The sequence below is a fragment of the Pseudophryne corroboree genome, chromosome 1, assembly GCF_028390025.1.
Source record: "Pseudophryne corroboree isolate aPseCor3 chromosome 1, aPseCor3.hap2, whole genome shotgun sequence".
In the NCBI taxonomy this organism is placed as follows: Eukaryota; Metazoa; Chordata; class Amphibia; order Anura; family Myobatrachidae; genus Pseudophryne; species Pseudophryne corroboree.
In genome coordinates this window covers 1239255754-1239399932 of record NC_086444.1, presented here as the reverse complement: position 1 = coordinate 1239399932, position 144179 = coordinate 1239255754, and the positions used below count along the sequence as shown (strand labels likewise).

The 144179-nt window shown below is 42.5% G+C and overlaps 1 protein-coding gene across 1 annotated transcript; it reads left to right on the top strand.

The window, feature by feature from the left end:
- The first annotated feature begins 43352 nt into the window (after nt 1-43352).
- On the top strand, nt 43353-127783 carry LOC135052955 (vomeronasal type-2 receptor 116-like). The gene is made up of 6 exons (XM_063957455.1): nt 43353-43411; nt 50375-50474; nt 52012-52314; nt 98347-98571; nt 126289-126412; nt 126876-127783. Exons 1-6 carry the CDS (start codon nt 43353-43355, stop codon nt 127781-127783), a joined length of 1719 nt encoding a protein of 572 aa, XP_063813525.1.
- The last annotated feature ends 16396 nt before the right edge of the window (nt 127784-144179 follow it).

Below are 144179 nucleotides of genomic sequence, written 5' to 3'. Positions count from 1 at the left end.
TCCTTTCAGCTGGGGGCTCGTCCGGGATTCAGTGATCGTCCCTGAATGGTAAAAATAGAGAATTTATTGTCTGTCTTTGCCATACAGGATTGCGGTCATACACTGAAGCTGAATCCGTGTCAGTGTTCCGGGAACACGTGACAAGGTAATATTTAAGTCCGGGACTTAATATTACGAAGTTTTATGTAAAAGCATAAAACAGGTATCAGGGATACCATAGAATCTTTAATGTCTGGGACTTAAAGATACGTCTGAGAAAGGACCAGGCGTCCAAGCGCAATTCTCCAAAGACGTTAGTATCTGGGATACTTAAAAAAAAATAGACCTGGGGTCTATACGTAACGTAGATCATACCTCGATTTGATCGTCTATATTCTTGTATGTTTGTAGTGAGATAAGTTCTTATATTTGGTCCAGACGGCTGGTAAGTTTTCGTCTGCCAGATATCTTTACTCAAACACTTTTCTTGCTTCCTGTCTAAAACGCTGTATTTTTCTGACATCTTGTACGAATGGTAAGTATCGTACCGTCAAAAGATTTCATGTTCTCACTATACAGATAATATTGTGATATTGTCAATGACTAATTAACTGGTTAAGCTGATGCATGTATAAGTAAGTAGAGTGTTGTATATTTTAGATAATTTTCTTTTAAAAGTTGTACTGTTGATTTATATTACTGTCTGACAATGGGCTCTAGTCAGAGTAAAAAACTGCATATCCCCCGCCCCTCCCTGGTGAGACATGCAAGATGTATGTCGCCCGCAACTCTACCTCAGAGTATTACTTAGTTAACCCATGGGTGGATAATTTAGCGGGATGGACAGAGAAAGCAGGACAGGACCCATTCCTACGGGAAGGCAGTAATTACCCTTTCTATATGGAGATTTAAGAAAAAATGTCAGTTCCCAATAGCACAGAAGCGAAGCTGCAGAGAACTGTAAATCTTTGAAAATCCCTCTCGCCTCCCCCCTTTGCATTCCAATGTATCCTGCGCTCAGAGACACAAATCTCTTGGCAGCAGTAACCCTTTCACACTAAATGGGATCGCCTCCAACTCCACTGCTGGAGGGTGCGTCCACTAGCTCTATCCCTAGCATCAATAACCCAGAGTTTAGATAATAGTAAAACACTGTCCCAAGCCCACTATTACCCTCGATGGCTGTATATCTTATTTGCGCAAAGCTTGCAAAGGACGCAGCTATACACATATGAAGGAAGTCTTTAAAGCCTGTGCTTTTTGCCTGTCGCTGTAGCTTGTAAACAGAAACCTTCATAGTCTGTTACTGCGTTTTGGAAAAGGTTTAAGGACTGCTGGACAGATGACGCTGGCTTACCTTTGCTTAACTCAGAAAGCTTACTCACTTCCCCACTCACTCATAACTATCGGAACTCCAGACGCTTTGACAGACAGAACCAACCCCGCAGTCAGGGAAGATTCCAAAGACCCCGCGCACTGACGGGGCCCGGAGGAGGGTATCCCAGCCTTTATTCAACTCTCCCGTCATAGTAAAGATTCACCTCTGCTGCCACTTATTATAAATGGAAGTAAAATTCCCTTTTTAGTGGACAGCGGTGCAACAACCAGTGTTTTGTGTTCTGACCTATGCAGTGTCCCCTCTCACCAGAAAAGATAGAAGGTCTCCACCCCATGATACAGCAATTCTTACAACAGGGTATTCTCAGACATATTGTATCACCATACTGTACTCCTGTGAACCCTGTTGCAAAAGCTGATGGCAGTATAAGATTTGTACAGAATCTCAGAGCGATCAATCAGCCAATTGTCCCAATTGCACCAATTGTTCCAGATGTAAACTCACTCATTTCTGCAATCCCTGCAGATGCTGTGTTCTTCTCTGTAATTGATTTGAAGAATGCCTTTTTTTCAGCATACCTGTAGATTCACAGACACAATTACTTTTTGCCTTTTCTTTTGAGGGTAAACAACTTACCTGGTGCAGATTATTGACGCACCTGTTGTCTCCAGGCCACATTGAGGCCCTGGCAACCTCACCATGGTTCAGTCCTGCTACAGTATGCAGATGATCTGCTGCTCTGTAGTAAAACTGAGGAGGCCTGCCGAGAGGATGGTGTTTCATTACTAAACTGGCTTTGTGAATGTGGACACAAGGTGTCCAAAATAAAAATGCAATGGTGTAAAAAAAAGCATGTTGATTACTTAGGTTTTGTGCTCACTCAGGGAGAGAGGAAAGTCAGTCCACAACGCATACAGTCTGTATTGGGCCTGGTCACCCCAACTATCCAGAGGGAACTACTGTCCTTCCTGGGTATGGTAAATTACTGCAGACAGTGGATATCTGATTGCTCTTATTATGATAACATTTTGAGACAAGCCACACTGAAGGACAAACCTAAAACTGTACAATGGTCACAAGAAATGTTAACTGCATATGAAAGTTTAAAATGTATGTTGATAAAAAGTCCGGCACTTGGCCTCCCCAATTATGTACTACCTTTCCATCTATATGCAAGGGACAATTGTAAAACCATGGCGGGGGTGCTCACACAGTTTCATGGAGGGAAGTTGCGCCCCGTGGCATTTTTTCCCCAAAGTCATGCCAGTGTCTGTGCAAGGTATGCCTGCCTGCCTCAGGGCTTTGGCAGCCTGTGCAATGGTTGCAGAAATGGCCACTACCCTCACTTTAGGCCACATCACAGTACTCCACACCACACATGATGTCCTGGCAATACTTAAAGGCTTGCACACACAGCACATGTCAGCACAACGCCTTAGTGGATATGAAATACTCCTTTTGAGTAACCCTACCCTTACCATTGAGTACACTGCTAGTTCTTCTGGCCCTGCACCCATTCTCAATGCCCTTTTAGGCTTGAAAGGTCCTGAGGATGAACCACCCGACCTACATGACTGTGCTGCTTCCATTGAAGCTGAAACTTCTCCCAGACTTGACATGTCTCCCGTTCCCATACCAGGCGCAGACGTAGTTTTTGTTGACGGCTCATGTAGTAGGCCCAATGACAATACATACCAGGCTGGCTATGCCATTGTCACCCTCCCTGATACTGTGTTGATCTCTCCGACTGAACTTACCCAATTCTGCAGAAAAAATCCTAAATCAGGATTAATCTGCAAAGAGGGGAAACCCTGTATGCCCCAGTCCAGTGCCCCTTTGCTCGTTGCCCAGTGCCGTGGTGTTGGTCACCGTGGTGAAGCCACAACACTCCTCCTACTAACCAATGATTTTTATGTTACTAATGCCAAATCACTTGTGGACCAGTATGTTAGCAGATGCATCACTTGCCTCAGGAACAACCCTAATAAAGCTAAACACCAGCATCTTGAATACCCCACAGAAAACTCTAGGATACTCACCCTTTGAAATACTAATGGGTAGACCCTTTTCCTACACCCTGGGCTAAGAAACCACTAGTAATACAGGAAGGAGATCTAGAACTCATCAGAGAAGAGTATGTCAGGTCCCTGATAACAAAACTGAATGAAATTGAACATGAGGTTGTTTGTAAAAACCCTTTTGAATCCACAGGAACCTACACACCCCTTTAAAGTCAGAGACAGAGTCGTGGTGAAGGTGCTCCCCAGGAACAAGAGCCCAGGAGACTTCACCTATGGTCCAGAGACAGAGGTCGTAGCAGTTACCCGAACAGCAGTCCTGACAGAGGAAAGTCCTACCTGGATCCATGCATCCCGAGTAAAAAAAGGTTCCTAGACCAGACCTAGAGAGGGAAGCAAGTGATTCCAGTGAGGTACGAACCGGGGCAGACAGCCCTGACCTCCCACCTAGCGAAGAAAGAAGAACAGAAGAAGATGAGGAACCTGTCCCCTATCTTTATCCTGGGGACTACCTTGATAGCCCTACTGGCCCTCACTCACCACACAATATGTGAGGTTGATATTACACACACTAATGGGATCCCCACCTTGTGGTATAATTCCTCTAACACACACGTAGCCACATATATCCTTGACTATTTTATGTTATATACAACAAAGGAGGAAATCAGGAATGTCTGAGACAGTATATATTTGTGTTACTGACGAATGGTACTATGACATTAGATATTATGGATCTAATTGCAATTCCTGGGAAGCTGTGGGGTGGCAAGCAGGATACTATAGTGCAAGGCAAATGTTTTATTTGTGGGACATGTATAAAAACCCAAAATACCAGCCTAAAATTGCTCCCCAAAACAAACCTTTAAAGCCCCATATTGCCACTTCTAAAGATATGGTGGCTATTACTAACCCTACCTTTGAAGACACCCTAGCTATTGAAACTGGTTTCTCTGACATTAATTTTTGGTTGGAATGGATGAAGTATAGTGCTAACAAACACAATAAAAGCAACTGTTATGTCTGTGGCAAATCTAGGCCCCACCTAGGTACAGTGCCCCTTAATATACCCCTAGAACAGGAAAATTGTTTTTTCAGCCTTTCCAATGACACCAAAACAAATGACAGTCAGTGCGAAATGTGGAAAAGGGAATATCCCATATTGTCAAAAAATCCCAACCCAGGAAGCACCATAACCATATATCCTGGAAACTATACCTGTTATACATCTAACACCACCACAGGGAGAAATTTAAAAGGAGCCTCACTCAAGAATCATGTCATATAATAATCATGATTCTAAGAGGGGATTGAAGGGTTAGCTCTTCTGTCTTTGTAAATATTACTTTTTATATGATCAATTTCCTTATAATAAGTATAGTGTAAAAGTGAATATTTCTACCTCCCTAATGAAGGGTTAAAACATGCTATATGAACTGTTATGTGTTTGCATAGATGCGTGCTACCTTGTGCTAGATGCCTTTGTCTCTCATACAGATACCAGGCTTGTGTGGGTCTGGCATCCAAGGTCAGCTCTATACTAGATGAAACCTGCTTTTTCTACTTCTGTGTGTTACTAAAAGATCCTTTGTTAAGTTCCGTCTGATGCAACGTATATAACATCTGCCTAGCAACTGCTATATCCAATTATGTTATGTCAAGTATTAACCACCCCTACGTACCCCACCCAGGCACCTACCCCTAAGCCAATGAGCCCTTTTACACTTATCAGTTACACCCTTATGTGTTCTCTTTTTATACCAATGTTAAACATTCAATAAAACAGTGTGAATTTTTACTGCTTGTGTTGTGCATGTACCTTGTGGTTAAAGTTTACACTCCAGACGTCTAAGAGGCCATCACATCGAGGGTTAAGGTATAAGGGCAAATCCTTTCAGCGCACTCGGTATATTAAGAGTAGGAAGTATGGTCCATACACAGAGGATTTTTGTAATGATTGAGTACATATGAATGGTGGAATATAATTTCCAGTGATTGGTGGTTTTGATCCTGAGGTATTGCAGGAAGTATGTTTAACCAAAGTCATATAAGACAAGAACGAAAACATAACTATTTGAACTCGTAGCAACAATGAATAAGAAAAAAAGAGAAAGCAAGTACACTGCCATATGTGGATGTGGAAGCAGTTGCAGCCAGCATATAAACTATAGAAAATAATAATAATAAAAATATGAATGTCACCTAGAGTATATATGTCCTAATGAACGTCAACGTTTTTTTTAGGAGGAGAAGGTGACCTGACTAGTTTCAGCCATTTCTCATGCACTCAGAGGAGTATCCAACCGGTAAAAGAGGAGCTGTAGCCTGAAGGGAAAGTGACTGAGACCAGTGGAACTGGTAAGTATGGAGTCATTCAAGTACATATATAGTAAAATCCCCCAAAAATAAAATAAAATAAAAATCAAGAAAGTAATGTCATAAATGGAGATTATCCTGTCCGCACATTAGTATTTCCCAGCAGGAAAGCGGACAAAGATAGGGTAACCCCCGGGTATTTCTTTTTAATTGCCACATAAGAAGTATTAATTTCTAGGAATGCCCTTGTCTAGATAAGCTCGGAAATGTTTGTTGGACCATGTACAGATCCTTAATATGGGTTGAGAAGGATTGAATGAATACTTCGCATGATCTAGAAGCTTGTTGTTTTTTTTGTTTTTTTTGCAGTACTAGAAAATTCTCCATCAGGATAAGATCACTGGTAAACACTAATTATGCAAACCCTTTTCTTTTTTTCCTAGCAGCAGTGGCCCCTGACTAACTTAATCGACAGAGATTTTGTTTTGTTAATTGAAATGTGAAATACATATATTGTACTCCCACTCAGAAAGTACAAGGTATGTTAGAAACTCCTCAAAGACTAATGTTGCATTCTACTGTTCTAGAGTCATGTTCATCACAGCTAGAGGAAATCATCTCACAGATACCGGGTTCCCTATGAAATTAGGATGGACAGGACACTGGATTGATGGCTGAGGTAGTCCCAGTAGTGACACTGCAAGCACAAGATTTAAGGGGGGTAGACCAAGTAGTTAATCAATTCCCCGTAGTGCCCAATCCAGCTGTAATTTTAATAAAATCCTCTCCACCTCTACAAACTTATCTGTCACCAACCTTTATTCTGTTTCTTCACAGTTTATTCTTCATCTTTGCGTTCACAAAGGGGGTACAATACATGGACCCAATTCTCCCAAGGTTACAAGTGACAGCCTGAGTATTTTCCCCCGAGCCCTATATGACTGTTTACAGTCCTTTCAGCCTGAGAGTGGGTTGGTGCTGATACAATATGTTGATGACTTGTTGTTGGGCGCTGATTGATTTGAATCATCCCTGGCAGATACGAAACAGTTTCTGTTTCGTCTCTTCCAGCAGGACACAAGGTTTCAAGGGATAACCTACAGTTGCTTAGGACAAAGGTCAAATACCTGGGACGCAGTACTGGTACATGATTTGACAGTTCATAGACCACATGCCGTATTGGTCCTACAAAGTTCTGCCTGAACCCGGTATGTCTCATCAGCACGATGGCACCAGTATTACTGCAATGTGCCTTGCCATGCACAAAGGGTGGACGATAAGAATACTGGTGAAGGGACATTTTGTATAGACACTGATATGCATGATGGTATGGAATATCTGAATCAGACCTTTACTACAAGACCAGATATAAATGACAGCCCGTTAGTGAATGCAGACCTAATATTTTTTTTCTCTTTTTTCCCTCTAGAGATGTTTTTTTTTTCTTTTTTTTTGAGTTATGCTCATGGTATTCTACATTTGCAAACACACAACAATTAAGTTAAGATGCAAATTTGTGTTCCCTACAGGAAAAGTAGGTCTGGAAGGCGAAGGGTTATGGTCAGGAGTCCTCAGGACTCTGGAGAGATGGACAAGGTAAGCCAGTGGCCCTCAGGACGTATCTCCCAAGCGTATCTTAGGCAGCACATAGTCTGACTCACCTAGGGTAAGGAAGGTATGTGCAAATTGGTAAGAGCTTACTGGTGTGCACCAGGTTTCTCTTCTCAGGCAAGCAGGAAAGCAATGACCTGTCTTACTTGCATGAGGAAGAACATTTAGTAAGGTAGCACCAACAGAGCCATCCCATACTCCTTCTGCAGACGGACCTTTTCCGGTAATACAAATTGACTTCATACTGTTAACACCCTGTAGGAATCGGAATTATGTATTTGTGTACACTGATGTTTTCTCAAACTGGGTAGAGGCATTTCCAAATACTGCTGTGTTTACCGCAAAGAAAATTGTACAGAATTTTGTGTGCAGATATGGTATCCTTAGGAGTAGGAGCAAAGTGATAGCTTGAAACTGGACTATTGTGGTCATAGACACTGCCACTACTGATATGTAGCATTGGAACAACTCCCATATCCCCAATTAATGAATCACCATCTTTAAAATTTCTGTTTTGTTTCTTTAGTGCTTTTTTTTGGAAGACAACCTCATGTCATGATCGATCCGCACCATGATCAGAAATACACCAATGAGGTGACAGTACAGTACCTTATCGAGATGAGACAGTATTTTAGAACTTAACAAATGAACTTGAAACTGTTGATTCCTGATATGCCAACTACTAACTGTCTTGATTGTGAACCAAGGGACTGTGTGATTGATATTACGCTCATGTTGTCTATTAGACAGGTGGGAAGGACCGTACCAAGTTTTGTTGACAGCACGATCCCAGTGAAAGTACCCGAGAGACAGACTTGGGTCCATGAATTCTCATCGCAGGAAAGTCGGTAGTCCGGAAGGAACTCATAAAGGGAGTGAGATCGCAGAAATATCACCCGAGAGTTTGTTCCGTGAAGACTGAGAGGCGACACTGTTGAACACTACCTGAGCGTACTAAAGGATTACAGAAAGACCAGTTGTAATGGATTTGCTATGGGCAAGATTTGTTTTGTTCTATCTTTCTTTTTTCCCTTTGACAAACTTTTTTTTCAGGACATTATATTTTTGTGTGGTTTTCATGAGGAGTCAAGTATGGGACTGGAACTGGTTCTGGAGAAAGGATTGATGTCTTTATAGGATCCCAGGATCAGTCTATCACTTTGATAAAGCCAGAGAAAATCAAAGGACTAGTAGTTACGGAGTTCGGAGGTAATGTGATAGGCTATTGTCTGAAGAATACTCTATTTTGTAGTTATTATGACCCTATAATTGAAGATGAGTGCATCCAGAGATGTCAGTCTAGCAATAAGGCAACATTTGACAGACATCCCTTGAGTGATTACCACTCACTAGTGGGTAAGTTCTTAAACCAAACAGAATGTTGGATGTGCTCACAGGTACCTCTAAGACCGAATAATGCAGTATTATTGCCATATTCTTTAGCGTTAGCTGAGGTACTTGAATTACATGGAGGGGGGGACCGGTGGAGAAGGAATATAATATAACTAGACCCCCTAGTCTTAAATTCCACCAGTACCATAGATAAATCCCTGGTATGTTTAAATCTCACCAATTTCAGGAAATCAGGAAATTGGGAGGTAATCAGGAACAATCAGACAATGGCTTTTTCACACATAACAGATAAAGAGCTCATTAATATATGTGGAAGAAAAGTGTATGAGTGGCTCTCCCCGAACTCCAAACATTTATGTTATCTAGGAAGGACACTACCTGAAATAATAACCCTTGTTCAATGATGAAACAGACCTAGCATACATTCCAGAAATGAAAACAATGTTCAGGGAATGATAGGAATATATACCAGGAAAATTTTGTATGTCTCTTTCACGATTTGTTTGTGTTTTCTCCCTCTACCCAGCAAAACCTCTATCGATTCCGAACATCAGTGTACAAAGATGTAGGTGCATGTATTTGTGCAACATTCGTTCAAATCAGACATCATAGGCCATATCACTGTCCCAGCAAATTCTATAGGTTGAATGTCATCCCACACCTAACAAGTGGTCCCGTGACCGCCGAGTACATATAGAGGATGTCTCTTCCTCCTCCCTGTCTTCCCCAAATATAGTCAATGTCTGATTAGCTAAATGAATACATATGTGTGTCTAGGTCACAGATTACGTGTTTGAAATATATATTTTTTGTAATTATGTTTAGTGTGTTAGTTATGATAGTTATTGTCTACTGACAAAGGGTGGACTGTCAAAGTCAAAAATATTACATACACAGCAAATAAAACTCCAAAGAGATAGGTCCCTCTGCATGCGCATACACGTAGTGTGCGCAGCGATATATGGTAGCATACACATTCACACAGACAAACCAGAAAGATATATTCAACACATATTTCATACAACACATAAATTAAACATGTCAAGCACCAGACATTATAATGTATTTATATAGGAGAGTTATAACATCATATATATGTGTATTATTGGAACGGAACATGTTAAACATGTCATGCTTGCTGTCAAAATTATCAGGGGAATGAGTATGTTAATTTGATAGCAATGGGTAGATTATAGCACATTGCAACGATTAGTTATGATTAAACTCAGGAATATGAAGCCACAATTTTAAACTGAACAAAGAACTTCCTGAAAAACAGAATGGCTAATCCCTATGATGTGATCTTCAAGGCAGGACATTGCTTGCATAAGAACTGACAAATAACACATCATGAATGAGAGATCACCCTCCCTTGGTCCCATAACAAAAGACTCAGTCCCAGACATGTACTTCCCCCAATACACAGTATATAGGTATTTTCCCTCATACTAAAAGAAAATTGGATCTCCTATCCACTGCGCTCTCCCACTATGCAAATTCGTGAAAAAGGGGAAAAACCTCTACTTATCTGAAGGAGTTGGTGTATTTTTCTTCCTCTCTTTCTATCCCACCTTCTTCACTTTAGGATTTAGTGTAACTAATGATAAGTGATATTATTCCAGAGGTCCCATATGAACAACCATGCAAGAGAAAATAAAACACAATCTAGTGTAATACCATCACATAAATCTCTTCATTAGATAAAAATGCAATATGGATCCTTATATTCAAATCTGAAAAAGATATGATCCACACATGTGTATAAAAAATGCAAATTTTTAATGCTAAAATGGTTTTCAATTAAACAGTGTGCTTCAGTCACATAGATGACACTTGTCCACTTTTACATCCAATAATATGTGAGGGTGGCTTCCTACCAGATTTGGGAATTTTGAAGTGCTTATAAAAAAGCTGTGCAGATGTTACAGCAGTCCCAGGAACAATCAGCCTCAGTGGTCAGCACCTCGTCCTTTCCTCTTCCGGTATGTTCGCCACAGATCCTCACCCTCATCCAACGCGTTTCGAAAGGTTTTTTCAGGTGTGGGATTTGCTGTATGTGCAAAGAAATTAAAGGTACAGCGAAATGTACAGAAATTGAAATAAATGGGCAAACTAATAAAATTAATGAATTCATAACTTGCACCTCAAAGAATGTGATATACTATTTGGGGTGTAGCTGTGATTTATTTTACATCGGCAGAACTAGTAGATATTTAAAAACAAGATTTTCAGAGCACTTACGCAATATAAAAAATGGGGTTGAAACACATGCGCTTTCATCCCATTTCAGGAACATCCATGGCCGGGATATCAAACAGCTAAAAGTATTTGGAGCATTAAAGCAAATAAAGGGGAGTTGGAGATGTAACAATGCAGCTGCAATTCTAGCAAAAACCGAAATGCAATATATATACTCATTGAAAACCCTAATTCCGGGTGGCCTGAATAAAGATTTCGAGGTCAAATGGTTCCTCAACTAAGTTTAGCTTCAAGTGAATTGTATTGTACCAGAATTATCCAGTTATATTCTCCAGCCCATTGTCCCTATATTAAGTGGGGGGATGTGAACTGTAGGTATGGTAATTTCCTATTAAGAATATCTGATTATTGTATATAACTATTGCTATGAAATAAAAGGCAAATTCCCGTTTTTTCCAGGAAGCAATATGGCGCTGTAGATATTTCCGCCCCTGTATAATGATAGGATGACAGTCCATTAAAGTTTCTCTTGGACTTTTAAAAATGGCGATTGCGGGACTTCCGGGCATGCAGCATCATGTGATCGGACACTCCGTTTGACGGGACTGAAACCACACTAATGCGGAAAGCCGCGATCACGTGACTAATCGATCACGTGTCAGGAAGTGACGCGATTGCGGACGGACCAGATTCCATCGCCTGGCGGTGTGGAACCTTTGTATGAGCATAGGCGGAAGTTGTTCCTGTTCACACAGGGCACTTCCGGTCATCGATATTTTATGTTTTATGTTTATAAATCGTTTTATATGACTCGTTTTTTAGTTAATTATGAATTAAAGAGATGCTGTTTAGAATAGTGTTTGGATGTTAGATTAGGAGATGACAATTGAATGAATGTAAAAAATCGTGTTTACTGTAAGTGAGAGTGGCTCCTCCCAGTAATTAGGAACATATAGTTCTGAGGGTATAAATAGCTGGGAAAGGAGACCACCAGGATATGCCTTGACAAAGATCAGCGGAACTGATCGAAACGCATTGGATGAGGGTGAGGATCTGTGGCGAACATACCGGAAGAGGAAAGGACGAGGTGCTGACCACTGAGGCTGATTGTTCCTGGGACTGCTGTAACATCTGCACAGCTTTTTTATAAGCACTTCAAAATTCCCAAATCTGGTAGGAAGCCACCCTCACATATTATTGGATGTAAAAGTGGACAAGTGTCATCTATGTGACTGAAGCACACTGTTTAATTGAAAACCATTTTAGCATTAAAAATTTGCATTTTTTATACACATGTGTGGATCATATCTTTTTCAGATTTGAATATAAGGATCCATATTGCATTTTTATCTAATGAAGAGATTTATGTGATGGTATTACACTAGATTGTGTTTTATTTTCTCTTGCATGGTTGTTCATATGGGACCTCTGGAATAATATCACTTATCATTAGTTACACTAAATCCTAAAGTGAAGAAGGTGGGATAGAAAGAGAGGAAGAAAAATACACCAACTCCTTCAGATAAGTAGAGGTTTTTCCCCTTTTTCACGAATTTGCATAGTGGGAGAGCGCAGTGGATAGGAGATCCAATTTTCTTTTAGTATTTGGGTAACGTTTCTGGGGTGAGGGTAGCACCCCTTTTTTGGATCACCATCCGCTTGCTGCTAATTAAGCGCTTGTCTGTACAGGTGTTCTTTTTTGACTGTTTTGAGGTATTTTCCCTCACCCAAGAAGTTCTGTGTTATTTTGTTAGTTGCTGTTGGGGCAGATTAAAAGATGGAGTGGACTGTGCATTGAGCATGGGACAGGGTGAAGTTTGCTGGCTGTAATTGATCCTTATGTAACTACAACTGCTTCTTGTGTAATTGCAACTGTAACCATATATATATATATTGTACATGTGTTATATTGTATGCATACCCTTTAAAAATATCAAATACATCTCTGAGTGTTGGACCTCAGTAATACAATGTGTGCGAATGCTTGTTTTCTCTTAAGGGATGTAGTGTTTGCGATGTACAGCGCATTTTTATCGTATATGGTAATAAAATGTGCCTTGCGTCCACAGCATATATTAATGCTTGCATTTTAAATATTTATTAGAAATAATCTCAACTTCTAAATGTACACAATACACGTAATACACAATGACACATGTAGTTCAACATCAGTTCCTTCATCTGATGCTCTGAAAACCATGTTTTTCTATTTTTAAATTGTCTTAAACTCATCCGGGATGAAACACAGATCTTAAAATTAAGGTAATAAAGATATCTTATTATAAAAATTAAAACACAATCAAATATAGATGTTATTCTTGAATTTAAAGACGCAATTATTACAATTGTTTATAATTCTGCAGCTGCAGCTCTGAGCCTATATCAGTCCCAGATAATGTATATAAACTGCAGCACTGAGGAGCTGCAGAGCTGTCAGGGATTATAGTGACTGTGCAGAGCCTGTGTGTGTCATGTCCTGGTCTCCTGTACACTATGCCTGTTACCTGTGGTCAGTTATCCTGCTGATAATATGTTATGGGAGTATAACACAGGACTCAGCCAGTCAGTGTCACCTTGCTGCAGAAAAGTCTGCATTTGAGTTTAAATATTACCAAGATGGAAACATCATTGTTGGAGGACTATTATCTGCGCATTACAAAACCATAGAGTATGAATCTGCATACGGCATGTCTACATTCCGCACTATATGTGTAGCGTAAGTCTTTTTTAGTGTATTTTCTGTATTTTAACTATATACTGTAATTGCTTGTTTTACAGGGGTCGTTCTGTTTGTTTTGTTATCCAGGAAAAAAATATTACAATAGTGAAATAGGGACACACATTTCCATGATGACATGCCTCCTATTACATACATGTACCGAGATACACCACAACATGTGTGCAGCTACCACCAGGTGTATCTCCAGGTGTGAGTGTGACTGATGATGTGACAGTTCTGCAGAGGTGACAGTGTCACAGTGTCTCATTTCTGTATATGTCACACACACTGTGTAACAGTCACACACTGTATAATGATCAATGACAGGTATATATGATGAGACTCTCTCAAGGAACATCGCTGCAGCCCTGATAGATCTGGAGTGAGTATTACACTGTATAATGATCAGTGACAGGTATATATGATGAGACTCTAGCAGGGAACATCTCTGCAGCCTGATAGATCTGGAGTGAGTATTACACTATAATGATCAGTGACAGGTATATATGATGAGACTCTAGCAGGGAACATCGCTGCAGCCCTGATAGATCTGGAGTGAGTATTACACTATAGTGATCAGTGACAGGTATATATGATGAGACTCTAGCAGGGAACATCGCTGCAGCCCTGATAGATCTGGAGTGAGTATTACACTATAGTGATCAGTGACAGGTATATATGATGAGACTCTAGCAGGGAACATCGCTGCAGCCTGATAGATCTGGAGTGAGTATTACACTATAGTGATCAGTGACAGGTATATATGATGAGACTCTAGCAGGGAACATCACTGCAGCCCTGATAGATCTGGAGTGAGTATTACACTATACTGATCAGTGACAGGTATATATGATGAGACTCTAGCAGGGAACATCGCTGCAGCCCTGATAGATCTGGGCCTATATTTAATTATTTACTAATATCCGTGTTTGAGTCGGTTTGTGTAGTGTTTTAAGTCGTTTTGTATCGGGTGCATTTTCATGCAACTTTTTGAAACTATATACGCAAAGTTACGAAGCAGTCGACTTTATGGTTATCGTTTTTTCCGATGTCGATGCCAGTCGTTTTTTTTTTGGCACATTTACGGCCGTCATTGTCATTTGCGTACGTGTTTTTGTTGTTTTTTCTGGTTTATTTTCTAAGTTAAACGCGGCATGTTTTTTTTTAAACCCCGGCCGCATTTTCATTTTTAGTTTTGTTTTTCATCCCCATTCATGATTGGTTGTGTTTCATATGTAGGAGTGTCTGTTTGCAACCATATAAATACGCCCCAAACCGTCCGCACCACGTGGGTTTAGTTAGTGGTGAGTAGGGAGGTTGTGCTGTGGAGGTAGGTGAGTTTTTGGTTTGGTGAGGAGTGTTGTTTGCGATTTCTGAGTGTAGTATTGTGTTAGAAAGTAGTCTTGTCATTCTTGTAGTCTTGTCTTTTGTGGTTTTGTCTAATTTTTTTGTCCAAGTTTTTTTTCTTTATAGTCCCTTGTCAGTGTTTGTGTGTGTGTGTGTGTGTGTGTGTGTGTGTGTGTGTGTGTGTGTGTGTGTGTGTGTGAAAGTTGTGCAGTGGTAGTGGAGGAGTGTGTTGTTTGTCTTTTTTTTCTGTGTTAAGTGTTTAGACACACAATTATGTGTGACTCAGAGGTGGGTGAGGTAGAGGGTGTGAGTGAGGAGGAAGAGGTCGGTCAGGTGGAGGAGGTGAGTGTGAGTGAGGTTAGATAGGTGGAGGAGGTGGGTGAGGTTGCTGCAGCAGCCTCAAGTGACAGTGATAGTGACATTCAGACAGCTCCGCAGCCACGCACCACTACTAAGACTGGGTGGAATGTCAAGTTTAGTTATGCAGAAAATGTGGCATTGGTGCTGGAGCTGATGAAGTATCAGCGGCAGCTATTTGGGCCTGAGCCCGCCAAGGTGCCAACATGGAAGAAGACAGTGTTGTGGGCGAAAGTTGTTGCTGCTGTCAATAGTGAGGGGGTGGTCAAGCGGACGGAGCACACGTGCCGCAAACGGTACTTTGACATAAAGCAACGAATCAAGTCCAAAATGGCCAAGGAGGCGAAGTCGGCTCGAAAAACCGGTGGTGGCCAGCCCTATATTTCAAGATATCTGGACTATGAGGAGCCCATGCAGAGTGTAAAACCTCCTGAAGTTGTCTCTGCAACCCATGTCCGGGATTCAGATAGGCCCAGGAAGAATGGTGAGCATTTGTATTTGCATTAACATTCTATGACCTTACTTCTGTTTTTTTTGTTTTTTTTTTTCAAATGTGTGTCATGTGACGTTGCATATTACTCCCATCTTCAAGTGTGTGTCAGCAAATACATTGTTTTTGGTAATGTTTTCTACAAAAGCCAATGTCACACCTTACTTTATTGTATGTCATGTGTTTTTTTTCTGTATATTTTCCGTGTGTAGTTTGGACTTGGTGTGTCATTGAATTGTCCTGCAATAATGTTTTCCTTTTGCACATTTTTAAGTTTTCAATTTGGACTAGATTTTATATTTAGGTTATCTATGTGCAATGTTGCAAAAACAGTGGTTGTCATGTTAGAGGCTGGAGTAGTGGAAAGTGGTTTGGAAACCACTTACATGTGTAATGTCATTAGTACTGAATGTTTTTTTTTTTTTTTTTAAATCCCACTATTTGTTTGTTCAGTTTGAGTCTGTATTTGTACCCTGACACTACACTGCAGTCTAATTTTTTTATTTTTCTATGTTTTATTTGGGTTTTGTTTTTGTTTGGCTCATATAGTGGTAATGTGTGTTTGGAGTGCCACATCACAGAGCAATTTCCTTATTGCATCTGTAAATTGTTTCCTTTCATTACAAAATGAAGATGTGTGTTTTTGGTTGTTAGTGTATGTATTTTTACTTGTGTCCTATGTCTGTGTCCTGTACATGTTTTCCTGTGTTGCACTTTCCATAGTGAATGTGGCTATTGGACAATGTTTATTGTTTTATGTAGTGGTTTTTTGGTTTACGGTTCTTATGTTTTATTTAATTAAAAAAAACAAGCATTTTTAACAGATTTAAGGTTTATAAGCATAATGGGTGGATGTATCAACAATAGCATGAATACATTTTTTTTTTTTTTTTGGTTTTACAGTGTTGGAAAAAAGCAGTACTGGTCGTCCTATATCTGATGATGATGACGACGCTACGGAAGCAGGTAAAGTGTCTATTGTAGTATAGGGTATGTTTGTAAAGGAATGGCCATAACAAAATTTAACTTTCAATACTAGATCCATCAAAAGAAGTCTGGAGCAGCAGAAGGCGGACTTATGTAACACACCACCAAAAAAAAACATGTGGCAGCAAAGAAAGCAAGGTGTGATGTCCAGGACCAACCACAGCAGGCTTCCCCGCCACGAAGATTATCGACAGTATGTTCGGTCCCCCCACTCCAAATTTTGGACACACCTCCAAGACGCGAACCACACTCCCCTCATCTTGATTGTGAGTATCAAACTGAAATAAATTTATTACATTTCTGATCATAATAAAACTTTTACTTAAATGCATTAAGTCCAAACACATCAAAATCAGATATACTTACCGAAGTCAGTAAAACATGAAATGGAATCCTAGCAAAATGGCCTTGTCCACATCCTGTAAAGATATGTATGTCCACTTCAGCCATACAGTAGCACATTGTGTGGAAGATGCTGCAACAGAAACTCATGTGTAATTTTGGAAAATAGTAAGGTTGTTTAACACATTTTCACATGTGTGTTTGACCTAACATTGCCAAATACATATAAAAACATTACTATATTTGTTTTTGAAAAGCTATAAGGTAACACATTATGGATTACAATGTGTTTTTATGGTGGAGTATGTCTGATCTACAATAAAACTCATGTGTTTACTTTCACAATGAAGTAACCAGACACATTTGCCACAAACAGTCATTTGTATGTATTTAAGTTATGAGTGATGATGTTGCTAGCCAGGATATCTGAAAGCAACAGTCAATGACATGTGTTCCATATGTAGTGATTTGTTATAATTTATCAAACATATGGATAACTAATAGTGATGTGCACCGGATATTTTTCGGGTTTTGTGTTTTGGTTTTGGATTCGGTTCCGCGGCCGTGTTTTGGATTCGGACGCGTTTTGGCAAAACCTCCCTGAAAATTTTTTGTCGGATTCGGGTGTGTTTTGGATTCGGGTGTTTTTTTACAAAAACCCCTCAAAAACAGCTTAAATCATAGAATTTGGGGGTCATTTTGATCCCATAGTATTAATAACCTCAATAACCATAATTTCCACTCATTTCCAGTCTTTTCTGAACACCTCACAGCTCACAATATTATTTTTAGTCCTAAAATTTGCGCAAGGTCGCTGGATGACTAAGCTAAGCGACCCAAGTGGCCGACACAAACACCTGGCCCATCTAGGAGTGGCACTGCAGTGTCAGACAGGATGGCAGATTTAAAAAATAGTCCACAAACAGCACATGATGCAAAGAAAAAAAGAGGTGCACCAATGTCACTGTGTGACTAAGCTAAGCGACCCAAGTGGCCGACACAAACACCTGGCCCATCTAGTAGTGTCACTGCAGTGTCAGACAGGATGACAGATTAAAAAAATAGTCCCCAAACAGCACATGATGCAAAGAAAAAAAGAGGCACAATGAGGTAGCTGTGTGACTAAGCTAAGCGACCCAAGTGGCCAACACAAACACCTGGTACATCAAGGAGTGGCACTGCAGTTTTCTAGCGAGAGGATGAGTGATTCCATCCTCATGTGAATCTGAACCACTAGCCATAAACATAGGCCAGGGCCTCAGCCGTTCCTTGCCACTCCGTGTCGTAAATGGCATATTGGCAAGTTTACGCTTCTCATCAGACGCTTTTAATTTTGATTTTTGGGTCATTTTACTGAACTTTTGTTTTTTGGATTTTACATGCTCTCTACTATGATATTGGGCATCGGCCTTGGCAGACGACGTTGATGGCATTTCATCGTCTCGGCCATGACTAATGGCAGCAGCTTCAGCACGAGGTGGAAGTGGATCTTGATCTTTCCCTATTTTACCCTCCACATTTTTGTTCTCCATTTTTTAATGTGTGGAATTATATGCCAGTATCAATAGCAATGGCCTACTACTATATATACTGCGCACAACTGAAATGCACCACAGGTATGGGTGGTTAGTATACTTGACGACACAGAGGTAGGTAGAACAGTGGCCTTCTGTACCGTACTGCTATATATTATATACTGGTGGTCAGCAAACTGTGCAAAACTGAAATACACCACAAGTATGGATGGATAGTATACTTGACGACACAGAGGTAGGTAGAGCAGTGGCCTTCTGTACCGTACTGTTATATATTATATACTGGTGGTCAGCAAAATTATGCACTGTACTCCTACTATATACTACAATGCAGCACAGATATGGAGCGTTTTTCAGGCAGAGAACGTATAATACTGGTGGTCACTGGTCAGCAAAACTCTGCACTGTACTCCTCCTATAAAATACTGGTGGTCCCCAGTCCCCACAAAAAAGCAGTGTGAGCACAGATATATGCAGCACACTGAGCACAGATATAGAGCGTTTTTCAGGCAGAGAACGTATACTACTGGTGGTCACTGGTCACTGGTCAGCAAAACTCTGCTCTGTACTCCTCTTATATAATACTGGTGGTCCCCAGTCCCCACAATAAAGCAGTGTGAGCACAGATATATGCAGCACACTGAGCACAGATATGGAGCGTTTTTCAGGCAGAGAACGTATAATACTGGTGGTCACTGGTCACTGGTCAGCAAAACTCTGCACTGTACTCCTCCTATATAATACTGCTGGTCCCCAGTCCCCACAATAAAGCAGTGTGAGCACAGATATTTGCAACACACTGAGCACAGATATGGAGCGTTTTTCAGGCAGAGAACATATAATACTGGTGATCACTGGTCAACAAAACTCTGCACTGTACTCCTCCTATATAATACCTTTGGTCCCCAGTCCCTACAATAAAGCAGTGTGAGCACAGATATATGCAGCACACTGAGCACAGATATGGAGCGTTTTTCAGGCAGAGAACATATAATACTGGTGGTCACTGGTCAGTAAAACTCTGCACTGTACTCCTCCTATATAATACTGCTGGTCCCCAGTCCCCACAATAAAGCAGTGTGAGCACAGATATATGCAGCACACTGAGCACAGATATGGAGCATTTTTTAGGCAGAGAACGTATAATACTGGTGGTCACTGGTCAGCAAAACTCTGCACTATACTCCTCCTATTTACCCAGTCCACACAATAAAGCAGTGAGCACAGATATTTGCAGCCCCCTGAACAAAACTGAGAGGATGCCAGACACATCCTCTCACTATCATTTCCAATGCACGAGTGAAAAATGGCGGCGAAGCGCGGCTCCTTATATAGAATCCGAATCTCGCGAAAATCCGACAGCGGGATGATGACGTTCGGGCGCGCTCGGGTTAACCGAGCAAGGCGGGAGGATCCGAGTCTGCCTCGGAACCGTGTAAAATAGGTGAGGTTCGGGGGGGTTCGGATTCCGAGGAACCGAACCTGCTCATCACTAATAACTAACGGATATTTTTTTTAAATTACAGCTTCTAGTCCTGGTAACAGCTTCCCTCCACAACAACAGCAACACAGTGATATGGATGAGACAATCATGTTAGAAATGCAGCCATTAAGCCAAGGAATCAGCCCCCCAGCACCTGTGAGTACACCACCACATCAAAGCACACCACCACCACAACACAGCCCAACAACACCAGTAACACAAGGCCCTGATCACGTGTTTTAGAACATTTGGGCTAGACAGCAGGCCACTAATGAAGATTGCCTGTGTAGGCAGACACAAATGTTTGCAAAGCTACCATGTCACCTCAAAAGAATTATCCAAAATATGAGTCAACAAAATGAACAAACCACGAGAATTGGCAATACCATGGAACACATGCCATGGGCAACTTACAGCGCATAATGGAAGAACAGCACAGACTAATGGAAGAACAGCACAGACATCAGCAAAGCTATATCAAAATTTTTCAAAACAATCAAAATATAAATTAATCTTTATTCCGAATTGTAGACAATCAAAATGCTGCTACTAATGAACTCAATGCCACCCTCACTAACCTCAATGAAACACTCAGATCCATGCACCAACAGCAAACAAGCAGCAGTTCTGGTATGACTACTCCAAATATCATGCCAGTGTCATCACCACCAAGACGCTCCACCAGAGCATGCCAACATGACAGTGTTAAAGGCAAAGGGCAGGACAAGCAGCTACCCAAAAAAACTTAACAAATAAACCTCACATTTTTAATTTCAGAGAAGTTAATCAAAATACTTAGTAAGTGTGTATGTTTGTCATAATACATATAACACTTAGCTCCTTGACAATTTGTACAACATAATTAATTATAAGTGGTACAAACAACAACAGGAAATTTGTACGCACATTTATTCTTTACCATCTTTGAATTTTTTGGGAGGAAGGAAATGTTGTTTGAGTTGCACATAGATGTTAGCAGGAAGTAACCAGGACACTTGATTTTTTTCTAATCATTACTCTTTCTAGATTCCAATCATTCTCAGATCCTGCAGACACAATAATTGGCAGCCAGGCAGAATATGTTTAGCAGGAAGTAAACAGACCACTTGATTTATTTATAATCATTACTCTTTCTAGATTGAATCATTCTTAGATCCTACAGACACAATAATTGGCAGCCAGGCAGAATATGTTTAGCAGGAAGTAAACAGACCACTTGATTTTTTTAATAAGCATTACTCTTTCTAGATTCCAATCATTCTCAGATCCTACAGACACAATAATTGGCAGCCAGGCAGAATCATCCATGACCAATGCAACTTACAATGTGAATTAAAACTGGTTTACATTTCTTCTGTAGACGACTTTACAAGAAAAACACAATAGAGTTGTGTAAAAGTGTTCGAATATGTTTGTGTAAATTTTTAAAATGTAATACCCAAAATGAATGACATTATTGTTGTGGCATGTTTGTGTGTGTTAAAAATGAGTAATCATATTTAAAAACCTGAGGCAGAACCCACAAAATGAAAAATATTTTAACTTTTAACACTAATGTGTGTAATAATGGATATATGTTGAAAAATATGTATTGACTTTTAAAACTCCAAATTTACTCAAGCAAACATAAGGCAATACAATATTTTGGATGAGACAAATTTGTGTCCCTTTTATAGGCATGATAAGTCAGGTGTGAATGATTTGTAAGTGTCAACACATGTAAACATGGCTGAAAAAATCAGGTCTATTTTTTTGCAGTTTTTTTTTACGATTCGCAAAATAATACGACCGCAATTGAGCACTCACAGACTAACACCCAAATACGAATGAATAGTGAATACCCGTGTTCTATGAAATAACAGCCGCGTTTGACCGATGGTCTATTCATTCGTATTTCTGAACTTTGCCATTCAAACCATTACGAATAGTCCAAACACTGCGGATATTTGTGCTTAGTGAATTCCCGTGTTGGGACTTAGAAAAAAAAATGGACAAACTCGAATTTATTGTAAATATTGACCCTGGAGTGAGTATTACACTGTAATGATCAGTGATTGGTATATATGATGAGACTCTAGCAGGGAACATCGCTGCAGCCCTGATAGATCTGGAGTGAGTATTACACTATAATGATCAGTGACAGGTATATATGATGAGACTCTAGCAGGGAACATCGCTGCAGCCTGATAGATCTGGAGTGAGTATTACACTATAATGATCAGTGACAGGTATATATGATGAGACTCTAGCAGGTAACATCGCTGCAGCCCTGATAGATCTGGAGTGAGTATTACGCTATAATGATCAGTGACTGGTATATATGAGGAGACTCTAGCAGGGAACATCGCTGCAGTCCTGATAGATCTGGAGTGAGTATTACACTATAATGATCAGTGACATGTATATATGATGAGACTCTAGCAGGGAACATCGCTGCAGCCTGATAGATCTGGAGTGAGTATTACACTATAATGATCAGTGACAGGTATATATGATGAGACTCTAGCAGGGAACATCGCTGCAGCCCTGATAGATCTGGAGTGAGTATTACAATATAATGTTCAGTGACAGGTATATATGATGAGACTCTAGCAGGGAACATCGTTGCAGCCCTGATAGATCTGGAGTGAGTATTACACTATAATGATCAGTGACAGGTATATATGATGAGACTCTAGCAGGGAACATCGCTGCAGCCTGATAGATCTGGAGTGAGTATTACACTGTATAATGATCAGTGACAGGCATATATGATGAGACTCTAGCAGGGAACATCGTTGCAGCCCTGATAGATCTGGAGTGAGTATTACACTATAATGATCAGTGACAGGTATATATGATGAGACTCTAGCAGGGAACATCGCTGCAGCCTGATAGATCTGGAGTGAGTATTACACTATAATGATCAGTGACAGGTATATATGATGAGACTCTAGCAGGGAACATCGCTGCATCCCTGATAGATCTGGAGTGAGTATTACACTATAATGATCAGTGACAGGTATATATGATGAGACTCTAGCAGGGAACATCGCTGCAGCCCTGATAGATCTGGAGTGAGTATTACACTATAATGATCAGTGACTGGTATATATGATGAGACTCTAGCAGGTAACATCGCTGTAGCCTGATAGATCTGGAGTGAGTATTACACTATACTGATCAGTGACAGGTATATATGATGAGACTCTAGCAGGGAATATCGCTGCAGCCTTATAGATCTGGAGTGAGTATTACACTATAATGATCAGTGACAGGTATATATGATGAGACTCTAGCAGGGAACATCGTTGCAGCCCTGATAGATCTGGAGTGAGTATTACACTATAGGGATCAGTGACAGGTATATATGATGAGACTCTAGCAGGGAACATCGTTGCAGCCCTGATAGATCTGGAGTGAGTATTACACTATAATGATCAGTGACAGGTATATATGATGAGACTCTGGCAGGGAACATCGCTGCAGCCTGATAGATCTGGAGTGAGTATTAAACTATGATGACTGTGGTCTGTACATGAGAAGCTTACGCTGTAAGTGTCCTGATGGTCACAGTTGCTGCACAATTTTATGGATTAAAAATGTTATCCTGATATTTACCCAAATTAATTGTTGATAATATTTTAACCCTGAAATTTACTTTGTCTGTTTTTCTTTGTTATTATAATATGAATTATAGAACAGTATAATGATTTGTGTTCAGCAGTAATGAGGTTCTGCAGCTGCTGTACTAGACACTTACTGTACTATACAAAGAACGATTGCTAGCTGTATAACCAACATACTGTAGGGCCTGAACCATCCTTTTACAGCTGAAAAATGCAACTTCCAAAAAAGAGAACCACAACAATTACACAGCGTCAAAATTCTGAATATATGCTAAAAATAATAATATATCAGTGACTGTGAAAAATATTAACACATTTATACAGAATATGATTAAGAACAAATAAAAATGTGGATCAGATTGCAGATGTGACATTATATAGATGTGTCTGAATTAGCGCCAAATAGCGACATTTGCAAGAAACAGTCACTGAGACTCAGCAGCGCTAAGTATATTTTTCCTTTTATATAGATCTCAGTGGCATCACTAATGAAACAAAAGTACAATGTAAGGGTGCAGTGACCACTGGGGCTAGCATGTTATGTACTTCTGGGGTGCAGTCACAATGCTTGCGGTCAGGATTTTGGCGTTCAGGAGACCAGCGACGGTATCCAGACAGCTGGTATTTTGCTGAAGGCAAGCATACTGACACCCACCAATGATTGCTACTCGGATGGTGGTTCCACGCCACCAACTGAGTGGCAATAGAAACTGTGATGAGCAAAGCTTGCCACCAGGCCCACAGCATGGCGAGCACACAAGGGGACTCGCTGCCTCACAGCTGGCAACACATCTGTTGGTATATCATACCGGACCTCTACTTATGTGTGAGATGAAGTTGTAAAAAATGCAAAAGAAGACTTCTGCACTAAATATCATTATGCTTTATTTGTGACTTTATACTCACTATGTACTTTTTCTTTTACAACATAGAGTAAGAGTGAGTGGTTGGCACAAGCAATACTAGGATCACTATAGTAAATATCAAAAGAATGGATAAGAAAAGACAAAAGAAAGGTGATAGGAAATAGGGGAAGGAAAGGGCAGAAGTTGGAAGGGGAAGAGAGTCATTCGAGTTAATCACGCTGTGTAGATGAGTAAAAGAAAATGTGTTCATCGTATCCTCTGGTTTCTTTAAAGGCTAACCAGTTATTCCAGGTAGCCACAAAATCAGAAGAAGGTAACTTTATGAAAGAGGTTAGGTCATCCATGAGCATGTAATGGTCTATGCTATGGAACCAAAGAGACACATTCGGGCAAACTGAGGCTCTCTGCAGCATTCATCAAATGCCGGAGTAGTGATTTTTTAAATATATTGAAACAGGAATGTCCATGAAATTGTATAGCCAAAACTCAGGTGTATCTGGTAGAGATCATGATAGACACTTCCGGCAGAAATTTTGCAGCTGTCCGCCATGAATTATTGCCCTTGAGTGTACTGACTAAACATTGGGCTACAGAAACTAAATATCTGTAATTAGTGATTGGCTTACTAATTGTGGCACATACTCAACATTTTGCAGACCTGACATTGAAGAGTACAGAAGTATCCTGGCATTTATCTTTGCAATTGATGAAATTAACAAGGACCCCAACCTTCTCCCAAATGTGACTCTGGGTTATCACATATATGACACTTGTGGGGATCGAAAGAAAACCTTACAGTATGTCCTGCAGATATTGTCTGGAGAAATGATGGAGGCTCCTAATTATTCCTGTAGGAAACATGAGAAAGTGTTTGGATTTGTTGGTGATTCTGATTTTCATACAAGCCATGTGATGGCCCAGTTACTGAGTCTGTACCAGTACCCACAGGTAAGTGATCTCTGTATTTTATCTGTATTTTATTATACAGTACCTGCTAATATCCCCACATTTCTCTGTACAATGTGCCTCTCTCTCATTGGCTGTTGTTCTTCTCTGTGCCTCTTGGGGCTGCTGAATATATCCTGACCATTGTATTTTTCCCATAGAGGTGCATTTGTATTACAAATAGAGGTATTTCATCATTGTGGCACATACTTCCTGAATAATATGACTAACTCTGGTACTGGGGGTCTTGGGTTTCAATACTTTGCTTTATGCATGTTATCATAGTGGAATCAAGTCTATAATGCACATTACTTATAAGGGCACACACATCCTGCAATAATACAATTGTCCTGTGAGTTCTTTAATTGCTCATGAGACCTTAAGTATTGCAATTTCTACTACAAAGTAGTTGTTGCGATCAAATACAATAGTTGTTGCACAGAAATAGTGAAAAAATACCCATTGCAGAAATTGTGAATGCATCACAATATGCAGTCTGATCACAAAACCACACACAAATTGCTATCTGTGCAAGGCAAGGTCATTCTTGTGACACAAGAGGCTGGAAGTGGTCATCGCTGATGTCAGAGGCCCCCTTAAAAATGCCTGGGCACACCTGTGTTTTTGCAAACCCAGAAAACCCAAAAGAAAACGCCACCATGGCTGAGTAGTTGGGAGGGGGTAATGCAATGGCCACAGGGGCCTGTATAAATGTGTCATAGGTGTCAAGATCCAGGTTATTAGCCCCCATTATTTACCTGCTAAGTAACTCCTGAAACTGGCCTGGCATTCCAGGCCTGCATTCCACCTGTGCTGTCTGCGGGCAGCGCGCTGCAGGTCTGTGTCTCAAGGTTCTCTTCTGTGATCGCGGCAGTGCTGGCATGGCAACATTATACAAAATATCCATTTGTTTAAAGTATGGTGTCTCTTGCCCTCCGTGACCTCCACCGCCATTACTACCGATTCTCACATAAAAAGTTCAAAAAGACTTTCTCTCCAGTTTCAAACATAGGTGCAGCCATGTTTGTTTATCATCACATGTTGTTTTCAGCCTATCCGCTGCATTCTGGACTCTGCCTTAATTATCCAGGCAATCTTCTTAAGACGACTGGATTCATCTTCTTCCATGGGCTGAATTATGTCATAATAACCAGTACTACTCATCATCCTCTTCTACGCTATTCTTTCCCAACTACGGTCTCCATCCAAAGGTTCCAGAGTTTCAACCGCTTCCAGCAACAGCAGTACCTGCAGCTGATGTCGCCTTTCTTCAGTTTTCTAGAAACTGGAAGAATATCCGGACAGCTCTCTTGAAAGCTTCCTCAAGGTACAAAAAGTTTGCAGACAAGAAGGGTAGAGCAATTCCATCCCTCAAACCAGGTGACCGTATTTGGCTGTCTACTAAAAATCTGAGTTTAAGAGTTCCAAGTATGAAGTTTGCTCCTCGGTACATCGGCCACATTATACAAAATATCCATTTGTTTAAAGTACGGCGTCTCCTACCATGCACGGCCTCCGCCGCCATTACTGCCGGTTCTCACATGTAAGTACAAAGACTTTCCCTCCAGTTTCAAACATGGGCGCAGCCATGTTTGTTTTTCATCACATGTTGTTTTCAGCCTTTGCCGCTGCAGTCTGGACTCTGCCTTAATTATCCAGCCAATCCTTGCTCATCAGCTGGTACAAATATCCTGCTCCAGGGCTGAATAATTGTCAGTGCTTTGGTTGCCAATCCTGCATACATGTCTCTCCTGATTGGTGAATTCTCAGCTTGACTTTCCAGATATTCCAGCTCCTGTGATTCAGCTTCTACAAAATACCGGCAGCAATCACCATCCTGCGGTGCAGCCTGAATCCTGCAGTGTTCCAGCTCTGCTTCCTGGCTTTCTACTGCTGCGTCCTGACATCGGCTTCCAGCATTGGTTCTATTCTGCCTCCAGCTTCCAGTGGTGTCCTGGTATCGTTATTGCTTCCATTATCTACAGCATCGTTCACTAGCTTCTGTGGTAAAGTTTGGAAGAAGATAGTGTGAACAGATAATAGCGCTCTCCAACCACCATGAAAAAGGAGAAGACCTTTTGTCAGTGCAACAATAATAATAAAAACAAATCACCCTATTAATGGATGAAATAAATGCCAGTGGAATAGTCATAGGCATCCAGCTCAGTCCTTATAGAATAGTTGATCATCCGTTCTTATATCTTTTCTGAATAGCCGTGAACACCTGAAAAAAAGTATCTCTCTAGTCCCTGTTGCAAGGGACAAATTGAGAGATACTTATAAGGAACAGATATAGTGTAGACGTCCTTAAAATAAAGACAACTTTTTATTCTTTCAAGGTTCCACTTACAGAAAGACAAAATTAAAACAGCATAACATATACTCAGTGGGATATATCACCAATCCAGATGGCACAAGAAAGGGGGGAAACCTCTGACACCCGATGTATGTGGTGAGGATGGGTCCCGGTTCCGGATACACGGCTCCCAATACAAGAGGTCCTCCCAGGAGATTGGATCAGCCCACGAGACACACAGCAAACACGAGCCACGCTCTACGTGTTTCGGACCGTTGGTCCTTCGTCAGAAGCGTGGTTTAAAATGGCTCGAGTCCCCTTATTTAAACCCTACAAACGAGTGTCCTCAGCTGGGGTTCATTGCCGCTAATCGGCAAAAAAACCCGGTGACGCGCTTCCGTTCTCGGACGCGTTACCGGAAGCGGAAGTCCTCTGCGGTCCATATGCGTTCCACCAATGCCGGAAATGTCCTCCTTCGTGCGTTCCACTCGATGATCAGTCGCACAATTCTTTCAGCAAGGTGGTATACAATGTTAATAGCAGAAAAAAGTCCACAAGCCCTAGGGCTCAGTCCAGGTATATACAAAAAATAGAATAATAAACAAGTATAAATAAACCATAACAGTTAGTTTACGAATTAAAATTAGTTAAGGTAAGAAACATTTGAGTTCAAATTCACCGTTTAGGCCCCTCGGAACAAGGGTCCCCAAACGGTGAATCCACCTCATCTCAGCCTGTGCCAGTCTTTTTTCTATATCTCTGGTTCTCCAGACTGGGAGGATCAACTGAATAGCACAGAAAAATTTTAAAAAACATTCCTTAGTGTTATGGATTTTTTTAAAATGTGAAGAAACTGTGTGGGTTTCTAGGCTTTTGCGTATATTGTAGATGTGTTCAGCCCATCTCACCTTGGCACATCTACTTGTTCTCCCAACATAAAACAAACCACATGCACACTCCAGGATGTATACAACATTTCTGGAGTGGCACGTGATGAATTCCCTTATTGGGTATACCTGGCCATTCACTTTAAATTCAGTTATTTTTCTCAAAGGGGATTTCACAGTCTTACACATCAGGCAGTCGCCGCAATGGTGAAAACCCTTAGTCCTTATGCTTTGCCTGGACTCGCTCTCTACACTGCTCCTAACCAGTTGGTCCTTTAGAGATGATGCCCTTCTATATACGAAGACTGGCTTCTCTGGTAACAGGGGTCCGATAATTGCATCTTGTTTGAGGATGTTCCAATTGGATCGGAACACCCGCTCTATTCTCTTGTGTGACTGATTGAATTGGCTGATGAAGGCCCACTGGAATCTCCCATTATTCGACTCCTTTGATTTACATTTGGTTTCCAATAAAGTGTTTCTCTCTATATTGGATACTCTTGATCTTGCTTTATCCAATAAACTGGTGGAGTATCCTTTCTTGATGAAACGGTTCGAAATCTCATCAAACTGTTGATCACAGATATGTATATCCATGCAGTTCCTCTTAATTCTTGCAAACTGGCTGAAGGGAATCCCATCCAGCCTAATTCGCATGGTGCTCACTCGTTCTATCTATAAAGCCATTAGAGTCTGTGCTCTTCCTATATGTTTTGGTATTGACCTTCCCATTGGCAATATAGATACTCAAATCTAAAAAAGAAACCTCCATGTCACTGATGGTGAAAGTAAACTTGATTGACATGTCATTAGTGTTAAGCTCATCACAAAAAAGTTGAAGGGAAGCATTATCCCCCCTCCACACAAAAAACACGTCGTCAATATAACGCTGCCATGACACCAGGCCCGACCCCAGCTCACCACCGGGCCAGATGTATGTTTCCTCCCAGTAGGCGATGAACAAATTTGCATAGCTGGGGGCGAACCTGGTGCCCATGGCAGTGCCGACACGTTGCAAATAAAACGTACCATCAAAATAAAAATAATTATTCAGTAAAATAAATTTGATACTGTCCAGAATAAACTCTTTCAATATTTCGCTCATAGAGCTGGAGTTCAAAAAGTAGGAAACCGCAGTGAGACCTTGGTGTAGATCTATTATTGTGTACAATGTACACACATCTGCTGTACATAGAACATCATTTTCTTCCCATTTATATGACGTTAATCTTCTCAACATATCTCCAGTATCTTTTAAGAAAGCTCTGGTAGACTGTACCAATGGATGAAAAGATGATAATCCACCATTGCCGACAAATTGCTTGTTAGGCTGTTACACCCGGAGACAATTGGTCGACCTGGGGGGTGGAGGGGGTCCTTGTGGACCTTTGGAAGGACATATAGAGTAGGAATAGATGGATCTGAGATATTAAGGTAGACAAATTCTTTATCTGTGATTGCCTTCATGTCTAAAGCCTTTGTACATAGGTCGGACAATGCTTTGGCAATCTTTGATGTAGGATCAGACTTCAACTTAAGGTAAGTTTTACCGTCATTAAGTTGCCTATAGATTTCTTGCATATAGGCTTCCCTATTCATAAGGACCACCCCTCCACCCTTGTCCGCGGGCTTAACAATTAATTCCTTGTCATTTTTAAGATTCTTAACTGCCCGGAATTCTTTTTTGGTAAGATTAAGTCTCTTATTTTTTCTCATATTATCCGTCACAATGACTTTCTCTATTTCGTCACACACTACTTTATTGAAAGTGTCCAGACAACTTCCCTTAGCATGTAAGGGATAGAATGTGGAAGGGGGCTTAAAAGATGAGTTTTCACTATTAGTAATAACTACCGGAGGTTCTAAAGAATTGTCCTCTTTAATCTGAAAAAAATGTTTGAGGGTAAGCTTCCTTACAAATTTTTGTACGTCTATAAAGGTGTCAAAGGAATTGGGCTTACAGGAAGTCGCAAATTTTAAACCCTTCTGCAACACCTTTTTTTCCTCCTCATCAAGAACACGATCAGAGAGATTGAAGATTTTTCCTTCAGTGGAACCCAAATCTGTATCTGGATTATCAATCATCACTGGTATAGTGGTTTTTGGATTTCTTTTAAACTTTCGTTTGAGACCCGCCCTTTTACCTCTTTTATTGGTCTTATGGCGTGCCCCACTTACTACTATGTCGGTAGAAACACCTACCAATGGTCCCTCGGGGTTCTTTGGCCCCACTCTAAAAAAGAAGCCGTTTCTTGTTCGACATATGGACCATTCCGGACTCTATTAAATCTTTTTGGAGAAGATAATCTTCTATCAAAGTCTCGAAATCTGGGTCTGGACCTATATGTGGCCCACCTATCATTAAACCTTTGATGATTGATTTGATTTGGTTCATCCCCAGATCTATTGTGGGGGATGGTGTTATTTCTGTTCGTAGGGGGATGATAGATGTTATCTCTATTAGATGGATTAGAGGATTTCCCTCTTCTCCATGAGGCGATCTTTCCACTCTGACCTGAAGGACCCTGGTGTGGACCTTCCAGGTTAGTTTCTACCGTTTGTTTGACATTTCTAGTTTTTCCCTTTTTCTTATTGATCTTATTTACTATTTGTACCCCTGGATTAGATCCTACGGGGAATACTTCTGTCCCTACATCTGTTGTTTCCACGGAATCCCTTTTAAACTTCTTTAGTTTCCTATCCCTCAATTCCTTCGTACTTTTATTCATCCTTTGTAGGAGTAATTTTTCTAAACCCTGGAATTCTTCTGATTCCTTATAAGGACGTACTAATGATTGTAGTGTGTCTATCTCATCATTCAATTGAGTCATATTTTTCTTTCTCTCTCTGATAATCAAATCTATCAGGGAGAGTGAACAGGAATTAAGGATCGTGTCCCATTCTTTCCTAAACTCTGTTTCAGATGTATTAAAAGTGGGTGGTTTGAGAATTTTGAGACCCTTAGGTATGAGGTGGGAGCTCTGGTAGTGTTCCAGCGTTACTACCTCCCACCACATCCTATTTTCTTTCATCATGGTTTGTTCAAGTTTCTTAAATACTGAATTTAGATCCTCATCTGAAATCTCAATACTACTAGATGTATCAGAAAAGGTGGATTGAATTAATGTATTCCTGCTTTCCCTAAAATTAAACATGGCTGCAGCACAAAATCAAAGAAAGGATGCAAAAAACCAACAATAACAAAAGAACAATACTTTGAAAAATTGTGCGCACTAGGTAGAAGTGCAGCTAAACAATTCACACATAAATGTGCACCCAAAAACACATTTAGATTAGTACATTTGGAAGAAGATAGTGTGAACAGATAATAGCGCTCTCCAACCACCATGAAAAAGGAGAAGACCTTTTGTCAGTGCAACAATAATAATAAAAACAAATCACCCTATCACCCTAGAACGGATGATCGACTATTCTATAAGGACTGAGCTGGATGCCTATGACTATTCCACTGGCATTTATTTCATCCATTAATAGGGTGATTTATTTTTATTATTATTGTTGCACTGACAAAAGGTCTTCTCCTTTTTCATGGTGGTTGGAGAGCGCTATTATCTGTTCACACTATCTTCTTCCAAATGTACTAATCTAAATGTGTTTTTGGGTGCACATTTATGTGTGAATTGTTTAGCTGCACTTCTACCTAGTGCGCACAATTTTTCAAAGTATTGTTCTTTTGTTATTGTTGGTTTTTTGCATCCTTTCTTTGATTTTGTGCTGCAGCCATGTTTAATTTTAGGGAAAGCAGGAATACATTAATTCAATCCACCTTTTCTGATACATCTAGTAGTATTGAGATTTCAGATGAGGATCTAAATTCAGTATTTAAGAAACTTGAACAAACCATGATGAAAGAAAATAGGATGTGGTGGGAGGTAGTAACGCTGGAACACTACCAGAGCTCCCACCTCATACCTAAGGGTCTCAAAATTCTCAAACCACCCACTTTTAATACATCTGAAACAGAGTTTAGGAAAGAATGGGACACGATCCTTAATTCCTGTTCACTCTCCCTGATAGATTTGATTATCAGAGAGAGAAAGAAAAATATGACTCAATTGAATGATGAGATAGACACACTACAATCATTAGTACGTCCTTATAAGGAATCAGAAGAATTCCAGGGTTTAGAAAAATTACTCCTACAAAGGATGAATAAAAGTACGAAGGAATTGAGGGATAGGAAACTAAAGAAGTTTAAAAGGGATTCCGTGGAAACAACAGATGTAGGGACAGAAGTATTCCCCGTAGGATCTAATCCAGGGGTACAAATAGTAAATAAGATCAATAAGAAAAAGGGAAAAACTAGAAATGTCAAACAAACGGTAGAAACTAACCTGGAAGGTCCACACCAGGGTCCTTCAGGTCAGAGTGGAAAGATCGCCTCATGGAGAAGAGGGAAATCCTCTAATCCATCTAATAGAGATAACATCTATCATCCCCCTACGAACAGAAATAACACCATCCCCCACAATAGATCTGGGGATGAACCAAATCAAATCAATCATCAAAGGTTAAATGATAGGTGGGCCACATATAGGTCCAGACCCAGATTTCGAGACTTTGATAGAAGATTATCTTCTCCAAAAAGATTTAATAGAGTCCGGAATGGTCCATATGTCGAACAAGAAACGGCTTCTTTTTTAGAGTGGGGCCAAAGAACCCCGAGGGACCATTGGTAGGTGTTTCTACCGACATAGTAGTAAGTGGGGCACGCCATAAGACCAATAAAAGAGGTAAAAGGGCGGGTCTCAAACGAAAGTTTAAAAGAAATCCAAAAACCACTATACCAGTGATGATTGATAATCCAGATACAGATTTGGGTTCCACTGAAGGAAAAATCTTCAATCTCTCTGATCGTGTTCTTGATGAGGAGGAAAAAAAGGTGTTGCAGAAGGGTTTAAAATTTGCGCCTTCCTGTAAGCCCAATTCCTTTGACACCTTTATAGACGTACAAAAATTTGTAAGGAAGCTTACCATCAAACGTTTTTTTCAGATTAAGGAGGACAATTCTTTAGAACCTCCGGTAGTTATTACTAATAGTGAAAACTCATCTTTTAAGCCCCCTTCCACATTCTATCCCTTACATGCTAAGGGAAGTTGTCTGGACACTTTCAATAAAGTAGTGTGTGACGAAATAGAGAAAGTCATCGTGACGGATAATATGAGAAAAAATAAGAGACTTAATCTTACCAAAAAAGAATTCCTGGCAGTTAAGAATCTTAAAAATGACAAGGAATTAATTGTTAAGCCCGCGGACAAGGGTGGAGGGGTGGTCCTTATGAATAGGGAAGCCTATATGCAAGAAATCTATAGGCAACTTAATGAACGATAAAACTTACCTTAAGTTGTAGTCTGATCCTACATCAAAGATTGCCAAAGCATTGTCCGACCTATGTACAAAGGCTTTAGACATGAAGGCAATCACAGATAAAGAATTTGTCTACCTTAATATCTCAGATCCATCTATTCCTACTCTATATGTCCTTCCAAAGGTCCACAAGGACCCCCTCCACCCCCCAGGTCGACCAATTGTCTCCGGGTGTAACAGCCTAACAAGCAATTTGTCGGCAATGGTGGATTATCATCTTCAGCCATTGGTACAGTCTACCAGAGCTTTCTTAAAAGATACTGGAGATATGTTGAGAAGATTAACGTCATATAAATGGGAAGAAAATGATGTTCTATGTACAGCAGATGTGTGTACATTGTACACAATAATAGATCTACACCAAGGTCTCACTGCGGTTTCCTACTTTTTGAACTCCAGCTCTATGAGCGAAATATTGAAAGAGTTTATTCTGGACAGTATCAAATTTATTTTACTGAATAATTATTTAATTTTGATGGTACGTTTTATTTGCAACGTGTCGGCACTGCCATGGGCACCAGGTTCGCCCCCAGCTATGCAAATTTGTTCATGGCCTACTGGGAGGAAACATACATCTGGCCCGGTGGTGAGCTGGGGTCGGGCCTGGTGTCATGGCAGCGTTATATTGACGACGTGTTTTTTGTGTGGAGGGGGGATAATGCTTCCCTTCAACTTTTTTGTGATGAGCTTAACACTAATGACATGTCAATCAAGTTTACTTTCACCATCAGTGACATGGAGGTTTCTTTTTTAGATTTGAGTATCTATATTGCCAATGGGAAGGTCAATACCAAAACATATAGGAAGAGCACAGACTCTAATGGCTTTATAGATAGAACGAGTGAGCACCATGCGAACTAGCTGGATGGGATTCCCTTCAGCCAGTTTGCAAGAATTAAGAGGAACTGCACGGATATACATATCTGTGATCAACAGTTTGATGAGATTTCGAACCGTTTCATCAAGAAAGGATACTCCACCAGTTTATTGGATAAAGCAAGATCAAGAGTATCCAATATAGAGAGAAACACTTTATTGGAAACCAAATGTAAATCAAAAGAGTCGAATAATGGGAAATTCCAGTGGGCCTTCATCAGCCAATTCAATCAGTCACACAAGAGAATAGAGCGGGTGTTCCGATCCAATTGGAACATCCTCAAACAAGATGCAATTCTCGGACCCCTGTTACCAGAGAAGCCTGTCTTCGTATATAGAAGGGCACCATCTCTAAAGGACCAACTGGTTAGGAGCAGTGTAGAGAGCGAGTCCAGGCAAAGCATAAGGACTAAGGGTTTTCACCGTTGCGGCGACTGCCTGATGTGTAAGACTGTGAAATCCCCTTTGAGAAAAATAACTGAATTTAAAGTGAATGGCCAGGTATACCCAATAAGGGAATTCATCACGTGCCACTCCAGAAATGTTGTATACATCCTGGAGTGTGCATGTGGTTTGTTTTATGTTGGGAGAACAAGTAGATGTGCCAAGGTGAGATGGGCTGAACACATCTACAATATACGCAAAGGCCTAGAAACCCACACAGTTTCTTCACATTTAAAAAAAATCCATAACACTAAGGAATGTTTTTTAAAAATTTTCTGTGCTATTCAGTTGATCCTCCCAGTCTGGAGAACCAGAGATATAGAAAAAAGACTGGCACAGGCTGAGATGAGGTGGATTCACCGTTTGGGGACCCTTGTTCCGAGGGGCCTAAACGGTGAATTTGAACTCAAATGTTTCTTACCTTAACTAATTTTAATTTGTAAACTAACTGTTATGGTTTATTTATACTTGTTTATTATTCTATTTTTTGTATATACCTGGACTGAGCCCTAGGGCTTGTGGACTTTTTTCTGCTATGGACATTGTATACCACCTTGCTGAAAGAATTGTGCGACTGATCATCGAGTGGAACGCACGAAGGAGGACATTTCCGGCATTGGTGGAACGCATATGGACCGCAGAGGACTTCCGCTTCCGGTAACGCGTCCGAGAACGGAAGCGCGTCACCGGGTTTTTTTGCCGATTAGCGGCAATGAACCCCAGCTGAGGACACTCGTTTGTAGGGTTTAAATAAGGGGACTCAAGCCATTTTAAACCACGCTTCTGACGAAGGACCAACGGTCCGAAACGCGTAGAGCGTGGCTCGTGTCTGCTGTGTGTCTCGTGGGCTGATCCAATCTCCTGGGAGGACCTCTTGTATTGGGAGCCGTGTATCCGGAACCGGGACCCATCCTCACCACATACATCGGGTGTCAGAGGTTTCCCCCCTTTCTTGTGCCATCTGGATTGGTGATATATCCCACTGAGTATATGTTATGCTGTTTTAATTTTGTCTTTCTGTAAGTGGAACCTTGAAAGAATAAAAAGTTGTCTTTATTTTAAGGACGTCTACACTATATCTGTTCCTTATAAGTATCTCTCAATTTGTCCCTTGCAACAGGGACTAGAGAGATACTTTTTTTCAGGTGTTCACGGCTATTCAGAAAAGATATAAGAACGGATGATCGACTATTCTATAAGGACTGAGCTGGATGCCTATGACTATTCCACTGGCATTTATTTCATCCATTAATAGGGTGATTTGTTTTTATTATTATTGTTGCACTGACAAAAGGTCTTCTCCTTTTTCATGGTGGTTGGAGAGCGCTATTATCTGTTCACACTATCTTCTTCCAAATGTACTAATCTAAATGTGTTTTTGGGTGCACATTTATGTGTGAATTGTTCAGCTGCACTTCTACCTAGTGCGCACAATTTTTCAAAGTATTGTTCTTTTGTTATTCTGTGGTAAAGTGTCACTGGCTTCAAGCTTCCAGCATGTCACTTACATCGCTTTCAGCTTCCAGCAGTGATTGGTGTTACCATCTGCCTACAGCGGTGCTTCATATCATCTCCAGCAGTATTCATATATCGTCCTGCATATCATTCCACACAACATCGGACCACAGTATCCATCAATGCTCACCATCGAACTGTTGCTCCAGTGGTGAGTTAAGCACATCTTTCCTCACACCAGTTCCGTCCGGTAGTCTCTGGCAATCCTACCTACATCTCTTCAACCTCAGTGTATCAGTGCCTATCCCAGTCTCCTGTCTACCACCTACTGGGCAGTACTTGCTCGTTCCTCAATACAGCGGTTAGCTGTGGCCACAGACTTTCCAACTCCGGATTTTGGAAAGGACTTTGTTATCTTGTTCTGCATAGCCACAGTCTCAAATACCAGTTGCATTCCCAGGAACTGTACTGCATTTTCATTCTGCACTCACTGTTGAGGATATCTTATTGCCAAGATGTATACTGTGTGTTCAATAAATTGACTGTTTAATTTTACTCCGTTGTTGTGGTCACGCCTTCAGGTTCATGGTGTTCTAACATCCTGTATGTCTAGCAAACTAATCTCATCTCAACGGTTCACCTACATGCCAGCTTTTGCATCTGAGGCTTCCCTCAGTCATCCTCAGCCCTCAGTTGTGACAGTAAGCACTGACCATATGGATACAGCCAGAGACCAGGGCCAAGCTATCAGCCTGATAAAACAACTTGCAGCCCGTTTAGAACATCAGGAGGCAAGTGATTTGCTGTCTCCAGGACCTCTCCTCCTGGCTGGATGGGATTCAAACAACCCTCTGTGGTCCAGGGGCGTTCAGTGTGCCGACTACAGTACCTTTGGTGGTAACCCCACCCACAAGTCCCGTTTCTGCTCCTCGTCTTCATCTGCTGACACAAGCCAAGTTTGATGGTTCCCCTGAAGCCTGTCAAGGTTTTCTAAACCAGTGTGAAATTCACTTTGAGTTGCAGCATGACAACTTTCCAACCGACCTCACCAAGGTTACCTACATCATCTCCCTCCTCAGTGGTCCTGCTCTGGATTGGGACTCACCTCTATGGGAGAAGTCTGATGTCCTGATTTCTTCCTATACAATTTTCGTGGCAACCTTCAGGCGCATGTTCTACGAGCCAGGACATGTGACATCTGCCTCCACTGATCTATTCCAGCTACATCAGGGAACATGTACAGTCAGTCAATATTTAGTACAATTCCAGATCATTTCATGTAAACTCTCATGGAATGATGACGCTCTCTACACAGCTTTCTGGCAAGGGTTTTCTGAGCGAATTAAAGATGAGCTTGCTACTAGAGACTTACCTCCTGAAATTGATGAGCTCATATCCCTATGCATCAAAGTTCATCTCAGATTCTGTGAAAGGGCAATTGAACGATGATGGTCCACACTTCTTAAAACCTCCAGTGTTATACCTCCTCGTCAGTTATCTCCACCCAAAGATGAGCCCATGCAGTACAACATACTCTCGTCTGTCTCCTGCAGAGCATAGAAGACGCTTATCAGAACACCTGTGTCTATATTGTACTGCTCCATCTCATGTCATCAACGCTTGTCCGAAGCGTCAGGGAAACTCCAAATCCTAGCCAATCAAGGAGAGGGTCAGCTAGGAGTAATTAATTCCTCTCAATCTTTATGTAACTGTAACCTTCCAGTTTCTCTTCAGGCATCTCAGCGCTCCAGGAATCTCATCGCTCTGTTGGATTCTGGAGCAGCCGGAAACTTTGTGACTGCGGAATTTGTTGAGCAGTGGTCCCTACCCACCGAGAGACTCTCATCCTCCATATGCCTGACTGTGGTGGATTGCAGCAGGATTTCCGACTCAGTCATTAATCTTAAGAACCTGCCTATCCGTCTGAAGTTAGGAGCTCTTCACTCTGAGTTGATATCTATTCTGATCATTCCAAAAGCCATGCATCCTGTGGTTCTAGGCCTTCTATGGCTTCGTCTCCATAATCCACAAACTGATTGAAAGATTACACATATCTTTACATGGAGTCCTTCCTGTTCAGAGACTTGTCTTATAAAAAGGTACTTCCAGCTTGCACCTCTTCTTCCAAGTCTACAGATGTTTCACCGTACCAAGATTTCACTGATGTTTTTAGTAAATTCTCTGCAGATATTCTTCCTCCTCACAGGGAGTGGGATTGTCCCATTGATCTCATTCCAGGGAAGTCTCCACCTCGAGGATGCACCTATCCGTTGTCGCTTCCATAGACACACTCCATGGAAGAGTATATAAAAGGAAACCTTGCCAAAGGTTTCATTCTACCTTCCTCCTCACCGGTTGGCACAGGCTTCTTCTTTGTGAAAAAGAAAGATGGTGGTCTGCGACCCTGTATTGACTACTGTGGGCTCAACGACATCGCAGTGAAAAATCAGTATCCTTTGCCTCTTATCTCCGAGCTTTTTTATCGTGTCAGTGGAGCCACCATCTTTTCCAAGTTGGACCTGAGGGGTGCATACAATCTCATACGTATCCGTAAGGGTGACGAGTAAACGATCGCGTTTAACGCCCGTGATGGACATTACGAGTACCTCATCATGCCTTTTGGACTAAGTAATGCTCCAGCAGTATTCCAACATTTTGTGAACAACATTTTTTGTGATGTCCTCTACCGACATGTTGTGGTCTACCTCAATGATATTTTTATCTTTGCTAATGACAAAAAGGAGCATCATCATTGGGTCAAGGAAGTTCTGTCCCATCTCCGTGCCAACCATCTCTATTGTAAATTGGAAAAATGTGTGTTCAAGGTCAAGTCAATTCCGTTTCTGGGGTACACCGTGTCCGGTTCCAGATTAGAGATGGATCCTGAGAAACTTCAGGCTATCCATGATTGGCGAATACCCACAACTCTCAAGGGTGTTCAAAGATTTCTGGGGTTTACCAATTATTACAGGAGGTTCATTCGGGGCTTCTCTACTATTGTAGCACCTCTCACTGCTCTTACAAGAATAGGTGCTAATCCCTCCAAGTGGTCGGAAGAAGTTACTCAAGCTTTTTATCTACTAAAACAGAAGTTTGTCTCCACTCCAGTTCTGAAAAAGATTAATACCAGCTCACCCTTCACCTTAGAGGTGGATGCCTCTTCAGTCAGAGTCGGCGCTGTGCTCTCTCAAACAGACGAGGATGGCCACTTACATCCCTATGGCTTCTTCTCACAGAAGTTCTCGTCTGCTGAGCGTAATTATGCCATTGGTGATCAAGAACTTTTAGCTATTAAACTCGCTCATGAAGAATGGAGATATCTACTGGAGGGAGCTTCTCATACCATCACTATCCACACAGACCACAAGAACCTTCTGTACTTAAATGCCACCCAATGCCTCTACTCTCGTCAAGCCAGATGGGCACTCTTCTTTTCCAGGTTTGACTTTAAACTTTCATTTTGTCCAGGGTCACAGAATCGTAAGGCTGATGCTCTTTCCCGCTCCTGGGAGCAAGAAAATTAGTCTGAGTCTACTGGTAAATATCCCATTCTCGATCCAGTGGTATTCTCCGCTGAGAGAGTGGACTCTATGCATCCGCCACGGAAAAGCTATGTGAAACCGTCCCTTAGAAGGAAGCTCTTGCAGTGGGTGCATTCCTTTCACTTCTCCAGACATGCGGGTATTTAGAAAACCTTTAAATTGATTTCCAGATCATACTGGTGGCCGACCCTGAAGAAAGACACTGCAGAGTTTATCGCATCCTGCCCTAAATGTGCCCAGCACAAGGTACCTCGCCAGTTGCCCGCTGGACAACTGGTACCCTTGTCGTTTCCTCATCGCCCATGGACCCATTTATCTATGGACTTTATTTCAGATCTTCCTGAATGTAACAAATATAATACATCTGGGTTGCAGTTGACCGGTTCACCAAGATGGATCACTTCGTTTCTCTCACCGGTCTTCCATCAGCTTCCAAGCTGGCTCAAGTTTTTATTCAAGAAATTTTCAGACTACATGGTCTTCCAGAAGAGATTATCTCTGATAGAGGTGTCCAGATCGTAGCCAAATTCTGGCGAAGTCTGTGTTCACCACTCCAAGTCAAGCTAAAGTTTTCCACCGCTTATCACCCCAAAACAAATGGGCAAACCGAAAGGGTGAATCAGGACTTGGAGTCCTTCCTCTGAATTTAAATATCATCTTCTCAAGACAACTGGATTCATCTTCTTCCATGGGCCGAATTATGTCATAATAACCAGTACCACTCTTCATCCTCTTCTACGCCATTCTTTGCCAGTTACGGTCTCCATCCAAAGGTTCCAGAGTTTCAACCGCTTCCAGCAACAGCAGTACCTGCAGCTGATGTCGCCTTTTGTCAGTTTTCTAAAAACTGGAAGAATATCCAGACAGCTCTCTTGAAAGCTTCCTCAAGGTACAAAAAGTTTGCAGACAAGAAGGGTAGAGCAATTCCAGCCCTCAAACCAGGTGACCGTATTTGGCTGTCTACTAAAAATCTGAGTTTAAGAGTTCCAAGTATGAAGTTTGCTCCTCGGTACATCGGCCACATTATACAAAATATCCATTTGTTTAAAGTACGGCGTCTCCTACCATGCACGGCCTCCGCCGCCATTACTGCCGGTTCTCACATGTAAGTACAAAGACTTTCCCTCCAGTTTCAAACATGGGCGCAGCCATGTTTGTTTTTCATCACATGTTGTTTTCAGCCTATCCTCTGCAGTCTGGACTCTGCCTTAATTATCCAGCCAATCCTTGCTCATCAGCTAGTACAAATATCCTGCTCCAGGGCTGAATAATCGTCAGTGCTTTGGTTGTCAATCCTGCATACATGTCTCTCCTGATTGGTGAATTCTCAGCTTGACTTTCCAGATATTCCAGCTCCTGTGATTCAGCTTCTACAAAATACCGGCAGCAATCACCATCCTGCGGTGCAGCCTGAATCCTGCAGTGTTCCAGCTCTGCTTCCTGGCTTTCTACTGCTGCGGTCCTGACATCGGCTTCTAGCATTGGTTCTATTCTGCCTCCAGCTTCCAGTGGTGTCCTGGTATCGTTATTGCTTCCATTATCTACAGCATCGTTCACTAGCTTCTGTGGTAAAGTGTCACTGGCTTCAAGCTTCCAGCATGTCACTTACATCGCTTTCAGCCTCCAGCAGGGATTGGTGTTACCATCTGCCTACAGCGGTGCATCATATCATCTCCAGCGGTATTCATATATCATCCTGCATATCATTCCACACAACATCGGACCACAGTATCTATCGATGCTCACCATCGAACTGTTGCTCCAGTGGTGAGTTCAGCACATCTTTCCTCACACCAGTTTCGTCCAGTAGTCTCTGGCAATCCTACCTACAGCTTTTCAACCTCAGTGTATCAGTGCCTATCCCAGTCTCCTGTCTGCCACCTACTGTGCAGTACTTGCTCATTCCTCATTACAGCAGTTAGCTGTGGCCACGGACTTTCCAACTCCGGATTTTGGAAAGGACTTTGTTTTCTTGTTCTGCATAGCCACAGTCTCAAATACCAGTTACATTCCCAGGAACTGTACGGCATTTTCATTCTGCACTCACTGTTGAGGATTTCTCATTGCCAAGATTTATACTGTGTGTTCAATAAACTGACTGTTATATTTTACTCCATTGTTGTGGTCACGCCTTCGGGTTTATGGTGTTCTAACATCCTGTATGTCTAGGAACCTAATCTCAATCTCAATGGTTCACCTACATGCCAGCCCCTACATCTGAGGCTTCCCTCAGTCAGCCTCAGCCCTCAGTTGTGACACTTGGCTGTGGACTAGTGGAGCCTGATGCTGGTTTTTAAAAGTCGAGGTGCTAATACATCTTTTTTTCCAAATATTTTGAAACCAAGGGCCAAATTTACTAAAGTTGGATTTTGGTGATTTAAGTGATTTAGCATTCTGTTTCAATTTGATTTCCATTCAATGTGGGTTTTAGTTGATTTATTAAAGACCAAATAAAATGTCAATAATAAAGACAGATTCAACTCATATCCCAATAGAAATCACATTTCTTAAAAATATCAATGTTTTCCCATAGACCAACATGAAATCCCCTAATTTAAGAAAGTTCAATTTGATATTGAACTCTAAATCGAACTCCAAATCAAACCCCAAATCCCAAACTGTTTAGACTGATCTTAGATGATCAATTTTGATTTCTAAGCTCTTTCTAATAATAGGAAATTGTTAGTGATGACTTTTTGAGTACCCAAAAACATATGGGGCAGTGTAGAAGTATCAAAAATGGGTGACCATGGTTATGATATGTTCTGCTCCCACCTACACAATACAATTCATCACCTGACTGAGATAACCCTGCAGGAACAATCAGAGCACCAGCAGCAGCTTAATGAGCTGAATAGAGCACATATTTATACTTATAAACATCAAACGTAATCTATTACTATGCAATAGATAGCACCAGAGCACAATATTGGGCAATTTGGCTGATAAATATAATGACATTTATAAACATGAGTGAAGTAACCGGCTCTCCTGATTCAGCCCATGATGCCAGAGGGATGGTTGTTGTGTAAGATACCAGTATGTGGTAATAAAGCAACTAATAAAGATGCACAATAATATAGAGACCCAATCCATGTCAAAATTCCTCTTTGTTTTTTTCCATGTGGACTACAATTGGGACCTGTAACCTGTGCCGAGCACAGCGGTAGCATAGCGAAGCACCTTGCCCGAAGTGAAGAGAGTCATGCGAAGGGACACGGGGCACTAATTGAGGTTCCTCATCACTTTACGAAGAAAACAACACAAAAAACATCAAAACTTGTCAACATTTTTTCTTGCCGACCTTGTTCATGTCGACATATTTCAAGTGTCGACCTAGCCACTGTAGACCAATAGGTGTCAACCTATTGGGTGTCAACCTAGACACTGTCCACCCTGAGTCCCATACCCCTATAATGACCCTGGTGTAGCTATGTTAATAAGTTTAACTAAAAACTGTAATTCACAATATTTCTCAAATATGTTCTTTTTTAAATGCTAAATACTGGGATATTTCTTTTGGTTAGGAAATTTATCTAATCCATTTTTAAACATATTGACTGATTCCACTAATACTACATTTTCTGGCAGAGAATTCCAAATCCTTACTGCACTTACTGTGAAGAGTCCTGTCCTGCATTGGGTATAAAATGTTTTTCTCCTCTAACATCAGAGGGTGACCGCGTGTTCAGTGTACAGATTTTTTTTAAATCGCCTGATAGCTCTTTGTATTGTCCCGCTATAAATTTGTAAGTATCAATAATTTCTCCTCTTAGATGCCTCTTTTTGAGTGTAAACATATCTAACCTAGCAAGCATTTACTCATATTCCAGTTCCTCTAACCCCTTAATCAATTTGGTGGCTCGCCTCAGAACCTTTTCAAGTTCCATGATATCTTTTTTATAGTATAACCCCAGAAATGTACACATTAGGGATCATTCAGACCTGATCACACACTTGGATTTTTGCTGCGCTGCGATCAGTTCAGAACTGCACATGCGTATGCACCGCAATGCATAGGTGCATTATACGAGTACAAAGCGGATAGTTGCTGGGCGATGGATTATACGAAGAATCCATTCGCACGGCCGATTGCAAGGAGATTGACAGGAAGAAGGTGTTTGTGAGTGTCAACTGACCATTTTCTGGGAATATTTGAAAAAACACAGGTGTGTCCAAGCGTTTGCAGGGTGGGTGTCTGACATCAGTTCCAGTACTGCTTTCTCTGATCTACATTATCACTTACTTTTTCATATACTGTACACTAATTAAGTTAGTCTGACAATACCTATTCCTCACAAAACCGTGATGGTTCCTATTAATAACTTTGGAGGTCTCCAAGAACTCCTGTATGCTATACCTTATTATAATGTACCTGCCAATATTTTTCCCATTATATTTGTCAAACTTACAAGTCTATAATTTCCGGGATGAGTTTTAGTTCCCTTTTTAAATATTGGGACTTCCTCTGCTATACACCAGCCCTTTGGTTCCAAGACTGATGGAATTGTATCATAGAAAATCAAATATAAAGGCTTTGCTAATTCTGAGTGAAGCTCCATAAGAATCTTTGGATGAAGACCATCAGGACCTGGAGATTTATTTATCTTAATTTTACTTAGTCTCTCCTGGACTACTTACTCATTTAACAAAGCACTTAGCAACGGGACCTTATCATGGCTTTTGTTGTGCATTACTCCAACAAACTGAACCTCTCTAGTAAATACCTATGAAAAAAAAGTTAAATAATTCATCGTTTTCTTTGTCCTCATTAATCAAGACACCCAACTCACCCTATAATGGTCCTATGTTCCCCTTTTTTAACCTTTCACTGTTTATATACAGTACTTTAATTGTTTTCAATTTTAGCAGCTCTGATTCCTTTTTTCATTTTATGTTACATTCTTTGTATTATTGGAATGATTCTGCCTTCCCGGTGGATTTAAATGATTTGAACGCATGCCTATTTTAATTTATTTGTACCTTATCCTTTTATAAAGCCACATTGGTTTGAATTTACTACTCCTACGTTTGCTGCACATGGGAATGAACTTTTCAATGTTCTTATTCAGTAAAGTTTTGAAAGCCTCCCACATTTCATCTGGATCCTTAAAATGAAACAAAGGGCCTAATTCAGTGTTGATTGCAGCAGCAAATTTATTAGCAGTTGAGCAAAACCATGTGCACTGCAGCGGGGGAAGGTATAACATGTGTAGAGAGAGTTAGATTTAGGTGGGGGGTGTTAAAACTGAAATCTAAATTGCAGACAGTATTTACCCTGCACAAAAACAAAATAACCCATCCAAACCTAACTATCTCTGCAAATGTTATATCTGCCACACCCGCAGTGCACATGGTTTTGCCCACCTGATAACAGCTTTGCTGCTGTGATCAACTCTGAATAACCCCCATAGTTTTCCAATTAATTTCCTTTAGTGTATGTTTCAGCATTTTGAATTTTGCTTTTCTAAAGTTTAAGATCTTAGTTGTGCCCATATAGAGCTGTTTTTGAAACTATTGTCGAATGTAACCATTCTGTATTATGATCGCTTTTTCCCAAGGTCTCCCCTACTTTAGTATTTGATATTATCGCCACATTATTAGTTAGTACCAGATCCAGTATAGTCCTTAGTCTAGTTGGTTCTTAGATTACTTGAGACAAATAATGATTTTTTAGCATTGTTAAGAACTTGTTTTCCCTGGCTGTATCATCTGATTTGGTTTTCCAATTTATATCCAGATAGTTAAAATCACTAATGATTAGTACCTTCCCCAGTCTTGCAGCATTTTTGATTTGCTGCAAGAGTTGTAATTCCCCATTCACACTAATATCCGGTAGTTTGTATCATGTCCCTGTTAGTAACTTTTTTGTACAGATGGAGCCACGCTCATCTGATGCGGCTCCATCGCATTCCAGCGTAGTCAGCATGATCCGTCCACCTAGTCACACTGGGAGCATACAGAGAATGTGTGCCAGACAATGGGGTATATGCAATTAGCGGCGAATCGCTGAAATTTTTCGCCCGTATTTTTATTCGACACAATTCGACCATTGAATTCTGGCAAGTGGGTGCCGAAATTCACCATATTCAATGAAAAACGGATTAGACAGTCCCGCTGTCGAAAAACGGCCGATTTGACGGATTTTGATCTTATTTTTAAAAAAAACGGTAAAAAACTGGAAAAAACCCCAAAAAAATTGCGTGGGGTCCCCCCTCCAAAGCATAACCAGCCTCGGGCTCTTCGAGCTGGTCCTGGTTCTAAAAATTCGGGAAAAAAATGGACAGGGGATCACCAGTATTTTTAAAACCAGCACCGGGCTCTGTTCCTGTTGCTGGTGCAAAAAATATGGGGGACAAAAAGAGTAGGGGTCCCCCATATTTTTTACACCAGCATCGGGCTCCACTAGCTGGACAGATAATGCACAGCCGGGGGTCACTTTTATACAGCGCCCTGCGGCCGTGGCATTAAATATCCAACTAGACACCCCTGGCCGGGGTACCCTGGGGGAGTGGGGACCCCTTCAATCAAGGGGTCCCCCCCAGCCACCCAAGGGCCAGGGGTGAAGCCTGAGGCTGTCCCTTCCATACAAGGGCTGCGGATGGGGGCTGATAGCCTTGAGTAGTTGTCAAGAATATTGTTTTTTTCCTGTAGTACTACAAGTCCCAGCAAGCCTCCCCCGCAAGCTGGTACTTGGAGAACCACAAGTACCAGCATGTTGGAGAAAAACGGGCCCGCTGGTACCTGTAGTACTACTGGAAAAAAAATACCCAAATAAAAACAGGAGACACACACCTTGAGAGTAAAACTTTATTTCACACCTGCTGACACACACATACTTACCTATGTTGACATGCCGACTCCAACGTCTCCTGATCCGACGATCCGGGGTACCTGTAAATAAAATTATACTCATCTCAATCCAGTGTCCAGATATAAATCCTCGTACTTGGCAAAAAGAAAAACGAACACCCGACCAAGCCGGACTGAAAGGGGTCCCATGTTTACACATGGGACCCTTTTCCCTGAATTCCGGGACCCCACGTGACTGCTGTCACAGAGGTCCCTTCAGCCAATCAGGAAGCGCTACTTCGTGGCACTCACCTGATTGGCTGTATGCGCGTCTGAGCTGTCAGACAGCGCATCGCACAGCTCCCTCCATTACTTTCAATGGTGGGAACTTTGCCGTCAGCGGTGGGGTTACCCGCGGTCAGTCGCTGACCGCAGGTGACCTCACCGCTAACCGCAAAGTTCCCACCATTGAATATAATGGAGAGGCTTTGCGATGCGCTGTCTGACAGCTCAGACGCGCAGCCAATCAGCAGAGTGCCAGGACGTTGCGCTCGCTGATTGGCTGAAGGTTATTTGGGTATTTTTTTTCCAGTAGTACTACAGGTACCAGGGGGACCCCTACTCTTTTTGTCCCCCGTTTTTTTTTTTGCACCAGCACCAGGCGCAGAGCCCGGTGCTGATTTTAAAAATACGGGGGATCTCCTGTCCATTTTTTCCCTGGATTTTTAGAACCAGGACCAGCTCGAAGAGCCCGAGGCTGGTTATGCTTTGGAGGGGGGACCCCACGCCATTTTTTTCCGGGATTTTACCATTCCATCTAAAAAAATATATATATATTTTTTTTTTAAATATATAAATAATACTTGTGCCTACAAAAAAGACAATCCAAGTACCGAATCCCTTCTAATATAAATAGATATGCTATTACCAATAAAAAAAAAACACCAAAAAAAACATGTTTTAAAAATGTTTTATTCAATTACCCCACCAAAGTGTGGCGGATTGAAAATGACGAATTTACTGTCTAAAAGCACTGTTGTCGAATTTCCAAACTTCAATTGAATATACTTTTGTCGAATTGCCGCATTTGTACCATTGCAGAAATTTCGAATTTGACAAATGTCGAATTTCCAAAAGTCGAATTTTGAAAGTCCGTTTTTTTGACGGAAAGTACTGAATTGCATTGTCGATTTTTTTTCTTTGGCGAAAAAGTCCAGTTTTTCGACAATTTCGGGAATTCGACCGCAATTGCATATACCCCAATATGTCTATTCGTGGTCAACAAATAGATGTTTACCTTTGATCAAGTGGCCTAGACATCTAAAATACGCAAAGGTAAAAGGCTATTTGTCTTACATTAGAATACAATACAACAACAGATTTCACAATATTGTACGAGTGACCAGGGACTCCAATGACATGTGTATAGAGATATGATCCTTTGATCACCTCCTAGAATTCTAGGTTAAATAGAGGGTCATGTCATACTGATAGCAGCCTCCATTGAGACCTGAGATTGGCAATAGGATTCCTTTGACTGACAAGACCTATGAGCTATGCAGCGACAGAAGGCTCCCTGGGACTACACCTTATGCTAGGACTCTGACCATCCTATATAACTACCTTAAGGAACGTGGATAAGTATATTTGAATTCTTGTCAATGGTATTGTAAATAAATGATTGTTAAACTGTATTAGTGTTCCTGACTCTCACTAGACTTCCGATATAATAGTCCCACTGGGATCAAAATTTGCGCATTATGTGCAAAACAGAAAGTAAAATTACTGAATATGTTTCAAATGTAAACAATAAAAAAGAAAAAATCAATGATTTTATTACATGTAGGAGCAAAAATGTGTATTTATTAAAATGCAGTTGCGCTCTACAATATGTTGGACATATAGTACAAGTAGATCATTAAAGGAGCGGCTGAATGAATATAATCGTAACATTAGGAAGGGATATGATAGGCATAGCGTTTCTGCACATTTCCAAGACAAACATAACTGTGACATTAAGGAATTGAGAAATATATGTGACATTAAGATAGCTAAACCACATTGAAGAACTCGAGATGCAGAAACTGCACTGGCCAAACTTGAAATGAAAATTATATACTATGAGGACTTTGTACCCACAGGGGTTAAATGCAGATTTTGAGACCAAATGGTTTATATAAATACACTATGCTTAGGTACAAAGAGTTTGAAATGATATGATAAATACCTAATCATGTGCTTTTCTGTGCTACATACGTAGGCCTCTGGATGCACTGGGGATTATCCGAAAGGGGAAGGAATTGGATCTGTGAATTTATACATTGTATTTAGATCCATTTGAAGGACTGTAGTCTTTTCTTGGTAGATTTTTATACTTGATTGCTCCTCACAGTGGAGGTTTTTTAAGTTATTGGATACAGATTTACTGTGGATGTAGGCTTGCTCAAATACTTCAGTCTCATTACGTAATCCCAGATAGTCATGATGCTGAAGAAGTACCTGTCTGTATTAATCAGCATTCAGGACACCATTTGCTGAAATGCAGTCCATATTCTGCAAAAGGCATCCACTGTGCTTCTCTGTTGCCTACAGACGCTCATTATTGTACTGCTCTCCAGCCCTTTAGTGAACAATCTGCCTTCTGTTACTGCCAAATATTTCAACATTTGAATCATCAGTCTAGAGCGCCTGCTGCCATTTTTCTGTACCCCAGTTCCTATGTTTTCATAAATAGTGAAGCTGATTGCATAGTTTCCACATCAAAGGTATAACTTTTTGGCCCCAATTCTTCCATGAAGACCACTTCTGACCAGACTCCTCAGAAATGGAAATGGTGTGTGTACCTGTCCTCTGCTGACTACATAAGGTTGGATCATTTCACTCACAGTCTCAAGAAGAGCACCTGCAGTACAGGACTCTGCGCTACAGATGTGACCACTTTCACCTTATATATTTTGCTACAGTTGGAGCGTCATGTATAGCACAGCTAACTTTTTTTTACGAGTAGCGAGTGGATGGATTTTAGAATTTTTGTTTGCCATAATAATATGTATAAAGTAGTATGTTAAAGAAGCCAATAAAGAAAAATCACAAAACATAGCTAAATCTCTGAGTCCATGGCATGCTAAACTGTGCCATACGTGACAGGCTATTGGAAAGGTGTATGTGGACACATCTGTATATTCCTCCACTGATCAAGCAAGGTCAGGATTGCAGATGCTATAGAATTCAAAGAGGTCTGGGCCAAAAACAGTAATTTTCAAGTAAGCAGCAGCAGGTTCACACAATCCAAGGAGAAGGTAATATTACAAGAACTACAGTAAATACATATACTTCCTTCATTGTGTATTTACCATGTGTAGGATTTTGACTGCAGCCAAATAATATACACCCAAAATTAGTGAAACCAAGTGGCGCAACCTTATCACAACAAGATTTAGATGGTCAAGGAAAGGCTTACACAATAAATTTGATAGAATAGTTCCAGCTCCAGATTGATTAACAATGGGATAGTATAGCTGGTAAATTTGCATGTAGTAAGCAGAATCTCATTCTGGCTGGTTTTTACTTCTTAAATGTGTTCCCATAAGAAGCTTAAATAGAAAATAATGATAGTGCAATACCGTCTGTGTATATGATTTAAAATAAATTTAATACAAGACGCACTCACAAACAAAGGTTAAAAAACAGCATATAACAGAAGATATCCAGAAAACTGCAGCGGACAGTGTGGAGATATAGTCACCCAAAGTCCCGGTAACTAAAGGTGTCCCAAAACTGTCAAGTGTGTCCTCCGGATCCTCCGTAAATGCCGCACAGATAGGTCCCACAGGCTTAAGCGCTTTCGGATCATTTATCCTTCTTCAGAAGCGTGAGGGACAGCACAACTTAGCAACCTTTAAATAGCACACTGATTTAGGAGAATGGACACAGCTGTTTGATTCATTGAAGTCCTCCCGGCCGTCACGTACACATCACCGGAAGTGACGTTTGCGCTTCACTTCACAATCCCGGAAGTGGCATTACCGGAAGTGACGTCTGCGTGTCACGACTAGCGTGACTTGCGTTCCATTTCCCGTTTTCAATAACAAATGATCGGCAACATGTTTGATCCATATCTCAAAAATAAGAAATCAATATTACATTCTTATAAAACACATGTAAACATCTACATTAAATGGGATTGAGATAAATAATTACAAAGAAGAGATGAGGTAGATCTTAACACGGAATTAGTCCTTTAACGGAGATCCACTAAATCATTTAAACGATTTAAAAATTATTCTTTCGCAAGAAATTAAAATACAATTATTAAAAAAAGTTAATTAAAACATTTAATTAATTAAAAAAATTAATTAATTAAAAATGTTTTCATAAAAACCACTTCAGTTTAAAATCACTATTGAGGCCCAAAGGTACTAGAGTTTTCAGTTTATAAATCCACTTCATCTCCGTTTTGGATAAGGTGACTTCAGTTTCTTTATTACGTGGGGTTGGTTTTATAGTTTGGATGCCCCAAAAGGACTTAAAATGACAAGGTTTACATGCATGCTTGATTTTGAAGTGCTTAGAAACCGTATGTGTCTCTAAACCTTTTTTCACATTATAAATGTGTTCAGATAATCTGGTTTTAAGGTTCCTTGCAGCCAAATAATAGTTGAAGAGCAGGAGTTGTTCCAAAACTTCAAGTATACTAAAAGCATATGGCTGGAGCACTGATCTCAAATTCACAAAATACTGTACCATGTTAGAATATTGCTAATTACCCCAGTGATTACATTTTTTACTGCTATTATACTAAGCTACTACTTCTAACAGTATATTTCATTTCCATAGATCAATTATGGAGCCACTGACCCTGTCCTAAATGACAGACTATTATATCCAACTTTTTCCCGGATTGTCCCAGATGATCAGGACCGTTATGCAGCTATTGTTAAGTGTCTGCTACATTTTGGTTGGAACTGGGTTGGAGTCATTACACCAAGTGATGGTAGTGGGGACATGGAATTACTAGAAATGAGTAAACTGATGAGCCAACAAGGGATCTGCATTGAGTTTATCACGAAACTTTCCTTTGATTTAGACGTTAATAGAAAGAAACTTCAGGAGATGAAACAATTTACAGCTAGAATTCTAGTAATGTGTGGTGTTGGTTCCATGCATTTTTTTAATATTTTTTTTGAGAATGAAGCTTTTAATGAAAATTTTACATTAATCCTCAGTGACAAATGGACTTATGTAAAATATTTTGATGATATCTTCTTCCCATCCATAAATTGTAGCTTAATTTTTATATTACCTCCTAAAAAATTCCCCAATATTAATAATTTTATTAACAATGCAATCCCATTTGAAAGAACAAATGACCCAATACTGGAAGATATTTGGCTCCTGTTTTATAAATGTCTTTCACAAAATATTTTCAAAAATACTGTTTATCAGCGTATGTATCAGTTTTCTGGACATAATTGCAGTGGCAAAAATCATCTTCCAGGGACAATTTATGGCGTTGCAGAATTGAAGCCCCACTATACATACATGTCAGTATATGCTCTGGCTCATGCTCTGAACAGAATGAATCTGCATAAAAATAAAGATAAAACATTTGAATTAAAACAAACAGTAAGTTGTGTGTATGTAAGAGAGTAACGAGATAATTGTCCGTATTGAGAACTTGAATTTGATTTGCCAACACTATTGCCATGATGTTAGGCTCAAATCGATTGAATGGTGGCATAATTATACATCATTATCCAGTCAGTGGTTCTGCAGACTCATAAGTCTGTATTGGTCTTGTTTATCTTCAGGGTATAGAGTATAAACAGGATGTACTTATAATGCTTGTGGTCAGGATTCCGGTGTTCAGGAGACTGACTCCGGAATCAAAACCTCTGACATTTTACCAGCGGTCAGAATCCCTACACCTCCTCTAATTCACACTCAGTTGTTGGTTCCACACCACCTACCGAGTGGGAATAGAATCTATTGTGAGCAAATCTCACCACCGGGCCCAAAGTGCAGCAAGAACAGCAAACACAGGATGCCTCACTGCTTATATACCAACAGGTGGGTTGCCGCTGTCAGTATATCATACCGCACCCAGTATATACATGTCGCTGATCCCTCCATGTTGTCCTTTCTGCTGTGCTGCATATGTCATAGTCCCCCAGGTAAGCAGCTAATGTGACAAAGAAGACGGGAGTATATTATATCAGGAGGCATAGACAAACTAATTAGGTAATGTGGTTGGAAGTCAAGGAGTGATCTACATATGGTCATGGGTGGTGGGAAGAGCAGATGGGAAACAATCTATGTCTGAGGCAGGCATCTCAGGAAGATAAGTCATCAGTGTAAAGCCAGGACTGGAGAGGACAGATAAGTCACAGAGATCATTAGCAGTAATTGGCAGATACACAGTAGCATGTTCAGACACAACTAAAGGACAGTGACCCTCATTCATATCTGATCACAGCAGCAAATTTGTTAGCTAATGGCAAAACCATGTGCAGTGCAGGTGGTGGAGATGTAACATGTGCAGAGAGAGTTATATTTGGGTGGGGCGTGTCCAAACTGAAATCTAAATTGCAGTGTAAATATAAAGCAGCCAGTATTAACCCTGCACAGAAACAATATAACCCACCCAAATCTAACTCTCTCCATGCACATGTTATATCTGCCCCCCTGCAGTGCACATGGGGGGTAATTCAGACCTGATTGCTAGTAGGTGATTTTTGCACTGCTGCGATCAGATAGTCACCACCTACAGGGGGAGTGTATTTTCGCTGTGCAAGTGTGCAAACGCATGTGTAACAGAGCTATACATACAGATCTTATGCAGTCTCTGCACAGCCCAGGACTTACTCAGCCAATGCAATCACTTAAGCCTGTCCAGGACTGGAATTGATGTCAGACACCCTCCCTGCAAACCATTGGACATGCCTGCAACCACTCCCTGAAAACGGTCAGTTGCCACCCACAAATGCCTTCTTCCTGTCAATATCCTTGCGTTCATGCGTGCAAATGGATTGTTCACACAAACCCATTGCTGAGCGGCGATCTGATTTTTACCCGTGCAACACACCTGTGCATTGCGTTGCATAGGCATGCGCAGTTCAGACATGAACGCAGGCTGTACAAAAACGCAACCTAGCGTTCAGGTCTGAATTACCCCCATGGTTTTGCACATTAGATAACAAATTTGCTGCTGCAATCAGATCTGAATTACCACAAGTATCACTAGAACTGGATATGTAGGTGTATTTCTGTATATACTGTAGAAGATTTGCTGTATCTAGAAAGTACTGTTGGTGAAGTACAGGGCTTGTTCCAAAACTCCAATATACTAGTAGCGACTGGCTGGAGCACTGGAATTAAGTTCCCAATGTGCTGCTGTGTGTTACAATCCCAGTAACCACCCCAGATATTTTATTTGTATGTATGTAATAAATTGAGAGATAATTGTTTGACACTGACTTTTGGCCCTCGCATGGTAACATGTCAATCTCTCAGGTCCTACATCAGTCACATTTACTCTGTCAAACAGTTTTTCTTAGTTCTGTGGAAAACATAAAGACAAACAACAATAAAGTTGTCTGACAAAGCAACAACCTCTACATAGAAATACATGTAATGTTCCCTTTATTACCTAGCAATATGCATATGGAGAAGATCTAGCATCTACAGTAGATTGTGGTTTTTTTGGCATGGAACTAGCACATTGTTTCCACTAAATCAGCAGACTAACGAGGTGATTGCTAGCTGCTGTCATTAGCAGCGCAGCGATCAGGCTAAAAATAGTCACTTCTGCACATGCGTATGCGGTGCAGTGCACACGCGCGATGTACTTTCACAAAAGCCAATGCAGTTTCACACAAGGTCGAGCGACGCTTTTCAGTCGCACTGCTGATCGCTGAGTGATTGACAGGAATGTGGCGTTTCTGTGAGGTAACTGACAGTTTTCAGGGAGTGTGCTGAAAAACGCAGGCGTGTCAGATACAAACGCAGGCGTGCCTGGTGAAACGGGAGAGGGGCTGGCCGATTGCAGGGCATGTTCGTGACGTCAAAACAGGAACTAAATAGTCTGAAGTGATCGCTAGCTAGGAGTAGATCTGAAGCTACTGCTCTAATTTTTTTTTGTAGCCGCGCTGCAATCCTTTCGTTCGCACTTCTGCTAAGCTAAGATACACTCCCAGAGGGCGGCGGCTTAGCGTCTGCACGGCTGCTAAAAGCAGCTAGCGAGCGAACAACTCGGAATGAGGGCCTAAGTTACTTATTTCAGCAGACTGAACAGAGTTGAAAAAAATCATCATTACAATATGTTCTACTGTATCTGTGCAGTCATTCATAGAAGATGACAGAATACACAAGGGGCAAACTGCTGACTATCACACCATCCCTGGTCAGGGGAAAAATGGGCTATTCAGAGATATCAGGACTGACAGGGTCAGCATTTGGCACATTCTAAACTAAGGGTGACATGTACTTAGCAGTGATAAAGTGGATAAGTGAGCCATTGGAGAAGATGCCCATGCAACCAATCAGCATTGACGTAACATTTATAATTTGCATACTATAAAAGCATACAGAGCAGCTTATTGGTTGCCATGGGCAACTTCTCCACTCGCTCAATTCTCTACTTGTATCACTTCTTTGTACATGCCCCCCTTAAGAACAAAGTAGCCTATTTACTAAGCAGTGGAGAGAGATAAAGTGGACAGAGATAAAGTACCAGAGACTCAGCTCCTATCTGTCATGTTACAGGCTGTGTGTGATAAATGACAGCAGTTGGTTGGTTGGTACTTTATCACCTTCCTATTAGAGATGTGCAGCGGGCATTTTTCGGGTTTTGTGCTTTGGTTTTGGATTCGGTTCTGTGGTCGTGTTTTGGATTCGGACGCGTTATGGCAAAACCTTCCTTTCAAATTTATGTAGGATTCGGGTGGATTTTTTTTAAAAAAACCTCAAAAACAGCTTAAATCATAGAATTTTGGGGTAATTTTGATTCTATAATATTATTAATCTCAATAACCCTAATTTCCACTCATTTCCAGTCTATTCTGAACACCTCACACCTCACAATATTATTTTTAGTCCTAAAATGTGCACGGAGGTCGCTGGATGACTAAGCTAAGCGACCCAAGTGGGCGGCACAAACACCTGGCCCATCTAGGAGTGACACTGCAGTGTCAGACAGGATGGCAGATAAAAAAATAGTCCCCAAACCGCACATCATGCAAAGATAAATAAAAAAAAGAGGTGCAAGATGGAATTGCCCTTGGGTCCTCCCAACTTTATGTTGTATAATCAGGACATGCACACTTTAACAAACCCATCATTTCAGCAACAGGGTCTGCCACATCACTGTGGCTGAAATGATTGGTTGGTTTGGGCCCCCACCAAAAAAGAAGCAATCAATCTCTCCTTGCACAATTTGGCTCTACGGAGGCAAGATGTCCACCTCCTCCTCATCGTCAGATTCCTCACCCCTTTCACTGTGTACATCCCCCTCCTCACAGATTATTAATTCGTCCACACTGGAATCCACCATCACAGGTCCCTGTGTACTTTCTGGAGGCAATTGCTGGTAAATGTCTCCACAGAGAAATTTATTATAATTCATTTTGATGAACATCATCTTCTCCACATTTTCTGGAAGTAACCTCCTACACCGATCGCTGACAAGGTTACCGGCTGCCCTAAACACTGGAGCAACTTAGGTAAAATAAAGCCAGTTTGTGCAAGGGCCTCCAAATTGCCTCTTTTTCCTGCCAGTATACGTACGGACTGTCTGACATGCCAACTTGGATGCTGTCACTCATATAATCCTCCACCATTCTTTAAATGGTGACAGAATCATATGCAGTGACAGTAGACGACATGTCAGTAATCGTTGGAAGGTCCTTCAGCCTGTCCAGATGTCAGCACTTGCTCCTGACTGCCCTGCATCACGACCAGGGGTGGTTTTGGAATTGTTATCCTTCTCCTGTCAGCTCCGGTGGTGGTAGAAAATGAAGGAGGAGCTGTTGGCGGGTCACGTTCCGCTTGAGTTGACAAGTGTCTCACCAGCAGGTGTTTGAACATCTGCAGACTTGTGTCTGGCGGAAAGAGAGATACAACGTAGGCTTTAAACCTAGGATCGAGCACGGTGGCCAAAATGTAGTGCTCTGATTTCAACAGATTGACCACCCAAGCGAATGAAGGGCTCCAACCACAAGTCCCACATGCCTATCGGAATCGCTTTGTTTTACCTCCTCCTTCATTCTCTCCAGCTGCTTCTGCAAAAGCCTGATGAGGGGAATTACCTGACTTAGGCTGGCAGTGTCTGAACTGACTTCATGTGTGGCAAGTTCAAAGGGTTGGAGAACCTCGCACAACATATAAATCATTCTCCACTGCGCTTGAGTAAGGTGCATTCCCCTTCCTTTGCCTATATCATAGGCATATGTATAGGCTTGAATGGTCTTTTGCTGCTCCTCCATCCTCTGAAGCATATAGAGGGTTGAATTCCACCTCGTTACCACCTCTTGCTTCAGCTGATGGCAGGGCATGTTCAAGAGTGTTTGCTGGTGCTCCAGTCTTCAGCACGCGGTGCCTGAATGCCAAGAGTGGCCCGCAATTCTTCGGGCCACCGACAGCATCTCCTGCACTCCACTGTGGTTTTTAAAAAATTATTCACTACCAAATGCATTGTATGTGCAAAACATGGGACGTGTTGGAATTTGCCCACATGTAATGCACGCTCAATATTGGTGGCGTTGTCCGATGTCACAAATCCCCAGGAGAGTCTAATTGGGGTAAGCCAATCTGCAATGATGTTCCTCAGTTTCCGTAAGAGGTTGTCAGCTGAGTGCCTCTTATGGAAAGCGGTGATAGAAAGAGTAGCCTGCCTAGGAATGAGTTGGCATTTGTGAGATGCTGCTACTGGTGCCGCTGCTGCTGTTGTTGCTGCGGGAGGTAATACATCTACCCAGTGGGCCGTCACAGTAATATAGTCCTGAGTCTGCCCTGCTCCACTTGTCCACATGTCCGTGGTACAACTGCATGTTTTAGGAAACTGGTGACTCTTTTTCTGACATCTGTGTACAATCTTGGTGTCGCCTGCCTAGAGAAGTGGATCCTAGATGGTATTTGGTACCGGGGACACACTACATCAAGCAATTCTCTAAGTCCCTGTGAACTAATGGTGGATACCGGACGCACATCTAACACCAACATAGTTGTCAATGCCTGAGTTATCTGCTTTGTAACAGGATGACTGCTGTGATATTTAATCTTACTCGCAAAGGACTGTTGGACAGTCAGTTGCTTAAAGGAAGTAGTACAAGTGGTCTTCCGACTTCCCCTCTGGGATGATGATCGACTCCCAGCAGCAACAACAGCAGCGCCAGCAGCAGTAGGCGTTACACTCAAGGATATATCGCAGGAATCCCAGTTAGGAGAGGACTCGTTAGACTTGCCAGTGACATGGCCTGCAGGACTATTGGCGTTCCTGTCTAAGGAGGAAATTGACATTGGTGGGGTGGTTTGCAGGAGCTTGGGTACAAGAGGAAGAAGGGATTTAGTTGTCAGTGGACTGCTTCCGCTGTCACCCAACATTTTTGAACTTGTCAATGACTTCTGATGAATGTGCTCCAGGTGACGTATAAGGGAGGATTTTCCTAGGTGATTAACGTCCTTACCCCTACTTATTACAGCTTGACAAAGGCAACACACGGCTTGACACCAGTTGTCCACATTTCTTTTAAAATAATTCCACACCGAAGAGGTGATTTTTATTGTATTTTGACCAGGCATGTCAATGGCCTTATTCATCCTACGGACAACAGGTGTCTCCCCGAGTGCCTTACTTAAACAAACCACCTCACCATCAGAATCTTCCTTGTCAATTTCCTCCTCAGCGCCAGCAACACCCATATAGAAACATAGAAACATAGAATTTTACGGCAGATAAGAACCACTTGGCCCATCTAGTCTCCCCCTTTTTTATTTTACATCCTCATCCTGGTGTACTTCAACAGTGACATCTTCAATCTGACTATCAGGAACTGGACTGTGGGTGCTCCTTCCAGCACTTGCAGGAGGCGTGCAAATGGTGGTAGGGAGCCACCTCTTCCCGTCCAGTGTTGGGAAGGTTAGGCATCGCACCCCCCGAAACATTTGGACTCTCCTTGGGGATTTGTTATTTAAAACGCAGTTCTTTGCTGTGCTTTTGCCAGCTTAACTCTTTTAATTTTTCTAGTGGGAGGATGAGTGCTTCCATCCTCATGTGAAGCTAAACCACTAGCCATGAACATAGGCCAGGCCCTCAGCAATTCCTTGCCACTCCGTGTCATACATGGCCAATTGGCAAGTTTACGCTTCTCCTCAGACGATTTTAATTTAGATTTTTGGGTCATCATTTTACTGAACTTTTGCTTTTTGGATTTTACATGCTCTCTATTATGACATTGGGCATCGGCCTTGGCAGATAATGTTGATGGCATTTCATCGTCTCTGCCATGACTAGTGGCAGCAGCTTCAGCACTTGGTGGAAATGGATCTTGATTTTTCCCTATTTTACGCTCCAAATTTTTTTCTCCATTTTTTTATGTTTGGAATTATATGCCAGTAATATATCTGGAATTAGATGGCAGTAATGTCTGGAATTAGATACCACTAGATAGATATCAGATACCACTGTGACTGGAATGATGATGACCTATGCACAGTGACAGGACACTACCACAGCACCCTACAGCAGCAAGATGCAGCACAAGACACTGGACTATTAGTAATGTACTGTAGTATACTGCCACCACAATGCAGCACAAGACAATGAGCAGTGATACTGAGCACTAATGAGGATGATACTAGAACTGACACTGAGCAGCAAGATGCAGCCCTGGACTATTGTACTGTAGTATACTGAGCACCACAATGCAGCACAAGACAATGAGCAGTGATACTGAGCACTGATAAGAATGATACTGAAAACTGACACTGAGCAGTAAGATGCATCCCTGGACTATTAGTAATGTACTGAATTATACTGAGCACCACACAGTGCAGCACAAGACAATGAGCTGTGATACTGAGCACTGATGAGAATACTAGAACTGACACTGAGCAGCAAGATGTAGCACTGGACTATTAGTAATGTACTGTAATATACTGAGCACCACACAATGTAGCACAAGACAATGAGCAGTGATACTGAGCACTGATGAGGATGATACTAGAACTGACACTGAGCAGCAAGATGCAGCCCTGGACTATTAGTAATGTACTGTAATATACTGAGCACCACACAATGTAGCACAAGACAATGAGCAGTGACACTGAGCACTGATGAGAATAATAGAACTGACACTGAGCAGCAAGATGCAGCACTGGACTATTAGTAATGTACTGTAATATACTGAGCACCACACAATGTAGCACAAGACAATGAGCAGTGACACTGAGCACTGATGAGAATAATAGAACTGACACTGAGCAGCAAGATGCAGCACTGGACTATTAGTAATGTACTGTAGTATACTGAGCACCACACAATGTAGCACAAGACAATGAGCAGTGATACTGAGCACTGATAAGGATGATACTGAAAACTGACACTGAGCAGCAAGATGCAGCACTGGACTATTAGTAATGTACTGAATTATACTGAGCACCACAATGCAGCACAAGACAATGAGTAGTGATACTGAGCACTGATGAGAATACTAGAACTGACACTGAGCAGCGAGATGCAGCACTGGACTATTAGTAATGTACTGTAGTATACTGAGCACCACACAATGTAGCACAAGACAATGAGCAGTAACATAGTAACATAGTATCTGAGGTTGAAAAAAGACAATTGTCCATCGAGTTCAACCTATTTGTGGTCTCCTATGCATGATGATTTGACTAAAATTTCTGACTGATGCTGCTGTCAGCCGTTGCATTTTATCCCTATTTATAGTAACTATAATGCATGACTATGCACCATACCCCTGGATATCCTTATCCATTAGGAATTTATCTAACCCATTCTTAAAGGTGTTGACAGATTCCGCCATTACAACTCCCTCGGGCAGGGAATTCCAAACACGTATTGTCCTTACCGTGAAAAAGCCTTTACGCCGTATTGTGCGGAATCTCCTCTCCTCTAACCTGAGCGAGTGTCCACGAGTCCTCTGTGTTGATCTAACCAAAAACAGGTCCCGCGCTAGCTCTGTGTATTGTCCCCTTATATATTTGTAGATGTTGATCATATCCCCTCTTAGTCTCCGCTTTTCCAATGTAAACATGCCTAGTCTTTCAAGCCTTTCCTTGTATTCCATCGTCTCCATGCCCTTAATTAGTTTGGTCGCCCTCCTCGGTACCTTTTCTAGCTCCAGGATATCCTTTTTGTAGTACGATGCCCAGAATTGTACACAGTATTCAAGGTGTGGCCTCACTAGTGATTTATATAACGGGAGTATAATACTCTCGTCCCTAGCATCAATACCCCATTTTATGCATGCTTATATCTTATTAGCCTTCTTTGCTGCAGTCCTACTTTGGGTACTACTGCTTAGCTTGCTAACTATGAGGACACCTAAGTCCTTTTACAGTACAGAATCCCCTAATTTGACCCCATTTAGTAGGTAGGTGTAATTTTTGTACTTGTTACCACAGTGCATTACCTTACACTTGTCTGTGTTGAAGCGCATTCTCCATTTGGCTGCCCATGCTTCTAATTTAACTAAGTCGTTCTGAAGAGACTCGGCATCCTCCTCTGTATTTATAGCCTTACACAATTTGGTATCATCTGCAAAAATTGACACCATGCTCTCTAGACCTTCTGTTAGGTCGTTAATGAAAATATTGAACAATAGCGGTCCTAATACTGAACCTTGCGGCACACCACTTAGCACTTCAGTCCAAGTTGAAAAAGATCCATTAACCACAATGCGCTGCTCCCTATTATCTAACCAGTTTTGACCCAAGTGCATATTGTGCTTCCTAGCCCTGATTCTTGTAGCTTGTAGATAAGTCTCATGTATGGTACAGTATCGAACGCTTTGGCAAAGTCTAAAAAGATTACATCCACGTCTTTACCCTGATCTAGGTTTGCGCTTACTGTTTCATAAAAGTCAAGTAAGTTGGTTTGACCGGATCTGTCCTTCATAAACCCATGTTGATTCCTTTTAATGAAAATATTGGTTTCAAGGAACTTCTGAATACTATCTCTTAGAATACCTTCCAATACTTTCCCCACTATAGATGTAAGACTAACTGGTCTATAATTACCTGGTTCAGCTTTACTTCCCTTTTTGAATATAGGCACTACTTCCGCTATACGCCAGTCTTTGGGAACCATACCTGATATAACTGAATCCTTAAAGATCAAAGATAGCGGTTTTGCCAGTTCAGAGTGAAGCTCCATTAGAACCCTTGGATGAATGCCATCGGGCCCTGGTGATTTATTAATCTTTAAATGTTTTAATCGGTCACAGACTACTTCCTCGCTTAAATAAGTACCTATCAGTGTCATATTCTTATTATTGAGATTGTGTGTCAGTCCCTGAATTGGGTCCTCTCTAGTGAATACTGTTGAAAAAAACTCATTTAGTGTGTCTGCTATGTCATTACCATTTTTGCTTAAGACTCCCAACTTGTCTTTTAAAGGGCCTATACTCTCCTTCTTTAATCTCTTGCTATTAATGTATTTAAAGAATTTTTTGGGATTCGCTTTGCTTTCCTTTGCTACTAGTTTTTCAGTTTCTACTTTAGCCGCTCTTATTTCCTTTTTGCAAATTTTGTTACATTCCTTATAGTGCTGAATTGACTCTGCTTCCCCGTCAGATTTGTATTTTTTAAATGCTCACCTTTTCTTGCCCATAGGTTCCTTAATCTTTTTGTTAAGCCACATCGGTTTATGATTTTTATTCCTTTTTTTGCTACTCATAGGAATACATTTGAGTGTATTTTTAGCTAGCAGGAATTTTAGTACCTCCCATTTCTCCGTAGTATTTTTTCCTAAAAACAAACCTTCCCATTCAATATCCCTGAAAAATACTCTCATCTTTTCAAAATTCGCTTTGCTAAAGTTTAAAGTCCTACTTGAGCCAGTATAGGGCTGTTTATAGAAACTGATATTGAATGTGACCATATTGTGGTCGCTGTTTCCTATGGGTTCTCCTACTATAATACCTGATACCAAATCCCCATTGTTTGTTAATACCAGGTCTAAGATTGCATTGTACCTAGTTGGTTCCTCAATTAGTTGGACTTAGTAGTTATCATTAAGTGTGTTTAAAAACATATTGCCCCTAGCAGTATCACATAAGTCGTTTTTCCAGTTTATCTCTGGATTTTTAAAATCTCCCATCACTACTATGTCTCCTACTCCTGCTGCTCTTTCAATTTGCTTTAGTAACAATTCATCATCAGATGCGTTGATACCAGGCGGCCTATAGCATACACCCAATACTAACTTTTTTATTAATTTTTTTCCGCATGCAATTTCTACCCATAAAGTCTCGACAGTGTCTACAGTCCCCTCCTGAATATCTTCCCATATATTAGGTTTTAAAAACGGCTTTACGTAAAGACACACCCCTCCACCCTTTTTATTTAGTCTGTCTCTCCTAAACAGTGTATAGCCCTCTAGATTGACTGTCCAATCATGAGATTCATCCCACCAAGTTTCAGTAATGCCTATAATATCATACTGTTTGCTTGCTGCAAGTATTTCTAGTTCACCCTTTTTACCAGTAGTGCTTCTGGCGTTTACATACATACAACTAAGATAAGTATTTTCCCTTGCGTTAGGGACATCTTTCACCTTATGTAGCAAGGATGACCTGTAATCGTCATTGGTTAGTGCTTTAGTAAAATCCCTTTTAGTACCCATGTTAGTAACCTTACCGCCTGCTCTTACCCTCCCCCCAACTTCTCCCCCATTTCGTTTACTACCGCCATCCCCACTATTCTCACTGCATGACCCGTAGTTTCTAGCTTAACCCTCCCCCCAGGCTCCTAGTTTAAAATCTCCTCCAACCTTCTAACCATCCTTCCCCTCAGCACCGCTGCCCCCTCCTCAGTCAGGTGCAATCCGTCACGACAAAAAAAATGGCGCCTGACTGAGAAGTCCGCCCAGTGTTCCAGGAACACAAACCCCTCTTTCCTGCACCAATCCCTAAGCCACACATTTACCTCCCTAATCTCCCTCTGCCTCCCTGGACTAGCGCGTGGCACGGGTAATAATTCCGAGAATATTACCTTAGATGTCCTTGTCTTCAGTTTCATTCCTAAGTCCCTATAATCTTTCTTAAGGACATCCCACCTTCCGATAACTTTGTCATTGGTGCCAACGTGCACCAAGACCGCCGGGTCTTTGCAAGCCCCTCCCAACAATCTATCTACCCGGTCCGCGATGTGCCGTACCCGAGCAGACGGGAGACAACAGACTGTACGGCGATCACGGTCCCGGTAGCAGATTGCCCTATCTGCCTACCTGATGATAGAATCCCCTACCACCAGATACTGAGCACTGATGAGAATACTAGAACTGACACTGAGCAGCAAGATGCAGCACTGGACTATTGTACTGTAGTATACTGAGCACCACACAATGCAGCACAAGACAATGAGCAGTGATACTGAGCACTGATAAGGATGATACTGAGAACTGACACTGAGCAGCAAGATGCAGCCCTGGACTATTAGTAATGTACTAAATTTATACTGAGCACCACACAATGCAGCACAAGACAATGAGCAGTGATACTGAGCACTGATGGGGATACTAGAACTGACACTGAGCAGCAAGATGCAGCACTGGACTATTAATAATGTACTGTAGTATACTGAGCACCACACAATGCAGCACAAGACAATGAGCAGTGATACTGAGCACTGATGAGAATACTAGAACTGACACTGAGCAGCAAGATGCAGCCCTGGACTATTAGTAATGTACTGTAATATACTGAGCACCACACAATGCAGCACAAGACAATGAGCAGTGATACTGAGCACTGATGAGGATACTAGAACTGACACTGAGCAGCAAGATGCAGCCCTGGACTATTAGTAATGTACTGTAATATACTGAGCACCACACAATGTAGCACAAGACAATGAGCAGTGATACTGAGCACTGATGAGGATACTAGAACTGACACTGAGCAGCAAGATGCAGCCCTGGACTATTAGTAATGTACTGTAGTATACTGAGCACCACACAATGCAGCACAAGACAATGAGCAGTGATACTGAGCACTGATAAGGATACTAGAACTGACACTGAGCAGCAAGATGCAGCACTGGACTATTGTACTGTAGTATACTGAGCACCACACAATGCAGCACAAGACAATGAGCAGTGATACTGAGCACTGATGAGGATGATACTGAGAACTGACACTGAGCAGCAAGATGCAGCCCTGGACTGTTAGTAATGTACTGTAATATACTGAGCACCACACAATGCAGCACAAGACAATGAGCAGTGATACTGAGCACTGATGAGGATACTAGAACTGACACTGACCAGCAAGATGCAGCACTGGACTATTAGTAATGTACTGTAATATACTGAGCACCACACAATGCAGCACAAGACAATGAGCAGTGATACTGAGCACTGATGAGAATACTAGAACTGACACTGAGCAGTAAGATGCAGCCCTGGACTATTAGTAAAGGAGGTCATTCCGAGCTATTCGCTCGCAAGGCGATTTTAGCAGAGTTGCTTACGCTAAGCCGCCGCCTACTGGGAGTGAATCTTAGCATCTTATAATTGCGAACGAAGTAATCGCAATATTGCGATTACACACTTCGTAGCAGTTTCTGAGTAGCTTCAGACTTACTCGGCATCTGCGATCAGTTCAGTGCTTGTCGTTCCTGGTTTGACGTCACAAACACACCCAGCGTTCGCCCAGACACTCCTCCGTTTCTCCGGCCACTCCTGCGTTTTTTCCGGAAACGGTAGCGTTTTTCCCCACACGCCCATAAAACGGCCTGTTTCCGCCCAGTAAAACCCATTTCCTGTAAATCACATTACGATCGCCAGACCGATGAAAAAGCCGTGAGTAAAATTACAAAGTGCATAGCCAATTTACTTGGCGCAGTCGCAGTGCGGACATTGCGCATGCGCATTAAGCAGAAAATCGCTGCGATGCGAAGATTTTTACAGAGCGAACAACTCGGAATGAGGGCCAATGTACTGTAGTATAATGAGCACCACACAATGCAGCACAAGACAATGAGCAGTGATACTGAGCACTGATAAGGATACTAGAACTGACACTGAGCAGCAAGATGCAGCACTGGACTATTGTACTGTAGTATACTGAGCACCACACAATGCAGCACAAGACAATGAGCAGTGATACTGAGCACTGATAAGGATGATACTAGAACTGACACTGAGCAGCAAGATGCAGCCCTGGACTATTAGTAATGTACTGAATTATACTGAGCACCACACAATGCAGCACAAGACAATGAGCAGTGATACTGAGCACTGATGAGGATACTAGAACTGACACTGAGCAGTAAGATGGAGCCCTGGACTATTAGTAATGTACTGTAGTATACTGAGCACCACACAATGCAGCACAAGACAATGAGCAGTGATACTGAGCACTGATGAGGATACTAGAACTGACACTGAGCAGCAAGATGCAGCCCTGGACTATTGTACTGTAGTATACTGAGCACCACACAATGTAGCACAAGACAATGAGCAGTGATACTGAGCACTGATAAGAATGATACTGAGAACTGACACTGAGCAGTAAGATGTAGCACTGGACTATTAGTAATGTACTGAATTATACTGAGCACCACTCAATGCAGCACAAGACAATGAGCAGTGATACTGAGCACTGATGAGGATACTAGAACTGACACTGAGCAGCAAGATGCAGCACTGGACTATTAGTAATATACTGTAATATACTGAGCACCACACAATGCAGCACAAGACAATGAGCAGTAATACTAAGCACTGATAAGGATGATACTGAGTACTGACACTGAGCAGCAAGATGCAGCACTGGACTATTAGTAATGTACTGTAATATACTGAGCACCACACAATGCAGCACAAGACAATGAGCAGTGATACTGAGCACTGATGAGGATACTAGAACTGACACTGAGCAGCAAGATGCAGCACTGGACTATTAGTAATGTACTGTAATATACTGAGTAGAGATGAGCGCCTGAAATTTTTCGGGTTTTGTGTTTTGGTTTTGGGTTCGGTTCCGCGGCCGTGTTTTGGGTTCGAACGCGTTTTGGCAAAACCTCACCGAATTTTTTTTGTCGGATTCGGGTGTGTTTTGGATTCGGGTGTTTTTTTCCAAAAACACTAAAAAACAGCTTAAATCATAGAAATTGGGGGTCATTTTGATCCCAAAGTATTATTAACCTCAAAAACCATAATTTACACTCATTTTCAGTCTATTCTGAATACCTCACACCTCACAATATTATTTTTAGTCCTAAAATTTGCACCGAGGTCGCTGTGTGAGTAAGATAAGCGACCCTAGTGGCCGACACAAACACCGGGCCCATCTAGGAGTGGCACTGCAGTGTCACGCAGGATGTCCCTTCCAAAAAACCCTCCCCAAACAGCACATGACGCAAAGAAAAAAAGAGGCGCAATGAGGTAGCTGTGTGAGTAAGATTAGCGACCCTAGTGGCCGACACAAACACCGGGCCCATCTAGGAGTGGCACTGCAGTGTCACGCAGGATGGCCCTTCCAAAAAACCCTCCCCAAACAGCACATGACGCAAAGAAAAAAAGAGGCGCAATGAGGTAGCTGTGTGAGTAAGATTAGCGACCCTAGTGGCCGACACAAACACCGGGCCCATCTAGGAGTGGCACTGCAGTGTCACGCAGGATGGCCCTTCCAAAAAACCCTCCCCAAACAGCACATGACGCAAAGAAAAAAAGAGGCGCAATGAGGTAGCTGACTGTGTGAGTAAGATTAGCGACCCTAGTGGCCGACACAAACACCGGGCCCATCTAGGAGTGGCACTGCAGTGTCACGCAGGATGTCCCTTCCAAAAAACCCTCCCCAAACAGCACATGACGCAAAGAAAAAAAGAGGCGCAATGAGGTAGCTGTGTGAGTAAGATTAGCGACCCTAGTGGCCGACACAAACACCGGGCCCATCTAGGAGTGGCACTGCAGTGTCACGCAGGATGGCCCTTCCAAAAAACCCTCCCCAAACAGCACATGACGCAAAGAAAAAAAGAGGCGCAATGAGGTAGCTGTGTGAGTAAGATTAGCGACCCTAGTGGCCGACACAAACACCGGGCACATCTAGGAGTGGCACTGCAGTGTCACGCAGGATGTCCCTTCCAAAAAACCCTCCCCAAACAGCACATGACGCAAAGAAAAAAAGAGGCGCAATGAGGTAGCTGACTGTGTGAGTAAGATTAGCGACCCTAGTGGCCGACACAAACACCGGGCCCATCTAGGAGTGGCACTGCAGTGTCACGCAGGATGTCCCTTCCAAAAAACCCTCCCCAAACAGCACATGACGCAAAGAAAAAAAGAGGCGCAATGAGGTAGCTGACTGTGTGAGTAAGATTAGCGACCCTAGTGGCCGACACAAACACCGGGCCCATCTAGGAGTGGCACTGCAGTGTCACGCAGGATGTCCCTTCCAAAAAACCCTCCCCAAACAGCACATGACGCAAAGAAAAAAAGAGGCGCAATGAGGTAGCTGACTGTGTGAGTAAGATTAGCGACCCTAGTGGCCGACACAAACACCGGGCCCATCTAGGAGTGGCACTGCAGTGTCACGCAGGATGTCCCTTCCAAAAAACCCTCCCCAATCAGCACATGATGCAAAGAAAAAGAAAAGAAAAAAGAGGTGCAAGATGGAATTGTCCTTGGGCCCTCCCACCCACCCTTATGTTGTATAAACAAAACAGGACATGCACACTTTAACCAACCCATCATTTCAGTGACAGGGTCTGCCACACGACTGTGACTGATATGACGGGTTGGTTTGGACCCCCCCCAAAAAAGAAGCAATTAATCTCTCCTTGCACAAACTGGCTCTACAGAGGCAAGATGTCCACCTCATCTTCACCCTCCGATATATCACCGTGTACATCCCCCTCCTCACAGATTATCAATTCGTCCCCACTGGAATCCACCATCTCAGCTCCCTGTGTACTTTGTGGAGGCAATTGCTGCTGGTCAATGTCTCCGCGGAGGAATTGATTATAATTCATTTTAATGAACATCATCTTCTCCACATTTTCTGGATGTAACCTCGTACGCCGATTGCTGACAAGGTGAGCGGCGGCACTAAACACTCTTTCGGAGTACACACTTGTGGGAGGGCAACTTAGGTAGAATAAAGCCAGTTTGTGCAAGGGCCTCCAAATTGCCTCTTTTTCCTGCCAGTATAAGTACGGACTGTGTGACGTGCCTACTTGGATGCGGTCACTCATATAATCCTCCACCATTCTATCAATGTTGAGAGAATCATATGCAGTGACAGTAGACGACATGTCCGTAATCGTTGTCAGGTCCTTCAGTCCGGACCAGATGTCAGCATCAGCAGTCGCTCCAGACTGCCCTGCATCACCGCCAGCGGGTGGGCTCGGAATTCTGAGCCTTTTCCTCGCACCCCCAGTTGCGGGAGAATGTGAAGGAGGAGATGTTGACAGGTCGCGTTCCGCTTGACTTGACAATTTTGTCACCAGCAGGTCTTTCAACCCCAGCAGACCTGTGTCTGCCGGAAAGAGAGATCCAAGGTAGGCTTTAAATCTAGGATCGAGCACGGTGGCCAAAATGTAGTGCTCTGATTTCAACAGATTGACCACCCGTGAATCCTTGTTAAGCGAATTAAGGGCTGCATCCACAAGTCCCACATGCCTAGCGGAATCGCTCCCTTTTAGCTCCTTCTTCAATGCCTCCAGCTTCTTCTGCAAAAGCCTGATGAGGGGAATGACCTGACTCAGGCTGGCAGTGTCTGAACTGACTTCACGTGTGGCAAGTTCAAAGGGCATCAGAACCTTGCACAACGTTGAAATCATTCTCCACTGCGCCTGAGACAGGTGCATTCCACCTACTATATCGTGCTCAATTGTATAGGCTTGAATGGCCTTTTGCTGCTCCTCCAACCTCTGAAGCATATAGAGGGTTGAATTCCACCTCGTTACCACTTCTTGCTTCAGATGATGGCAGGGCAGGTTCAGTAGTTTTTGGTGGTGCTCCAGTCTTCTGTACGTGGTGCCTGTACGCCGAAAGTGTCCCGCAATTCTTCTGGCCACCGACAGCATCTCTTGCACGCCCCTGTCGTTTTTTAAAAAATTCTGCACCACCAAATTCAAGGTATGTGCAAAACATGGGACGTGCTGGAATTTGCCCATATTTAATGCACACACAATATTGCTGGCGTTGTCCGATGCCACAAATCCACAGGAGAGTCCAATTGGGGTAAGCCATTCCGCGATGATCTTCCTCAGTTGCCGTAAGAGGTTTTCAGCTGTGTGCGTATTCTGGAAACCGGTGATACAAAGCGTAGCCTGCCTAGGAAAGAGTTGGCGTTTGCGAGATGCTGCTACTGGTGCTGCCGCTGCTGTTCTTGCGGCAGGAGTCCATACATCTACCCAGTGGGCTGTCACAGTCATATAGTCCTGACCCTGCCCTGCTCCACTTGTCCACATGTCCGTGGTTAAGTGGACATTGGGTACAGCTGCATTTTTTAGGACACTGGTGACTCTTTTTCTGAGGTCTGTGTACATTTTCGGTATCGCCTGCCTAGAGAAATGGAACCTAGATGGTATTTGGTACCGGGGACACAGTACCTCCAACAAGTCTCTAGTTGGCTCTGCAGTAATGATGGATACCGGAACCACGTTTCTCACCACCCAGGATGCCAAGGCCTCAGTTATCCGCTTTGCAGTAGGATGACTGCTGTGATATTTCATCTTCCTCGCAAAGGACTGTTGAACAGTCAATTGCTTACTGGAAGTAGTACAAGTGGGCTTACGACTTCCCCTCTGGGATGACCATCGACTCCCAGCGGCAACAACAGCAGCGCCAGCAGCAGTAGGCGTTACACGCAAGGATGCATCGGAGGAATCCCAGGCAGGAGAGGACTCGTCAGAATTGCCAGTGACATGGCCTGCAGGACTATTGGCATTCCTGGGGAAGGAGGAAATTGACACTGAGGGAGTTGGTGGGGTGGTTTGCGTGAGCTTGGTTACAAGAGGAAGGGATTTACTGGTCAGTGGACTGCTTCCGCTGTCACCCAAAGTTTTTGAACTTGTCACTGACTTATTATGAATGCGCTGCAGGTGACGTATAAGGGAGGATGTTCCGAGGTGGTTAACGTCCTTACCCCTACTTATTACAGCTTGACAAAGGGAACACACGGCTTGACACCTGTTGTCCGCATTTCTGGTGAAATGCCTCCACAGCGAAGAGCTGATTTTTTTGGTATTTTCACCTGGCATGTCAACGGCCATATTCCTCCCACGGACAACAGGTGTCTCCCCGGGTGCCTGACTTAAACAAACCACCTCACCATCAGAATCCTCCTGGTCAATTTCCTCCCCAGCGCCAGCAACACCCATATCCTCCTCATCCTGGTGTACTTCAACACTGACATCTTCAATCTGACTATCAGGAACTGGACTGCGGGTGCTCCTTCCAGCACTTGCAGGGGGCGTGCAAATGGTGGAAGGCGCATGCTCTTCACGTCCAGTGTTGGGAAGGTCAGGCATCGCAACCGACACAATTGGACTCTCCTTGTGGATTTGGGATTTCAAAGAACGCACAGTTCTTTGCGGTGCTTTTGCCAGCTTGAGTCTTTTCAGTTTTCTAGCGAGAGGCTGAGTGCTTCCATCCTCATGTGAAGCTGAACCACTAGCCATGAACATAGGCCAGGGCCTCAGCCGTTCCTTGCCACTCCGTGTGGTAAATGGCATATTGGCAAGTTTACGCTTCTCCTCCGACAATTTTATTTTAGGTTTTGGAGTCCTTTTTTTACTGATATTTGGTGTTTTGGTTTTGACATGCTCTGTACTATGCCATTGGGCATCGGCCTTGGCAGACGACGTTGCTGGCATTTCATCGTCTCGGCCATGACTAGTGGCAGCAGCTTCAGCACGAGGTGGAAGTGGATCTTGATCTTTCCCTAATTTTGGAACCTCAACATTTTTGTTCTCCATATTTTAATAGGCACAACTAAAAGGCACCTCAGGTAAACAATGGAGATGGATGGATTGGATACTAGTATACAATTATGGACGGGCTGCCGAGTGCCGACACAGAGGTAGCCACAGCCGTGAACTACCGCACTGTACTGTGTCTGCTGCTAATATATAGACTGGTTGATAAAGAGATAGTATACTCGTAACTAGTATGTATGTATAAAGAAAGAAAAAAAAACCACGGTTAGGTGGTATATACAATTATGGACGGGCTGCCGAGTGCCGACACAGAGGTAGCCACAGCCGTGAACTACTGTACTGTGTCTGCTGCTAATATATAGACTGGTTGATAAAGAGATAGTATACTCGTAACTAGTATGTATGTATAAAGAAAGAAAAAAAAACCACGGTTAGGTGGTATATACAATTATGGACGGGCTGCCGAGTGCCGACACAGAGGTAGCCACAGCCGTGAACTACCGCACTGTACTGTGTCTGCTGCTAATATATAGACTGGTTGATAAAGAGATAGTATACTCGTAACTAGTATGTATGTATAAAGAAAGAAAAAAAAACCACGGTTAGGTGGTATATACAATTATGGACGGGCTGCCGAGTGCCGACACAGAGGTAGCCACAGCCGTGAACTACCGCACTGTACTGTGTCTGCTGCTAATATATAGACTGGTTGATAAAGAGATAGTATACTCGTAACTAGTATGTATGTATAAAGAAAGAAAAAAAAACCACGGTTAGGTGGTATATACAATTATGGACGGGCTGCCGAGTGCCGACACAGAGGTAGCCACAGCCGTGAACTACCGCACTGTACTGTGTCTGCTGCTAATATATAGACTGGTTGATAAAGAGATAGTATACTCGTAACTAGTATGTATGTATAAAGAAAGAAAAAAAAACCACGGTTAGGTCACTGGTATATACAATTATGGACGGGCTGCCGAGTGCCGACACAGAGGTAGCCACAGCCGTGAACTACCGCACTGTACTGTGTCTGCTGCTAATATATAGACTGGTTGATAAAGAGATAGTATACTCGTAACTAGTATGTATGTATAAAGAAAGAAAAAAAAACCACGGTTAGGTGGTATATACAATTATGGACGGGCTGCCGAGTGCCGACACAGAGGTAGCCACAGCCGTGAACTACCGCACTGTACTGTGTCTGCTGCTAATATATAGACTGGTTGATAAAGAGATAGTATACTCGTAACTAGTATGTATGTATAAAGAAAGAAAAAAAAACCACGGTTAGGTGGTATATACAATTATGGACGGGCTGCCGAGTGCCGACACAGAGGTAGCCACAGCCGTGAACTACCGCACTGTACTGTGTCTGCTGCTAATATATAGACTGGTTGATAAAGAGATAGTATACTCGTAACTAGTATGTATGTATAAAGAAAGAAAAAAAAACCACGGTTAGGTCACTGGTATATACAATTATGGACGGGCTGCCGAGTGCCGACACAGAGGTAGCCACAGCCGTGAACTACCGCACTGTACTGTGTCTGCTGCTAATATATAGACTGGTTGATAAAGAGATAGTATACTCGTAACTAGTATGTATGTATAAAGAAAGAAAAAAAAACCACGGTTAGGTCACTGGTATATACAATTATGGACGGGCTGCCGAGTGCCGACACAGAGGTAGCCACAGCCGTGAACTACCGCACTGTACTGTGTCTGCTGCTAATATAGACTGGTTGATAAAGAGATAGTATACTACTAATATTATATACTGGTGGTCAGGTCACTGGTCACTAGTCACACTGGCAGTGGCACTCCTGCAGCAAAAGTGTGCACTGTTTAATTTTAATATAATATTATGTACTCCTGGCTCCTGCTATAACCTATAACTGGCACTGCAGTAGTGCTCCCCAGTCTCCCCCACAATTATAAGCTGTGTGAGCTGAGCAGTCAGACAGATATATAATATATATAGATGATGCAGCACACTGGCCTGAGCCTGAGCAGTGCACACAGATATGGTATGTGACTGACTGAGTCACTGTGTGTATCGCTTTTTTCAGGCAGAGAACGGATATATTAAATAAACTGCACTGTGTGTCTGGTGGTCACTCACTATATAATATATTATGTACTCCTGGCTCCTGCTATAAGCTATAACTGGCACTGCAGTAGTGCTCCCCAGTCTCCCCCACAATTATAAGCTGTGTGAGCTGAGCAGTCAGACAGATATATATAATATTATATATAGATAATAGATGATGCAGCACACTGGCCTGAGCCTGAGCAGTGCACACAGATATGGTATGTGACTGAGTCACTGTGTGCTGTGTATCGCTTTTTTCAGGCAGAGAACGGATTATATTATGTACTCCTGGCTCCTGCTATAACCTATAACTGGCACTGCAGTAGTGCTCCCCAGTCTCCCCCACAATTATAAGCTGTGTGAGCTGAGCAGTCAGACAGATATATAATATATATAGATGATGCAGCACACTGGCCTGAGCCTGAGCAGTGCACACAGATATGGTATGTGACTGACTGAGTCACTGTGTGTATCGCTTTTTTCAGGCAGAGAACGGATATATTAAATAAACTGCACTGTGTGTCTGGTGGTCACTCACTATATAATATATTATGTACTCCTGGCTCCTGCTATAAGCTATAACTGGCACTGCAGTAGTGCTCCCCAGTCTCCCCCACAATTATAAGCTGTGTGAGCTGAGCAGTCAGACAGATATATATAATATTATATATAGATAATAGATGATGCAGCACACTGGCCTGAGCCTGAGCAGTGCACACAGATATGGTATGTGACTGAGTCACTGTGTGCTGTGTATCGCTTTTTTCAGGCAGAGAACGGATTATAAATAAAAGTGGTGGTCACTGGTCACTATCAGCAAAACTCTGCACTGTACACTACTGAGTACTCCTAATGCTCCCCAAAATTAGTAAATCAAGTGTCTCTCTAATCTATTCTAATTCTAAACGGAGAGGACGCCAGCCACGTCCTCTCCCTATCAATCTCAATGCACGTGTGAAAATGGCGGCGACGCGCGGCTCCTTATATAGAATCCGAGTCTCGCAATAGAATCCGAGCCTCGCGAGAATCCGACAGCGTCATGATGACGTTCGGGCGCGCTCGGGTTAACCGAGCAAGGCGGGAAGATCCGAGTCGCTCGGACCCGTGAAAAAAAACATGAAGTTCTGGCGGGTTCGGATTCAGAGAAACCGAACCCGCTCATCTCTAATACTGAGCACCACACAATGCAGCACAAAACAATGAGCAGTGATACTGAGCACTGATAAGGATGATACTGAGAACTGACACTGAGCAGCAAGATGCAGCCCTGGACTATTAGTAATGTACTGTAATATACTGAGCACCACACAATGCAGCACAAGACAATGAGCAGTGATACTGAGCACTGATGAGGATACTAGAACTGACACTGAGCAGCAAGATGCAGCACTGGACTATTAGTAATGTACTGTAATATACTGAGCACCACACAATGCAGCACAAGACAATGAGCAGTGATACTGAGCACTGATGAGGATACTAGAACTGACATTGAGCAGCAAGATGCAGCCCTAGACTATTAGTAATGTACTGTAATATACTGAGCACCACACAATGCAGCACAAGACAATGAGCAGTGATACTGAGCACTGATGGGGATACTAGAACTGACACTGAGCAGTAAGATGCAGCCCTGGACTCTTAGTAATGTACTGTAGTATACTGAGCACCACACAATGCAGCACAAGACAATGAGCAGTGATACTGAGCACTGATGAGGATACTAGAACTGACACTGAGCAGTAAGATGTAGCCCTGGACTATTAGTAATATACTGTAATATACTGAGCACCACACAATGCAGCACAAGACAATGAGCAGTGATACTGAGCACCGATGGGGATACTAGAACTGACACTGAGCAGCAAGATGCAGCACTGGACTATTGTACTGTAGTATACTGAGCACCACACAATGCAGCACAAGACAATGAGCAGTGATACTGAGCACTGATAAGGATGATACTAGAACTGACACTGAGCAGCAAGATGCAGCACTGGACTATTAGTAATGTACTGTAATATACTGAGCACCACACAATGTAGCACAAGACAATGAGCAGTGATACTGAGCACTGATGAGGATACTAGAACTGACACTGAGCAGTAAGATGTAGCACTGGACTATTAGTAATGTGTCACAACTGAGGGCCTGAGCTGACGGGAGGCAGCCTCAGTTGTAGGGGCTGAGATGTACCGGAACCTGGGAGGTTGTATCAGACCCCTGGACATGTAAGTAACATGAATAATAACTGCCCGAAGGCGTGACCACGACAACTTTGTGACTTTTACTGGAAAATTAGTGATCAATTTGCAAGGAGTATGAAGTAACCTCATATCTCATTGTTCTCTTAACAGGTATGTCTAGTGGGACTACAAGCGCCAGCAAGCCACACTGCATCTGTTAATTATCATATATGACTTTCATGAATGCTTAGCAATAGGTATGTCTAGTGGGACTACAAGCGCCAGCAAGCCACACTGCATCTGTTAATTATCATATATGACTTTCATGAATGCTTAGCAATAGGTATGTCTAGTGGGACTACAAGCGCCAGCAAGCCACACTGCATCTGTTAATTATCATATATGACTTTCATGAATGCTTAGCAATAGGTATGTTTAGCTTATTAATCATTAGCAGATTTAAGCAAACTTTATTTTTTGCATTTGGGGAATGTGTGATGGTTTCATACCCCCACACCATTTGTCTGTGTAAGTTTTATTGCTTTAAGTGGGTGATGGGCTAGGGGTGGGTCCAATCAATCAATGTGCTTACATACACATGTTTGTTGCTCTTTATATTAGCTTGTAGTCTAGCTGAAACAGCGTAGCTGATTCAGTGTGGGGTGAAAGCTTTCAAAGGGATAAACTTTCTAAGGGTGTCATCTGTGACTTTTACTGGACTTCTACTGGACGGAAACTGAAAGGAAGCACCATCAATTGCACACAAAAAAACAACACAAACCCCAATACTTGGACTGCAGCTACAAATGTTTGTTTACTCCTAATATTCTCCAAACCTCACTTATTTGTAAAACTATACATTCACTTTCTGCACAAACACCTGCATTGCAACTTCTACTCTGACCCTGCAAACACCTGGACAACAAATGGGTCACTGAGAAGCATATTTAATGAAGTAACACTGACTTGCAGTTTGCCAACACTGTGTAATTTTCCAACTAACATCAGCAAATATTTGATTTACTGTTACCTGTAGATAATAACGACAGTTTAACATTGAATTTATTTCTGCAAACTTCACTGCTCTCTTATTCAGCCACCACTCCTCCTCCTACTCTTATTTTGCTACCACTATTTACCCCATCCACACTATGGCCAGGCTGGCAACATCCCTCATTAATCCTCGTCTTCCTATTCCTTTTTTCTGTCCCCTGTTACCACCTCTATCCCTCTCTCCCAGTCTCCTACATCTCATGCTGTCTCCTCTCCTCTGTCTGCCTCCCTTCCCCTCCTCTTCTGTTTCCCCACTGCAATTCACTTCTGCCCCTTCACACCATTTATACCCCAGCACTCAACCCTGCTCTCTCCCTCCTCTGCCTGTCTCCTCACCTCTCCTCCACCAGTATCATACTGCACTCCCTCCCTGCCTCACTCCTGCAGTCTCCCTTCCTAGCCAAGGCCCCAGCACCATCAATTCACCCTCTTTATCCCTTCCTTCCCCATCAAGCTTACCTCAACGCCATAGCAATCCAGATAATCTCATTCACATCTCTCCAACAAACTCATACCCCCTATCCTGTGCGCTCTGGAATGCCAGATCTGTTTGCAACAAATTGACCCCCACTCACGACCTCTTCATATCCAACTCCCTGCACCTCCTGGCCATTACTGAAACCTGGATTACACCCTATGACACCGCTTCTCCTGCTTCTCTCTCGGCTGGGGGCCTTACATTCTCACACACACCCCGACCTGGGGGTCGTCATGGGGGTGGTGTTGGGATCCTTTTACCCTCAAGCTACACATACCAACTTATACCTCCAGAACCATCTCTTACATTCTCTACATTTGAGGTCCATGCAATTCGCCTCTACCAACCCACTAATCTTCGAGTTGCTGTCATTTACCGTCCACCTGGCATTTCCTCTAAATTCCTCGACAACTTTGACTCCTGGCTTCCTCACTTCCTCTCTTCTGACATTCCCACCATTATCCTAGGTGATTTCAACATCCCTATCGATAACCCCACAAAACCACCTGCCTCTAAACTCCTTAACCTCACCTCTTCACTTGGTCTCTCCCAGTGGACCTCCTCACCCTCCCATGTGAACGGGAGCTCACTGGATCTGGTTTTCACTCACCGCTGTGTTATTTCTGATTTCTCCAATTCCCCTTTTCCCCTCTCTGACCACCACTTGCTCTCATTCAACTTATCTATCTCTGCTCCCCCATCTCTCCCTCCTAAGGCTACCATCACTAAGCGTAATATTGAGGCTATTGACACCTCATCCCTATCCTCCCTGTTTGACTCGATTCTCTCTCCTCTTCTCTCTCTCACATGCCCTGAACAAGCCACATCTCTATACAATGCATCTCTTACTTCAGCCCTTGACTCTGTTGCTCCGCCAACCACTATTCACCCTCGCAGATCAACACCTCAACCCTGGCACACCAAATGCATCAGATATCTACAAAAATGCTCACGTACTGCCGAGCGACACTGGAGGAAATCACGCTCTCAAGCAGACTTCCTCCATTTCAAATTCATGCTCTCATCCTTCAGTGCTGCCCTTTCCCTTGCTAAACAATCATACTTCAAAATCCTCATCTCTACCCACTCTTCCAACCCCCGGCGCCTCTTTGCCACTGTTAACTCCCTCCTCTGCCCACCACCACCTCCTCTCCCTTCCTCATTGTCTGCTCTTGACTTTGCCACTTACTTCACATCCAAGATTGACTCCATACGTCAGGACATCACATCCCACCAGTCCAGCAACCAGCCACCACCCATCCTTTGCCACCCCTCCCCTACCCTCTTACCAACTCTGACATCTTTCTCCCTAGTATCTGGTGAGGAAGTCATGGCCCTCTTACACTCCTCCCCCCCCACAACCTCCCCACTCGACCCTATCCCCTCCCACCTCCTTCGCTACCTCTCCCCTTCTGCCTGTTCCCATCTTGCCCACCTTCTCAATCTCTCCCTCTCATCAGGCACTGTCCCCTCTGCCTTCAAGCATGCTCTTGTCTCCCCTATTCTTAAAAAAACCTACCCTTGATCCTAACACTCTCTCCAACTATCGACTGATCTCTCTCCTCCCCTTTGCCTCCAAACTTCTTGAGCGTATTGTCTATAATCGCCTTACTGCCTTTCTTTCCTCTCACTCACTGCTTGACCCATACCAGTCTGGTTTCCGCTCTCTCCACTCCACTGAAACTGCCCTCACAAAAGTCTGCAATGACCTCCATGCCGCCAAATCTAAGGGCCACTACTCTCTGCTTATTCTTCTTGACCTCTCTGCTGCTTTTGACACTGTGGACCACCCTCTTCTTCTGCAAATCCTTCACTCTCTTGGTCTACGTGATACTGCCCTCTCCTGGCTGTCCTCCTACCTCTCCGATCGTTCCTTCTCTGTCTCCTCTCATGATGCTACCTCGCCCCCACTTCCACTAACTGTTGGTGTCCCCCAAGGTTCTGTTCTTGGGCCTCTCCTTTTCTCTCTCTATACGTCCTCTTTAGGTGAACTCATTAGTTCTTTTAATTTCCAGTACCACCTCTATGCTGATGACACTCAAATCTACCTCTCCTCCCCTGATCTCTCCACGGCTCTCCTCACTCGTGCCTCTAACTGTCTTTCTGCTATCTCTTCCTGGATGTCCCAGCGCTTTCTTAAACTCAACATGTCTAAGACTGAGCTGATCATCTTCCCACCCTCCCGCACAACCTCACCTCCCACAATCTCATTATCCATTGATGGCACGACTATCTCCTCTAGCCCCCAAGTACGCTGTCTTGGTGTAATCCTTGACTCCTCCCTCTCCTTCAAACCACACATTCAGCACCTCTCACAAACCTGTCATTTTCATCTCAAAAACATTTCCAGGATCAGACCTTTTCTCACCCAGGATGCCACTAAGATCATTATTCACTCACTGATTATTTCCAGACTGGACTACTGTAATCTCCTCCTAACTGGCCTCCCTGACAATTACCTCTCTCCACTCCAGTCTATCCTCAATGCTGCTGCTCGGCTCATCTTCCTCACCAAACGCACTACATCCACCTCCCCTCTCCTACTAGCCCTTCACTGGCTTCCCTTCCCCTTCAGAATCCAATTCAAACTTCTCACTCTCACTTACAAAGCTCTCACCCAATCCTCTCCCATTTACATCTCTGACCTTATCTCCCTTTACTCTCCCACCCGTCCTCTTCGCTCTGCTAATGCACGCCGCCTCTCCTGTCCCCTGATTACTTCCTCCCACTCCTATCTCCAAGATTTTTCACGTGCTGCTCCCTTCCTTTGGAATTCTTTACCTCTCCCCCTCAGACTCTCCACCTCTCTACAAAACTTCAAACGGGCTCTCAAGACCCATTTCTTTACCAAACCCAGCCAAATCTCATCCTAACCCCCTGTTCCATGCTCTCAATGTACCCCATCTGTGTCACCCCTGTCTGTCTACCCCTACCCCTAGAATGTAAGCTCTCACGAGTAGGGCCCTCTTCCCTCATGTGCTCACCCTTTTCTTCTTTAATAATTCTCAACTGCCCAAATCACAGTTTTTGGGCCACCTGGAACTTATCTCTGTCATTTACTGGTGTAGTTATGCTTAGTTACCCTGTACTTGTCCAAAATTGATTTCAACTGTAAGTCACTGTTTTGATTATGTGCATATGTACTCTGTAATTGGGCGCTGCGGAACCCTTGTGGCGCCATATAAATAAATGATAATAATAATAAAATAATAATAACTTAGATAAAAGTCAATGATGTTTATTATGACAACTCCGCAACACAGCAGCAGTAAAAGAAAACGTAAAAGTCAGCAAATAATAAATACAGTTCCTGGGTACTACAGGATGGCAGGAGCCACAGGGCACTGGTAGTGTGAGATAGTTCTTATGATCTTCTAGATGGAAAGTCCTTACCAGGCCCGACTGTAGCAATGGAGATAACCCAGGATTGTGTCAGCTGGTGTTCCAGGAAAAGCTGGGTTGCTGAAGGTAAAACAGCTGCTGTGGATACTGGCTGGAACCAGACTGTTGTTAGCACGGAGTGGATACTGGCTGGAACCAGTTAAATAATAAATGAACTTGGGAGCGATGAAATATGAACTGAAATGTAGAACTTGAGAGCGGAGAAATAATAATACCGGTGGAGAGTGGTAAAGTGTAGAAAGGACACCGGCCCTTTAAGGGAAGCTGTACTCTGCTGGAAGCTGAGCTGGAAGCAGGTAATGTTGTAGCTGGAAACAGATGAATCCACAATGGATTGGAGAGTCAAGCTACACCGCAGGTGGAATGCTGGTGCGGGTCTCTATGGTGGAAGTCTTGAGACAGGAGCTGGAACCTGGAAGACAATCACAGGAGAGAGACAAACAGGAACTAGGTTTGACAACCAAAGCACTGACGCCTTCCTTGCTCAGGCACAGTGTATTTATACCTGCAGCAAGGAAGGGATTGGCTAGGCAATTATGCAGATTAACAATACTGACAACAGATTGGAGGAAATGATCAGCTGACAGAATCCAAGATGGCTGCGCCCATGCAGACACTTGGAGGGAAGTTTGGTTTGTAATCCATGTGGTAATGAAAACAGTAATGGCGGCGCCGGCCACTGGAGACAGGAGACGCCAGGCTGACAAGTGCACATCCAACCACGCGGACACAGCGGAGGCCGCGGCTGACGTAATCGCCACTCTGACACTCTGCATGCAGAAGCTCAGGGACGGCGGCGGAGGCCGCGGGAGACGCCATGCCAGATGTAATAAGGCGTTACTGTGACAGCGTCTCAGAGAGACAGGAGAGGATGCAGGAATGTGAACATTAGGATAACAGATGGGATCCGGTCCTGGAGCGCTGAGCCAGCCTTAGGAGGCATCTGATGGGTAAGAAATGGCGTCCAGATACCCGGATCGTGACATAATGTACTGAATTATACTGAGCACCACACAATGCAGCACAAGACAATGAGCAGTGATACTGAGCACTGATGAGGATACTAGAACTGACACTGAGCAGCAAGATGCAGCACTGGACTATTAGTAATATACTGTAATATACTGAGCACCACACAATGCAGCACAAGACAATGAGCAGTGATACTGAGCACTGATAAGGATGATACTGAGTACTGACACTGAGCAGCAAGATGCAGCACTGGACTATTAGTAATGTACTGTAATATACTGAGCACCACACAATGCAGCACAAGACAATGAGCAGTGATACTGAGCACTGATGAGGATACTAGAACTGACACTGAGCAGCAAGATGCAGCACTGGACTATTAGTAATGTACTGTAATATACTGAGCACCACACAATGCAGCACAAGACAATGAGCAGTGATACTGAGCACTGATAAGGATGATACTGAGAACTGACACTGAGCAGCAAGATGCAGCCCTGGACTATTAGTAATGTACTGTAATATACTGAGCACCACACAATGCAGCACACGACAATGAGCAGTGATACTGAGCACTGATGAGGATACTAGAACTGACACTGAGCAGCAAGATGCAGCACTGGACTATTATTAATGTACTGTAATATACTGAGCACCACACAATGCAGCACAAGACAATGAGCAGTGATACTGAGCACTGATGAGAATACTAGAACTGACACTGAGCAGTAAGATGCAGCCCTGGACTATTAGTAAAGGAGGTCATTCCGAGTTATTCGCTCGCAAGGCGATTTTAGCAGAGTTGCTTACGCTAAGCCGCCGCCTACTGGGAGTGAATCTTAGCATCTTATAATTGCGAACGAAGTAATCGCAATATTGCGATTACACACTTCGTAGCAGTTTCTGAGTAGCTTCAGACTTACTCGGCATCTGCGATCAGTTCAGTGCTTGTCGTTCCTGGTTTGACGTCACAAACACACCCAGCGTTCGCCCAGACACTCCTCCGTTTCTCCGGCCACTCCTGCGTTTTTTCCGGAAACGGTAGCGTTTTTTCCCACACACCCATAAAACGGCCTGTTTCCGCCCAGTAAAACCCATTTCCTGTCAATCACATTACGATCGACAGACCGATGAAAAAGCCGTGAGTAAAATTACAAAGTGCATAGCAAATTTACTTGGCGCAGTCGCAGTGCGGACATTGCGCATGCGCATTAAGCAGAAAATCGCTGCGATGCGAAGATTTTTACCTAGCGAACAACTCGGAATGAGGGCCAATGTACTGTAGTATACTGAGCACCACACAATGCAGCACAAGACAATGAGCAGTGATACTGAGCACTGATAAGGATGATACTGAGAACTGACACTGAGCAGCAAGATGCAGCACTGGACTATTAGTAATGTACTGTAATATACTGAGCACCACACAATGCAGCACAAGACAATGAGCAGTGATACTGAGCACTAATGAGGATACTAGAACTGACACTGAGCAGCAAGATGCAGCCCTGGACTATTAGTAATGTACTGTAATATACTGAGCACCACACAATGCAGCACAAGACAATGAGCAGTGATACTGAGCACTGATGAGGATACTAGAACTGACACTGAGCAGCAAGATGCAGCCCTGGACTATTAGTAATGTACTGTAGTATACTGAGCACCACACAATGTAGCACAAGACAATGAGCAGTGATACTGAGCACTGATGAGGATACTAGAACTGACACTGGGCAGCAAGATGCAGCACTGGACTATTAGTAATGTACTGTAATATACTGAGCACCACACAATGTAGCACAAGACAATGAGCAGTGATACTGAGCACTGATAAGGATGATACTGAGAACTGACACTGAGCAGCAAGATGCAGCCCTGGACTATTAGTAATGTACTGTAATATACTGAGCACCACACAATGCAACACAAGACAATGAGCAGTGATACTGAGCACTGATAAGGATGATACTAGAACTGACACTGAGCAGCAAGATGCAGCCCTGGACTATTAGTAATGTACTGTAATATACTGAGCACCACACAATGCAGCACAATACAATGAGCAGTGATACTGAGCACTGATGAGGATACTAGAACTGACACTGAGCAGCAAGATGCAGCACTGGACTATTAGTAATGTACTGTAGTATACTGAGCACCACACAATGCAGCACAAGACAATGAGCAGTGATACTGAGCACTGATGAGGATACTAGAACTGACACTGAGCAGTAAGATGCAGCACTGGACTATTAGTAATGTACTGTAGTATACTGAGCACCACACAATGCAGCACAAGACAATGAGCAGTGATACTGAGCACTGATGAGGATACTAGAACTGACACTGAGCAGCAAGATGCAGCCCTGGATTATTAGTAATGTACTGTAGTATACTGAGCACCACACAATGCAGCACAAGACAATGAGCAGTGATACTGAGCACTGATAAGGATACTAGAACTGACACTGAGAGCAAGATGCAGCACTGGACTATTGTACTGTAGTATATTGAGCACCACACAATGCAGCACAAGACAATGAGCAGTGATACTGAGCACTGATGAGGATGATACTGAGAACTGACACTGAGCAGCAAGATGTAGCACTGGACTATTAGTAATGTACTGTAATATACTGAGCACCACACAATGCAGCACAAGACAATGAGCAGTGATACTGAGCACTGATGAGAATACTAGAACTGACACTGAGCAGTAAGATGCAGCCCTGGACTATTAGTAAAGGAGGTCATTCCGAGTTATTCGCTCGCAAGGCGATTTTAGCAGAGTTGCTTACGCTAAGCCGCCGCCTACTGGGAGTGAATCTTAGCATCTTATAATTGCGAACGAAGTAATCGCAATATTGCGATTACACACTTCGTAGCAGTTTCTGAGTAGCTTCAGACTTACTCGGCATCTGCGATCAGTTCAGTGCTTGTCGTTCCTGGTTTGACGTCACAAACACACCCAGCGTTCGCCCAGACACTCCTCCGTTTCTCCGGCCACTCCTGCGTTTTTTCCGGAAACGGTAGCGTTTTTTCCCACACACCAATAAAACGGCCTGTTTCCGCCCAGTAAAACCCATTTCCTGTCAATCACATTACGATCGACAGACCGATGAAAAAGCCGTGAGTAAAATTACAAAGTGCATAGCAAATTTACTTGGCGCAGTCGCAGTGCGGACATTGCGCATGCGCATTAAGCAGAAAATCGCTGCGATGCGAAGATTTTTACCGAGCGAACAACTCGGAATGAGGGCCAATGTACTGTAGTATAATGAGCACCACACAATGCAGCACAAGACAATGAGCAGTGATACTGAGCACTGATAAGGATGATACTAGAACTGACACTGAGCAGCAAGATGCAGCACTGGACTATTGTACTGTAGTATACTGAGCACCACACAATGCAGCACAAGACAATGAGCAGTGATACTGAGCACTGATAAGGATGATACTAGAACTGACACTGAGCAGCAAGATGCAGCCCTGGACTATTAGTAATGTACTGAATTATACTGAGCACCACACAATGCAGCACAAGACAATGAGCAGTGATACTGAGCACTGATGAGGATACTAGAACTGACACTGAGCAGTAAGATGGAGCCCTGGACTATTAGTAATGTACTGTAGTATACTGAGCACCACACAATGCAGCACAAGACAATGAGCAGTGATACTGAGCACTGATAAGGATACTAGAACTGACACTGAGCAGCAAGATGCAGCACTGGACAATTAGTATTGTACTGTAGTATACTGAGCACCACACAATGTAGCACAAGACAATGAGCAGTGATACTGAGCACTGATAAGAATGATACTGAGAACTGACACTGAGCAGTAAGATGTAGCACTGGACTATCAGTAATGTACTGAATTATACTGAGCACCACTCAATGCAGCACAAGACAATGAGCAGTGATACTGAGCACTGATGAGGATACTAGAACTGACACTGAGCAGCAAGATGCAGCACTGGACTATTAGTAATATACTGTAATATACTGAGCACCACACAATGCAGCACAAGACAATGAGCAGTAATACTAAGCACTGATAAGGATGATACTGAGTACTGACACTGAGCAGCAAGATGCAGCACTGGACTATTAGTAATGTACTGTAATATACTGAGCACCACACAATGCAGCACAAGACAATGAGCAGTGATACTGAGCACTGATGAGGATACTAGAACTGACACTGAGCAGTAAGATGCAGCCCTGGACTATTAGTAATGTACTGTAATATACTGAGCACCACACAATGCAGCACAAGACAATGAGCAGTGATACTGAGCACTGATGAGGATACTAGAACTGACACTGAGCAGCAAGATGCAGCACTGGACTATTAGTAATGTACTGTAATATACTGAGCACCACACAATGCAGCACAAGACAATGAGCAGTGATACTGAGCACTGATAAGGATGATACTGAGAACTGACACTGAGCAGCAAGATGCAGCCCTGGACTATTAGTAATGTACTGTAATATACTGAGCACCACACAATGCAGCACAAGACAATGAGCAGTGATACTGAGCACTGATGAGGATACTAGAACTGACACTGAGCAGCAAGATGCAGCACTGGACTATTAGTAATGTACTGTAATATACTGAGCACCACACAATGCAGCACAAGACAATGAGCAGTGATACTGAGCACTGATGAGGATACTAGAACTGACACTGACCAGCAAGATGCAGCACTGGACTATTAGTAATGTACTGTAATATACTGAGCCCCACACAATGCAGCACAAGACAATGAGCAGTGATACTGAGCACTGATGCGGATACTAGAACTGACACTGAGCAGCAAGATGCAGCCCTGGACTATTAGTAATGTACTGTAATATACTGAGCACCACACAATGCAGCACAAGACAATGAGCAGTGATACTGAGCACTGATGGGGATACTAGAACTGACACTGAGCAGCAAGATGCAGCACTGGACTCTTAGTAATGTACTGTAATATACTGAGCACCACACAATGCAGCACAAGACAATGAGCAGTGATACTGAGCACTGATGGGGATACTAGAACTGACACTGAGCAGCAAGATGCAGCACTGGACTATTGTACTGTAGTATACTGAGCACCACACAATGCAGCACAAGACAATGAGCAGTGATACTGAGCACTGATAAGGATGATACTAGAACTGACACTGAGCAGCAAGATGCAGCACTGGACTATTAGTAATGTACTGTAATATACTGAGCACCACACAATGTAGCACAAGACAATGAGCAGTGATACTGAGCACTGATAAGGATGATACTGAGAACTGACACTGAGCAGCAAGATGCAGCCCTGGACTATTAGTAATGTACTGTAATATACTGAGCACCACACAATGCAGCACAATACAATGAGCAGTGATACTGAGCACTGATGAGGATACTAGAACTGACACTGAGCAGTAAGATGCAGCACTGGACTATTAGTAATGTACTGTAGTATACTGAGCACCACACAATGCAGCACAAGACAATGAGCAGTGATACTGAGCACTGATGAGGATACTAGAACTGACACTGAGCAGCAAGATGCAGCCCTGGACTATTAGTAATGTACTGTAGTATACTGAGCACCACACAATGCAGCACAAGACAATGAGCAGTGATACTGAGCACTGATAAGGATACTAGAACTGACACTGAGCAGCAAGATGCAGCACTGGACTATTGTACTGTAGTATACTGAGCACCACACAATGCAGCACAAGACAATGAGCAGTGATACTGAGCACTGATGAGGATGATACTGAGAACTGACACTGAGCAGCAAGATGTAGCACTGGACTATTAGTAATGTACTGTAATATACTGAGCACCACACAATGCAGCACAAGACAATGAGCAGTGATACTGAGCACTGATGAGAATACTAGAACTGACACTGAGCAGTAAGATGCAGCCCTGGACTATTAGTAAAGGAGGTCATTCCGAGTTATTCGCTCGCAAGGCGATTTTAGCAGAGTTGCTTACGCTAAGCCGCCGCCTACTGGGAGTGAATCTTAGCATCTTATAATTGCGAACGAAGTAATCGCAATATTGCGATTACACACTTCGTAGCAGTTTCTGAGTAGCTTCAGACTTACTCGGCATCTGCGATCAGTTCAGTGCTTGTCGTTTATGGTTTGACGTCACAAACACACCCAGCGTTCGCCCAGACACTCCTCCGTTTCTCCGGCCACTCCTGCGTTTTTTCCGGAAACGGTAGCGTTTTTTCCCACACGCCCATAAAACGGCCTGTTTCCGCCCAGTAAAACCCATTTCCTGTCAATCACATTACGATCGCCAGACCGATGAAAAAGCCGTGAGTAAAATTACAAAGTGCATAGCAAATTTACTTGGCGCAGTCGCAGTGCGGACATTGCGCATGCGCATTAAGCAGAAAATCGCTGTGATGCGAAGATTTTTACCGAGCGAACAACTCGGAATGAGGGCCAATGTACTGTAGTATACTGAGCACCACACAATGCAGCACAAGACAATGAGCAGTGATACTGAGCACTGATAAGGATGATACTAGAACTGACACTGAGCAGCAAGATGCAGCCCTGGACTATTGTACTGTACTGAATTATACTGAGCACCACACAATGCAGCACAAGACAATGAGCAGTGATACTGAGCGCTGATGAGGATACTAGAACTGACATTGAGCAGCAAGATGCAGCCCTGGACTATTAGTAATGTACTGTAGTATACTGAGCACCACACAATGCAGCACAAGACAATGAGCAGTGATACTGAGCACTGATGGGGATACTAGAACTGACACTGAGCAGCAAGATGCAGCCCTGGACTATTAGTAATGTACTGTAATATACTGAGCACCACACAATGCAGCACAAGACAATGAGCAGTGATACTGAGCACTGATGGGGATACTAGAACTGACACTGAGCAGTAAGATGCAGCCCTGGACTATTAGTAATGTACTGTAATATACTGAGCACCACACAATGCAGCACAAGACAATGAGCAGTGATACTGAGCACTGATGGGGATACTATAACTGACACTGAGCAGCAAGATGCAGCCCTGGACTATTAGTAATGTACTGTAGTATACTGAGCACCACACAATGCAGCACAAGACAATGAGCAGTGATACTGAGCACTGATAAGGATGATACTGAGAACTGACACTGAGCAGCAAGATGCAGCCCTGGACTATTAGTAATGTACTGTAGTATACTGAGCACCACACAATGCAGCACAAGACAATGAGCAGTGGTACTGAGCACTGATGAGAATACTAGAACTGACACTGAGCAGCAAGATGTAGCACTGGACTATTAGTAATATACTGTAGTATACTGAGCACCACATAATGCAGCACAAGACAATGAGCAGAGATACTGAGCACTGATAAGGATGATACTGAGAACTGACACTGGGCAGTAAGATGCAGCCCTGGACTATTAGTAATGTACTGAAATATACTGAGCACCACACAATGCAGCACAAGACAATGAGCAGTGATACTGAGCACTGATGAGGATACTAGAACTGACACTGGGCAGCAAGATGCAGCCCTGGACTATTAGTAATGTACTGAAATATACTGAGCACCACTAGAGATGAGCGCCGGAAATTTTTCGGGTTTTGTGTTTTGGTTTTGGGTTCGGTTCCGCGGCCGTGTTTTGGGTTCGACCGCGTTTTGGCAAAACCTCACCGAATTTTTTTTGTCGGATTCGGGTGTGTTTTGGATTCGGGTGTTTTTTTAAAAAAACCCTAAAAAACAGCTTAAATCATAGAATTTGGGGGTAATTTTGATCCCAAAGTATTATTAACCTCAAAAAACATAATTTACACTCATTTTCAGCCTATTCTGAACACATCACACCTCACAATATTATTTTTAGTCCTAAAATTTGCACCGAGGTCGCTGTGTGAGTAAGATAAGCGACCCTAGTGGCCGACACAAACACCGGGCCCATCTAGGAGTGGCACTGCAGTGTCACGCAGGATGGCCCTTCCAAAAAACCCTCCCCAAACAGCACATGACGCAAAGAAAAAAAGAGGCGCAATGAGGTAGCTGACTGTGTGAGTAAGATTAGCGACCCTAGTGGCCGACACAAACACCGGGCACATCTAGGAGTGGCACTGCAGTGTCACGCAGGATGTCCCTTCCAAAAAACCCTCCCCAAACAGCACATGACGCAAAGAAAAAAAGAGGCGCAATGAGGTAGCTGTGTGAGTAAGATTAGCGACCCTAGTGGCCGACACAAACACCGGGCCCATCTAGGAGTGGCACTGCAGTGTCACGCAGGATGTCCCTTCCAAAAAACCCTCCCCAATCAGCACATGATGCAAAGAAAAAGAAAAGAAAAAAGAGGTGCAAGATGGAATTATCCTTGGGCCCTCCCACCCACCCTTATGTTGTATAAACAAAACAGGACATGCACACTTTAACCAACCCATCATTTCAGTGACAGGGTCTGCCACACGACTGTGACTGATATGACGGGTTGGTTTGGACCCCCCCCAAAAAAGAAGCAATTAATCTCTCCTTGCACAAACTGGCTCTACAGAGGCAAGATGTCCACCTCATCTTCACCCTCCGATATATCACCGTGTACATCCCCCTCCTCACAGATTATCAATTCGTCCCCACTGGAATCCACCATCTCAGCTCCCTGTGTACTTTGTGGAGGCAATTGCTGCTGGTCAATGTCTCCGCGGAGGAATTGATTATAATTCATTTTAATGAACATCATCTTCTCCACATTTTCTGGATGTAACCTCGTACGCCGATTGCTGACAAGGTGAGCGGCGGCACTAAACACTCTTTCGGAGTACACACTTGTGGGAGGGCAACTTAGGTAGAATAAAGCCAGTTTGTGCAAGGGCCTCCAAATTGCCTCTTTTTCCTGCCAGTATAAGTACGGACTGTGTGACGTGCCTACTTGGATGCGGTCACTCATATAATCCTCCACCATTCTATCAATGTTGAGAGAATCATATGCAGTGACAGTAGACGACATGTCCGTAATCGTTGTCAGGTCCTTCAGTCCGGACCAGATGTCAGCATCAGCAGTCGCTCCAGACTGCCCTGCATCACCGCCAGCGGGTGGGCTCGGAATTCTGAGCCTTTTCCTCGCACCCCCAGTTGCGGGAGAATGTGAAGGAGGAGATGTTGACAGGTCGCGTTCCGCTTGACTTGACAATTTTGTCACCAGCAGGTCTTTCAACCCCAGCAGACCTGTGTCTGCCGGAAAGAGAGATCCAAGGTAGGCTTTAAATCTAGGATCGAGCACGGTGGCCAAAATGTAGTGCTCTGATTTCAACAGATTGACCACCCGTGAATCCTTGTTAAGCGAATTAAGGGCTGCATCCACAAGTCCCACATGCCTAGCGGAATCGCTCCGTGTTAGCTCCTTCTTCAATGCCTCCAGCTTCTTCTGCAAAAGCCTGATGAGGGGAATGACCTGACTCAGGCTGGCAGTGTCTGAACTGACTTCACGTGTGGCAAGTTCAAAGGGCATCAGAACCTTGCACAACGTTGAAATCATTCTCCACTGCACTTGAGACAGGTGCATTCCATCTCCTATATCGTGCTCAATTGTATAGGCTTGAATGGCCTTTTGCTGCTCCTCCAACCTCTGAAGCATATAGAGGGTTGAATTCCACCTCGTTACCACTTCTTGCTTCAGATGATGGCAGGGCAGGTTCAGTAGTTTTTGGTGGTGCTCCAGTCTTCTGTACGTGGTGCCTGTACGCCGAAAGTGTCCCGCAATTTTTCTGGCCACCGACAGCATCTCTTGCACGCCCCTGTCGTTTTTTAAAAAATTCTGCACCACCAAATTCAAGGTATGTGCAAAACATGGGACGTGCTGGAATTTGCCCATATTTAATGCACACACAATATTGCTGGCGTTGTCCGATGCCACAAATCCACAGGAGAGTCCAATTGGGGTAAGCCATTCCGCGATGATCTTCCTCAGTTGCCGTAAGAGGTTTTCAGCTGTGTGCGTATTCTGGAAAGCGGTGATACAAAGCGTAGCCTGCCTAGGAAAGAGTTGGCGTTTGCGAGATGCTGCTACTGGTGCCGCCGCTGCTGTTCTTGCGGCGGGAGTCCATACATCTACCCAGTGGGCTGTCACAGTCATATAGTCCTGACCCTGCCCTGCTCCACTTGTCCACATGTCCGTGGTTAAGTGGACATTGGGTACAACTGCATTTTTTAGGACACTGGTGAGTCTTTTTCTGACGTCCGTGTACATTCTCGGTATCGCCTGCCTAGAGAAGTGGAACCTAGATGGTATTTGGTAACGGGGGCACACTGCCTCAATAAATTGTCTAGTTCCCTGTGAACTAACGGCGGATACCGGACGCACGTCTAACACCAACATAGTTGTCAAGGACTCAGTTATCCGCTTTGCAGTAGGATGACTGCTGTGATATTTCATCTTCCTCGCAAAGGACTGTTGAACAGTCAATTGCTTACTGGAAGTAGTACAAGTGGGCTTACGACTTCCCCTCTGGGATGACCATCGACTCCCAGCGGCAACAACAGCAGCGCCAGCAGCAGTAGGCGTTACACGCAAGGATGCATCGGAGGAATCCCAGGCAGGAAAGGACTCGTCAGACTTGCCAGTGACATGGCCTGCAGGACTATTGGCATTCCTGGGGAAGGAGGAAATTGACACTGAGGGAGTTGGTGGGGTGGTTTGCGTGAGCTTGGTTACAAGAGGAAGGGATTTACTGGTCAGTGGACTGCTTCCGCTGTCACCCAAAGTTTTTGAACTTGTCACTGACTTATTATGAATGCGCTGCAGGTGACGTATAAGGGAGGATGTTCCGAGGTGGTTAACGTCCTTACCCCTACTTATTACAGCTTGACAAAGGGAACACACGGCTTGACACCTGTTGTCCGCATTTCTGGTGAAATACCTCCACACCGAAGAGCTGATTTTTTTGGTATTTTCACCTGGCATGTCAACGGCCATATTCCTCCCACGGACAACAGGTGTCTCCCCGGGTGCCTGACTTAAACAAACCACCTCACCATCAGAATCCTCCTGGTCAATTTCCTCCCCAGCGCCAGCAACACCCATATCCTCCTCATCCTGGTGTACTTCAACACTGACATCTTCAATCTGACTATCAGGAACTGGACTGCGGGTGCTCCTTCCAGCACTTGCAGGGGGCATGCAAATAGTGGAAGGCGCATGCTCTTCACGTCCAGTGTTGGGAAGGTCAGGCATCGCAACCGACACAATTGGACTCTCCTTGTGGATTTGGGATTTCAAAGAACGCACAGTTCTTTGCGGTGCTTTTGCCAGCTTGAGTCTTTTCAGTTTTCTAGCGAGAGGCTGAGTGCTTCCATCCTCATGTGAAGCTGAACCACTAGCCATGAACATAGGCCAGGGCCTCAGCCGTTCCTTGCCACTCCGTGTGGTAAATGGCATATTGGCAAGTTTACGCTTCTCCTCCGACAATTTTATTTTAGGTTTTGGAGTCCTTTTTTTTCTGATATTTGGTGTTTTGGATTTGACATGCTCTGTACTATGACATTGGGCATCGGCCTTGGCAGACGACGTTGCTGGCATTTCATCGTCTCGGCCATGACTAGTGGCAGCAGCTTCAGCACGAGGTGGAAGTGGATCTTGATCTTTCCCTAATTTTGGAACCTCAACTTTTTTGTTCTCCATATTTTATAGGCAGAACTAAAAGGCACCTCAGGTACACAATGGAGATGGATGGATTGGATACTAGTATACAATTATGGACGGACTGCCACGGTTAGGTGGTATAAAAAAACCACGGTTAGGTGGTATATATTATAATAATAATACAATTATGGATGGACGGACTGCCTGCCGACTGCCGACACAGAGGTAGCCACAGCCGTGAACTACCGCACTGTACACTGGTTGATAAAGAGATAGTAGTATACTCGTAACAACTAGTATGACACTATGACGATGGTATAAAGAATGAAAAAAAAACCACGGTTAGGTGGTATATATTATAATAATAATACAATTATGGATGGACGGACTGCCTGCCGACTGCCGACACAGAGGTAGCCACAGCCGTGAACTACCGCACTGTACACTGGTTGATAAAGAGATAGTAGTATACTCGTAACAACTAGTATGACACTATGACGACGGTATAAAGAATGAAAAAAAAACCACGGTTAGGTGGTATATATTATAATAATAATACAATTATGGATGGACGGACTGCCTGCCGACTGCCGACACAGAGGTAGCCACAGCCGTGAACTACCGCACTGTACACTGGTTGATAAAGAGATAGTAGTATACTCGTAACAACTAGTATGACACTATGACGACGGTATAAAGAATGAAAAAAAAACCACGGTTAGGTGGTATATATTATAATAATAATACAATTATGGATGGACGGACTGCCTGCCGACTGCCGACACAGAGGTAGCCACAGCCGTGAACTACCGCACTGTACACTGGTTGATAAAGAGATAGTAGTATACTCGTAACAACTAGTATGACACTATGACGACGGTATAAAGAATGCAAAAAAAACCACAGTTAGGTGGTATATATTATAATAATAATACAATTATGGATGGACGGACTGCCTGCCGACTGCCGACACAGAGGTAGCCACAGCCGTGAACTACCGCACTGTACACTGGTTGATAAAGAGATAGTAGTATACTCGTAACAACTAGTATGACACTATGACGGTATAAAGAATGAAAAAAAAACCACGGTTAGGTGGTATATATTATAATAATAATACAATTATGGATGGACGGACTGCCTGCCGACTGCCGACACAGAGGTAGCCACAGCCGTGAACTACCGCACTGTACACTGGTTGATAAAGAGATAGTAGTATACTCGTAACAATTAGGATGACACTATGACGGTATAAAGAATGAAAAAAAAACCACGGTTAGGTGGTAGGTATATAATAATAAATAATACAATTCTGGTCGGACGGACTGCCTGCCGTGTGCCGACACAGAGGTAGCCACAGCCGTGAACTACCGCACTGTACACTGGTTGATAAAGAGATAGTAGTATACTCGTAACAATTAGGATGACACTATGACGGTATAAAGAATGAAAAAAAAACCACGGTTAGGTGGTAGGTATATAATAATAAATAATACAATTCTGGTCGGACGGACTGCCTGCCGTGTGCCGACACAGAGGTAGCCACAGCCGTGAACTACCGCACTGTACACTGGTTGATAAAGAGATAGTAGTATACTCGTAACAATTAGGATGACACTATGACGGTATAAAGAATGAAAAAAAAACCACGGTTAGGTGGTAGGTATATAATAATAAATAATACAATTCTGGTCGGACGGACTGCCTGCCGTGTGCCGACACAGAGGTAGCCACAGCCGTGAACTACCGCACTGTACACTGGTTGATAAAGAGATAGTAGTATACTCGTAACAATTAGGATGACACTATGACGGTATAAATAATGAAAAAAAAACCACGGTTAGGTGGTAGGTATATAATAATAAATAATACAATTCTGGTCGGACGGACTGCCTGCCGTGTGCCGACACAGAGGTAGCCACAGCCGTGAACTACCGCACTGTACACTGGTTGATAAAGAGATAGTAGTATACTCGTAACAATTAGGATGACACTATGACGGTATAAAGAATGAAAAAAAAACCACGGTTAGGTGGTAGGTATATAATAATAAATAATACAATTCTGGTCGGACGGACTGCCTGCCGTGTGCCGACACAGAGGTAGCCACAGCCGTGAACTACCGCACTGTACACTGGTTGATAAAGAGATAGTAGTATACTCGTAACAATTAGGATGACACTATGACGGTATAAAGAATGAAAAAAAAACCACGGTTAGGTGGTAGGTATATAATAATAAATAATACAATTCTGGTCGGACGGACTGCCTGCCGTGTGCCGACACAGAGGTAGCCACAGCCGTGAACTACCGCACTGTACTGTGTCTGCTGCTAATATAGACTGGTTGATATTTAAAGAGATATTAGTAGTATACAACAATACTATACTGGTGGTCAGGCACTGGTCACCACTCCTGCAGCAAAAGTGTGCACTGTTAATTAATATAATTGTACTCCTGGCTCCTGCTAACAACCTGCAGTGCTCCCCAGTCTCCCCCACAATTAATTATAAGCTTTTAATTTATACATTGATGACTGTGCAGCACACTGGGCTGAGCTGAGTGCACACAGACTGAGTCACACTGTGTGACTGACTGTGCTGTGTATCGTTTTTTTTTTCAGGCAGAGAACGGATATAGCAGAGAGAAGTGAACGGATATATTATATTAAATAAAAGTTAACTAGCAACTGCACTGGTCACTGACTGTGGTAAACTAACTCTGTCTGCGACTCTGCACAATCTCTCTCTATCTAATCTATCTATCTCTATTCTAATGGAGAGGACGCCAGACACGTCCTCTCCCTATCAATCTCAATGCACGAGTGAAAATGGCGGCGACGCGCGGCTCCTTATATAGAATCCGAGTCTCGCGATAGAATCCGAGCCTCGCGAGAATCCGACAGCGTCATGATGACGTTCGGGCGCGCTCGGGTTAACCGAGCAAGGCGGGAAGATCCGAGTCGCTCGGACCCGTGGAAAAAAAAGTGAAGTTCGTGCGGGTTCGGATTCAAAGAAACCGAACCCGCTCATCTCTAAGCACCACACAATGCAGCACAAGACAATGAGCAGTGATACTGAGCACTGATGAGAATACTAGAACTGACACTGAGCAGTAAGATGTAGCACTGGACTATTAGTAATGTACTGTAACATACTGAGCACCACACAATGCAGCACAAGACAATGAGCAGTGATACTGAGCACTGATGAGGATACAAGAACTGACACTGGGCAGCAAGATGCAGCCCTGGACTATTAGTAATGTACTGAAATATACTGAGCACCACACAATGCAGCACAAGACAATGAGCAGTGATACTGAGCACTGATGAGAATACTAGAACTGACACTGAGCAGTAAGATGCAGCACTGGACTATTAGTAATGTACTGTAGTATACTGAGCACCACACAATGTAGCACAAGACAATGAGCAGTGATACTGAGCACTGATGCGGACTAGAACTGACATTGAGCAACATGATGCAGCCCTGGACTATTAATAATGTACTGTAGTATACTGAGCACCACACAATGCAGCACAAGACAATGAGCAGTGATACTGAGCACTGATGAGGATTATACTGAGAAGAACTGACACTGAGCAGCAAGATGCAGCACTGGACTATTAGTAATGTACTGAAATATACTGAGCACCACACAATGTAGCACAAGACAATGAGCAGTGATACTGAGCACTGATGAGGATACTAGAACTGACACTGAGCAGGAGAGACACACAACTAGAAGTATTACTGAGCAGCAATAAGTTATCAGTAAGCACTGATACTGAGCACTGATATTGAGATTTCCACTGAGAGAACGTAGCCACGTCCTCTCCGCTCTGTCTACAATGCACAAGTGAATACGGCGGCGACGCGCAGCTCTTTATATGGAATCTGAATCTCGCGAGAATCCGACAGCGGGATGATAACGTTTTGCCTCATTCGGGTTTTCCAAGTCGGGCAGGAAGAACCGAAGTTGCCTCGGACCCGTGTAAACCACGTGGAGTTCGGGGGGGTTAGGTTCTCGGAGAACCGAACCCACTCATCTCTACTTCCTATGTTTTGTAAATAGACCCATTCTCTCATTACCTATAAAATCTATGGCCACAGTTATGCTATAAGTGGATTTATATGTCCAGAACATTTACTGTGTTTGTGCCATTACTTATACAGACATTTTTATTTCCTATTGAAAGCAGCACTCTATGAGAAACCTTCATTACACAGATCCCACTGGAGAAGAGATGACCTTCAATGAGAGAGGAGATCTGCCCTCCAAGTGGTTAATGGAAAATTGGGTTATATATAAAACTAATACATCATATGAATTTGTTATAAAGCCTGTGACCATCTTTGACGAATCACAAGATGACCAGTTTTATAATATAAAAGCAGGAGAAATCACGTGGAAAAATGGCATGGTAAGAGATGATGAAATTCAGTATATCATATACAGTAGGAATGCAGTTGGTGTATTATACATGCAGATGTGCCGTACTATCCCTTTATACCAGGACACATGAATCACACATATTCTGTCGCTGGCTGACTTCAAACTTGCATTTCACCTGGTATTACTCAGCTAGAGAATCTGTGTGTTTCATGTGTGCCCCAGTTACACGGTATGTATGGTAAGCCTAGATACATGACATCTGGCAACAAATTTGTTACACAAAGAAAAACATCATTAACTTCTGTGTAATGAATTATTTTGACTGGACATGGAATATCTTCCTAGCCGAGATTAGTGAGAGAAAATAGTAAATTTGCTAAAGGGATTTTTCAGAGAGCCTCTTGGTGCAGCATAGTGTGATAGGGCAAACAGTAGGTGCCACCTTTATGGCAAACTGATGAAGGCACACTGTGCAGATATAAAACACATGATCATATTATTAGTCATCTCAAGCACTTTGAGTTTCATGAAGCACTGAAGTTAGGTTCCCAAAATTTGTTAGACAACAAAGAATATACAAGAACATTGTGATTAAATCAATTTTATATTATTATTATTATTATTATTATTATTAGTAGTAGTAGTAGTAGGAGTAGGAGTTGTAGTAGTAAGTAATAGTAGTAGTAGTAGTAGTAGTATTAGTGATAGTGGTAGAATTAGTTTTAGTTGTTGTGGAAGTGTTGGTAGTAATAGGTAGTAGTAGTAGTTGTTGTAGTAGTAGTAGTAGTAGTTGTTGTAGTAGTAGTAGTAGTAGTAGTAGTAGTAGTAGTAGTAGTAGTAGTAGTAGTAGTAGTACTAGTTTTCCATCACCTCTCCCACTTGCGAATGTTACAGATTATTTGGTTTATTTTTAAAGTAGTGTAGTAAAATGTGTACTTTGAACAGATGGTATTACATTAGCATACTATACATACAGAAATAATCTTGTGCCTTAGCAATGACATACTGTCCCCTTCATCCGATACCAAATCACACTGAGTCATTCTAGCCTCTGTAACTTGAATTACATTTGGTTATAGGATGTGTAAAAGGAAATATATGAAGGTAGTGTTTTAACCTTCCTTACTGATTTTTTAATTTGCAAATAGACAATACAGGAGACAAAGTATACGTCTAGAAATAATGTGAAGATATTACTATATCAGTAGGTCTTAATCAGATTACTCATGGATGCTATAACTGCACACAGTTATTTACATTATTAGTTTTATCTTGTCCTGGGATTGGTATTTGTAGCAGCCAAGAGTAGGTTTTAATTGTATGACTTCTGGCAACTCCTTAACTGCTTTAACATGTACATATTGGTTGCTTGTTACTGTTATGAAGTCTCTTTTTTATATGAATCGCCAAAATCAAGTAATACAACAAAATCATATGAACTTTCTGTATGAGTATTTATGGTCCTCTCTTCTGACATAAGTCAAGACTTGGTTAATGCTTTTAATTCTGAAAATTGAGCTGAATTTGGTGGTAAAGGAGAAATTGAGAAAACGTTGTGTCAACCATACCATGGTTTTTTTGCCCCAGGTTCTGTCTGCCTATCGTCACTGCCATCAAGATAGTAGACTAAATTAGGATTTTGGTATTTTGAACATTGATAAAATGACAACAATGAACATGTCAACATGTGCAGACTGTTCTTATGTTCACAGCTTTGAGATCTGAAATATTAACATACAATCTTGATATTCTGCATGGAGAGATGAGTATATTTTTTTCAGAGCTGAAAAACCTTCAACCATAGTTTTTTTTATAATTAGATCCCATAGATATTAGATTCCTTCATAACTGTGGTAATCCAAAATCAGGTGTGAGGTACAGTATGTGAGTTGTTTGTTTGACCTCAGTAAACCTCAAGCACTATGGAATTCCCCCACAGTGAATTATTTCTTTAAAAATATAAATTTATATAATAGCAAAGTAAAATTGTAAAAAGTAAGATAACAAAAGGGAAAATATTTTTTCCAATTTGGAATTCATTTATAATTAAACAAAATGCCAAAGGGATTTCAATAAAATAAATATTTTTGAAGAATCTTTACTCTTTTCATTGGGGGAATTCATCAGAGTAAACTTATCGAAATCTCCATTATTCTCTATCGTTAATCAAACTGTGTTCAATATTGAATAACTTGGACATTCTGGGATCGCAGATGTTGCTCTGTTAGTCTGTGAAACCTGTCGTGATTAGATAAATCTTTGAATATCAAGGATATTACAATTAAATGCATGTGTCTAGAGAAGTTTACATAACCAAAAACTCATCTCCCCTCCTCATTCTAGGCTCTTGATTTTTCCACTTACTTCACATCCAAAATGTACTCTATACAGATGAGTCCTCCATTATCTTGATTGTTTCAGCACATAGACGGAGGTTTAGTCACGCCGAGGCGATAGCTTATGTTGCTGAGTTTAATCACGGACAGGCGCGTTGAGGCATGACTAGATACTCAGCATGCAATACACATCTCCACCACTGGGTGGCTAATGCTCCACTAATCCAGTACTTTAGTTTGAATAGCGGCGGATTGATCTACAGTACAAGCTCTGGAAAATGGTCAGTGATGACTGTAATTTTAATATAGTCCTGTACTGCATAGTGTACTCATAGATGGTAACCAATGGTCAGACGGAGAGAGTAAAAAAAATGTAAAAAAATTATTCAGACGCAAACGAACATGTTAAAACACTTGTGTATGCAGACGCAACTAATGTGTAAAAGGAATAATGTAGTTCTAATTTCTAACTAAAGTGTGAATTTTTTTTACCCTGACAATCACTTTCATATTCTTTTTTTCCTGTGTAATCCATTGTAAAACGTTCAATGGAAGTGTGCACACAGGTTTCACATAAATCAGGGTTTTTAGTGAACAACTAATTAGCATGAACAGCTAATTAGTACCCTAATAGAATATACTGTACAGAGATAGTAAGAATGATGATTTGGCACCCAGGAACTTAGGGAGGAGCTTTTATCTCTCTCCATTGCAATCTTTCTATGTATAGTGTAGAGAGATAAAAGCTCCTCCCTAAGTTCCTGGGTGCCAAATCACCGTCCTTAGTATCTCTGTACAGTATGTTCTATTATGGTACTAATTAGCTGTTCACTAAAAACCCTGATTTATGTGAAACCTGTGTGCACCTTTCCATTGAATGTTTTACAATATATTACACAGAAAAACAAAATTAATAAAGTGAATGTAAGGGGAAAAAAATATATAGATTGGCACTTTGGGAATCGAAGCCGGGATCCTCAGCATGGGAGGTGGGAGCCTTCACTGATAGCCTACGTCGCTGCATGGAAGATACACAAGTTCATGTGTAAAAGTAATGCAAGCAGTGATTCCTTCCTATTGGTTTTCATTTATGCCATTAGGGGACTCGGCTGCTCATTTAGTGCACTGTACATACTGTAAAGTCAATGAGCTACATTATTCCTTTCACACATTAGTTGCGTCTGCATACACAAGTGTTTTAAAATGTTCATTTTCATCTGTATAAACTATTCACACAGTGATTTGGCATCCAGGAACTTAGGGAGTATCTTTTATCTCTCCCCATTATACTTAATACTATGGGATTTGGACGCTCACATATTCCTAACATCAATAGACCACACTGTATCTGTAACACGTTTGTTTGCATCTGTATATGTTGTACTATTTGCATCTGTACTGTATATACTGTTATATACTTTATGACATACTGTAGCATAATGTAGCGTAATGAGACGCACCAGTAAAGTAGTTCTTACCCTGTAGTTCAGTATTGTATTTTAATGGAGACCACACGCATGCGCATTGGTGATTTTAAAAAGCGACATCTGGTGGATGATCTTAGGTATTACACTCAAAGGTAACACTAAACGCTCTGTGCGCATCCCTTCAACTAGGCGCGCCTCCTTGCGCCCAGGCACGCTGCGTATGCCCGATCGCGACTAATGCCTCAGTCAGCAAAGATAATGGAGGACCTATCTGTACATTAGGACTTCACATCCTACCAGTCCATCAGCAACCTCCTGTCCCTTAACACCCCTCCCTGTCCCTCTTATCAGCTCTAACATCTTTCTTCCTTATAACTAATGATAAATTCATAACCATCATCCATTCCTTCTCACCACCACCTCTCCATTTGACTCACTTCCTCAATATCTCCCTCTCATGAGGCACTGTACCCTATGCCTTCAAGAATACACTCATTTCCCCTATTCTTAAAACCTACCATTGATCCAAACACCCTCTCCATGTACTGACACATTTCTCTCCTCATGTTTCACTACAAACTACTTGAGCATATTCTGTACAACTGCATTACTGCCTTTCTATCCTCCCACTCCCTGCTTGACCCATTCCAGTCTGGATTTTGTCCTGTCTACTCCATTGAAACTGTCATCACAAAGTCTGCAATGACCTTCATGCTGCAACATTTAAGGGACACTGATCTCTGATAATTAATTTTAAACTCTGCTTTTGACAGTGTGGACTACCCTCTTCTGCATATCCTTCACTCTCTTGGTCTGATCTCTGACTGTTCCTTCTCTTTCTCCTCTCATGATGCCACTTTACCTCCACTTTCACTAACTGTTGTTGTCTTTCAAGGTTCTGTTCTTGGTTATTTCCTTTTCTCTATCTATATGTCCTCTTTATGTAAACTCATCAGCTTTTTTGACTACCAATTCCTCTCTATGCTGATGATACTCAAATTTACCTTTTGTCCCCTGACCTCTCCTTCACTCTCCTCCATCATACTATATCTCCAACTCTCTTTATGCTACCTTTTCGTAGATGTCCCAGCACTTTCTTAAACATAACATGACTAAGACTGACCTGATCATCTTTCCACCCTTCCACACAACCTCACCCACCACAATTTCTTTATCTATTAATGGCACCATTGTATCCTCTAGCCTCCAAGTGTGCTGTATTGGAGTAATCTTTAACTCCTTTCTCTACTTCAAACCACAAATGTATCACCTCTCACAAACCTGCCATTTTCATCTGTAAATATTTCCAGGATCAGACCCTTTCTCAACCAGGATGCTACCAAGTCCTTAATTCACTCACTGATCATCTCCAGACTGGAGTACTGTAATCTCCTTCTATCTGGAATCCCTGAAAAATGCCTTTCTCTACTCCAATCTATCCTCAATGCTGTTTCCCAGTTTATCAACCTCATCAAACAAAACTGTCCAACTCATCTCTTCTACAAGCCCATAACTAACATTCCTTCCCTTTCAGAATACAAGTAAAGTTTCTCACGCTACATTACAAAGCTCTTACCCACTCTTCTCCCATTTACATCTCTGAACTTATCTCCCTTTACACTCCCACCTGCACTCTTCACTCCGCTAAGGCACTGCCTACTGATTACTTCCTCCCACTCCAAGCTCCAATATTTTTCTTGTGCCACTCTCTTTCTATGGAATTCTTTGTATCTCCCCCTCAGAATCTCCACCTCTCTACAAAACTTTAAATTGGCTCTCGATACCCAACAACTGCAGCCAAATCTCATCATAACATTCTGTTCCATGCTCACTCATCTGCATCACATCTGTCGGTCTCTCCCCTTTAGAATGTAAGTTTTCATGAGCCGGGTCCTCTTTCCTCATGTGCTTTTCATTCTCTTACTTTAACCATCTTCAACAGCATCAAATCACACAGTTTTCTGACACCATGACACTTAGTTCAGTGTCGGGAGCTGATGCAGATATGTTATTTACCCTGTACTTGTCCTACATTGTCTTTGACAGTAAGTCACTGTTTGCCTGTTTTGCGTATTTTTTTATGTACTCTGTAATTGGGTGTTGTTAATTCCTTGTGATGTCATATAAAGGATAATAATAAATAATAGAAGTAGTTGAAATATGAACCTCTTGATTTGTGTAGTAGGACACTGATAATGATCAACAGAAAGAGGAATAATATGGATAAATTAACACAGTGTAGAATCTTCATACAAGAATGTCTCACGGCGCTAGTACTAAATTTTAAATGTTATATTTATTCTAAAACAAACCTTAATAGTTAATAGGAATACAGATATTAATCAGCTGCTGAATGTTAATTGTGCTAGTGTAAGCATAAAATCAGCGGTTCCCCTTTAAGAAAGGGGGAATTACCAACTAGACAATATAAGAAAAGAACACTCTGCGCTATTTAAGAACCTTTCAGACTCCAAATAAAGTGAATTCACATATATACATAAAAACACCTTTTTATTCTGGATTAATCACATAAATCTCTAAAATTCTTAATCTAATAAAAAAAGCTATCATATGCATATATAAATTCAACAACTCTAATTAATTCTTATTTTCAAAAGCCGGATTTCTATATGCACCTAAAATAAAATATGGATCAGCTCTCATGCGTATATAATAACCACAATATGTGCAATAGGGGATATACTTATTAGTTGCTGTGCAAATCAGTATTCTCAGATTGTCCACTAACTGCTTGTAGAGAGACGGAATAATCAGATGCAGTAATCACCGCTTGTTGTTACAAAGTCTCAGAACGGCTCCTTGTGTTATTACACTGAACACTCGTTGTTACAAAGTCTCAGAACGGCTACTTGTGTTATTACACTGAACACTCGTTGTTACAAAGTCTCAGAACGGCTCCTTGTGTTATTACACTGAACACTCGTTGTTACAAAGTCTCAGAACGGCTCCTTGTGTTAATACACTGAACACTCGTTGTTACAAAGTCTCAGAACGGCTCCTTGTGTTATTACACTGAACACTCGTTGTTACAAAATCTCAGAACGGCTCCTTGTGTTATTACACTGAACACTCATTGTTACAAAGTCTCAGAACGGCTCCTTGTGTTATTACACTGAACACTCGTTGTTACAAAGTCTCAGAACGGCTCCTTGTGTTATTACACTGAACACTCGTTGTTACAAAGTCTCAGAACGGCTCCTTGTGTTATTACACTGAACACTCGTTGTTACAAAGTCTCAGAACGGCTCCTTGTGTTATTACACTGAACACTCGTTGTTACAAAGTCTCAGAACGGCTCCTTGTGTTATTACACTGAACACTCGTTGTTACAAAGTCTCAGAACGGCTCCTTGTGTTATTACACTGAACACTCGTTGTTACAAAGTCTCAGAACGGCTCCTTGTGTTATTACACTGAACACTCGTTGTTACAAAGTCTCAGAACGGCTCCTTGTGTTATTACACTGAACACTCGTTGTTACAAAGTCTCAGAACGGCTCCTTGTGTTATTACACTGAACACTCGTTGTTACAAAGTCTCAGAACGGCTCCTTGTGTTATTACACTGAACACTCGTTGTTACAAAGTCTCAGAACGGCTCCTTGTGTTATTACACTGAACACTCGTTGTTACAAAGTCTCAGAACGGCTCCTTGTGTTATTACACTGAACACTCGTTGTTACAAAGTCTCAGAACGGCTCCTTGTGTTATTACACTGAACGCTCGTTGTTACAAAGTCTCAGAACGGCTCCTTGTGTTATTACACTGAACACTCGTTGTTACAAAGTCTCAGAACGGCTCCTTGTGTTATTACACTGAACACTCGTTGTTACAAAGTCTCAGAACGGCTCCTTGTGTTATTACACTGAACACTCGTTGTTACAAAGTCTCAGAACGGCTCCTTGTGTTATTACACTGAACACTCGTTGTTACAAAGTCTCAGAACGGCTCCTTGTGTTATTACACTGAACACTCGTTGTTACAAAGTCTCAGAACGGCTCCTTGTGTTATTACACTGAACACTCGTTGTTACAAAGTCTCAGAACGGCTCCTTGTGTTATTACACTGAACACTCGTTGTTACAAAGTCTCAGAACGGCTCCTTGTGTTATTACACTGAACACTCGTTGTTACAAAGTCTCAGAACGGCTCCTTGTGTTATTACACTGAACACTCGTTGTTACAAAGTCTCAGAAAGGCTCCTTGTATTATTACACTGAACACTCGTTGTTACAAAGTCTCAGAACGGCTCCTTGTGTTATTACACTGAACACTCGTTGTTACAAAGTCTCAGAACGGCTCCTTGTGTTATTACACTGAACACTCGTTGTTACAAAGTCTCAGAACGGCTCCTTGTGTTATTACACTGAACACTCGTTGTTACAAAGTCTCAGAACGGCTCCTTGTGTTATTACACTGAACACTCGTTGTTACAAAGTCTCAGAACGGCTCCTTGTGTTATGACACTGAACACTCGTTGTTACAAAGTCTCAGAACGGCTCCTTGTGTTATGACACTGAACACTCGTTGTTACAAAGTCTCAGAACGGCTCCTTGTGTTATTACACTGAACACTCGTTGTTACAAAGTCTCAGAACGGCTCCTTGTGTTATTACACTGAACACTCGTTGTTACAAAGTCTCAGAACGGCTCCTTGTGTTATTACACTGAACACTCGTTGTAACAAAGTCTCAGAACGGCTCCTTGTGTTATTACACTGAACACTCGTTGTTACAAAGTCTCAGAACGGCTCCTTGTGTTATTACACTGAACACTCGTTGTTACAAAGTCTCAGAACGGCTCCTTGTGTTATTACACTGAACACTCGTTGTTACAAAGTCTCAGAACGGCTCCTTGTGTTATTACACTGAACACTCGTTGTTACAAAGTCTCAGAACGGCTCCTTGTGTTATGACACTGAACACTCGTTGTTACAAAGTCTCAGAACGGCTCCTTGTGTTATTACACTGAACACTCGTTGTTACAAAGTATCAGAACGGCTCCTTGTGTTATTACACTGAACACTCGTTGTTACAAAGTCTCAGAACGGCTCCTTGTGTTATTACACTGAACACTCGTTGTTACAAAGTCTCAGAACGGCTCCTTGTGTTATTACACTGAACACTCGTTGTTACAAAGTCTCAGAACGGCTCCTTGTGTTATTACACTGAACACTCGTTGTTACAAAGTCTCAGAACGGCTCCTTGTGTTATTACACTGAACACTCGTTGTTACAAAGTCTCAGAACGGCTCCTTGTGTTATTACACTGAACACTCGTTGTTACAAAGTCTCAGAACGGCTCCTTGTGTTATTACACTGAACACTCGTTGTTACAAAGTCTCAGAACGGCTCCTTGTGTTATTACACTGAACACTCGTTGTTACAAAGTCTCAGAACGGCTCCTTGTGTTATTACACTGAACACTCGTTGTTACAAAGTCTCAGAACGGCTCCTTGTGTTATTACACTGAACACTCGTTGTTACAAAGTCTCAGAACGGCTCCTTGTGTTATTACACTGAACGCTCGTTGTTACAAAGTCTCAGAACGGCTCCTTGTGTTATTACACTGAACACTCGTTGTTACAAAGTCTCAGAACGGCTCCTTGTGTTATTACACTGAACACTCGTTGTTACAAAGTCTCAGAACGGCTCCTTGTGTTATTACACTGAACACTCGTTGTTACAAAGTCTCAGAACGGCTCCTTGTGTTATTACACTGAACACTCGTTGTTACAAAGTCTCAGAACGGCTCCTTGTGTTATGACACTGAACACTCGTTGTTACAAAGTCTCAGAACGGCTCCTTGTGTTATTACACTGAACACTCGTTGTTACAAAGTCTCAGAACGGCTCCTTGTGTTATTACACTGAACACTCGTTGTTACAAAGTCTCAGAACGGCTCCTTGTGTTATTACACTGAACACTCGTTGTAACAAAGTCTCAGAACGGCTCCTTGTGTTATTACACTGAACACTCGTTGTTACAAAGTCTCAGAACGGCTCCTTGTGTTATTACACTGAACACTCGTTGTTACAAAGTCTCAGAACGGCTCCTTGTGTTATTACACTGAACACTCGTTGTTACAAAGTCTCAGAACGGCTCCTTGTGTTATGACACTGAACACTCGTTGTTACAAAGTCTCAGAACGGCTCCTTGTGTTATGACACTGAACACTCGTTGTTACAAAGTCTCAGAACGGCTCCTTGTGTTATTACACTGAACACTCGTTGTTACAAAGTCTCAGAACGGCTCCTTGTGTTATTACACTGAACACTCGTTGTTACAAAGTCTCAGAACGGCTCCTTGTGTTATTACACTGAACACTCGTTGTAACAAAGTCTCAGAACGGCTCCTTGTGTTATTACACTGAACACTCGTTGTTACAAAGTCTCAGAACGGCTCCTTGTGTTATTACACTGAACACTCGTTGTTACAAAGTCTCAGAACGGCTCCTTGTGTTATTACACTGAACACTCGTTGTTACAAAGTCTCAGAACGGCTCCTTGTGTTATTACACTGAACACTCGTTGTTACAAAGTCTCAGAACGGCTCCTTGTGTTATTACACTGAACACTCGTTGTAACAAAGTCTCAGAACGGCTCCTTGTGTTATTACACTGAACAATCGTTGTTACAAAGTCTCAGAATGGCTCCTTGTGTTATTACACTGAACACTCGTTGTTACAAAGTCTCAGAACGGCTCCTTGTGTTATTACACTGAACACTCGTTGTTACAAAGTCTCAGAACGGCTCCTTGTGTTATTACACTGAACACTCGTTGTTACAAAGTCTCAGAACGGCTCCTTGTGTTATTACACTGAACACTTGTTGTTACAAAGTCTCAGAACGGCTCCTTGTGTTATTACACTGAACACTCGTTGTTACAAAGTCTCAGAACGGCTCCTTGTGTTATTACACCGAACACTCGTTGTTACAAAGTCTCAGAATGGCTCCTTGTGTTATGACACTGAACACTCGTTGTTACAAAGTCTCAGAACGGCTCCTTGTGTTATTACACTAAACACTCGTTGTTACAAAGTCTCAGAACGGCTCCTTGTGTTATTACACTGAACACTCGTTGTTACAAAGTCTCAGAACGGCTCCTTGTGTTATTACACTGAACACTCGTTGTTACAAAGTCTCAGAACGGCTCCTTGTGTTATTACACTGAACACTCGTTGTTACAAAGTCTCAGAACGGCTCCTTGTGTTATTACACTGAACACTCGTTGTTACAAAGTCTCAGAACGGCTCCTTGTGTTATTACACTGAACACTCGTTGTTACAAAGTATCAGAACGGCTCCTTGTGTTATTACACTGAACACTTGTTGTTACAAAGTCTCAGAACGGCTCCTTGTGTTATTACACTGAACACTCGTTGTTACAAAGTCTCAGAACGGCTCCTTGTGTTATTACACTGAAAACTCATTGTTACAAAGTCTCAAGCAATTCATTTTGCATAGACTCTATGAGGAAGCTCCAGTGACGAGCGAAACTAGTCAGAGGAAAGAAGTGACATCTGATGACAATATCATTCATTGCGATTATCACCTAAGAATCACTGCACCACGCCGGAAGCCAGCGGCTTCACTTTGGACTGCAGCGGCATTTCATACGTTGGGGGCCGGAGACGTCCGGAGCTCCCTAGCCGCACCTGACCGGCAGTGCAGTGTATCTCCAGCTGAATCTGTCTACGTGTAAGACGGAGGGTGAGAGTTTTTACCATTTAGCCAGCATGATTAGGCAATCAGGAACCGTTACTATTATCTATGCAAAAGGGCCGCAGAGATCAGGTCTGAATTAGACCCTATGTGTACTCAATAAGAAAGCTAGATAAGCTTCCATGCTACAAAACAAATACAAACTATATCCATATGTGCATGCATGTGCATAACAAGAAAGCCAGATTATGTTATATGCTATTTAAGGACGTACTGGGGCTACAAATCAGCACTGACATTTGTGAGTGTGTGCACATGTCACAGGGGGAGCGCACAGACACACAAATCAGGGGGCATGTACTCATTGCACACCCACATTTCCCTTGAAACAGACACGTCAGATGGGGGGGACAAGGGCTTGCAACAAAGCTCACAGGGGTGTACCATGAGTTAGGGGGCGTGTACTCACAGTACACCTCAATTTTCTTGAGACACACACTTCAGGCAAGGGTGGCCAAACAAGAGAGCCGGAGGGCAGATGGGTAGTCCGGCCCTGATACTATTAACCCTTTATATGCTTACATGAAATATCCTAGTGAATTTTAATACTCATAGCTTAATGTTGAATACAGCAGCTAATGAAATTAATTCACTTTGAATTTTTGCTGTTTTTAATTGTTTTTGTAAAGATTTTATTATTATGTGAATTGATGTACCAGCCAGTGGGGGCAGATGTATTAACCTGGAGAATGCATAAGGAAGTGATAAACCAGTGATATGTGCAAGGTGATAAAGGCACCAGCCAATCAGCTCCATTATGTAAATTAACAGTTTGAATCTGATTGGCTGGTGCCTTTATCACCTTGCACGTATCACTGGTTTATCACTTCCTTATGCCTTCTCCAGGTTAATACATCTGCCCCAGTGTGAGCTAGTGAACAATTTTGTGATTTTTTTCTATTTTTGTAGCAATAACCTAAATGTTTTCTAGCATTTATTTTCACTTTGATTCTTTAACTCTTCTTTCTTTTCAACACAACATCACAAAATAGTATGTCCCACTCACACTTCTTCCGATCCAGTCTACTGATGATCTCCCTCCCTTTCTGTTTCTTGACTCATTTCCCTCTACTCTTTATATCAACCTCTTTGATAAAAACATTGCCCACCCTGCAAACCCGAAATATCACCACCATTTTTTTTCTCTCTCCCTCTTTCTTGTGCACTTTGTAATAACAAAGTGATGTGCACCAAACATACTGTACTTTCTGTTCATGATTACTTAATCTCTAATTCTCTTAACTTCTTTGCTGTCCTCACATGACACAACCGGCATACTGCTGTCTTCTTTGTAATTTTGTTCATTTTCTATAATCCCTGACCTGACAAGCAACAAAAAGATTATTCATTATCCTCAACTACACCTTCCAGGTTATTTGCCCTGAATCTTCCCTCTCATCCTCCTTTGATGTCCTCCCTATCTGTCTCTATCACCTATTCAACATTTGCATAACTAAAATAGTCTATGAATTCCTTGATAATTTTGCCACTTGGATACCTTTCTTTTTCTCTTACAACCTTCCCTTTCTCATGTTTTGTTCTTTAACATCCCAACTGACAATGTTTCTGAACCTGCTGCCTCCAGTCTTTTTATTCTTCTGCAATGGTCTAACTCTACACAATGTAAATGGATCTCATCTCTTATCCATGTTTATGTACATTCCCTCTATGCTGTCTCTGGCTATTAAAAAAATCTCTGTCCAGCCTCATTCTCAGCCTCATTCTCCTCTCCTGTACCATATTTTCATGGTCTCCCTTCCATCCTTCTCTAAAAAAGCCCTGATTAGGAGTAGCTTCCGCACTGTTGTTGTTGTTATGATACCAGTACGTCTGACCAGAGGTGATCTTATGACGGAGGTCAGAGTACTGGAATGGAATGCTGGTTACTGGAGCAGGATAGCCTAGTAACCCCTGGCGCCCTAACTCCGTTGTCTCGCCCGTGTTATCAGAAATCCCCTGCGAGACTATGGTTGCTTGAGCCCATGGCAGCCGCGTTTGAAGGGCGGATTATGTCTGCCCAACTCCGATGCCCCCTCAGGTCTTAATGGGAGACAAAGGGAAATCCGAGACAGGGTGATAACAAGGGGCCCTCTGACTAAGCAACCAGGCCAGGGGCTACAAGCTAACTAACTTAAACCAGAAGTATGTGCGGACAAACCGCCAGGGAAAAGGACAACCAAAAATCCATGAATCCGTTACTCCTATCCAGCACCGCTGGATACCAGAGTGGATTTGTGGGAGCGGAATCCTCCGCAAAAGCTCCGAAACACAATATAACCAAATAATAAATAGTAAGCGGTCAAGCCGCAACACACGGCTACGCCGCGACTCACGAACACCACAGGATGTTAAAGGTGCTCGGTCAGGACTCCAGGAAAAGATGACAACTTCCGAGTATTGGACCACTGAGGACAAGAACGACCGGATAGACAGGACTGGAAAACTCTCTGCAACAGACACAGCAAACAGGAAGCTATTACCGGCGTCTGTGAGAAGTCCAGAGAGTGCTTTTAACTGGGAGCTCTCCAATCAGGAGCCAGACAGGGTAATTAACAATCATGCCGTGCAGCTGCATGCTGCATGGCCAGGATACCAATGAGGTGATTAATCTAGACCCAGCAACGGGGAACGCGGTCCGACAGTGGCGTCCCCGTTGCTATGGTCTGAGCGGCTCTGTGCGCCCGGCGTCTAACGTTGCTAGGGAGCCGGCGGCTGTCCGCATGCGGCGTCCCTAGTTGCTAGGCGCCGGGCCGCACTGACGGGCGGACCCTCGGCGCCTAACAGTACCCCCCCCTTGAGGAGGGGTCAAGGAACCCCTAAGGCCAGGTTTCTGAGAAAATTCTCGAAAAAATGCCTTTTTGAGCCTCGGGGCATGGAGATCCTCATCCAGGACCCAAGACCTTTCTTCTGGACCATAACCTCTCCAATGTACCAAAAAATAAAGCCGACCCCGGGACAACTTGGAATCGAGAACCTTCTCCACCAAGAACTCCTGCTGACCCTGTACATCTATTGGTGATTTCCCCTGAGAGATCTTCCGAGGAAATCTACTGGAAGAAACGTATGGTTTCAACAAGGAGCAATGGAAAGTATTTCCGATCCGGAGAGTTCTTGGTAAACGTAACCGGAAAGCAACTGGATTGATTTTTTTTATAATATGAAATGGTCCAATAAATTTAGGGCCCAATCTGGCTGAGGTTTGTCGAAGTCTAATGTTGCGAGTCGACAACCACACCCTATCTCCAACTTTAAAAGTGCACGGCCGCCGGAGCCTGTCAGAAAAATTTTTCTCCCGAAATGCCGCTTTTCTGAGAGCAAGGTGCACTTTTCTCCAAATGAGTCTGAGATGAGCGGTCAAGGTCAGTGAGGAGACAGAGGAATGTTGAAAAAAGGAATTAGCTCTGGGGTGAAAACCAAAAACTGTAAAAAATGGAGACACATTGGTGGAGGAATGACAGGCATTGTTGTAAGCAAACTCCGCCAACGGAAGAAACTCGGACCAGTCATTTTGGAGTTTGGCCGAGTACAAACGCAAATATTGTTTTAATGATTGATTAACTCGCTCAGTCTGCCCGTTGGATTGGGGATGGTAGCCAGACGTTAAAGACAATTTCATCTTTAAAGAGGCACAAAAAGACTTCCAAAATTGTGCAATGAATTGTGGACCCCGATCAGAAACAATATCAGTGGGTAACCCATGGAGTCTGAAAACATGGCGGAGGAACAAAACTGCCAATCCCTGGGCAGATGGCAATCGGGGAAGGGCAATGAAATGGGCCATCTTGCTAAAACGGTCAACTACCACCCATATGACTCGGCATCCGGCTGACAGAGGAAGGTCCACCACAAAATCCATGGAAATATGAGACCATGGCCTGAGAGGAACATTCAAGGGCATAAGTTGACCGATAGGCAAGGAACGGGGAACTTTATGCTGTGCACAGACCTGACACGAAAAAACAAACTCCTTAATGTCTTTGGAAAGACCAGGCCACCATACTGAGCGGGAGACTAATTCCAAATTCTTAGCGATCCCCGGATGCCCGGCAACTTTGCTATCATGAAACTCCGTCAAAACAGTTGCTCTCAAAAACTCAGGGACATAAAGACGACCAGCAGGAGTATTTCCAGGAGCTTGATGTTGAAGCTGCTTTAACTGGGTAAATAAATCTTGTGTGAGGCCTGCCCGAATGACTGAAGACGGAAGTATGGGAGTAACAGGACTGTTATCATGAACTGGAAGAAAACTGCGTGACAGGGCATCCGCCTTGGCATTCTTGGAACCTGGCCTGAAGGTGATAATAAACTTGAAACGAGTAAAAAATAAAGCCCAACGAGCTTGCCGGGCATTCAGCCGTCTAGCTGATTCAATGTACTGAAGATTTTTGTGATCAGTCAAAACTGAAATGGTATGTGTTGCTCCCTCAAGCCAATGCCTCCACTCCTCGAAAGCCCATTTAATAGCCAGTAATTCCCGGTTACCAACATCGTAGTTGGATTCAGCAGATGAGAATTTCCTGGACATAAAGGCACAAGGATGTAATTCTAGAGAATCCGGATCCTTCTGAGATAGGATAGCCCCTAATCCAACCTCCGAGGCATCAACCTCAACAATGAAAGGCAATTCTGGGTTGGGATGTCTGAGGACCGGGGCTGAGACAAAGGCTTGTTTCAAGGCCTGAAAAGATAACTCAGCTTTCACGTGACCAGTTGGTTGGATCCGCTCCCTTCTTAGTCAGTGCCACAATGGGAGCAACTAGGTCGGAGAAAGAGTGAATAAATCTTCTATAATAATTCGTAAACCCAAAAAAGCGCTGAATTGCTTTTAAGTTGGTGGGTTGCGCCCAACTAAGGATGGCTTGGAGCTTCTTCGGTTCCATACAGAATCCCCGAGGGGAAATAATGTACCCTAAAAAGGATACCTCCGTGACATGAAATTCACACTTCTCCAGCTTGGCATATAGGTGATTTTCACGTAATTTTTTTAGAACCTGACGCACCTGGGTAACGTGTTGTTCAATAGAGTCAGAATATATCAAGATATCGTCTAAATAGACAACTACGAATCTTCCAAGAAAATCACGGAGCACATCGTTAATGAGATCCTGGAAAACTGCCGGAGCGTTAGACAGGCCGAATGGCATAACCAGATACTCATAGTGACCCGACTGAGTACTGAATGCCGTTTTCCACTCATCCCCTGACTTGATTCGGATGAGGTTATATGCTCCTCTCAGGTCAATCTTAGAAAAAATCACAGCCGAACGTAGCTGATCAAAGAGGACAGAAATCAGCGGCAAAGGGTAAGTATTTTTTACTGAGATTTTATTCAAGGCTCTAAAGTCAATGCAAGGTCTGAGTGATCCATCCTTCTTCTCCACAAAGAAGAAGCCTGCACTTAAAGGGGATTTAGACGGCCTGATAAATCCTTTCCCTAGGCTTTCTTTAACATATTCATTCATGGCCACAGTTTCTGGTCCGGACAATGCATATAACCTTCCCTTAGGCAAAGTGGCACCAGGAATTAGCTCAATAGCACAATCATAAGGCCGATGGGGAGGCAGAATGTCCGCATTGCCCTTGGAAAATACATCAACAAAATCCTGGTATTCCACAGGAATGGGTGCGGGAATGACAGCAGCTATTCTGATGGGAAGCGTAATACATTCCTTATTACAGATGGTACCCCACTGTGAGATCTCCCCCGACTGCCAATCAATGATGGGATTATGAAAGGCCAGCCAAGGGTGACCCAGAACCACTGGAACTGCTGGGCAATGGGTAAGGAAAAATTCAATTTTTTTCGGAATGAAGAGCTCCTACCGAAAATAGTACAGGAGGTGTACAGAGAGAAATAACCCCATTGGACAAGGGACTCCCATCTAAACCATGCATGGTGATACACCTACCCAAGGCTAACTGAGGAATACCTAAGGCCTTGGCCCACGTTAAGTCCATAAAGTTCCCTGCAGCTCCACTGTCAACAAAAGCTGACACCGAGGAACAGAGGCTGCCAAAGGAAACTTTAGCTGGGACTAACAGTGAATTATTTGAGGAGATAAGCTGCAGACCAAAGTGAACCCCCTCACAATTCACTTGGTCGAGGCGTTTCCCGACTTGTTCGGACAATTACGGGCAAAATGTCCCTTACTCCCACAGTACAAACAAAGACCAGAATTTTGCCTTCTGGTTCTTTCTTCAGGAGACAGCTTGGAGAGACCTATCTGCATGGGCTCCTCTATGTCCACAGGAATGGAAAAAACACCAGGAGTAGACCCGACAGATGCTCCTTTTTCAGCCCTCCGCTCTCTGAGACGACGATCAATCTTAATAGAAAGCTCCATGAGTTTATCAAGAGTCTCAGGAGCGGGATACTGAAGGAGACTGTCTTTTATAGACTCAGATAAGCCGAGGCGAAACTGACTGCGCAGGGCTGGGTCATTCCATCCACAGTCGTTCGACCAACGGCGAAACTCCGTACAATAAATCTCTGCGGGATTCTTACCCTGTCTGAGAGCACGCAAATGACTCTCGGCGGATGCCTCTCTATCAGGGTCATCATACAATAGCCCTAAAGACCCCAGAAAGGCGTCTACAGACAACAATGCCGGATCGTCTGTTCTTAAACCAAAAGCCCAGGTCTGGGGATCCCCCTGAAGTAAAGAAATAATAATTCCGACCCGCTGAGATTCCGTACCTGAGGAGACTGGTCTTAAACGAAAATAAAGTTTACAAGACTCTTTAAAATTAAAAAACTGCTTTCAATCCCCAGAAAAACGGTCAGGCAAATGCATTTTTGGTTCAGGAACGACCCTCGGGGAAGTCCGTAACAGATCTTCCTGTGACCTCACCCGAAGGGATAGATCCTGAACCATCTGAGTAAGTTCTTGAATCTGACTAACTAGAAGCTGGCCAGGATTTGGCCCTACACCAGTGGGATTCATGAGGCCGACAAATCTTCCAAACTGAAATAAGGGAAAAAATCAAACCCTGTTTAATTTTAAATTTTAGTCAGGCCGGTAATAATGTTATGATACCAGTACGTCTGACCAGAGGTGATCTTATGACGGAGGTCAGAGTACTGGAATGGAATGCTGGTTACGGGAGCAGGATAGCCTAGTAACCCCTGGCGCCCTAACTCCGTTGTCTCGCCCGTGTTATCAGAAATCCCCTGCGAGACTATGGTTGCTTGAGCCCATGGCAGCCGCGTTTGAAGGGCGGATTATGTCTGCCCAACTCCGATGCCCCCTCAGGTCTTAATGGGAGACAAAGGGAAATCCGAGACAGGGTGATAACAAGGGGCCCTCTGACTAAGCAACCAGGCCAGGGGCTACAAGCTAACTAACTTAAACCAGAAGTATGTGCGGACAAACCGCCAGGGAAAAGGACAACCAAAAATCCACGAATCCGTTACTCCTATCCAGCATCGCTGGATACCAGAGTGGATTTGTGGGAGCGGAATCCTCCGCAAAAGCTCCGAAACACAATATAACCAAATAATAAATAGTAAGCGGTCAAGCCGCAACACACGGCTACGCCGCGACTCACGAACACCACAGGATGTTAAAGGTGCTCGGTCAGGACTCCAGGAAAAGATGACAACTTCCGAGTATTGGACCACTGAGGACAAGAACGACCGGATAGACAGGACTGGAAAACTCTCTGCAACAGACACAGCAAACAGGAAGCTATTACCGGCGTCTGTGAGAAGTCCAGAGAGTGCTTTTAACTGGGAGCTCTCCAATCAGGAGCCAGACAGGGTAATTACCAATCATGCCGTGCAGCTGCATGCTGCACGGCCAGGATACCAATGAGGTGATTAATCTAGACCCAGCAACGGGGAACGCGGTCCGACAGTGGCGTCCCCGTTGCTAGGGTCTGAGCGGCTCCGTGCGCCCGGCGTCTAACGTTGCTAGGGAGCCGGCGGCTGTCCGCATGCGGCGTCCCTAGTTGCTAGGCGCCGGGCCACACTGACGGGCGGACCCTCGGCGCCTAACAGTTGTACTTATTACATTCTACTATTTTCTTAACTCTCTTATTTGTACATGGATATCCTTTCTGCCCCAAAGAGGCCTTTTTACTCTTTAATTACACATTTACCTTGATCTAGATATTACTGTCCTGGTTGCTGCTATTAAGCATTGGTGGTTACCACATCAACCATGACACACTTTACATTCCTCCGACCTATGCAATTTTCCCTTTCCACTGAATTACAGTCAATGAAGTCACACTGTTTTCTGCAACTTCAAATTCATGCTCTCATCGAACAGTTCTGCCATGTCAATATTAACTTCCTTGTCAGGCTTTCTGCCCCCCCCCCCCCTCCCTCACAATCTGTTCTTGACTTTCTACACACTCCACCTCCAAAATCCAGGAGCTAATTCAGAGGTGAACGCTACTGTTGCAACCATTTCATCTTTGTGTGCAGCTGCTGTGTGACCATATGGTTACTCCTCAGGAGGCATCTTGTGTAAAAAACCCAAGAGACCCAGGTTCTGGGATACAATGTATTAAATATGGAGATTTACACAGGACATTTAAAAAAGGATAAGCATTTATTTATCTAAGTTACATCAATAAAAACATGAAAGTAACAAGTTATACTCAGTTACAATAATAGCATGAACAAATGAGAATACTTTGCTCTTATCTCAGATGGTTTAGGATATGTCCCAGATGATGGTCATTGATTAAGTAGTTTAAAAAATGAAGTTCAGTTGATTCTCCAGGGTCCCGCCTATTAACTTTGTCTCAATTTAAAAGCTGGAGGGGATTTGTGGAAGGCTATATCCGCTGCAGACAAAACTAGCTTTGATCGGAACTGATCTGCTATGGGTAAGCCTCTAGGCTTTATAGCCCTCCTGTAAGATTACTTTCAGTGTCTTAACAGATAATACTTTCATGGCCTGTGTTGCTTGGTGCAGTACTAATTCACATTAGATAATTTATCTAATGACTTGACAGGTTTCCCCTTTCACCCGCTAATGAATACAATACCCCAAATATCTTACTACACAGTTCCATCTGAGATACTAATAATAGCAACATCTATTTATTATAATCAGCCAGCATAAAAGCTGTGTACACTCCCTGCTCACTATCAGTGATGTGCGGTGAGGTCAATGACTGGTGGAGGCACTGGCTTATAACAGACCTGGATTTACACCAGCATACAGTGTATGAACACAGTGGTTCTGGTGGCATTATATAAAAGGTGCTACAGTTTCTATTATATCCAAAAGTCGTGCCAGTCTCACTGTAAAGATGTTATGCAAGCAGTAAAGTATTAAGGCACACACAGGGCTGGCCCGAAGCATATTTTTTGGTATGCTTTGATATACTTTGGCGCTCATGGGAAAAGAGCAGTTGTAGTGGCCCTTACACATTATGCTCATTACGGCCAGGATTGTATAAAATGACAACTTTGTTCTAGGAGAGTAAATAGTCACTTTCTCCACTGTTGGGTATCACTGTGCACAGGAGTTGGAATGGGGACAGGTGCTTACTGTCACACAACATACATGATCTATATACAGTGTACAGCAACATGGGTAAGTGATGTAATGCAGCTTGCCACAACGCAGGTGTACGCTGCAGTGTACAGGGTAAGGCAGCCGGGGCTGGGATCATACCTTGTAGTGGAACACAGCTTTGTGAACTTCAGCACATCCAGCTTCAGTGCAGTGGTGTCCATGTCCGTGTCTGCTGGGGGGTAACTCACAGCATGGACACTGATGCAGGCAGCCTGGGGTAGATCTATACTGAGTATGATGTGTAGGGTGCTATGAGGTGCGCGGCCAGGCAGTAGGAGCTGAACTGATGTGTCCTCCTGGGGGCTCCAGTGCTCCTCTCCCACCCCCCTGTACCTGCAGCAGCAGCTTGATCATCTATATACAGAGTATATATACCTACCTTACCTTTCCCCCCGGCCCCCTAACCCTCCCTCACCAGAGCCTAAACCTAACCCTCCCCCGGCAGCCTTACCCTAACTTCCCCCATCCCTGCATCGTCCCGCTGGCTTGCCATTTGGCATCCTGGCTGATGGGATTCCGGTGCTGGGATGGTGCACCTAATCGGGATGCTGGTGTCAGCATTCCTAATAGTGGGGGTTATTCAGTAGAGATTGCAGATTTTGCAAAAAACAGGGTCTGCAATTCCTTCTGTGGCATTCTGGGGGCTGCCCATCGCAGGGCAAGGCCTCCCGGCATGATAATTGGCGGGCCTGGCGATGCAATTGGAAAACAATTGCGATTTCATTGCTCATGCAGAAATTAGGGATGTATATGCAGGAGGGCAGCCAACATTTTTTACATCAGAGCGGCTGTGTGTGATGTCATGCCGCAACCCTGAAAATGCAGCTGACCCGCCTCTGGTTTCCCCACACTGCCCCCACAATGGTCCGTCGCCACCCCGCACATGCCCCGCGAACACCTACTGTATGCCTGTAATTCAGGCAGAGGAAATCGCACCTATCACATTTGGTGGGTGCGCATATGCAGGATGGAACCTGCGCCTGCGCATTGGCACCATGGAGGGCGAATTACGGTCCCATCATGACAGCAATGCAACCTGAATTAACCGCTGTGTCGTGTTTCCAGCATCAGTATTCTGACAGCTGGTATCCCGATAGACGGGATCCTAACCGGATCCCTCCTATGGGATCTGTGTGAGTTTATCACTGAGGAAGGATGCCAGCATTAGGTGTCTGCTCACATACAGTATATTATGGGAGAATACTGAGGGTAATACCATAGTGGCTATGCTCCCTGTCTCACAGACACCTGGCATGTGACAGCCCAGATAGGGAGCCTGAGCCTCACCTCAGTGTCATCACTCAGCAATCCTGACCTCAGTGTCATCACTCAGCATTCCTGACCTCAGTGTCATCACTCAGCATTCCTGACCTCAGTGTCATCACTCAGCATTCCTGGCCTCAGTGTCATCACTCAGCATTCCTGGCCTCAGTGTCATCACTCAGCATTCCTGAACTCAGTGTCATCACTCAGCATTCCTGGCCTCAGTGTCATCACTCAGCATCAGTGTCATCACTCAGCATTCCTGGACTCAGTGTCATCACTCAGCATTAATGACCTCAGTGTCATCACTCAGCATTCCTGACCTCAGTGTCATCACTCAGCATTCCTGTCCTCAGTGTCATCACTCAGCATTCCTGGCCTCAGTGTCATCACTCAGCATTACTGACCTCAGTGTCATCACTCAGCATTCCTGACCTCAGTGTCATCACTCAGCATTACTGACCACTCAGCATTCCTGACCTCAGTGTCATCACTCAGCATTCCTGGCCTCAGTGTCATCACTCAGCATTCCTGACCTCAGTGTCATCTCTCAGCATTCCTGGCCTCAGTGTCATCACTCAGCATTCCTGGCCTCAGTGTCATCACTCAGCATTCCTGACCTCAGTGTCATCACTCAGCATTCCTGGCCTCAGTACCATCACTCAGCATTCCTGGCCTCAGTACCATCACTCAGCATTCCTGGCCTCAGTGTCATCACTCAGCATTCCTGACCTCAGTGTCATCACTCAGCATTCCTGGCCTCAGTACCATCACTCAGCATTCCTGGCCTCAGTACCATCACTCAGCATTCCTGGCCTCAGTGTCATCACTCAGCATTCCTGACCTCAGTGTCATCACTCAGCATTCCTGACCTCAGTGTCATCACTCAGCATTCCTGACCTCAGTGTCATCACTCAGCATTCCTGACCTCAGTGTCATCACTCAGCATTCCTGACCTCAGTGTCATCACTCAGCATTCCAGACCTCAGTGTCATCACTCAGCATTCCTGGCCTCAGTGTCATCACTCAGCATTCCTGGCCTCAGTGTCATCACTCAGCATTCCTGACCTCAGTGTCATCACTCAGCATTACTGACCACTCAGCATTCCTGACCTCAGTGTCATCACTCAGCATTCCTGGCCTCAGTGTCATCACTCAGCATTCCTGACCTCAGTGTCATCTCATAGCATTCCTGGCCTCAGTGTCATCACTCAGCATTCCTGACCTCAGTGTCATCACTCAGCATTCCTGGCCTCAGTGTCATCACACAGCATTCCTGACCTCAGTGTCATCACTCAGCATTCCTGGCCTCAGTGTCATCACTCAGCATTCCTGGCCTCAGTGTCATCACTCAGCATTCCTGGCCTCAGTACCATCACTCAGCATTCCTGGCCTCAGTACCATCACTCAGCATTCCTGGCCTCAGTGTCATCACTCAGCATTCCTGGCCTCAGTGTCATCACTCAGCATTCCTGGCTTCAGTGTCATCACTCAGCATTCCTGGCCTCAGTGTCATCACTCAGCATTCCTGGCCTCAGTGTCATCACTCAGCATTCCTGACCTCAGTGTCATCTCTCAGCATTCCTGGCCTCAGTGTCATCACTCAGCATTCCTGACCTCAGTGTCATCACTCAGCATTCCTGGCCTCAGTGTCATCACACAGCATTCCTGACCTCAGTGTCATCACTCAGCATTCCTGGCCTCAGTGTCATCACTCAGCATTCCTGGCCTCAGTGTCATCACTCAGCATTCCTGGCCTCAGTACCATCACTCAGCATTCCTGGCCTCAGTACCATCACTCAGCATTCCTGGCCTCAGTGTCATCACTCAGCATTCCTGGCCTCAGTGTCATCACTCAGCATTCCTGGCTTCAGTGTCATCACTCAGCATTCCTGGCCTCAGTGTCATCACTCAGCATTCCTGGCCTCAGTGTCATCACTCAGCATTCCTGGCCTCAGTGTCATCACTCAGCATTCCTGACCTCAGTGTCATCACTCAGCATTCCTGGCCTCAGTGTCATCACTCAGCATTCCTGGCCTCAGTGTCATCATTCAGCATTCCTGGCCTCAGTGTCATCACTCAGCATTCCTGGCCTCAGTGTCATCACTCAGCATTCCTGGCCTCAGTGTCATCACTCAGCATTCCTGACCTCAGTGTCATCACTCAGCATTCCTGACCTCAGTGGCATCACTCAGCATTCCTGGCACTGCAGAACAACCAGACCCTATAACAAATCCATGCAAAGCTAGTGAAGAGCCCCAGCCTCCATCTTCCTCCCACTCCCTGCCAGGGCTGCTGCAGCGTGTGTGTGAGAGGGACATACTCCAGTTACAGCTTATCAGTAACTCACATCCACAGGCAGTAGCTGAGGGCTGGGAAACTAAAGGCTGGAGCAGACGCTGACACACAACCATAGCCCTGACCCTGTCAGCAGTAGCCTGATCTTATGTGATTGTAACAATGGCTGGTGCAAGGTATCTCGGCACCCTAGGCAAAACTTCAGCCTAACACCCCCACCCCCCCAAAAAAAAAAAAAAAATCCCAAAAAACATTTGCTCTCCTTAGTGTCTGAATGCCGGTGTCTCTCACCTTTACTTACACCTCGCGTTTTGCCTGCTACCCATTTGTCTCCTTCTTCCCTCTCTACCCCTGCCCCCCCTCATTCCCTCACCTCTCATTGCTTGTTTCACTCCCTGCCTGCTTCCTTGCCCCACCTGATTCCTTCACTCATCCCCACACCTCTAACTAGCTTTCTTTTCTTTAACCCCTAGCCCCTCTCCCCAATGCGATTTATCATCCAATGCAGCTCCTACCCCAAGCAGGGACATAGACATCTCAAATCAGGAGCACCACGGCAGATATGGTGGAAATTTAAACTTAGCACAGTCACTCACACAGGAGTCACCCCCTGTCACACACATTCACACACAGCAGTCATCCACACACAGCATTCACCCAATGTCACCCACACACAGCAGTCATTCACTGGCACCCACACACAGCAGTCATTCACTGGCACCCACACACAGCATTCACCCAATGTAACCCACACACAGCAGTCATTCACTGGCACCCACACACAGCAGTCATTCACTGACACCCACACACAGCAGTAATCCACACACAGCATTCACCCAATGTCACCCACACACAGCAGTCATTCACTGGCACCCACACACAGCAGTCATTCACTGGCACCCACACACAGCAGTCATTCACTGGCACCCACACACAGCAGTCATTCACTGGCACCCACACACAGCAGTCATTCACTGGCACCCACACACAGCAGTCATTCACTGGCACCCACACACAGCAGTCATTCACTGGCACCCATACACAGCATACACCCAATGTAACCCACAATGTCACCCACACACAAACAATGCACCCAGTAGTGCTCACCTAGTGCCACCTCGCACTGCGCAGCTGGCTGTGAGGAGCCCGGGAGGCAGATGTCATTCGCAGGTGCTATGTGTCCAGCCAGATAACTGGAAAAGTGTGGCACAGTAGCTGCAGCTGGTGTGACCGCTGTTCAGTGGCTCAGGGCAGCTCAGCTCCGCTCGATGTCAGGCTCAGCCACACAGCAGCAACAGCCGGGGGGCGGGAGGGCGCATGGTCATGGAGGATGTCCCGGGTCCTAATGCTGCCGTGTTTTGAGTGCAAAGGGGAGGTCTTGACCTTCCTCAGCCTGGCCCTGGCAGCCCTGGATGGTAACAAGATGCAGGCGGTGGGGAGGTAGCGGGTAATGTTTGGGTACACAATCTCGGGAGTGGGGGCTGGTAATAATGCGGAGGGGAGCATAATCTTGCAGGGGGGGAGGTAACATTCGGGAGCACAATCGTGGAGGGGGGGAGGAAGGGAGGGGAGGGAGGGAGAGAGGGAGGGATTCACTGACTCACTCACGAACAATTGTCAGCACCCGCACCGAGACAATTGGGCGCATACAACATCCCTGGCTGCTCCTCGTCTCTTAAAGTAGAGCAGGAGCTTGGCTGAGCTGAGGCGAGGCAGGGTAATAAAGAAAGCGTTCTCTGTTTCATTGAGTGCCACCCTCCAGTGGTCGCCGCCCATAGGCAGCTGCCTAAAGCTGCCTAGTGGTAGCGCCGGCCCTGATTGTAACAGCCAGGTGCAGGGAACCAGAGCCCCCTGATAACATTGCAACCCCTGCAGCTGGTATAGATGTGTGGGATTGTGCACCCTCATCTACTTACCTCAGCATCTGTAAATTACATACATAAATAATAATAATATAAGTAATAAGGACATGTACTGCTGTAATCAGTCTTATATGTAAACCATCTTCTAGAAGTACTTGGAAACTGTTACATGTCTGATAGTAAATCCTATAATAAGAGTCAGAGTGATATCTGACCATAAATTATTATATATTAGAAATAAGCTGCAGAGTGATCACAATGTGGAGTGTGTGACCGGGGGAAGCATCTTTCCTTGATATGCAGTAAGTGGTCAGAGCTGTTGTGCAGGAGGGATGTGGATTATACACAGAACAATGAATGCTGGAATATGTTAGGAATGATTAGAAAATAAATACGTTGTAAACATTATTATGAATGATCTGCTGTGTACAATGTAACACCAACAAAACAAGTTCTAGGATTTACAGAATTTAGTCTATTTACTGTATATTTCAATAGGTGCAATTTCTCATGTGTGTAATCCCACAGTATTATTATTACCTTTTATTTATTAGGTGCCGCAAAATGTACACACCGCTGTACAGAGTACACATACAAAACATTTCTCATTAACAGGGCATTACAGTAGGTTTTACATAAAATACACAAAGGAACGCCATAACATAAGTGTCAAAAAAGAAGCTTACACCAGACTGGAAGTGACAATTGGGGCTTACATACTGTATGACAACTCATTGAAGATAGCTGGAGGCAAAGGTGGGAGTCAGGGCAGTGCAGTGATCCTGTACCCAGCATGTGGGCAAGCTACAAGAATCAGAGTGGCAGTAGGAAGGAGACAAGGCCATGGAGTGCTGGTGAAAGGCGGTGTACTAAGGAAGAACAAGAAGGAGGAGCTTACACTCTAAAGTGAAGGGAAAAACAGCTGGAGGGTGACCAGAGAAATATATATTGTGCAGGGCTGGAGAATCAAATAAACAGGAAGGATGAAATGCTTTAATAAAAAGGTATATTTTATACCCCTAATCTGGCGTCAGTATTAAAATAAAGCGTTAATGTGGGGAGAGAAGGAGAAAGTGAATTTTAGAATGCCAAAGAGGAAACAGACTTGAGGGACAGAAGATATGGTCCATGTTATCACTGGAGGATGAGGTCATATCAGTATATTATATCCCTAAGAGAAATTTTAAAAAATAGTAAACGGTTTTGCAAATAAAAAGAAACAATAATTAAATTAAATGATTTATAAAAAACCGGAATCATATTTTATATTTTAATACATGTACAAGATCCCAACATCTCGGTGCAATGACAGATGTCCTCCTGGATACAGAAAAGCTTTTAATGGGGGATTCCATGTCTGCTGCTATGACTGTGTCCCATGTTCTGAGGGAGAAATATCTAATACAACAGGTAGGAATGTGTTACAGTATATACATTAGATAAATCAACATAATAGAGTAAAGATTTAACAATTGTCATAGTAACATATAAGTATAGAAGACAAACTGTACCATAGAATAAAAACACAATACAAATAGCACAAAACTATATTGATGTTCTCACATTAAAGTATAAAATACCACATTCCAAATTCACTACATATTATATTGCAGTACTTTGTTTCAGTTAATTACCACTTTTTATTGAGAGACAGAAGTATTACAATAAAGAAAAAAATACTCTGATACACCCCATTTGGGTACATACCCCATGAAAACATTTCAGAAGAACAAATGTCCAATGCTCCCTTTGCTGACAAAACACATTAATTTTTTTTGCAGATTTATATTGAATATACATACAGTTTGATTGTTTATAACGAACAAAAGAACTGACCCACCGAGATTATATGTATGGTTTTATATTACATTAGATAGTGAGATCTGCCATAGATGTCCTGATGAAGAGTGGCCGGATGAGAGAAGAGTGAGATGTGTACCCAAAATATATGACTTTCTGTCCTATGAAAAGGACATTGTGGTGCAAATATCTGCAGTAACAGCTTCATCTTTCTCTGCAATAACATTATTTATATTAGGGAACTTTATTTATTACTGGAACACCCCAATTGTGAAAGCCAATAACCGGGCTGTAAGCTTCATTCTACTGATCTCCATGTTGCTGAGCTTCCTCAGTGTGTTCTTGTTCCTTGGCCAGCCGGTGGATATAACATGCAGACTCAGACAGACATCATTTGGGATCTTCTTCTCCACAGCTGTCTCTTCTGTACTGGCCAAGACTGTCACTGTCTTCATTGCTTTCAAAGCCACCAAACCCGGAAGCTCCTGGAGGAAGTGGGTCACACTCAAAGTATCTAAACATGTGGTCATTGTGTTTTCCTCTCTCCAAGTTCTGATCTGTGGTATCTGGCTGACTGTTTCTTCTCCATACCAGGAGTATGACCATCACTCCTATAAGGGAATGATCATCATTCAGTGTAATGAGGGGTCAGTGCTTGGGTTATACTCTATGTTGGGTTACATAGGGATCCTGGCATCTGTGAACTTTGCTCTGGCTTTCATGGTGAGGACATTACCAGACAGCTTTAATGAGGCCAAGTACATCACCTTCAGCATGCTGGTGTTCTGCAGTGTCTGGATTGCAATGATCCCAGCCTATCTGAGCACCAAAGGGAAATACATGGTGGCTGTGGAGATATTCGCCATACTGACCTCATGTGCTGGTGTTCTGGGCTGTATATTTTTCCCAAAACTGTATATTTTGCTTAGAAAACCTGCATTTAACTCCAGAAAAACAATACTGGGGAAAAACACTATATAAACCATCAGATACTGTACATTACCATTATACGATTCAAAACCTGTTGTTTTCCTTAAATTTTGCTTCATTAACAATATTTTCATTCTAAATTGGTTTATGTAAATACGTATAGAAAGATCTGGATTTAGTGACATGGACAAAGGAAAAAAAAATATTTATATATATATATATATATATATATATATGTCTGTGTGTGGGAATAGAGAGCACCCATATTGCAAGTGAATTTTTTAATTCACTTAAAAAAAGTTCTTTTAAAACACCACAAGAGAGATTGCAGCCTCGTTATACTGACAAAGTGATTACATGGAACACATAAGATTTTGGCCTATCCAATGTTGTGTGTGCCCAGATTATTGTCATGCTGGTAGTGAGCAGTGTCCAGATGGACCCTATGGTGACCAGTAGATACAGTCTATGGTCCTGACTCTTTCCCTAGTGAAGTATTACATTATTGCCGTGGCTTTCTGTTTTACATCTTGTGGTGTCCAGCCCACAGCGGTGAGATTCTTGGTCAGAAGGTGTATTTTGTATTGTGGTGTTTTACAAGAACTGTTTTTAAATAAAAAAATTGATTTGCACTATGGGCGCCCTCTTCTTATCCATTAATTCCAGATATATTTATTTCCTGGGGTCCACAAATTATATAAAGCGGAGACAGGGTACACTAAGAGGATCTATTGCTGGTTGCAGTTTTTTTCACAAGCAATATTTCAGAGTTTTATTACTCACATCACCACTTTAATACATAGAGTCAACATTTTGGTTCACAAATGTAACCTTCTTCAACACATCCCTCCAGCAGGAACAACAGAGACATACTGAGTGGTGCCCTGGATCTCCCTTTATACATAACATGATTAAGTGCCTGCCTCTCCCCTCTCCAAAGTACTGGGAGTAGTAGTGCCTATTTATATCAAAGATAGCCCCTCTTTGCATGCTAGCGTAGAGCCGTGACGTGCGGTGGGGTGAGGCAGGGGATACTTGTTGAGGAATCTTATATTATCTTATACTTTTATAGTAGTGTCTGGAGTGCCAATTATTGAAAAGTAGAATCTATATGTATATTTTATAATATACGTTTATCATATTTATCTGCAAATATATTATGTATGACTTAGATACTATCCAGCTGATACATATATGCAGTTCTCATACATATGAGTTATGAAATCATGATTCCAAAAGGAGTTCAAACATGGTATTCACAGATCTTATCATCTCATTGTTTATTCACAGGCAAACTCAAATCATACAGAATAAGATATACACAGTAGTGATATATAGTTTTATATATATATATATATATATATATATACATACACACTATTAATATTTATACTTGTGCTTCCTTAATAAAAAACATGAAATTATTAGACAATTACTAACACAAATTGTACACTTGCAGTTCCATAGTTACCATCTTAAGATCCTTTTCTCTGTCTGACCATGTCTCCTTTCCTCCTGCACTTAGCTTTTTCTCTGCATCTTCCTCTGTCCTTCTGATTTCCTTTATCTCTTGACTCTAACTAACTCATCTACATGTATACATAACATAACCATTTCAAACTGGCATATTCCTATTGGTTCCCTTGTAACGGATTGCTGCCAGATTCAAAAGTGTCCTAAAACATGTGTAATTGTTCTGCACCAAGGTGGATAACAGTACATATATATTGGGGTCATAAAATGTGTTAATCATCAAAGTGTAAATGTATGTGTTTGCCTTGGTTGTTAGCATCAACAATTGGGACTTGTTGGTAGTAGATAAAAAATGTTATGTTGTTATGTTGTCATTGTCTCTGGTCTGCAGTATACATTGGCAATAGGCCAGATTGTTTATAAATACCAAAGGTACTGTATTGCAAATCTTGAATCTGATTAAAATATACACTTGTGGATTACAGGGTCCATTTGATTGTGAAACAATTATTTGTTATATTGTAACCTCACTAGCCTAATTTATGGCTTGAGTGGAATAAACCTGTTCCCTACACAATGTCTTACAGTAAACACAAATAAACACACATACTGTATACAAAACTTTATTTCCAAAACAATTTAAACATTTACCTATGTTCAAACCTATTAAACCTGTTTCTTACTATAAAATGTATTTCCATACTGTTCACTTGGGTTAAAACCACCTTTCATCCTTAACAATATTCTAATTCAGACAATATCTCTTTAATCTCAATATTCCTAAAATATATTTTACGCAAATCACCTATCTGGCAACAGTCATTCCCTTCCAGTCATGAGAAATAATTTTGATTGACCACACAATAAACTAATGTAGTCCTTTTCAATACCTTTTAAAACATTTCTTGAACACATTTTATCCACAACTTTAACCATGAGTGTAACCACTGTGATTTTTAAAATTCAGTATTCATGAGGAAAATATTTTGTACAGGCATTTGAACACCATACCATTATGTAGCTTGATTGTAGGTCCATGGCTTGGAGGCACGTTTCCTGTATTGTTGCCTGCACCGATTTGCTGGTAGAGGACTTTCATCTGTGTGGTTTGCTTGCCATTGGAGATGCCTTGTGTTTGCTTTATGGAGCCAGTAGAAGTAGGATTCTTCATAGAAGCTTCCACATTGCTTGCAATTTTGTATTTGGCGCAGAGGACTGTTGGGGTAATTCAGACCTGAACGCTGCTGAAAATTTGTTAGTATTGATTTTTTGCTGTTAATATGTCATACTTCCATTGCTGAGGTGTCTGGTAGGGATCTTCACTGGGTACGCGGTAGTCACTACAGAAGATGCCCATGGTATTTCCAGAGGAGAAGGAGTTGGTGAAATAACTCTGAGAACTTTCATCGTTTGCTTGCATTGTCCATTTGGGGTTGTGAAAAAAGCCCACAATGGGAGCCAAATGCGCAACCGAGAGGCGTTCAGGAGCCAGGGTTCAGGCTGAGGAGCAGAGGCTAAGAGGGTCCACTCGGTGTAATATGTGTGGGAAATATAGTCCACACACAAAGGCTTTTTGTAATGATTGAGTACGTATGAATGGTGGAATATCATTTTCAAGTGATTGGTGGTTTTGATCATGAGGTTGCAGGTAGTATGTTTAACTAAAGTCATATAAGACAAGAACAAAAACATAATAACTGTTTGAACTCATAGCAAAAATAAGTAAGTAAAAATAGAAAGCAAGTACACTGCCATATGTGGATGTGGAAGCAGTTACAGCCAGTATACAAACTATAGAAAATAATAAAAATATGAAAAATATGAATGTAACCAATATATATGCACTAATGAATGTCAAAGTTTTATTTAGGAGGAGAAGGTGACCTGACTGGTTTCAGCCATTTCTCATGCATTCAGAGGAGTAGTATCCAACCTGGTAAAAGAGGAGCTGTAGCCTGCAGGGGAAGTGGCTGAGACCAGTGGAACTGGTAAGTATGGAGCCATTCAAGTACAGATATAGACAAAAATAAAACAAAAATCAAGAAAGAAATGACATAAATGGAGATTATCCTGTCTGCACATTAGTATTTCCCAGTAGGAAAGCAGACCGAGATGGGGTAAACCCCGGGAATTTATTTTTAATTACCACATAAGAAGTATTCATTTCTAGGAATGCCCTTGTCTACATAATCTCTGAAATGTTTGTTGGACCATATACAGACCCTTAATACGGGATGAGAAGGATTGAATGAATACTTTGCATGACCTAGAAGCTTATTTGGTTGTTTTTTTAGTACTAGAAAATTCCCCGTCAGGATAAGATTACTGGTAAACACTAATTCGGCAAATGGGAGGAACGAGAGAACTGCAACATTACCCTTTGACAAAACCTGCTGAAGTTACGATTGGGCATCTATGATGCTAAACCTTTTTCTATTTCCCTAGCAGCAGTGGCCCCTGACTAACTTAATCGACAGAGATTTTGTTATGTAAATTGAAATGTGTAATACATATATTGTACTCCTGCTCAGAAGGTAACAGGTATGTTAGATACTCCTCAAAGACTAATGTTGCATTCCACTGTTCTAGATTCATGTCCATAACAGGTAGAGGAAATTATCTCACAGATACCGGGTTCCCTATGAACTTAGGATGGACAGGACACTGGATTGATGGAATGGATGAGGTAGTCCCAGTAGTGAAACAGCAAGAACAAGCTTTAAGGGGAGGTAGACCAAGTAGTGAATCAATTCCCCGTAGTGCCCAATCCAGCTGTCATTTTTATAAAATCCTCTCCACCTCTACAAACTTATCTGTCACCAACCTCTATTCTGTTTTCTTCACAGTTTCCTCTTCATCTTTTGCGTTCACAAAGGGGGTACAATACATGGACCCTATTCTCCCAAGGTTTCAAGTGACAGCCTGAGTATTTTCTCCCTTGCCCTACATGACTGTTTACAGACCTTTCAGCCTGAGAATGGGTCGGTGCTGATATAATATGTTGATGACTTGTTGTTATGCACTGATTCATTTGAGTCGTCCCTGGCAGATACAAAGCAGTTTCTGTTTCGTCTTTTCCAGACAGGACACCAGGTTTTAAGGGATAAACTGCAATTGTGTGGGACAAGGGTCAAATACCTGGGTCGTAGTACTGGTACATGATTTGACAGTTCATACACCACATGCCATATTGGTCCTTCAAAGTTCTGTCCGAACCCGGTATGTCTCATCAGCACGATGGCACCAGTATATTACTTCAGTGTGCCTTGCCATGCACAAAGGGTGGAGGATGAGAATACTGGTGAAGGGACATTTTTGTATAGACACTGATATGCATGATGGTATGGAATATCTGAATCAGACCTTTACTACGAGACCAGACATCAGTGACAGCCCGTTGGTTAATGCAGACCTGATATCTTTTCTTTTTTTTCTCTCTAGAGATTTTTTTTCTTTTTTTTTGAGTTATGCTCATGGTACTCTATATTTGCAATCATACAACAATTAAATTAAGATGCAAATTTGTGTTCCCTACAGGAAAAGGAGGTCTGGAATGCAAAGGGGTATGTTCAGGAGTCCTCAGGACTCCGGAGAAATGGACAAGGTAAGCCAGTGGCCCCCAGGATGTATCTCCTAGGCCTAGCTGAGGCAGCACATGTTCTGACTCACCTAGGGTAGGGAAGGTATGTGCAAATTGGTAAGAGAATACTGGCATAAACCAGGGTTCTCTTCTCAGGCAAGAAGGAAAGCAATGACCTGTCTTACTTGCATGAGGAAGAACATTTGGTAAGGTATCACTGACAGAGCCATCCCATACTCCTTCTGCAGACGGACCTTTTCAGGTAATACAAATTGACTTCGTACAGTTAACACCCTGTAGGAATTTGAAATATGTATTGGTGTGCACTGATGTTTTCTCAAATTGGGAAGATGCATTTCCTGCCACCACAAATACTGCTGTGTTTACCGCAAAGAAAATTGTGCAGATATTTGTGTGTAGATATGGTACCCCTAGGATTAGGAGCAAAGGGATAGCTTGAAACTGGACTATTGTGGTCATAGACACTACCACTAATGTTATGTAGCATCGGAACCACTCCCAGATCCCCACTTAACGAATCACCCTCTTTAAAAAAAAATGTGTTTTTTTGGAAGACAACCAAATGTCATGATCTATACACACCATGATCAGAAATACACCAATGAGGTGACAGTACAGTACCTTATCGAGATGAGCCAGCATTTGAGAACGTAACAAAAGAACTTGAAACTGTTGATTCCTGATATGCCAACTACTAACTGTCTTGATTGTGAACCAAGAGACTGTCTGATTGTTCTTATGCTCAGGTTGCCTAATAGACAGGTGGGAAGGACCGTATCAAGTTTTGTTGACAGCACGATCCTAGTGAAAGTAGCCGAGAGAGAGACTTGGGTCCACGAATTCCCATTGCAGGAAAGTCAGTAGTCCAGAAGGAACTTGTAAAGGGAGTGAGATTGCAGAAGTATCACCCGAGAGTCTGTTCCGTGAAGACTGAGAGGCGGCACTGAACACTACCTGTGCGTACTAAAGAATTGCAAAAAGACAAGTCGTAGTAATGGATTTGCTATAAGCAAGATTTGTTTTGTTCTATCTTTCTTTTTCCCATTGACAAATATTTTTTTCAAGACATTCTATTTTTGTGAGGTCTCATGAGGAGTCGAGTGTGGAACTGGAACTGGTTCTGGAGAAAGGAGTGATATCTTTATAGGATCCCAGGATCAGCCTATCACTTTGTTAAAGCCAGAGAAAATCAAAGGTCTAGTAGTTACGGAGTTCAGAGGTAATGTGGCTATTGTCTGAGGAATACTGTATTTTGTAGTCATCGGGACCCTATACTTGAAGATGAGTGCATCCAGAGATGTCAGTCTAGCAATAAGGCAGCATTTGACAGACATCCCTTGAGTGATTACCACTCACTAGTGGGTAAGGTCTTAAACCAAATGTAATGTTGCATCTGCTCACAGGTACCTCTAATACAAAATAATGCAGGACTAGAGTCATATTCTTTAGAGTTAGCTGAGGTACTTGAATGATACTGAGGGGGGGGGGACCGGTGGACAAGGAATATAATATAACTAGATCTGCTAGTATTAAGATCCACCAGTACCATATATAAATCCCTGGTATGTTTAAATCTCACCAATTTCAAGAAATCAGGAAATTGGGAGGTAATCAAGAACAATAAGACAATGGCCTATTCACACATAGCAGATAAAGAGCTCATTAATATATGTGGAAGAAAAGTTTTTGAGTTGCTCTCCCCGAACTCCGAAGGTTTATGTTATCTAGGAAGGACAATAACTGAAATAATAAACTTTGTTCAATGATTAAACAGACCTAGCATACGTTCCAGAAATGGAAACAATGTTCAGGAAATGATAGGAATATATACCAGGAATATTTTATATGTCTCTTTCACGATTTGTTTGTGTTTTCTCCCTCTACCCAGCAAAACATTTATAGAATCCAAACATCAGTTTGCAAAGATGTAAGTACATGTATGTGTGCAACGTTTGTTCAAATCAGACATCATAGGCCATAGCACTGTTTCAGCATACTCTACAGGTTTAATGTCATCCCACATCCAACCAGTTGTCCCGTGACTGCCGAGTGCATATAGAGGATGTCCCATCCTCATCCCTGTCTTCCCCAAATATAGTCAATGTCTGATTTGTGAAATTAATACATACGTGTGTCTAGGTCATAGATTGTGTGTTTGAAATATTTTTTTTCAATTATTTTTAGTGTGTCAGTTATGACAGTTATTGTCTATTGACAAAGGGTGGACTGTGAAAGTCAAAAATATTACATACACACCACATATAAACTCCAAACAGATGGAGCATACACGCAGCATGCACAGCGATATATGGTAGCCTACGCATTCACACAGACTAGCCACAAAGATATATTCAACACATATTTCTTACAACACATAAATGAAACATGTCAAGCACCAGATATTACAATGCATTTATAAAAGAGAGTTATAACATTATATATATATATATACATATATATATATATATATATACATCCAAAAGTAAAGGAGCACTCACCAGTCTTCAAAAGCAAGTTTTCTTTATTTTCAGTGGATCATATGAAACAATAAATGTGCAAATCTTACTTTAAAATCATATATCCATTGTGAACCGCCATATAGACTGCTGTGATCACTGCAGAAGCGGCGTGCGTTCCACTGCGTCCCGTACTTCCGGTCTGTGGAACGCACGCTCCGGTCACATGACCGGAAGTGTGTACTGAAAGCTGGTATAGATAGACTTAGAGTGCTCTGCAAATCTCAGTACTTCCTGTCTCTGGAACGCAAGTTCCAGTATCTTATCAGGAAGTGATAGGTGTATGTAAACAGTTGCCTCCGTTGTCATAGCGATCAATAGTCTAAAACGAGATTCTAAGAGTATTCATATATTAGCAAGTATCACCATGGATATATGTATCTCAAACAAGGCCATATTTGGCTAATATTACAAAGACTCTGGTATGATTTAAATTACATTCTAATATTGTAAAACTATATTATTGTTATCTAGTTTATTTATCTGTTAACAAACTTCAACAATTAAGGGCATGGGCACAGACCATCCTTATTATGGAAATCCAAAGTCGCAAAAAAAATGTGATATTAGGAAAAACAAAAAACAAAAATAAAAATAAAAATAAAAATAAAAAATAAAGATAAAAATAGAAATATGTATTTGCTGAAGACGTGAATTTAGAGAATTATTCCAAAAATATCCCATAATGAATGCCTTCATTTAGGCCTCGCGGGCGAATAGTGTCAAGCCGGTAGATCCATGATGCCTCTCGTTGCAACAATAATTTTGCTCTGTCTCCTCCCCTTTTCAGGGGTAGTATCCGATCTATGATCATGCATTTGAGTGATGCCAGAGTATGTTTCGCTTCATAAAAATGCCTTGCGACAGGCTTGTCTGAATGTCCAACACTTAGTGCTGTTCTGATGGATAGGCGATGATTCGCCATTCTCTCTCTAAATGGACGAATCGTTTTGCCCACATACATCAGAGAGCATGGGCACATAAGTATGTAAATGATGAAATCAGACATACAGCTTACTCGCTGCTGAATCTTAATTTTCTTTCCAGTATGCGGATGATGGAAGTATTCACCAGAATTCATACTTCTGCACGTAGTGCAGTTGACACATCGATAGCACCCCATTTTCTGTGGTTGTAGCCATGAGTCAGAGTCAGATTTTAATAATCTATCAGGTTGCATAAGGATATCTTTCAAATTTCGCCCCCGTTTGAAGCTAATTAGAGGCTTAGTTGGTAGATATTTGTTGAGAGCTGGATCACTCTTCACCACCGGCCAGAGATCTTTTACTGCTTGTCGTACTGCTGAACCTGCAGTATCAAATGTCGTAGTGACCACAAATGGATTTTGCACCTTCTGTTTCCTCCGATTTCCAGAGGAGAAGATCTTCCGTGCTTTATGCAAGCAGTTGTTGATAATCTGTTCGCTGTATCCTCTAGAGGAAAATCTCAACTTCATCTCTTCAAGTTGTATATTGGCTGTATCTGGGTCTGAATTGTTGCGAAGTACTCGCAAAAATTGTGAGACCGGCATGTTTAATTTAAGGGAACCAGGATGGTAACTTCCAAACTGCAGCAGAGTGTTGCGATCCGTGGATTTCCTGAATAGTCTGTGTCCATACCCAAACTCTGTGGCATAGATGGTCACATCTAAAAAGTTAATTTCATTTCTACTGAACTCCATAGTCAGCCTGATTGGAGAGTCCAGCTCATTAAGGCTTTTCAACATATTTTGCAATGCCACCTCATTATTCGTCCAAATCAGGAATATGTCGTCTATAAAGCGACGGTAGAAGCCGATACTATCTCCAAACAGCGGGAGTATCTGTGTATTCTCATAGATATCCATAAATAAATTAGCATACGATGGCGCAATGTTGCTCTCAACAAATATCTACCAACTAAGCCTCTAATTAGCTTCAAACGGGGGCGAAATTTGAAAGATATCCTTATGCAACCTGATAGATTATTAAAATCTGACTCTGACTCATGGCTACAACCACAGAAAATGGGGTGCTATCGATGTGTCAACTGCACTACGTGCAGAAGTATGAATTCTGGTGAATACTTCCATCATCCGCATACTGGAAAGAAAATTAAGATTCAGCAGCGAGTAAGCTGTATGTTTGATTTCATCATTTACATACTTATGTGCCCATGCTCTCTGATGTATGTGGGCAAAACGATTCGTCCATTTAGAGAGAGAATGGCGAATCATCGCCTATCCATCAGAACAGCACTAAGTGTTGGACATTCAGACAAGCCTGTCGCAAGGCATTTTTATGAAGCGAAACATACTCTGGCATCACTCAAATGCATGATCATAGATCGGATACTACCACTGAAAAGGGGAGGAGACAGAGCAAAATTATTGTTGCAACGAGAGGCATCATGGATCTACCGGCTTGACACTATTCGCCCGCGAGGCCTAAATGAAGGCATTCATTATGGGATATTTTTGGAATAATTCTCTAAATTCACGTCTTCAGCAAATACATATTTCTATTTTTATCTTTATTTTTTATTTTTATTTTTATTTTTATTTTTGTTTTTTGTTTTTCCTAATATCACATTTTTTTTGCGACTTTGGATTTCCATAATAAGGATGGTCTGTGCCCATGCCCTTAATTGTTGAAGTTTGTTAACAGATAAATAAACTAGATAACAATAATATAGTTTTACAATATTAGAATGTAATTTAAATCATACCAGAGTCTTTGTAATATTAGCCAAATATGGCCTTGTTTGAGATACATATATCCATGGTGATACTTGCTAATATATGAATACTCTTAGAATCTCGTTTTAGACTATTGATCGCTATGACAACGGAGGCAACTGTTTACATACACCTATCACTTCCTGATAAGATACTGGAACTTGCGTTCCAGAGACAGGAAGTACTGAGATTTGCAGAGCACTCTAAGTCTATCTATACCAGCTTTCAGTACACACTTCCGGTCATGTGACCGGAGCGTGCGTTCCACAGACCGGAAGTACGGGACGCAGTGGAACGCACGCCGCTTCTGCAGTGATCACAGCAGTCTATATGGCGGTTCACAATGGATATATGATTTTAAAGTAAGATTTGCACATTTATTGTTATATGTTAGTAAGTCTTGTTTGTATTTGTTGTACTATGTCTGTATTTTAATGTATAAAATTTGGGATCCCTCTAATTGGATGATTGGTGGGAGGGCCACATTTGGGTATAAATGAGGGCTATTCACCATACTAGATGTTCTTGACAAAGGTCCAAACTGGGGACCGAAACGTCGATACACCCCTGTTTCATATGATCCACTGAAAATAAAGAAAACTTGCTTTTGAAGACTGGTGAGTGCTCCTTTACTTTTGGATGTATATTGGAAAGTGATGGGTCAATACCTATCACTATAATGGAAGTCACCCCAGCATATACTTGAAAGGCCAGAGTGTGGACTGTTTGGAACTTATATATATATATATATATATATATATATACATACATACCAAATCAATACTCTCCTTCTGCACTGGTAAGTGTAGTATACTCAATGCAAATTACTGCACTAGATGTAGAAATGGCAGTCTGATTCTTCTAAATTCCCCGTTAGAAGGAACTGAAAATAAAAATATAACACAATAGAAGAATTGTGTTCAGCACAGGGGGTATAGTTGTATTATTGAGTATATTTAGATTAGGTATTATATATAGTTATATTTAACGTTCCATGATATCCTTTTGTGACTATAAAAAATTGATATCGATCTTTTATTGTACAGTAGTGGCCTTCATTTCATAATAGTGCCTTGGATCTAAATTATAGATAGATAATTCTTGATAAAGTGGTTATGTGTGCATCTCATATGTAATATTTTATATGTCTTTTTGTCTTGTTTTGGTCACATGCTAGATAATAAATAAATTGAATAAACTATTCATTGTGTGATACAACTAAATAGGATTCACATTTAAGTAGCTAAATAGGGTAATTAATTTCACGGTATTGTAATTAGGAGTGGGTCTATGAATAATAGAGTAGCTGAATAGGTTAATTAATTTCACTGTATTGTAATTAGGAGCAGGATCATAATTAATCATTAATGATTTGTCCCCGAAATTATTTATTCCCTAGCTTAGGACCTTATGTACAAATATTGTTGTGTTACGTATAGAGTAGCTTAATGGGGTTATTAATTTCACTGTTTCGAATAGAGTAGATAAATAGGGTAATTAATTTCACTGTATTCTAGTTAGGAACAAGTTCATGAATAAAGAGCGGGTCCATGAATAATAATTAATGAATTAACCCCTATATTATTTATCCCCTAATTTAGGAACTCATGTACAAGTATTGTTGTGTTAATGTTTAAGTATCGTTGTGCCTATGTATAATATATATGTAACACAGAGATAGGTGATAATTGACAGATGCTTCCGGGACAGGGGTTGTTTTAGGTATTTATAATATATTCACTGGGGTTTATAGTTTCACTATATATATATATATATATATATATATATATATTCAAAGGTTTGTATCTATGGGTCCCGTTTATCCTAAACGGAGGAATCTTCATTTTTAAGAATAAAGACTGTTAGCCGTCATCCCTAGGTGCTCAGAACCCTGGAGTTATGCTATTGGAGTGATAGGGTCATGTGACGGGAGCACATAATAGGAAGAGTCTGGCCGTCCCTGGGGAGTGCATAGTAATGGTGCTGGAATGCATGGGCTCTGGCCAGCGGCAGCGTGTGGGCGCAGAGATCGAGCGCGGCAGTATAGTCTGCCGCGAGTAGATGTGTGTGCTAGGTAGCACACCTTTATGCTTCAAGGATGGGCTGTGGTTGTTAGCCGCTACATGCCCATGAGGTGTAAATGAACTGACAGTCCAGCATCCCGACCTGCATATAAGTTATTGGTGGCTGGGGACTGTCAATCAAGGTGTGGGTGTAATGATTTTCTTGAATGGCATTATGGGTATAACACCAATAAACGTTTTTCTCAGTAGTTTATAAGTATTATAAGCTTTTTAAGTGATTATGAATTTGCACACCAATTATTAATATTCACTAAGTTGATGGTAAATTTATAGCCCTTTTTAAATTACTGTTTTTTGTTTTTTTTGGTGCACCAATCACATTAACAAGTGTGATGATGTCATTTTTATTCCCTTTATAAAGCAGTTTTGTGGCTCAGTGTTTCATTACACAGATGCTGAACCACCTTTGCAGATCCATTGAGGGTAAGGATTACTTCTAAAGTATTAAGGCACTGTTGTGAATTAGGTTCCTGCTATTTTTTTTTTATACTTTGTAAACTTTGCTTTAGATACTATGTAAATTATGCTTTGGATACTATGTAAACTATGTTTATATTTGTTAGAATGTTATCACAGATCTTGCGACAATGTATGTCAGTGGATTTAATAATTGAAGGATTTATGATGTTAAGTACACCAATGAATCTCAGTGTAAGGTCAGAAAATCACTGTGTTTTTAATGACACCCCTTTTTCCAACATATAATTTAATACTTTACGATATGCATTATCTTCATAAGCACTATTCCCCGCAAGACATTTATGAGAGGGGATATGCTATATTGGACCATCATATGAATTTAAGTGCGGTGTAAAGTCTTTTATGGTGTTAAATAGTCATTCTATGGGTCGAACATTTATCAATTTGATATCAATTTAAATTAATTAATATATATTGATTGAATTCCATTAATTAACTTACTGATATGAACTTGCTAGGTTCGCCTGTTAAGTGATTTGTCTCTGAACCTGAGCATCTGATTTTCCATGTGCAAATTGTCTTACTACAAGGTTTGTGTTTTTTCCTGGACCAGTTAATCGGGTCTTATGTATAGCATCATTTGGCTTAATGCACTTGATGGAATTGTTTCCTATTAGGCTTGACTGACTGGCCAATTTGAAGTCCTAATCGCATATAAGGTCTTGTCATCAAGCATTCACGAATGATCTGTTTAGACTGTGGTTCCATACACTATTCATACTTACCATTCAGTTGAGGTACGTTCCAAAGATGTATTTATGTTATCTGGGAAGGTTGTCCATGATTTTTCTCACTTTATGTTTTTTGTCTGCTCTTTTGTATATACTGCACATTTTTTTATGTTTTTATGTGAGATGTTCTGTATATCTATTATACACAATTATGAATGTTTTATTGATAAGTTCTTATACAATCATCGATTCACCCCTGATGAAGTCTTGGAGAAAAGATGAAACGCATTGGGTTGTCTTCTTATGAAGTCCATTTTTGAATCAGTATTAAGGAAAAAGAGGAAAATTACAGAATATTTCCTGCAAATTGTTACTGTGGTCAATATATATTATATACAATTATGAAATATAAATACACAAACACCTGTGGACAACTCTTTGGTTTTAAATTGATCTTTATTTTTTCTTTTCTTTTCACTTCTTGATTTTATTTCTATTTCACTTTTGAGCATAAATATTTTTTCAAATATATTCTCATTTTTAAATAGCAGTTAATAAAAGTTAGATAGTTAGTACTATTTCAGATAATATATTTGTGCCACAAAATGAATTGATTTTGTTCCAAGTTTATTTGTAAATTATGCATCATTTATATTATTTATTCTTAACCTTAATTAAAACAGGCATTTTATCAAGTTTTTTTTAATTATTGCATTTGACTGCATTACATATTGCTATTAAGAATCAAATTAACATTTTTAAACAATAATGAAATGAGGATATTTTCTTTTATACAGGACAAAAAAATCAGAACATTACAACTATATATATATATATATATATATATATATATGTGTGTGTGTGTGCCCTATAGCATACTGTACATTGCGTGTGTTTTAGCCAGGAATTAACAAGTGCACCTACAGTATCAGCTCACAAGTTTATCGAAGAGGAAGACAATAAAGGAAGGAAAGTTATTAATGGAGGGACAATAGAGGTTACAGGACTCTAAACAATTGTGCCTATTATCCAGAGGATAGGCAGCACATTCACATAAAACATCACAGGAAAGGGTATATAGTATCTCATATTTTTCCTTTACACCACTAGGACATACAGTAGTGTACAGTATAATGTATAATTATCCTAAGAATATTTTTTCTAGTTAATTTTTTAAGCTTAATACCATCCTTTTTTGTCCGGTACTACAAATTCCATTCCCTTACATAACAAAAGATCTGTATTACAGTTATGTTAATGTATAAAGTGATGAGGAAGGCTATGGTTTCCTAAGCCACATTTATTATTCTGAGAATGATATAGTATGATATTAAGATCCTTTTTAGTCTTTCCAATATAACTTATAACCCTTTACACATACAGCAAAAACATTTTTTCCCATGGAGAAGGCTTGATCTGGGTTTTGGCTGTAAGAGAAGAGAGCCAACCTAGACTGTGGGAGCCAGGTCTGCAACCCTGCTTGGTACCAGTGTTTTTCCTGTGAGTGACCTGGGTTGCCTGAAGTATGAATGGATGTGACCCAAGTTTTAGACCCTTGTTGTCAGCAGGGGCACTGACAGCTGTGCTGGGACCATGTAATGGGATAGTGCATGGCCAATGCAGAGAGGTGTGGCCAGCTTCCCTCCTTGTGAAATATTTAAAATAGTATTTAATGTGTAGCCGCAAAGCAACCACCCATGCAGGGAAGGGAATCGCCATCTTGAGGACAGGCGGTGGTTGGGGTGTCACCACCCACGGCGGGAGTACAATCATCACCCGCACATCAGGCAGAGAGAGGATCGACTGCTTCTGCAACTAACACTGTCCCCAGCACATCATACAACAGAGTGTGTGCTGGACTGGGGAGAGAGGCTTCTGCAGCAGACAACCCTCTCTCTCCCCACCCCAAGATGTCACTGTCTACAATGGAGAGGAGGGCAGCAGGACGCATGCCCTCCTAGGCCCACCCAGGCCACTCCAATAGGCCCAAGTAAAGAGTACCCACTCCCCCCTTGGCTCCACTGGTTGTCAGTAAGGTGCTTGATTGTCTGTATGGTGTGGATACAGATGGCATCAACTGCAGGCACCAGACCACATGACAGAGAACACATGCTATGTGGGGCTGATGCAGCAGAGCCAAGTGTATCAGCCACAGCACCAGTCATTGCTGCCTACATGGCCACCATCAAAGGGGCCACCATCAACAGTCCTGGGCCCAGACACTTTGATAAACAAGGGGGTCCTTTCCACTCATACCATACTGTTGACGCAACATGTGAAAGATGCCCCAACCAGTCCTCTGCCTGCCTGACTGCTCAGCCACCCAGGAAAGTGATGTAGGGGGCCCAGGTTCTAACATCCACTAGCCCAGGACTACCCTCTCTTCCATTACAAGCTCACCCTGTGGCCTACCATGTGAAGCATGGATTTGATTTCTGCACCACCACACTGCCCTGGCTCCTGATCCAAGCATCAGATTTGTATAGAGGGGCTGGTTGTGGTCAGGAAAAGTCACGGACGGACATCTCCTTCGACATGGAACCCCTGACAATCCTGCTAACAGGCCCATGTCTTTCCTGGTGAGGACTCTTATTAAAGTAGTAGTAGTTACTACTGCTGAGAGGGGAATGGGGGCATTACTGAGAGACTGAGGGGAAAGTGGGGTCACTGAGTGACATAGGGGAATGTGGGGTGGGGGTCACTAACAGAGAGGGGAATGTAAGGTGGTGATTGCGGAGGAAGGTGAATGTGTGTGTTGGGGAGTAACTGAGAATGTGGGAGGTCAATGAGAGAATCGGGATAGTGGAAGGTCACTGAGAGACTGTGGAATGTGGGTGTCACTGAGAGACTGTGGAATGTGGGTGTCACTGAGAGACTGTGGAATGTGGGTGTCACTGAGAGACTGT

What these genes read in the sequence shown, in the direction of transcription:
- LOC135052955 (XM_063957455.1), top strand. Translation starts at nt 43,353, where the DNA reads ATGAGTGAAGTAACCGGCTCTCCTGATTCAGCCCATGATGCCAGAGGG. An exon ending in TCACACAATCCAAGGAGAAG is followed by an intron (nt 50,475 to 52,011) that starts GTAATATTACAA and finishes TCATTTCCATAG; the next exon opens with ATCAATTATGGAGCCACTGA. An exon ending in TCACGTGGAAAAATGGCATG is followed by an intron (nt 98,572 to 126,288) that starts GTAAGAGATGAT and finishes TACATGTACAAG; the next exon opens with ATCCCAACATCTCGGTGCAA.